Genomic DNA, 140,438 nt, shown 5'->3' with positions numbered 1-140,438 from the left:
GTTTAGCATCCCTGTGTGCAGAGGCTGCACCCCTAGTTCTGAGGGGAAAATCACGGGGAAAATGAAAGCATGGCCGTTATATAAATCATTCATTCATGCTTCCATCCATCTTTGTATTACTGTTGATATTATTTTGCAAAAGATGGTTTGGTCCTGTTCAGAGCAATCTACTCTTTGGTACTCATTTCTGCTGGCACTGAGCACCCAGTGGTAACACTACTGCAAAAGTGACTGACCTTTGAGCCTGAGTCCCCACATCAGCTCATGACAAACTACTGAGTCAAAGAAAGTGAAGCACACGTGGGCAGTAAGGCACGTGCTGAGACAAGAAGGTTTCCAGGCAGCTTGCTGGTAAAATAACTTCAGTGATTCCAGGTGACATGGGACATTGGCTAAACATGAGCTGCACCTGTGCACTGCGCAGGTGAATTCTTCTTTTGACAGCTTTTGGGACCAGAGTGATGTACACATTTCTTGTGTTTTACAAGGGCACCTCTTGTCCAAACTCCACTATCTCTGGTTTAAAAACAACATTTGCGAGTTCTCTAAAATAAACAGTCCAATGTTGTTTTAGAAACATAAATCGTCAGGAAAAATCAGTAACGACTAACTGAGGGAAGATAGAAGATAGTTAAGAAAAACAGGATTAGGTTACCTGGAGCAAGGAAAGTGAATGCAGTCAAAGAAAAAGGAGCAACTTGGTCATCTGCCTCAGTAAGTCACTGATATAAAAATCTTTTAGCACAACCTGTTCTGGAGTTTCTAATTTTTTTATGTTTTGGGGATGGTGGTGGTGAACAGAGGGAAGGCTCTGGGGCATATGCACTGACTGAACAGGGGGCAAGGTGGGTTGGCTGGATGCGGAAAGCAGGGTCTGAAGGAGAGCACAGGAAGGAGAGGATAGGGCTCTGGAGAGGCAAAAGTGATAAGAGGGAGGGGGTTAAAAGGCGGCAGGAAGCAAAGACAAGGGAGTAGAGCTGGGACCCTTGCCCAGAAGTGTGATGAGAGGTCTGGTGGACAGTGAAGGCCAGGTAGGTAGTGAAGAAAGCAAGGCAGAAACTCTCTCCCTTCCTGCCACGTAAGCAGAATATGTCAGGGGGGAATCTGCAGTCGTCTTCCTGCCCTTCCTCTGGTCACTGAGCCCTGAGCCCGTCTCTGGCCAGAGCCACTCAGAGGTGTTCAGACAGTGTTTTCCTTCATGCAGCATTTTTGTTTGACCAAGAATGAATCCCTCAGTGTCCAGCTTTGTCAAGCCCCTTCCCAATGTATCAGGAGCAGACCTGGAGCAGACCTTGGCTTCTGTTCCCTGTCCTGCCACCCTGCCCCTGGTACAGCCACCCCTTGCAGCACTGCCATACTCCTGCTTGCCCACAGGTCTCTCAAATTACCTCCAAGTGTGGGGTGGGAAGAAGAAGGGTAAAGCTGGGATGGATGCGTGGGAGGAAAAGAGGGAGGAGAGCTGCAAAGGGTGTATGCATGGAGAGGAAGAGGAGGTGTCAGAAGACATGGAGGTAGAAAGTGTGGGTGTAATGGAGGGGATTTCAGAGGAGCTGGAGCACCATAGGGGAGTGAAAAGAGCCAGAAGGAATATGGTAGATGAAAGCAGTGAAGAGGAGTGGCAGAAGCTGAGCAGTTTGGCTTCACAAACTTCACAACCGACATCTGTACCTCACAGGGCTTTGGAGTGCTTTGTTTCAGGTCTCCTGCTCATCATACACACTCCCTTCATGCTTGTTCTTTCCAGCTTTCAAAGGGTGCTCAGTGACTCCAGGCTACTGCCCAGTCCTTCCCCAGCTCCTCTCCAGGGCTCCAAGCTGGTATCTGCAAACACAGGATGGTGAAGGAAAGAGAAGCAGTGTGCGACACAGTGAACCAAACACAGTGTGGGGATCTGGGCTTTGGACATATAGACAAGGGTGCATCTTGGTGGGTAGAGGGTGGTGATGTGTGAACTGAAGAAGACTGGATGTTCCAAAACCCTGCTTAGAGGGAATTAAATTTCATTTATTTCCTTTCAGGAAGCAGAGAAGCAGAGAGTGGCTGAAAACAAGCATGGAAACCCTGGAGATGTGGAATTGTGTCACACATGCTGTTTGTAATGTGGCTTCAGCTCGGCCCTCTGGGTTCTGTGCCGCAGCAGGGCCCTCACCTACCATGGCAGATGCACTGGAGACAAGCACAGAGGACTCCTTGCCGAAGTCTGACATCTCCCTTTCTGTGGCAAAATGCTGGGGTAGGTCACACAGGGCAAACAGGCATAAGCTAGGCTGGCCTGCCTTCAAGTGATGAACTTACACACATCACACTGAAAGTTATCTTGACTTTACCCTTTCTACACAGATTCCTTCTGGGAGATAGCCTTGCTTACCTCTTCCAACAACCAGGGGGTCACACTGATGTACACCACCAGGCTATGGACAATTCCTACAGCAAGAGATTACTATGGGCACATGGGCCAAACCTCTGTCAGCAAACCAAATAACCTGCACTCCATCTCTCAACACAGACCTTGCACTGTATCATGATATCAGCTTCTCCAAGCTGCTCCAACAGGTAATCGATACAGCTACAGTCAACACAGTTAATACACTCAGAATAGATGCAGATAAATGCTGGATTTCCAATTTGTTGTCTGTGATTCTAATAATAGCACACCGAAAGAGAGCGTCTCAGGTCTATTTATTAGGCTCCTCAATTTTTGCTGTGCCATTCCCAGGAGCTAATGCCAGCAGGACACAGTTAAGACAGTGTTGGGGGGGAATATTTCTTTTAGCTTTTCGTTGCTGACTTCTCAGACATTGCAGTCTTGTGAATATCAGAGTTTTCTAGAAGAGCAGGGAGACACCACACTACCTGTGCAGCAACAAATATTCCGAGCACTAAATAATGGTGAAAGAAGGCAGTTCAGTACACAGAGTGCTTTATGGTCAAGTAAAGGAGAGCAGCATGTAGACAAGGAGATTACAGCCTAAATGAGGAACCATACAAAGAAGAGCAATTAGAAAAGGGGAGGGAGGGTGGACAAGGTATGTTACCAGATTTAACTGTAGGTGGGACAAACATCTAACTATTTTCAGCTTTTTAATCAAATTGGCATCCTGTGTTTGAAGACTGCTAGGAATTACTGTGGAAGGTTCAGTCCTGGAAGAAGAAGCAGGAGATTTGCAGTCTGGATAGGCTGCACGGCACACGGGTTTAGGGGTATTAGAGGCTATCATAGGGTACACAGGTATCAGAGCACACAAGCTCTCTGTGTCTAGCCTAGTCTAGTCTAGTCTAGAAGGAAGATGTCTTTTTTTTCCTATGAGAGGGAGGGCTACCCTCACAACTTGGAAATCCAAAGGGAAATTTCTGGTCTGCACAGAGTGCAAGGAGCCTGAGGGATGGGGTATTTATCTGGAATTTAACAAAAGCAAAATCATGATCAGCTATGGCACTACCAAAGCCCTGGAAAACTGGTAACATGGTGAAAGGCATCCATCTGGCATGCTACCTAACCAAACATGTCCCAAGGTGAGCTGGACTTCCCAAAGTTTTGCCTGTGCCACACGTAAAGTGTTGAATGGCATGATGTCGCTGTCAGCATCATGAAATAGTCACAGAGTTTCTGACAGGACACCCCTACACAGCAGCCTTGGATAGGGTGTTCCAGGCTTTAGCATACATACTTCAGGCTGGGTGTGTTTCTGCTTACCTCCCCAACAATTTTATCATTAGTGCACATCACTGTTGTGTCAGAGTGTCATTCAGCACAGAAAGCCCTTTGCAGGTTTGTTTCTCCACGGCATTGTAGCTAAAAGTCTCAGAGACACCATTTTGGGAAAACTTATTCAAGAGCTAAATTTGTTTCATAGCACAGGTAAACCCATCCTGCTTCCCCACTTGCCTTTTGTATAAAACCTCACAGCACCCATGTCCTGCTCGTACCTGTGCAGAGGGAGAGATGGTGCAGGGGGCAAAGCTGTCTTCTGACCTGCATGGCCGGGGTTTTCTGTCTTATTAAAAAGTGAGATGAAAGGGCTTGAAGGCTGAATCACTGAAGCTGGATAGCGGTGGCTGTAGGCCTGGTCCTCCCCAGCACGGTTACTGGAGGAGGTGCTCCCTGTGACACTGGCTTGTCACCACAGAGCAACCCAGCATCTCCCCTCTGCACACTGTGGGTACAGCGCTAACACTTACTCTTCCTGCCCGGCTTTCTTCCTCTCCCTCGCCATCAAAGAGAGGAAGGGGAGGCAGGAATCATTCAGAGAGTGGGGTCAGACTCGCCCTCTGCAGCCCTGCCCGTTATTTCGGTGCAGAGTGTAACAACTGGTGGAAGAGCCCTTGGCTGTGAACGCATTGCCCTGGCAGCTGGAGGGGAAGGGTTGCTGCAGAGGGGATGGGCTTCCTGGGCAGGCAGAAATGAGGGTTGTTTACCCATACCTGATATTGCTTAGGACCATCCTGACCACTCCTCTTTGCCAAATTTGTCCTTAGCTGAACTCCACTGCAGTCGCTGGAGTTACAGGTGGTGAACTGCATATTTTGACTCATACCCTGTGAAGTTATAAACTGACTCTCAGCATATCTGGCTCCATTTTGGATTTAGAAGATAGGATTCTAAAAAAACAGTAAAACAACTATTTACTGTAAGAAGCCCAGCCAGAAAAGCTCATCTTATATTTTCTTTTATTCATTGCCCTGGGAAATCTGTTTGAAAGCAAGACTTTGCAGTGGTCATTAGCAGCTCCTATTTTTGTAATTCATCAGAGCACTAGCAGGCACCTGAAGAGACCATAGCAGAGTGGGGCTAAAGCCTCCTCAGGGGTCCAGGCTCTCTGTTCAGTGCTCATCCCCCTTCTCTTCTCTCTATTCTGGCTGCCTTTTGGTGCAACCCCCCCAAGCCCAGACACAGTGCTGTAGGGCAGGAAGAGACAGCAGAAGCTGGGGAACTTACCACAGCGAGGATGGATTCAGTCATACTGGGCTAGGAGATGGAGGGGGGTGTCGAGTTTGCTTAGAAATAAATATTCTGTGTGTAAATATTCTTCTCAGCCATTAGTCTCCTCTCTTGTCTCGCCTAGCAGAGGAATTAAAAATGTTTGGCAGCTGAGCACGCTTGCTACAAAACCTTAAAAAAACCCCAACAAAGCATCCCCCAGAGCCAGCTAAGGCTTGAGCCTGTGACTAACATCCTCCCGGCTTTGGTGTTGCCTCTGTCACTACTTTCAGTGGAGTTTGGGAGCAGGATTAGGCTCTCTGGCTCTCCCCCCACCACCGCTCCCTCCTGAGCCGCAGAGAGGCCACAGGTGCATTTTAGGCCCCCACCGCTCCTCCACGCCTCGTTTCTCTGTGCACAAGCCTTACGGCCAAGCTCCCCCGTCACTCCCCATCTACCAGCAGTATTAACTTATGCACACACCATTCACCAATTGTTCAGCATTTTTGTCAATGAAGGCGCATTTTATGAATCAGAAGAGCACATGCCCCCTTGCGGCTTGCCTTGGCTCCCTGCTCCGTGCCGCCAGCCCCCCGCACCCCGCCGGGGGGCACTGACAAGGACAGCCTTCCCCCAAACCTGCACATGGATTAAAAATAGCCTGCGGCACCCGAAGAGATGGCTGGAGTATTTGAATGAGGAACTGAAAGGAGAGCATGCTAGGAAAAAAAAAAAAGAAAAAAAAAAAAAAGGCAGTTGCTTGAGGAATAAAGGGATTTTTATTTCTACAGGCTTTTAAGAAGGGTTTAGCTAGTTGAATCAAACTGAAAAGCCAGGCAGCTGCACGTATGCAGAATGCAGTCCCCTGTTCATCCATGGAGCAGGTACAGCACAGCAAATGGCTTCTGCCTGACCTATATGGCTCAGACACCTGCTAGACAGCATGGATGAAGCTGATTCTTCACAGCTTTTCCTCTCCTCACCCCTTCCAGTCCTTACCAAGGGATTTTCCAGGGTCAGCTACAGTAGCATTTAATTAGGAGAACCAGTTTTTACTGAGAACCAAAATGAACCCCATGACCTAATCCACAGAGGGACTCCTGAGGCGACCTGGGTACAACACCGTGATTTGGGAAATACAAGACCAGAGCATACGCACCAGAGGAGAAAAGGCAAGACCAACAGTGCAGAACCTGCTCGTGGACCTCATTTACAATTAGGCTCACATTCTGATGTTATTTGTGGCAAAATCCAAGGAGACAGAAGCCAGAACAAACCTCCCAAAGCCCCAGCATCACAGGTTGTGGGACTGTTATCTCCAGGATTGTGGCTGGGGTTAGGAAGTGGGAATGCTGGGGCTCCAATCCCAGCTATCACATAACTCCTTTCCTCGGCAAGTCTCTGTAAAAGGAGTAGTTAGTTCTCCACCTCCTGGGGGCTATGTGGCTGAATTATTGATGGTAGAAGGTGAAAAGCAATAAACAAGAAATCAACCAAATTGCTAGCATGAGGGAAGAACAGGTATTAATGTAATTACAAAAAATAAAATCTTTGTTCCTGCAAATGTGGGAAGGAGTGCAGTCTCATGGTTACCGGAGACAGGGAAAAACAGGACTCCCAGGGCTGCAACACTGGTGTGTGTGCATGGCAGCCTGTTAGGCTTGGACTGAACTCTCAGACTGGTTTGGTCTTTACTTGCAGTTGCACGTTCTTTTGTCAGGGATTTCCTTATTACTTTTGGGGGAGCATCTAGCACTGTGGGGTCCATGGGCAATACTGGGAAGAGCTAGGATGCTAAACATAAAATACACACACTCTTGTGCGTATTTGTGACCCCTTCCAGCGTAAATATCTGTCTAAAAACATTTTGGGGTTGGTATCTTACCTGTGTGTCAGTGCACAAGGACCTCAGTCATGATTAGGGCCTCAGAAAACGAACATAATAAGAGTTTAAAAATACATATGGTAGTGGGTGTCATGAGTGACCTTTGTTTCTTCTGCCTTAGACAGAAAGCCTTGTTTTTCAGTAAGCCGGTCTTATATAGCCTGTGGGATTTTTTTACTTCACGTGGCTGTCAGTTTAAAAATACTCAGGTGGAATATTTAACTTGAATGCTTTCCACCTTCTCCTCTCGCTCTTTGCATGAACTGACACAGGTTTCTTCTCCTGAGTGAACAGTGTCTCTAATAAAAAATATGGCAGCTAAATCTGGTATTGCTGTGTATTCCTCTTCACAGGTCTTGGTTCAAAATATTCAGTCTTGCAGAGAAAGCCCCTTCACACGCAGGGAGGTGTGGAGCAGCCAGTAAACTAGATCATCTCTCTTTCCTTGTCAGGAATGCAGAAGAAGAAAGCAGCTTGCTAAATGTCTTTCTTGGGACCAGGGGCCAGCTTTGGTGGCTCCCAAAAAGAGAAGGGGAGTCAGTCAGCACTTGGAGAAAAAATTGCAACCGCCACCTGTTCACAGGAGAAAATTACCAGGACTGCAACCCAAATTTCTCCTCTGTGCTTTTCAAAGGTACAACACACAAGATGCTGTCTGGGAGAAGGCAAAGATGCTTGCTGAAGGATTCGGAGCTCATGTTAGAGATGTCAGGAGGGTTGCTCCAGTTAGCAAAAGCATCCTAAGGATCCAATGTAGCCCAAAATATCTTTGGTGCTTCGTGCTACAGAGAGATGAACTCTAGTAAGTCCCTTGTCTCGTGCTCACTAAATTAATGAAGAAATTAATGCAAAGATGCTTCTGCTGAGATACAGTTCTTCCCTGATGTTGCCGGTACCCTGTCTCACTTCCCAACAAAAATGGGGGTGTAGGAGAGAGGTCTAGGGATTTTTCACTCTGTTGCTCAGAATGCAGTAACACGCCACTTCGAAGGAATGAACGTCTTTTCACTTGGATTTCCTGCTGTTCAAGCTTGAGTCTCCATCACACTGACCTGCTGCAACAGGAGCTGGGGGGGCTCAAGGCTAACCCCAAAGGGTGCTGGCAGCCCCCACCAGCACCACTTCCCATCACCAGCACCAGCACCAGCACCATCAGCTGGGAGGAGGCCTAGCCCCACTGCTGCTGGCCACCACCACTCCCAAGTGCAGTTCAGAGGGCTGCTCATTCTTGCTCACCACATGCACTCTGGTGTGGACCAGAGACTTGGTCCCCTCTTTGGTTCACCTGGGATAGCCCAGCTGAGAGTCCATGCCCACTCATGCTGGGGCAAAGGTGCTCTGAAGAGGAAATTTGCTTTCCCCTGCCCATGTCCCTGGCGCTCCAGGTAACGTCAGAGGGGGAGAAGCTCTCCAGGTCTTTGCATCTGTGCAGCCTTAAACAGGGGGTGGGAGGATGCTGACTGGTGACAGTTTGCAGAGCTCTTTGTAGTGACATTATTTCTGCATGATAGAAATGATGAATCCAGGTAGTTCATTCATTTTGCATCCAGCATTAGGACAGTGGATGGTAAGAAAGCACCGTATAAACTGGGCCAAGGTACAAGTATGGAGGATAACACTGCGCTACCCACTACCCTGGTGTAAACCCCAGCAGGGCTGGAGCAGACATGTTGCCACAGCTACACCAGCCCACCAACAGCCGGAGCTGTATTTCAGATTTTTCCTCCCTTCCTTTTCAGCTCCTTGTCACAGCGGGGATGTGACTGTCAGTCAGGTAGGGCACGCAGCCTGTCATGCCATGGGAAAGGGGGCAGCAGGGGCGGCCAACGCCAGGGCCAGCGCTGGGGAAGTGGGCTGCAGCAAGGGGGGGCTGCGGTGGGTAGCACTTACTACCTCACTGCTGGATAACCACATTTACCTGGGGGTCTCTAGGGTTTGTAACAGGGTTGTTGGGAGCTTGTTCACCCCCAGCATGTAGGGCTTATGTGCCTGTGTTTAAATATAGACTCAAGCTTGTGAAGACCCTGGTTTTAGGGGGGAGGGCAGAGGCTTGGCAGAGGGCAGCTCACTCTGCCCCAGCCCCGTGGTGCCGCAGGGATGTGGAGGGCAGAGTGCCGCTGGTGTGCCCCTGGGGCTGCTGGGGAAGGGAGGGATGCTCGCTGGCATCACGCTGGGTTTGTGTGCGGGGCCACATGGAGCCGCTCCTGTGAAGTGGGGTGTGGGGGGGTGGGGGCATGAAGAGGTGGGGGGGCTGCTGGGGAGGCCTCCCCCACTCCCCCAGGCTCCAGCCACTTGGAGAGAGTGCGGGGGTGGGGTGGGGGGGTGGTGTGTTACAGCTAAACTGTGCTGAGTCCCTTTAAAAATCTGCAGTTTGGTGTCTTACTGGGTTTTATTTCTCTCTCCTGTTCTCTCTCGCCCTGGAGTTCTGTAGTAGCCCTGAATTAGCATGTCACGTGTATGGCATGTGGAAATGAATCAGGGGCATGTGAGGAGGAGGAGGACGCCTGTGTCTGTGTTTGCATCCAAGGATCTCCTCTCACTCTGTGTTTGCGTAGGTGTCTAGCTCCCTTCTCCCCCCTCCCATCCCTGCCTGCCTCTCTCTCCCTGCCTCCCTCTCATCCCTCCATCTGGCCAGCCCTGCTCTCCCTGCCAGCTCAAGCAATACCTCAAGCAGAAACTGCAGCTTTTTCCCTGCACCCCGTTAGGAAAATAGGGTAGCCCTAGACTCTGGGCACGTACTCAGGGGAGAGCATGCACACACACTCCCAAATGTGAGCTCCCTTTCCCACTTCCCCCACCTTCCCTGCATTTTTGCTCCTTAGTCAGCACCTCAAGCCCTGCAGACTGCACCAAGGGCAAGCTTATTAACGCTAACAAGAAAACACAGCCGCCAGCCGAGCCCCTGAGCCTGCCTGTGTTATCGGCTAGGTTGTCCTCAGCCCCTGTCAGGGAACTGCCACCAGCACACGTCTGCACATAAAGCCAGGCATGAATCCAACCCGCCCACGGGCAGGGAGGGAAATGTCCCCAGTGGGGTGCGGGAAGCAGGCAGGACCCCCAGGGAGAGGGGCCAGGCGTGGCGGGGGAGCGAGGGCTCAGCTCAGTGAGGGCTGAGGGGGCTGGAGAGGAGGCGCTGAGAGCCTCTCAGGGGGTTACTGCACATGTGCCATGGCTCTGCCCCTCTGCTCCAGCCAAGGTCACAGCCCAGCACCCCAAAACAGGGATGATGCTGGAGAAGGGCCAGGGAGCACACCCTGCACCCAGTCCCCTGTGGCAATGGGCCATGCAAGCCCAGAGTCCCCAGTCCCAGTTACAAGTCTTGCTGGACCAGTCAACACCACCACCCACCCCCCCATGGGGCAAACTCCAGTACTGCTTTTTTTTTTTAAACTCTCCCTATAGACAGGGTGAGATGGGACGCTTCTGCATCCCACAAATACACTTCACAAGAGGCAGGTCTCACTCTGACCAACTCTCAAGCACTCCCAGATCTCAGGCAAGGGTTGCCCCAAGATGTCTTCATTCAAAGCCCCCATCCTAACCAGGGAACAGCCGCCTCCCATCTCCCTCCTCGAATCTCTCCCAAACCAAATTCTGATGCTTCCAGCTTCCATCCCCTGCCAAGTGTGTGTCTGAGATGGCTCCCTTTGTGCACCTGCCCTCTGCTCCTCTCCACCTGGCACACCATGCACCCTGTTTCGCATACCTCCTGTGCTCTGCTCCCTGCCCCTCCTTGCCTTCCAGGCTTTCCCCTGCCTGCCTCTCCTTGCCCCGGGGGCCCTGTGCCCTGCCCTGCCCCATGGCCTGCCCTGTTCCGACCCCCCCGGGGGCTGCTGCTGCTGCTGCTGCTGCTGTGCTGCTGCTGGCAAGGTGCAGCCTAGTGTGGCAGGAGGCTATAAATAGCTCCGTAAGCTCTGCTCTCATTGACACCGTTTGGACAGAGGATGGAAAAATAAACAAAGGAAACTCCATTCGAGCTGGGCTCCAAGTGGCAGCCACATTCCTCATACTAAATAATAACATATATTCCACCAAGGTGTGTGGGTAATATACAGATTGGCATGGGGGGGTAGTGGTGTTAGGGGGGAGGGCAGAAAGAGCGAGTGTGCATGCAGGAATCAAAACAAATTATACACACCCAGTGCATGTCAATATTTTGGTTCCTCTCATTCTGCCCTGTAGTAGTTAAGCACACGCAGATTGCCTATATTTAGAAAAGGGTATATTTTTAAATACTCCGAGATGGAGATTGTTTCCATTAATAATGGTGGAACACACTGAGGAGGCAGACCTGGCGAGGAGCTGTCGAATGTTGCTTTAGTGACATATAGAGGCCTGAGAGATAAAGGACAGGGCAGCAGCAGAACAAATATTTTGAAATCAAGCAGTGATTACCCTGAAGTTTGCAATTGTGTTGCTATTTTTATACAGGGGGCTGTTTGCACTGAGAGATTATTCACAGTTCCCTGGTGCAGAGACTCAGGCAGTGGAAGAAGAATTATATTATTGGGGGTTTATTTTATTTTGTGTTTTTTCCTTTTTTTTTTTTTAATTGAGGACAGAACATCACACTGCAGCAGAAAGGTTCAGCTCAGAATGGCTGAAAGCAGGGATGGACACACACAAAAGTAGCATTTATTACCCAATTCTGGGATGCTAACTCAGCCTGGCTTAGGAAGGGCAGTGTCTGCATTTTAACAAAATCCTTCACCCCGCCCCCCCACCCCTCCACCCTGTTCTCAAAATAACCTCTCCCAATTTTAGTATTCCTACAGGGATTTTAATAGTGAATTTTGATCTATGGTATGGGAGGAGGTAAGCAACAAAACAAGATCTGCACCATAACATGTGAGGAGATATACATGCCTGGTATTAAGAGACTGCCCAAGAAGCTTAATTTGTGAAAACAAAAGAAAGAGAAGAAAAAGAAAATAATAAAGACAAAAGAAAAAAAAACCCTTACACTTAATTCACAGTTGGGTAAATGAAAGTTGGGTGACTCACCCAAGGCTATAGGAGGAGTCTGTGGCATCGCCAGGATGCAAAGCCAGCCTTTCCACCTTAGTGCAACACTCTTCGTGTGATCAAGAAGATGCTTCATTTTTTTTTCCCTCTTAGATGTTTCTGCTTAGCTATTTCACAGGCAGGATGGTTTACAGAAGCAGAAATCCCAGTAATTTTCCTATTACTTTCTTGTGAAGGGACACACACCAGTTAGAGCCGCCCTCCCCAGCTAAGGCCCAGTGAGGTGGTGGGAACGCCCCAAGGAACCTTCAGGGCTCCTCCAAGTTACAGCCCCTCCCCTGCTGGGTCCAGCTGTGCAGGGCTCCCAGGGCTCTGGGCGGTGGATGCTTGTGGTCATGTGGGTACGGGTAGGGCTCCCCGAGGGGGTGTCCCCACGCCTGGTCTCTGCCAAGCCCAGTCAGCTTTATCCCAAAGGTCTCTTGCCCCTGGGGAGGTGAGGGCAGAGGAGGCTCCAGCCTCACTGCTCAGACACCTGGTGTGAGGGGCTTTAGCTCTTCCCCCAGAGGGGTAGAGGGGTCTCCTGGTGATGTTGGGGAAATCCACTTCTGAAGGGCCATGACCTGTCCCCTGTCCCCACCTCCTCGTCAGGGCTCAGTCCCACTCCCTGGACTCACCAGATGGGGACGGTTCTCTTCCTCTGTGGCCTCCTAGGAGGGAGCTAGCTTCACCAGCTATGGCAGTTACTTAATTATCAGATCTGCACATGCAAATACACCCCTACCTCCTGGCAAAACCCAATTAGGCACCAAGTTTTCCCCACACTCGGGCACAGAGAGAACTGACTTGGCCCGACAGGTAGAAAAGCATTGGGAGCAGGTGCTCCTCAGACTTTCTTTTGCTTCTTCCATGGTCTGACTACTTGGTCGAGCTACTTTATCCGGTAGGATAGAGCAGGAGTATCTGGGGAAGCCATGGGGTGAGATTAATGAATGGCTTGTAAATGCTTCTGAATAAATGAAAGTTAGGTGATGGAAGATGCTGAAAAGTTTGGGAATGTGGGAGCTCCCAACTAGATGTTTGCTTAACTTGCCCTGCACACACACGCACCACACCACCAGGAAAGGACAAAGCCCTTCCTCCTCCTCAGCTGGTCTTCACCAACATCAGGGTGAACCTCAAGCTGTTAGCTCTACTTGTGAGTGTCTCGGTGGTTTTCTGATTTGGTTATTTTTCATCTTGGAGTGCTCAACCCACATATTTGAGCCTTTCCCTCACAACTTTCTTACAAACAGATACAGTGAGAGGCAACAGAACTGAGCTGCCTCCTTTCCCTGGAGGAAAAGGGGTGGATGGAGGTGGCCATTTCAGGCTAAGTCTACTACAGTTGCTGAAAAAACTTCCCTTGAAATATATGTGTGGTGTTCTTATCTATCTTCAGCTAAACATTTGAATGAAAAATGAGTCGACAGCCTCATTCCACCCGTGTGATGCACAGGCAGTGCACCCCACATGCACGCTGTAAAGGATTTGGGGGAGAAGCAGCAGAGGGATTCCCATTAAGGAAACCCCACCCACCATCTGCTTTGGTAAGGTGCGGGGGAGGACTCCTCTCCTTCCCAGCACTATGAACAGGAGATCAGTTGCCTCATGGTTGCATAATTCCCTCACTTGTTTGGGAATTCATGCGTTACTCCCATTTAGAGCCACTAAGAAGAGATCCTGTGCTTTGGGGATTGGGGGCTGAGAAACGTGGCTGGAGTGATGTAATTAGGCTTGTGCTCCTACCATCTATCTGGGACCTCATGCAAGTTCTTCCCTCTTCCAGGCTTTCTTCCCCAAGGGAAATGGCTGCTTCACCTGGGGCTGGAGGTGAGGGTGAGTTAGCACATGTGCTGTGAGCTCCCCCAGGATGGGAGCCGCAACACGGGAACTGAATGGAGTTAACCTTTTAGCACAACACGGCTGCGATATCCGCACACTGGTAAAGAATGCTGTAGAGCAGAAGACCAGCTATTTCTGGAAAACTAATCTTGCCCTCACAACCTCCCTCTAAGTCTGCTCCTTTGCAACAGAGGGTGGGATGAGATGGACCCTGGTCTCAATTACGGCAGGATGCTAACTTTTGTGGTTCTAATATATCTGCATCTACACAAGCACAGGTTTGGAAGTACACTAATTTACTACAGGCTCTCTTCCCAAACCTAAAAAGGCTCTTACCTCCTCTTTATGTTTTGGTTGTGATGGCTCATCAAGTTAATGGTGGTGGAAACTGCCCTAAGGGGGTTGTTATGGAGCAGCAGAGCTGGAGGGCACCTGTATTGCTTATTTAATCTACCCTGCTAGCTGCAGCAGAGTCAACCATAACCATCATTACTGACAGATGTCAGTTCAACATTTTTAAAGCCTTCACCACTATTCATTGTACCACAATCTCCACTCCACAGAGGACCTCTCTGTGCTGCAGAAAGCAAGTACATGGGTTCGGCATTGGCCACGCTCACATCCCCAAATGGAGAACATGGATGGGCCTGTGCAAGGTTCGTGGTCACACTATGTAAAAGAGTCTTCATGGCCATGCATTGGACTCTTAATCCAGGCAGGCAGCAACCAGATTCCCCATTATCCCACAAACATTAAGGCAAACGTAGGTTGAACCTGCACTGCAGAGCTGTTAAGAGTTGTGGGCAATATAACTATGAAAGGAAGAGACCTGGAACAGTACCTGTTATCACTTCTTTTGAAAACTCTCTTAGGATCATGAAAATCAAATTAGGGTGTAAAGGCAACGAAGAGAAATACGGCTACGGAAGACAGCTCTGAGGAAGACTTGCAACAGGAGGCTGAGGTGTAGGACGACTCCTACCTGAGCACCAGGATTTCTGTTTGCCTTGATGACAATAAGCCTCTAGCTGACAATGCAGGCTGCTGGTATGCTCTGGTGTATCTACAGGGACAGTGGCACCATGCCAGCTGGGTGTTTTGTTCATACTTTGCTACTCTTATAAAGATAGGCTCAAGTGACTCATATGTCACTGGCCGCACACCACACATTTAAACTCATTGTCATGGATTTGATTTCTGGGGGTTATGTTGTCATTGTCTTTCTCCCTCTCCTCTCCCTTTCCCTTCCTTTCCTTTCCCTTTCAATTCCCCTTTCCTTTTTCCCTTTGCTTTTTCCTTTCCTTTTTCCTTTCCATATTAATTCCCTTCCCTCTGCTCTTCTCAATTTAATTATGGCTGTATAATCTGGAGATCTGCAATGCTCTAGCATGAGGTCTCTGGCTATCGAGTTTCCATGTTCACAATTAGCAAATGGAGACAAGAAGAACAGCACTGGAAGAAAGGATTTTAGCTTAAGATACTTAAGAGGATCTGTGACGCTGTGGTCTCATCACTAACAGTAGAGCCATGGATGAGGAAGGTTTTAAGTTTCAAGCCCAAGCTTCAGGCCACTTAATATGAAAACCAGTCTTTACTGGACTTTCTAGAGGTAGATGAATGTTAAACAATTAGGAGCAGCAAAGGGATTTTAAGCCTTCTTCTGTAGTGCTCAAGAAATGTTGAACTGTACCAATATCTGCTTGATCTTAGCTGAGAAGTTCTCATTTCTGGTCAAATGCTACTGAACAGTGGCTTTTGAGCAACACATGCCTGAAATTAGTGTTTTTTTCATGTTCTGATTATCAGTTCCTGTTTTCTCCCTCTTTTCTCCCCCATCTCATGCCACATTACCCCCAGAAACTTCTCTCCCAAACTTTGCACTTGCTCCTAGACAGATCCTTGCAGAGGGCAAGGGCCTTAGGTACAGTCAAGAGGAAGACAAGAGGCTTGGAAAAGCCCAGGATGTCACCTAGGGTGCTTCCCCCACACTTCCGTACTGCACTGGTGTGTGGAGAGTGCAAACATATTAAACACAAGGTACACCGATTAGCAAGATCAGGCAGAAACTTGCTGGCACACTTTTGAACTCGGTATCGGCCCACCATACTTTTCATACTGTATAACGCCTGAATGTCTCATGCCACATTCCTGCAATGCTAACTAGGCATCTTCAGCCTAGTGTCATCTCATTTTAGGATGAATTCAAAGTATAGATTCAGAATGGTACCATCCCAGAATTAAGAAAAGAAGAGATAGTGTTTTGGGAAAAGATTTCAACAAAGTGATTGGATACAGCTCGTGAAGATTTTCGGTTTCTAGAACAGATGTGTAATCACAAGGAATTCCCTACCATAAATCCTTTCTTCCCAAGAAGTTATTTCCCCTTTTTCTGTTGAGGGAGAAATTTCAATTTCTTTTTTGTAATTTTCTTGAAGCACGGTAGAGTGAAAACTAGCAACTATTATACATTTGACTTTCTCAAGGTAAACATCGTACCTGCTATGACCTACCTGTCTCCAAGGATCTCCCCTTGGTCATGGGAATTTCACCACCATCTCAGATGCTATGGGACCTCTTGCTCTGGTCCTGTGCTGTATCATGGTAACTTGTTATCAGGGAAAGAGAGAGCCAATGTCTACACATCTCCCATACAGATACCAGGCACCCCAAGGTGCTAGTCATGTCCAGTCAGACCTAAAAGTAAAAAAAGAAAAAAAGAGAGAACTCAAAATTTGCTGACTACTGCAAGAAGGACAAGCTCATTTAGGCAATGCTATACCTTGATTGTCATGGCAATGGAAAAATTCTACACTGTTCCCAATTTTTCTTGCTGCAGCCACAGCTGAGACCTGCTACAGGCTGTATGCCTGCACAGGTGGTCCTGTGGTGAGACACTGAACTGCCCACAGGTGCAGGGGAAAAAAACCAAAATTGAATAGGAGTATGCGGTACATTGGGGAAAACATCAAACCATCTCACTGGGCTTAAACATGGGACAGATGCAGTGACACAGTTCCTGAAGCAAGTCATTCCGGTTTAATTCCCTCCTCAGCAATGATGCTCCATTATAGAAATGAAGGATAATGCAGATAGCCAAAAGTGTGAATCTCCTAGTCGGCTTTCTAAATAGCAGTTTCCTAGAAAGGCAGCAAGGGTCTGGAGGCTTGCAGGCTACAAGTCTCTCTGCCCCAACATGGTACCAAAGATGGCAAGAAGATGGAGGATATTTGGTAACTGCAGTGGTCTGGCACTGCAAGTTTGGGAAAAGGAGGAAACGTGACTTGAAGGTTAAAGTCAAAACTGAGAATCCCACCTCCTAATTTCTGTTCCAGGTACTGCCCCACCTTATAAGGTGGCTTTACGCAAGTCCCGCCTGTGGCTCACTGCTGCTCTTTGCATAAGGGGGGTTAACAGCACCAGCTATCTCCTAAATGAAGGTTCCCGAGACTGAATGAAGCAGTGGCTGCAAAGGGCTAGTAGGAACCTTGGTTAAGGGGTGAGGGTAGCAAAATATTAACCGGTTGGTAGTAGACACGTAACAGCCTCCCTTCTGTGTATTTACTACAGGAAAGCAAAGAGGAAAATTACTCCGAGAGCTTCTACTTTTCATTTTGCTTTAGACTTCTGCTGCCTATTTCTTGCGTCTGCTTCACAAGCAAAATTTCTTTGGATCTGTCATATAGGCAGAAAAATCCTGGGCCAGGGTTGCGGGGTTATTTTTGGGTGGAGGCAACTGCAGATAGGTGCTAAGCCTATACTTGCTAATCTCCCTATCTAGTTAGATTAAATGCTTTTATAGCACACGAAATGTGCTGCAAAGTAGAAACTAGAAGGCTGGCTTTGTTGGGCAGGAAAGAGTTAATCCCTATGGGGTGCTCATGTACGTCAGAGCAGGTTCCTGTCTGTGCAGTGCTCAGCTAGGATTGAGAGCTTTTGTTCCTTGTTGTTTTTCATGATTTCTTTGCATTTAATAGTGTTTGGAATTTTTTTTACTTAAACACATTTTAAAGAGCATTTCAAGCTGGCAAATGGGGGGCAGACTGAGAACCCTGTAGAATGCAGTCCCCTACGTATCCTAAGATTATAAAGAGCATCATAGACACGGGCAGGACAAGTCCCCACCATGGCCACGGCTTCTGTGCCTTTAGTGCCTGTGCCACACCCTGCAGGGGCAAAATCCCAGCTCCTCTCCCGTCACCTTCCAGGGGCCTGAGCAGGGACTAATGAACGGTGGTGGGACCTGGGGTGGGGATGCTTGTGCCACCTCACCAGCTCTGCCCCTCCAGGTCTCCAAACAAGCAGCTGTCACCGGTCTCAGCGGGACTGGGACCGGTGACCGACGAGAAGCCCCGAAGTGTCGCTCCCAGGTCCCGAGCAAAGCCCGGCCCTGAGCGTGACTCTTCTGTCTGATTTTTGACTGAATTTAAATCAGTTTGGAAGAAAGTGGTATCATTGTTCTCCAAGCATGAATCCAGCCTGGAAGGTTTGAAGCTGACGGAGCCTGAGGTAGCTTCTGCTCTGAATTACAGACGTTTCAGGACACGCGGTGCTGGATGGTGCCTCTGCCTCTCCCAGAGGCCGGGAAGGCAGCAGGGACTCCCTGCAGGGGCTGTCCCCTCGGCTCGGGCAGGCTGCTGTGAGCAGCTGGAGGGCACGCAGAGGTGAGGGACTGAGCAGGGAAAGGAGCTGAGGAGGGTCCATCTGAAAGAAAAGGTCGTGACATATGTGGAGATGAGCCCAGCTGTGACTACGGGTTGGGCCAAAATAACAACCCACAGCGAAAGGCGAGGGAATTGTGCAACGCAGCCCGAAGGGCGGATCGGTGTGAGGCTGCACAAAGGAGCATGTCGGCGGTCTGGGAGGGTCGCCAGGAGAAATCTCCTGACGGGCAGAGCTTTCCCGTGCAGAATCTAGGGCTGGAGGGAGTAACCCCCTCAGAAATAAGATGCTGGACGCCATCTGCCCGGGAGGGGATCTCCAGTAACACTGCGTCGCCTCTGTGTTTCCACCCCCAGCACCCAGGCTCCCGCACTCCCCGCTTAAAAAGCTCCAGTTTTCAGGCGGTGGGGGCTGGGGGAAGGTCCCCCGCAGCCCCCCGGTGCCGTTCACCGGGCGGGGAGGCGGGGGCGAGGCAGGAGGCTTCCCCGCAGCCAGCGCTGGCCCCGGAGCCGGGGGTTCCCAGCCTGGCTGCCGGCCCCTGCCCGTCCCGTCCCGTCCGCCTCATCCCGTCCGGGCGGCGGGGAGCGCCCGGCAGCCCCGCTGCGCTGCCGGAGGGGAGCGGGGAGCGGGGCCGGCCCTCTCCGGCCGCCCGCAGCCCCCCGAGGGCAGCCCGCTCTCGGCTCCCTTCGCGGCCGAGGGGCCGGGCCGGGCGGCCGCAGCGCTGGGCGCCGCAGGGCCGCGGGGGCGAGATGGCGGTGGGGGCCCATAGTTCCGTGCCTCACGCGTGGCGCGGATCGCGGCTGTGGTGACCAGCCTGTCACCGGCTCTGGAGGCTGCGGAGATCTAGGGACTGACGAGACAGATTTCGGGGAAGCCCCCCACACGGGACGGGACGGGACGGCACGGGGGGGAGGAAGCTGAGCGGGGCGGAGGGGCGCACCGACGGCAGCCGTGCTGCCGCGGCGGCGGCGGCCACCTCTGCCCCGGCAGCCCGAGGGACGGGGGTCCCGTCGGCCGGGGGCGGCGCGGCCGGGCCCGGCAGCAGGGGCGCGACGGGGCTCCCGTGCCGTGCCGGGCTGCGCGGCGCTGCCCCGCCCGGGCCGGCTCCCCCGCCGCCGCAAGCTGGGCTCCGGCTGCCACCTGCAGGCCGCGCGGGGCGACGGCGCCTCCCGCCGCCCCCGACCGTGGCCCGGGCTCCCCCCGCCGCGGGGCCGGGCCGAGCTCCGGCGGGAGCGGGAGCGGCGCTTGGCCCTGCCGGCGGGAGGTGCCGGTTCCTACCCCCCGCCCCAGACGCGGGAGCAGACCGGGGCGTCTGGACGCGACGCGACACGACGCCCCCTCCCCAGCACGAAAGGCTCCTGCCCCGGGTGCGCGTTCACCCCGAAGCTGGGGGTACGGGACGGTCGTCGTGACCGTCACCGCGTCGCCCCAGTGGCCGCCGCCAGCGGTGCCCCGGGGGCACGCGTCCCACTGGCTGAGGAACACAGGGGACGGGCAAGAGCTGCCGTGGATCGGCGGCGAGGGGCTCGCTCCGGGCCCCCCGGCTGGGCTGGCCGGGGAGGGCAACGGGTGGGAGGCGGCGGCGCCGCAGCGCGTCGGCACAGCACTGCCGGGGGGAGCCCCGGGGCCGCGGGTGGCAGCCTGCCGGGCAGCGCCAGGACGGGACCCCGGCCGGCAGAGTGGTGTCGGTGGGGAGCAGGGCAGGGGGGCGTGTGGCACGGCCGCAGCTCGGGACACCTGATGCGCCCAGCCCGGCGCGAGGCTGCGGGGCCCTTGCAGCACACAAGCTCCCCAGGGGAGATACGGAGACAGTCATTTGTGGGACATATCCACATGTCCAGTGGGACAGGACAGGTGTACCGGGATGGGACAATTCTTACCTGCGCCCTGTAGGACAGGCCATCACTCCAAGTCCAAATGTGTCCAGAGAGGAGGCAATAATAATTTTGTCCTTGGCCACTTTCTCATCTTTGCTTCAGCTGCCCTTTCATTAACTTAGAGGTGCAGGGAACAAGGCAATGTGTCAGTCCATGCCTTTTCCTGGCATGGAAAAAGGCAGAAGCACAGCAGGGGTGAGGGAGGTGAGGGGAATTGCTCCACAAACCGCTGGTCACACCTCTACCTGCTCCTCAGCCCCTTCAGCTACCAGGTGGGTGACAAGAGCATGGCTGGAGGGGGCTGCAGAAGGGAGCAGACAATGAGGCTGGCTCTTGGCCCCCCAGGTGCTCTTTCCTCTTCTTCCTCCCACTCCTCCCACCTTCCTCCAGCTGCTGGTGCTGCTTTTTCCTCCCACACAGCCGCTCTAAGAGGCTGGAGGAGATAGTAAGGAACAGGGGAAGTACTTAGAGGCTGACAGCTGCCACTGCCTGGTTTCCTTCCAGAGCCCCATCTTCCTTCGACCTTCACAGTCTCCTCCATTTGCCCAGAGCTGGCAGCAGTGCTCGCAGAGGTGGCTGAGCTGCGCAACGTGGATGAAGCAGAGCACAGAGAAATGTGTGTGCCTGCCTGAGAGCTAAAGCTGGTCACCACAGCCCTGAGAAGCCACTTTGCTGTGTGTAAGGGAGGACCCTATGCAGATTAAAAAAAAAAAAAGAAAGAAAGAAAGAAAGAAAAAAAAAAGAACGAGTAAAAGTTACAGGTAGACCCCTCCAAACCCAAGCTGTGCCAGCCAGGAGCCGTTTTGCTGTAGCCCTCGGGAATAGCGTGCAGGCAAGGGATGAGACAGCAATCAAGGGTTGCTGGTGGCACTTCGAACTGAAAGAGTCACAAGGATGAATTCATTTCCATCTTACCCACTGTGCCCTTGTTGTTCACCCTACTAAATAACTTTTTAACTAATACTGTGAATTCATCCACACTTTTCATTCCCCCCTCCAACTTCCTAGTGCCATGCTGACAATATTAGAAAGTCTTGTTCTTCTTGTTCACTGACTTGAAGGGCTGTACGTTGAAAGACAAATCACAGTAACCTGATAAGCTAGGACATGCTATCCAGACTGAAAGAACTACAACTGCCACTTAGCCACTCAAAAAACCCCAACAAACACCCAAACAAAAAACCCCAAACACACCAAGCTCAGGGCTAAGCCAATAAATAAGAAGATGGAAAGAAAAGAAAAAAGCCCTGTCCCTGGATTCTTGTAGCTAAGGGGCAGGCTGTACTCCTCTGCCTAGCGAACTACAGTCGGTGCAGAAGGGGTTTGTCTTGGCTTCTCCTTTGAAGAGTTTCTAAGGAAACTCTAACCCTTTCCCCCCTCCCCCTTTTCCCCCTCACTCCCCCCCCCCCCTTTTTTTTTCCTCTTGCAGGTCCTCCAGTTGAAGAAAAAAAAAAGCATACACTAAAATATGCCCAGTTGTTTGTTCCTCTGATTAAAACGTCTTTGAACCATTTTCAGTTCGTAAGAAACACTCTGGGTTTCTAAAAGCACAAAATATCCTGTTCATGAAAGGGACACAGGGCCCTGTCAGGATACCAGCATCAGTGCTGCACTGACCTGATCTGCTTCTGGGGAAATGCCATCCTGCCTGCCTCAGCTGGAGAGGGCTTCAGTCAGGTTGTAGCCACCCAGTTGTTCCAGAGCTTTTAGTAGTGCTCCTGCTAAGGATGGCTATCATATACAGATGCAAGGCAGGGCGTCACTATGGAAATTTAAAGGCAGGCCCTTGTAAATCTACCATGAGGATAAGAACCCTTGCAGAGCTCTTGCAACCTGATGTGCTGACCAAGCTGCTCCAAATAATTAAAATTGCCCTGTGATGACAGTCAGGGATTAATTAACCAGGGTTTGGTAGATCATTCCATTGACCTCTCAGTTCACTGAAAAAGACCATAAGGCACTACTGTAATCAACAGATAATGCACAGATTACAAAGGTTTTAGTCCCAGTTTTCGTTATGGCAGCCTAATAGTAATAGGACTGGCTCAGTGAATGAATTAGTGATTCATTTTATACCCCGTGGTCACAATTAATCAGTGTTGTTTCTCAGTAGCGCTATACCCACACAGTCGAGTGCTGGTATGCAAAGACATTGGTGTGGTAGGGCAGACAATGCCATCTAGTACAACGGCTTTCAACAAAAGCATTTCTTGTGGCCCCACTGAGCTTGTATGCCCTGATGCCCCATCATCAAACGATCATCAAACAGGTGTCCTCTTTCTGTAACCTGATAAGCTAGGGCACGGCATGTACTTTTTGTTATGTGAATGAGTGCATCCATCCATGCTTAGGGATGGACATACATGCCATCATGCCATCCACTTGCACAGAAAACTCTTCCTCAGATGACCCCACGGGCAGGCATGTCCCTGCGCCACACGACACAGACCTCACTGCACCTGCAAGGCCCTGAGGAAGGGGGCAAGAGTGAGTGGGTCAGACTTGCATCTGGTATATGGGCTGCCACCCTGGTGTTAACACCTTAGTTACCTGAATCACATCAAGACCTTTCTTTTCCAGCAGTATTTGCAATCCAGGTGGAAAAGTCGGAAATAAAGCAGACTGCAGACACTGTATGGTCTCATAAAAAAAATAGAAATTTGCTTTTGAGCAAGTGTTCTACCTTCCCAAACAAGTCAGTAGGCTAAAAGACAAACCAAGTCTAGTCAGGCCTTGATTTACTCAAAAAAGCTAGTCTTAGGTAAGCATGTAATGGTAAAGGTGAGGGAGAACAACTGCTCATGGACTCTTCTAATGCATGAAGTAGGAAGCATCACATGAAAGTAGCAGGTTCCAAACAAAGAGACAGTTCTTCACCAGAAACTAAACAGAGTTCTGGAACTTGCAGCCATAGGTGACTATGAACACTAAAACATCAGAAAACGGACTGGCAAGGTCATGGCAGAAGACACCACAGTATTACATGACCCCGCTGAAAAGGAGGGATGGCAGCGCACCCAGGTGTTGGGGCAGTGTGGTGGAGCGGAGGGCTCTCAGGCACGCTGCCCCAGGCGCCAGGACCTCCCTTGGCACTGGTAGATTTGAGGGTACTCTGGAACCTTCCGTCCCATCATCCAGGGGATGTTTCTGTGCTTATGCTCATCCCTTGGCAACCACACCTATGCTGGATGGGGAGGCTGAGCAGCTCTCACCTCCGAAGACTACAGGGATATAAGCCCATCTGAATGTGCAGAGGACTTCGTGTCAATGGCAGGTGCCCCACTGTCTGCGGTGTCTTTGCAGCATAGGCTCACAGCTTAGGTGTTTTTCTCCTCCTTCTCTGACTTCTCCAGACAGCCAGGCCTTCTTTGTCCTTCTACTCTGTCTCATCCTGCAGTCAAAAACAGTCTCTGATGTTGGAAGCCAACCCTTCGCTTCCTTGCTCTTAACCTGGACCCCTTTCTCTCTCTCCTCTGACAGTCTCACCACTAAAGCCTGCTTTCTTGTCCCTGTTCCCAGAGAACACTGTTTCCCACCTTAGCTCCTCACACAGCAGATGGATAAAAGTGGCTTCCTCCACCCATTCATTTTGTTTAGGTTGCATCTGCCCACAAGTTAGAGTCTTAATGACTTTTAAATATTACATCTTTGCTCCTCAGCAGGCAGATCACAAGACAGTACAGCAAAAGGCACTCATAAGACATAGTGGTAACACACGCTATCAGACTGTAATCTGTAACACCTGCAAGCTCAGGGAAATAATTTCTTTTTAAAAAAAACAACAGTAGAATTAGACAATTACAGAGAGAAGATTGGATTTAGATCAAAAGGCAGGATAGTAAAAAATTCAGGTTAGAAAGTTTTCCATTAAATTGTACTAGAATGATGACTGCTTGATCTGGCAGACAGTACTATCTTCTCCCAGAAATGTGGATTGCTTGGATTTATGACCAGCAGTGGTGTTACCATGGAAGGACTGCAGCCAGGTTTGGCTGAGCAGCTGTGTGATCCCTGGCCATGGAACGAGTTCTACAAAGTCTGTAACCACTGGAAGTCTACTGTGGGCTGATGTTTGGGGCTGTACACCCTTCAGTATAGTTTCACCCTATGAAACACCTGGCATGCTGTGGGCACAAATAAAGAAATATAAATAGCAAAACTCTGTTAGACTAAGAATAACCCGATTCTGAAGGACTGAATGTGGAGAGAGCAGCCTGAAACCAGATTAAAGAAAAACCCCTCAATAAATCAAAACACCTGCCTTAAGACAATGCCCCTAGATTATAAATGCCACAAAGCTAACTCACACTCACCTGTATGTGAAACTGTTCCTTCTGTGGCACTGTCACTGCACCTCCTCTGGGACTGTTGAACCCAATTACTATTATTTTTACTCTGGAAGCCAGAAGCAGATCATTAGGTATAAAAGGCTGAAAATACCAACTACTTGCCAAGTTCAAGGGGCTGCTTTTTTAAGCAGTCAGCCTTATCAAAACACTGTTTCTTATCAATCCTGAGCTTCTCAATACTTAAAAATGAGAAAAGCTTAAAGTACGACAATCCTATCGATTCAGACTTTCACTTTCTTAACACTGTATGTGTGGAATAGAGGTTGTACCACTCTTGTGCAGATTCCCTAAAAATAATAATAAAAATAAATTGCCTTTAAGCTCACTGCCTGTCCTTTCCTGGTAGTCATTTGCTGGACAACCTTCTGCTGGCTCTCACAGATGACCAGCTATCAGACTTTGGCAAGACAACCACAAACTGATAGAAAAGTTTTGTAAGCCTCAGTGTTCATAGACCCATTTGCTTTGCTTGAATCAATACTAGCACACTTGAGTACATTCTGCAAATTAAAAGTGGACACCCCCACACCCCCCTCCCCTTCAAAAAAAAGCAATTCCACAAGTGACAATGCTTGCTCTTTGGGGACACTTCCTTGAAAAGTTTATTCGACCCAAACATGGCCAGCTGGTCTTCTAAGAAATGAAGGCAACCTGTGGCACTCCAGAAGGACACCTCTAAGTGATGCCTGAGATGGAAGGACTACCCTGAACCTGCCACACAACATCCAGTAGCTCTGGAGAAGGGAAGGAGCTTGCATTTTTCTGAATGCCACGGGATATTGTTCTAAAACATTTTCACTCTGCCAGTGCTGCTACAGAGACTATTAAACTCTTCCTATTCTCTGCTTCATGGGTTTCCACACGGTTGTTTTCAATTTGTGTTGCTACTACTTGTATTCCCTGGCACTACAACTGTTTCTCATACAAAGACATAAACAGCAAGGATTCCAGCTCCAAAAAACCCCATATGTTCTAAAAAAGACGTCAGATTATGTGTGGGAGGGAGAGGTGCAGTGAGGAGGGGAAATGCCTTGCCTGAAGTCACACAGAAGGACAGCCATAAGGGTAGGAACATCGCTATCCATGAAGCAGGTCCAGACCCAGGAGGTCCCAGATTGCCAGCTGGACACGTTCATGGCAGCTACTGAAAATCGCAGGAAGCAAAAGCATCACAATACTGCAACAGAGCTAACACAGCACCTTTGGCTATATCATACAGTTGTTAGGGAGAGGTAATGGGGTTTTTGCTTGTTTTTAATCTTTTTCCTGTAGGAGGGAAGGAGGGAGGGTTAGAGAGCAGGGAAAGAAGGTTGTAAGCTCCATAAGAAAACTTTTCTGATTAATATTTTTAGTTTGTTATGAAAATTGGCCATCATAGGTGATGCAAAGTGTCCACAGGTAATGGAAATTAAGATCCCAGCCTCCACTGCATTTAAAAAATCTGTTGTTCGAATGTGATGCTATAGTCACATTGGATGCTGACATGGTATTTTGAGGTTTTCTTTTTTGTATGGCATCAGTGCAGCCCTGACCAGTACAACTAAGCCATCAGTGGTGAATCAAAACCACCATGCCATAGAAGTAGCTGATTCTCTTCCTGTAGTTTTTCGCCCCCCAAAGCCCCTGTACATCAGGAGCACGATGCTATCTGCAAACAAATGGTGTCTTTCTTTTCTCCCATCTATACTTCATTTCCAGGTATGTGCTGAAAACACTGCGAAAAACATTTTTTTTGGAAAGGATTTTGCCATTTGCTTATGGTTATGTCATCCCCAAATTAGACTACTGTGGTGATCTGTTTAGCAGAGCCAATCAGTATGAAATGAGTTACTAAGTCTCATTATCAGAAATCATGCTGAAGTTCAGTTGATCAAAGGTACCTCAACAGTCAATGGAAAGGAACAGGCAGTTCAAACAGGCAATTTGTCACCCTCTACAACAGGGAGGGTGGATCACCCTTGCAAGATACTGATCTTTTCTGTTTACTGAAGACAGAGCCTAGACAACTACCTTAGCTTATTTTAAAATAGCTTACATGAAAGGAGATGAACGTCATCATCCCTAAATAGCTAGCTCATCCTGCAGGGAATCCTACCTTTGCTCCATGAAATTCCCTGGCTTCCCTTCCAACATGCTGCCCAACTTGTCTTCTGTTCATAAGATCAGCACAATTAGTTTTTCTTTGACTAACATTTGAACGCAGCCAAACCTCTCCAACCCACTATTTCCTTGCATTTAGACAGGGGGCTGGAAGACATGGAAATGAGAAAGGAGAGCCTTCCATTTGCCTTCTCCAAGGGCGAGCACCAGTGCTCCCCAGTAGATTCATCAATGGGTGAAATCTTTAAGACACCCACTCTATTGCTAGTGTTACGTTAAGTTTATGCTCTCAAGCGTATCTTCTTGTTTCCCTGCTTTGGTTTATGTACTGCTTATGCAGTACACTTTGAGGAATTACCTAAGATTTCTGAAGATACTGTTAAGAGGGAAACATGGGCTATTTTAAAATTAGCTGTATGGCAAACAGCATACGGTAACAGTAGCCAAGTAGCAAAAGAACAGCTGTACACAGAAATTTTATGAGAGTAAGGCAGTACACATTCCCTTATAGTACTTAACCAAGATTCAGAAAAGAATTACATAAAGTTAGACTACTACAGTTTTCAAGAACATTTTATAAGGCACAAGTTCTCTGGAAATGCAAACAGAGCAAAGAGAGGAATACCCTGCTACCTCCTAGGTGGCGATACTGATTTATAGTATGGTCATGCACACAAACCCCAGGTGTTCCTACCTTTTGTATGATGTCTGTATACAGTGCACCTTGCAGCATTTCTTAATAAAAATTAACTAAATACTGCAGTAAGCAAGATGTAAATTGATACGAGTATTAATGGCTAATTTTAAGTGCCCATCAGTGCTGTCCATGAGCATAATCCTTGGTGATCCAGAAAAGGTCTAATTTAAATCAGTCTTCCGTCAAAGCCAAGGATGGGCATCTGCGCTCCACATATTGCTGCTTCAGGTTCTTAAGGACCACCATTGCTCTTCATTGAAATCTCTGCATCTCCCATCATCAGTGAGACCAATGCAGCAGAAGAGATCAGCATGTGGCAATGACTTGATTTGACCATATGATACACTGGGAAACCAAGTAGTAAGGTGGATCCTCTGTACCAAAAGAAGTTTTTGCACATTACATTCTACAACTAGCACATGAAATGGAAGACTTACCAAATATATTTAAGCGACTCCCAAGTATTCATCAGCCACCACAGAAGTAAAGAAGATCAGTTAACAACACTGGATAAAAGCATGTTGTTTTAGTTCAGGGAAAAGCCTTTGCTCTTTTTTTCTGCCTCAAATGGAACTTCTTTCCATTTACTTGCACCTGCGTTACTGGTTTCCCCTCCCACACCTCCACATGAGAAATGTCTGTAATTCATTATCTCAGTCCATGACCCTAGTGGTGGTGTATCTGACCTTCCTCTTGGTGAAAGAGAAAGTGATCTTCCTCTTGGAGTATATATAGGTACAGCTACACCTGCCTCCAGTCAACAATATCCAGCCTTCAAGTAGGCGTGGGAAGGGAATAAAATTTGAAATGCTGTTGGCTCTGCTGACAAAAATTTAACACATTCACCGATTTTTAATAAAAATCTACCCAACAGTAGCAATTGTTTATACTTCTGTCAGGCTTTCTAGATGAACAAAAGTAACTTGCAAGAAAACAGAGGTAAAATTCACATTAGCACTACTCATTTTCAATTACACATAAAAATAATCGGGGATCCTTTTATGAAGTAAAAAGTTACAGTATTAAAAAAGTTACATTGACATAATAATTTTCACTGTTGCCATACCTGCCCTTGATTTGCATCACTGAAAGAGGGAAAAGATTGAAACAAAAGAGCAAACACTATTAGTTCTTTACAAAATCATTAAGCAGTATGCTTAACACTAAAAGCTGGGGGGTAGGTCCCACGACAGACAGCTGATTTAGTTAACTTTCCCTTATTTCCTTCTGCCACTGAAAAGGAGTCAGGCACAGAGGTGCAGGAGTTTTCCATGGATATGCAGAAAATCACTGTCTGATAAGCAGCATTAAAGGCTTTCCTGCCCCCCAGCTCTGTCTGCTCCTGAGGAAATGTTGCAGACCACCCAGCCCAGGTACTTGCAAACGGCGCTTGACATAAACATAGAGGAGAAGCTGTAATTTGTTCATAAACAACTTCTTTTATTTCAAATATGTGCCCTTGTTGATTCAACAATGATGTCTGGAGAATCATGTTCTCCACCAACCTAAGAGACAACTGATTTGGAAATCTTCCACCTGACTTTTTTTGCTGATGATAACTTGACACCGCCACCCTCCTCCTCCTCGGCAGCTGAAAAAATGGCTCAGAGCGAGCATAAACTTGCACCTTATTTCAAAATGGCTAGAAATACAGTGAACAAAGAATTAGTAAATCAACCACTCAGGGAGGCAGAGGGCTGTGAATATACAGACAAATATAAAACATCTTACTGGGATTTTTGCCAATTTTTTCCCTGCAATTAAGATTAGAAACCACTTTGACTTTAGTGTCCTGCTGTTCCCTCCTCCTCATTCCCTCCTCACCTCCCAACAGAAAGAAATAATTTAAAAAATGCTTGATGTTCCTAATGTTTTTTTATACACATTTAAAATCCTGTCCCCCTCCTTCCAAAAAAGCAGGTAATGTGGTATGGAGTGAACAAGACTGGACAAAGCATGAATTCCACATGGATGAACTGCTGATTACCTCGTCTTACTATTTGGTACGGGTCTGTGCTCTGCATTTCCATTGACCTAGATTATAAGACATGAAGCAAGTTACTTTGGATGCAGAAGCCAATCTGAGCATTAAGGAAAAACTAACAGTGCCTGGGTTCTGGTACAGGTGGTCATGGACTCATGGAAATTTCTTGGTTTAATATTTACATGGCTGTTTTAAAATTATGGTCTGTGAAATATGTTTTCCAAAGATGTTCCTATATTTGAGAGGGAAAAAAAAGAACCCTTGATCCAAATCCCATCTCTTTTTAAAAGCCTTGTTAAAAATTTTGATTCATCAATTTATCTTAGCACACTTAAAAGCAGAACAGAGAATAATGACATTTATAAAAAAAAAAAAAAAGAGAAAGATGCTGATCTCTAAGGAGACCGTCGCTCTTTTTTCATAAGTAAATGACACTGGATGGTGCGGATTCGATTCTTTGCTGGGGCAAACTCTGGCTGAAGTTTTAGTGTTGATTCATACCATTTCATCGCCTTTTCAAACTCTTCCTGTAAAGAAAGAAAGATAGATTATGAAGAGTCAGACTCTAAACCGAACATATTTTCTGTGCCTTTCCTCTCCTAAGTAGTTGAACTGTATGGTATGCACAAAAGAAACTGAACCAGTCCTTGTGGTTTAGTATTTTTTTTCCCCCCTTCCCCAAATAACTGATATTTTCTTGGGCTAACGACCCAATTCCGCACACTCCATGGAAGGGAGCCAAACCACCGCTGAGCATTTATTGACCAATGTTCTCGCCTCTTCCTTCTAATAGTAGATCTCAGCATTCTTACTGTAAAAGTAACTTTTAAAAACAGATTCAGTCAGACTTTGCTTAGATCAAAACTTTGAAACCTTGGACAATGCAAAAACGGGAACTTTGCTTAAAAGCCTGCTTTTTTAGAAGCATCTTGAAATTATTTTTAGAAGACTACTCAAAGCAAATAAAGTAAAAACAAACCAACACCCCCCCCACCCCAAACTTAAAGAGCATACAATAGCTAGACAATTTCCATTGATAAGCTGGACTCCAGAACGGTATTAGGAAGCATTCATGCTGAAATAACTATTTGTTTATAGCTGAAATCTAATTACCTATGCCACCCTGCTTTTTTATTAAATAGGAAAGCATGTGAACACCCAATTGTGTATTAGAAGAAAAATGAGAGGGGAGAAGACCCAAAAGATGCTCACTTTTTCAGTCACTTTCAACACTGTTTTTGTTCTCTTAAGTTCCTTTTCTTGGTAACTTTATGTTTACAATAGAGACAATATTCATTTCTAGCCACATTAGAAAAGCTAACTAGATGAATGCGAGTTGTAAAGTCTTGATTTTTAAAAAAAAAGTATTTTAATACAGTTGCAACAGGAATTATATAGAAAATCCCTTATTAGTTTGTGGGAGCACTGACAAACAGCAATGAAAACAAGAATCAGATTTTTTCCATTTTTAGAAGCAATCATTTACACCTGCTGTAATCTGATATTACTTTGATGTTCCTTTGGATTCCCGCATTGATAGTTTCTACAGCATTTATCCAAAGTTCTCAGTCCTTAACGTGGCCAACTGTTTCCCCTTTGTAAGGCAACTTAATGGAAAATTTTGCAAATAAAGGAATGTTGGCCTCGATAATGTTAAACTATTAATTAGCATGATATCTTCTACAACCTATTGGTCAGTCAGCTCTCAAATACAGCAGGTTAAATATCATGTAATAAGCCAACTCGTCTTTATGTTTGTATAATTTGATCCAGAAGATAAACTTTGTCCTGTTGCTACAGTAAGTTCTTACAATGAATATAGGGCTTCACTGAGAAATCTCGCAGACTCAGGGAGAATGAAGTTATTCTTAGGTGCTGTACTGACTTTAAAAAGACATTGGCAACTCAAGTATCAAACATCTACTTCCGTTTGTTTCAAACAACTGTCCGAAGTAATACCTTAATAGAACAAACTCATGCCTTTCTTCAGTTTGCTTCCATTGTGTGTTTGATGGCACTGTGCATTTCAACTCTTCTCAACCCTGACAGCCACAATACATGATGACCTGCTCAACTTGCCCTGTTATTTCCATGATCCCCTCAATGACGGAAGCAAAACAGTAAGGACAAATCTATGACAGGTGATGAAAATGGTCAGGGATACATATACTTTTGACAAACAAATATATCAACTACGTCTCAGTTTAAGGGTGCCTCTTTTGCCCTTTAAATACACTGACCCTGTTACAGATAAGGATGAAATACACAAGACAAGAATACAGCATTAATAGGATAACAGGAATAAGTATTTTGCGTTCAGAGTAAGCACTGAAAGCTAAATTGCAGATTAGAATACATAGCCCATATAAAGAAACTTAAGTTCAATCTGTAAATTATTCTGAGAGTTGATAATCCAGATATCGAAATTAAACTTCCCTTGTGTTTGTTCAACACAACTGTAAACTGGGTTTTATTTATTAGGTTATGCTCAGCTCTTTGGGACAGACCCAATTTATCATTGATTTTCCAGTATTATAAAAATACCCTGTGTTTAGATGGGCAGCCAACCCAAATTATCAATTGTTTGCTACTGTCTTAACAAAGCTTTGTAGACAGTGTTCTGAAGCCAGCTTATAAAAATGTTGGCCTTCAAGCACTAAATGAGTAGTAAGAGTGAAATGGGTAATGAGAGTTTTGGCATTGAAAAAATATTCTTCTTGCTGAAAAATTTCTTGAATGCTGCTCCTTCAAAATTATTTGTGAGAATAAGATTTTTATATACATAAATATACTTTACCAACAGACATAACTAAGTGACAGCACACTCACCATTGCTACGTAGACATTTGCTAGTGTGAAGTGATTAACCACAAAGTGTGGTGCTATTTCCACTGCCATGGTGGCCACAATGATGGCATCATTCCAGAGTTTTGCATTGTGGAAGATGTTTGCTAGGCTTATTAATGGTACATCCTGGAAGAGGAAAGCAAGCGATAAACAGTGAGGTTCCTTCCATTGAAATTGTCTCAGGATCAGCAAGACAAACAGAAGACTCCACAAACTGGCCACTCTCACCTGGTTACTATTCACTACTGGTGACTTTGAAAGTGATATGCCAGACCTATTTTACTATGAAAGGGCATTTGGACCCGAGTTATAAACAAAACCCCCTCACATACACACATCTGCTCACAATAGCAACAAACACTACTGTTGCATAGACAATTCAAAAATTAACTCACTTAAGTGGTCCTGTAGTATGCACATTTATTTTTCAGATGCTCTTAACACTAGTTTTCTCCCCAAAGATGAGATGCATTCTCAGAGACAAGATAAGCTGTTTTGTTTGAGCACCTTCCTTCAGCTCTTTCATAGATGGGAAAGGAATACTAACAAAAGAGGACAGCAGAGAAGAAAAAAAAGGGTCTAACCATTACTGCAACTGATGCACTGTTTTTTATCCTGCCTCTGCCACCGAACTCCTATATGATGCTGGGTAACAGCTATAAATAAAGTTTTCTCAGCTAGTTACTGATGGTATGGTTTTTTATTTCCTGGATTTCCAGACTATGACCTTGTCTGACTAAGAAAACTGTCGAGCCCTGTCTGCAGTAACAAACTCTCTGGGAGCTGGGCTTCACACCTTCAAGGGACAAAATACTGCTTAGCAGCAAGTCTTAGGTTCCCTCAACAGGACAATAAAAAAATCTGGATGTATTTGATCCCTGCCTTGTTGACCTCCACAAAGCAAGGAGTACATCTGGTGGATAAGTCTTCATGTTTGTAAAGCTGATACTATAGAAGTCAGAACCACAAAAGACAACCGCAGGAAAATTAATTACCTTTTATTTACAACAGAAAAGGCATGAGAAAGTAGCTAGAGTGCATAAAACCAAAAAGGAGGATAAATCAAAATACTAAATAGCTGTTAATTCAGTGCTAACTCCCACTGAGTTCAAGTTGCAGCTGTATCTGCAACTTTACCCACAAGTTTTCTGTGACAGTTTTCTTTGGAAGCAGCTTCAGTACGGAGGACAAAAACAAGGCACAGATTCGGAGCCTGCCAGACCCAAGCAACATGGTATCACATTTCTAGAGAACGGCACTACTACACCATAATCTTGTCAAATTGTAGTTTCCAGACCATAGTCTGACCCTTACAAGTCACGCGGCTGAGGGTTCCATTTCTGAGGAACAATCCCCAGTTACAAAGACAGGAGAACAAGCAAGAGCTGCTTGTGTTAGACTGTGGTTGCAACCTCGTTTTAAAAGGACAAGTGCAGAGACAGAATTACGGGAGACATAGATACAAAGGATGCACAGCAGGGATGCGCATGTCTTAGTTGAGGCATTTCTACTCCTAATGGTTAAATCCTCCTAATAATATCCTGAGAGTGTAAATTACTTTGTCTCCTGATTTTCAGAGAACCATTTAAGACCAAGATTCAAAAAGAAGTATACATCTTGCAATGCTGTGCAATTTGTTGCTCAGGTCCCAAAGCGAAATTTACAACGTTGAGTGAGGAAACTATATTACATTTATCAGTTTGCAAGGGGGAGACTGGTGTGTAAGAACAGACATCATAATGCTCAGCATACCGTGTGACACAAAGCACTTCAGTCAAATGAAGCACGAAACACAAGATTATGGCCGAAGTACTGTCTTCTTTTGGAGTAAAGCACAGAACTGCTGCACGAAGTCAGGCACTAGTATCCTCCTGAGATTCACAGCCCGAACACTTAAGATTTAAGCATTTAAGTTATTCCTTTAAATATCACCTTCTCCCCTCTTATAAAAGCACAACCAGAAGATAAACTCCCCTCTTTAAAAGCATGACCAGAAAATACACTCCCCACATCCTAGGTTGGAAGACTTGTCCAGACAAAGGCTGATGAAGATTCAGAAGTCCTATGTAACGAGGAAGTTCAAGCCCATGTTGCTCAGAGAGGTGCAACACCCAGCGAGCTGCAGGAAATTCCACTGAACCTCTTTTGCAGTTGTCTTTTTTTTATAATTCTTTTTCGAAAAGAGACAGTCTAAACAGGTGATGAAAGTCGTGAGGTTTCACCACAACTAGCTAATATCTAATACATTATAAACGCTTGATACACACAGTGTTTGCCTTAACGATAGTCTGTGAAAGCTCTATTGTGACAAGGAAAACATTATTTCGTCTGAGCAGCGGGCACATGTGCACACACCTTCATGTGATGGGGTGCATAGTGCAGTGCTTGCCGTAAGCAATCAATTGCCTTCTTTCCTTGGCCTTTCACCCTCCAGTAAAGAGCTGCCATGCTAGAGAGGACCCATGAAGTCTGATTCTGGCAAAAGAAGAAAACAAAAACCAGTCATGTAAACACCTGTAGTGAAGAGTCTTCCCATCTTTCATTCTTCTTTATTTGTTGAGTAGAGGGTGTTACACTTAAAAATAGCATTGAACTACTTTAAAGCAGCAAAAAGTTTATCTAACAACGTATATGAAATAGTCAGGTAAATGAGATTGCCAAATGCAACATTATCTTCTCAAGGAAGGAAGAGCAGTTAAATAGCTTTGAACAGGAACAACAGCTTCTAACCACTCATCTGATGTTGAGCGTTTAGATGCGTATACACATTACTCAATGTAAAGCAAAAAATGCAGCTGAGTTAGCTGATTGGACTCATAGACTCTCTGTAGTCACTGGAAAGAGAAAGGATGCTCTGGGATGCAGCTCAGCGCAGAAGCCTGACAAGCCTAGCTGATTAAGTGGTGCCTCTAGCTGGCTGACTCCCATGTCACGTGTTAGAAAGAAAGATACTATGTGCTTGAATTCTGTGGACTGAGATACACTAAATGAATGTTTATGCTCACATATGCAATTAGATAAGTAGCCATCTTGACTTGTTTGATTAGCTCTTGTGAATACTAAATGAGACTGGTAGACAGAATAACCGCACTATGTTTCCAAGGCAGCTAGCCTTACTGAGAGTTTTCTTTTCTGGTCCCAGCCATTTAATTTTCAGCTTATTTGGATAAAGCTTGCAGAGGGAACTGTAGCATATAAGAGAAAAGGTTAGTATACATCTAAAGTAAAAAGAAACTAAGTCTTGTAACATGAGCATAAGAGTAACGTCTTTCCTTTCTGGGAATGACAAAGCTACATTGGCTTTAGTTTCAAAGCACAGTAAGTTCCTTAGCTTTCAGTCGAATAGGCTAGCGGCATCGAACTGTTTTGGCTGAGACCTCTTTTCTATAGCAGTTTGGGATATCCTCCCCACTAGCTGTAAACATATAACACAAATCCCTGCACTCCTATCTACCTTGCAGAGCCTCAGCTGAGGTCCTCAGTAGCCTAATCTAGCTAGAAAGCTCGACTTTCTCTGGGGAGAACAGCAAATGCCAGGAGCATGCCTGGAGTGTTGAGCCATGGCTTAATCCAACTTCCCATAAGCTCCAAGTCAGTGCAGCACAAAAAGCAAGAGGAATACCGAGAACTGTTGAAACAGCTTCATATATATCAGCAACCAGCGATACAACTCACTACAGGGCTGGAAACACTGGGAAAATTTGACAAAATTCAGTTTTAGTAGAGATATGCTACACAGTGTAAGCACAGGATATAGCCCAACAAAACACCTGTGAGGGCATTACAGATGCTGAATAGACACAAATCCCTAGTTCAAGTACTAATATGTTCCTTGACTAGGATTTCAGACAAATGGTTCGAGACTGGATTGACCACTATGTCAGTCACGAGTGGTAAAGCCCAGACTTCTCATTTTTCTCATACCTTTTCCAAAGCTTTGGCTATTCGAGTACCAACTTGTTCTAACGACTGTGGTGAGTACTGGTCTTTGCCAAGATTCTGTAGCACCTGCAGAAGAGGAAGAAGAATGCTTAGATGCTGGAACCAGGTAAGAGATGTCCCTCTCTTGTTGGTTGCTTTTTTTCTCCAGCCTTTTACAAATGCTGTAACCTGTTCCAACCTAAACATCACAGTCTATCTTGAGTTAATACCATCTATACCATCACACAGGGTTATAATTCCATAGCACTGAATACTGAGGATGCTACAAGTTTTACGTATGCTCAGTTGGACTGTTCTTTCACTAATTCAACCATCGAGAGCTATAAATACAAAGACACTAATAGCGCTTTAGGACTTCCCTCGGGCCATATCATAGGTGGCTGGGAAGACATTCTGGTAAAATACAGCTTTGCACTCACACACTGCATCTTGAATCTGCCATGGTACAGCCGTTTTTGTGTGACAGCCTTCATCTCTGGCATACCTCTTTCAGCTGACTTTCTCCAGTGTAATGCAAGCTAGCCCGACTAGAGACACCTTGCAGGTGGTCCAAAGTATGCATACTGGCTGGTAGGTTTGGGTTGCAAAGGGGCTCCATGGCTGGCTCTTGCAGCTGTGTAGCAAAATCAATGTGTTCTGTAATGCTACAAAGGTCATAAAACAAGTTGAATCAGTCAGGAGAAGAAAACAGAATAGTCACTACAAAGTTCTCTAGTGAGCGTAAACTGCCAGAAACTGCCCAGAAACTGGCAGAATCTCATCGGAATAGATCAAGAAGCAAGAGAAACTGGATCTTCTGTCAGCACATGCACTGTTCTTTGCAAGTCTATTGATGAAATACCACATAATGTTTTCAAACTTCTCTGAAATCCTGGCAGTTCTTTCTCACTCTAAAGAATACTGAAATCTTCAGTTTATGCACACCGAAGGCCATGTTACTGTCTTGCTTTGTGTGAGTAACTTATTTAAGGTTCACATACAAGATACTTACTCAATGTTTTTAGCAGAAACAGCCAGCCATGTGCTGGCTACAGTTGTAAGCTCTACCCTTCGGAGTTTCAGGCATTCATCAGGACTTGGCCAGCCAAGGCTACGATAATCCCGCCGTTTTCCTTGAGAAAGGGAAGGAAAAAAAAAGAAAAAAAATCCACAAACTGTCTGGAAGCAGAAAGACATTCTACTTCAGTACAATGACCTACCAGTGGATACATTCCCTGTGTTATAAAGGTTACAATCCTGCAGCCAGATTTAACATTCCTGAACCTAAATGGACTGAACTGAACTTGTAGCATCCAAAGATAGGACTGGATCCTATGCAAGACAGATCAGGAGGTGGAGTTGTACAACTTATTTCATTACACTTTTTCAACAGCTATGGATTAAGAACAATTGCCACTCTTGTTTACAGGTAATGTCTCTGCTTAAATGTCCTTAAAGAAGTTCATAAGTGAGTCATCATTTATGTTCTACAGCTACAGTAAAAACTAATAAAAGTTGATTGCTCCATCTTCTGACAATCCCAGGTGAAAAATATACTGCAGTTTCTTTTCAATTAGTCGTTTAAGACAGACAGTGGCTTTTACTGCATTCTTACACTCAAGATAGCAACATTTCTGAAGCTATTACACAATTACACTTCAGCCCTCCCATTTTGCAGAAAAGTTAACTGAGGCAGGGAAAGGTTAAATAACTTGCTTTACATTAACAAATAGATCACTGGGAGAACCTCTGAACCAAAGCCTAGTTAAATCTTTTCCTTACATTTGGTGGATACTGTACCAAGTCCTAGGAATCCAGCTTGTGTTAACTGTGAAACATCCAAACTGTTTGGAACCTAAGGAAAATTCACTGTAGCCGTATATTTGCACAGTGGAAGCCAAGTTTAACAATAAGCCTGTCTATCGCACCAGCTACATAGAAACTAATACTGAAATACTGTCCAACTACCTGAAATTTTGCCAACTTGGATGCAAATCCTATTTACCATCCAAAGTACAGTAAACTGCTTCACCATATCTGTAATACTGTGTCTTTTGTAAAGTATTCTGATTAAAGGAAAATAAACGTCAAGAAACACTGGGAAACTTCAGAGGGGAATGATCAGTTCTCATCACCACCACTGTGAACCATCTGACTGTGAGTTCTTATTTGCACGAACGACAAAAGATAGTGAGAGGTATGGCAACACCAGACAGGGACAGGCCAGTAGTCTGAGAGGTGGTCAGACACAACTCAGCTACCGTCATTTCCCTGTTCTACCAGGAAGCCTCCAGGTGACCACCAGTACATTATTTAAGCTTTTGATGATTTAGCTCTTGCAAAGACAATGTCAGCAGATCCTGGCTCACAGAAGTGTTAGGAAGATAACTACTTTACAGTTGAGGGATGCTCTGTATTAAAATCACAAAAGCAGCTCAGAGGGAGAGAAGATACACCAAGGAAAGGACAGGTGTGTACTCACAAATGATAGTCTGTTTTCATGTAATCCATCCCCCCTCCATTTAAATATTTAATTCAATAACTTATATTTGTCAGTTGCTAAAAAAGAAGTTTGTTAAAAATTTAATACAAAAACCCTCAAAATGTAAAATTACTTTCCAGGTCATCAAATTGTCATGGACTAAAATGTATTGGAGAACACACCTCTGCTTACACATCAGCCCTAGAACATTAAGATTTTAGCTCCACTGAAATCAAGGCAAGACAAAAAATATGGGGCCCAATTACTGTGGTTCTCTTCTTTGGCTTCATTAGGTTCCAGCAGCTTTAAATTTCTTCACAAGCAATCATGTGCTGATGATTTCTGTCCACCTGAATGCACCAGTGGAACTAGCCTGCACCACATTGATAGACCACTTCCCAATTCCTGTTACTCAACTAGCAAAAACTCCATCTCTCTCTCCAGCTCTCCTTATTTAAGTTGGTACAAAACTCTGCTGTAGCTCCAGTCTTCTGGAAGACAGTCCCTAAATTTCCTCTTATAATATCACCAAGCCAATTACAGCATGACACTGAAATTTTCCATTTATTTTCATTAGACCAAGCTTTCTGTTTCTGAGTTGTTTCATGTACAGCCAGTAATCAATTCCAGCTGTCATCCTGCATTTGTCTTCGAGGGGGTGTGTCTCGTCTGATAAACTAACTTCTCTGCTCATGCAGTTTTAAAGAAAAAGATCATTTAAACCCCATCTCTCTTTTACTACTTCCACTCACAGTATCTACCTCTTTCATTATCCAATCTTACCACCTTATCGCCAGAAGTTCTGGGAATTATCTGCTGAATGAAAACTTTAGGTTAAAGTTATGTTGCACTTCATGAAGAAGGTGCAGATAGAAGACATTTCTAATTTTATTACATACTCATCTAGAAGGCACATTTCACTACATAGTCTTTTTGACTCATTTATGGTAATAAACTAGCGTAAGACAAAAGCTGCAAATGACTTGCTTTCTCTAGAAGCAGCAGGTTACCTATTGGTCCAGGAGAAGGTATCTTTGGTCCACTGATCTCCAGGGCAGCTTGGTAAAAGTTTTCGTTTTCTCCATTAGTCCCTTCTTCCCCATTTCTCCCAACTGGCTCCTGGAGATCCAAGCTTTCAGCTTTTGGTTTCTTTAAACGTTTGACCTGAAAAGTGATCTACCAAAAGAACAGCATTAGCAAGATTAACAGTAAGAAACACCATGATTATTATCAGCTCCAATACACTACTTGTTTTAGCCCAAAGATTCAATTTCAAAGATGTTACAGATGAGATCTTTCTCTCTCTCCCTCCTTCCCATCCCAACCCATTCTCTAAGCCTGCTCACTTTCACTGCATCACACCATGCAAACAAAGCACACAACTTCAAATCTCCAACACAGGAGAAAATCAACTCAACTGCCGGAGAACTGAAAGGCATTTTTCATTACACATTTTGTTTTTACAGCAGATGACAGCAGATATTTAATTGTTTTTATGCTACCAGAACTTTTGGTTAGGAGCTGTTCTCCTTTATAACTGTGAGCAAGAAGTTTGAAGGCAACCAGCATCATTCCACACCTAAGCTTTTGCTCCTGATAATCAAGACTTTATGATGTCAGTTTCAGTGATGCAGAGGCCTCTGCTTTAGAAAATGGATCCAAACAGCTTGTTCATTTCACATAATCCATGGACCAGCTCTTTTAGGCTAACAGGCAAAGCTCCTAGACATAGGCTGGTGTTAAACCCCCTGAACTGTCTTCATCTTTCCCTCCTCCACAACAGTAACTTGATACAAGACTTAAGTAAACTCATCCAAACTTACCCATTCAGCTTCATCATCATCACCACAGTCCCCAAAACAGGAGCTAGCCAGTCTGTCCTGAGATCCCTTCTTTAGGACCCGGATTCCCTGCAAGTCCATCCGACGACCTTTTACCTCCAGTGCCCCTTCAAAAGCTTCCTGAGGCCAAGAGTTTTCAAACTCATCCACCAAAGCCAGCATCTCTTCAGACATCTGATCATCTTCTAAACCCTCCATTCCTTCCGAACCATTGCTTTCTGCAGTAACTGCATCTAAGAGGGAATATCATAAAAACCTCAAAAAATATTTTCCTGGTGCTTCCACAAATCATATAAAAAGGATCTTTTTTCTGTGACCTGACTTTTCCACTTGCACAAACAAAATATCACCGACTACTCACTGCACGCTGCAAGTGGAGAGGGAGGCTGGAGAATGCAGACTTCCCCACTGCAAATAAGCATCAACTGTTGCTTCAAAAATCAACACCTCTAGAGCACTTTCATCAGTTTCCTTTCCAAATCAGAGCTCTGCCTGTTTGAGGGAGTAAACGGGTGGTGTCTTTCTCTACATATGTGCATTAAACACTGAAAAAAACCTGTCTGTATCTTAACCATAGACACTCTTTTTCTTCCCTTCTGTCCAGCACAGCTAATACATAATTCACCTGAGGTCCAACTAAAATGAGTCTGTAGACTCTTGCAAGAAACGACATCCTTTACCTTGGAAAACGTCTAAACCTTAATTTAATTTTTTTTCTTTATTGAATACCTTTTGATGTTATACTTGGAGAAGAACAGTGAACAGAATGAAACTGGTTTTAAGGGTTAATCGTCACCTTACACTCAGAGCAGGTGAAAACATAGTTTCTTGGAAGAAGACAGATAGCTCTTCCAAAAAATCTAGAAACCAATTCATTTTCCAGCATTGTTTTTTTTGGTAAGGTTGGCTTACTTTCCAGTTTCAAGAAGGAGGAATCCCTTGCTGAACTCTCAGTAAGGACTTCTGGATCCTCTGTACCTCCCTCAGACTGTCCTTCTGCCACTGCTGTAACTGACTCATAGTGGTCATCAAAGTATTTCTCCTTGTCGTGACTGCCATCTGGATTTTTCTCATGACAGTGGCCTGAAAAAGAGAAATTTACTGATACATGATATAAAACTGCTCCTCCTGGACAGAAGCACAGAAGCTGCACTGCAGAAACTACAGTCTTCCAGTTTTCTCTGCATGGATTAACAGAATAATTCGACAAGGTATCAAAGGCTGCATTGAATGATTAAGAAAAGCTGATCTGCCTCTTGACAAGGCCAATCATCTAAAAAAGTTACAGGGAACGATGGTATTAGGTATATACTGTGAACAACTAACGAAAGAATAATCAGTTATCTTTTGGGGGAAGGCTGCATAGTACACAGGAAATGACTGTGTGCTGGTAGCCACTCCCCATGAGCATCCCCCAGACATATTTCTACTGATAACACACCACACGTGGGGGTTGCCTGCTGTACAAACTGCACTTAGACACCATCATGCTCACCATGCTCACATGCAAGAGAAAAAGGGCCAAGGCAGGATATGGGATTGCCAGGCTCTGACCTTCTGTGCCAGCCACAGACAATACACAGGTAAGACCAGCTTGTTAAATAGACAGGCAAGAGCTACGAGTATTAATCTGTGCCGAAAATCAGACGTTTGTTCAGCTGAAAATTTAACGTCTATAATTCTGTGGTCAGGTTACAGGCTCACATTCCACCAAATGCAAAGACCTAGGAGTAACATTGGAAAAATCCAAATGTAGAACCAATAATGAGCAGGTAAAAAAAACACCCAAAAAACTGTGCAAACTTTCAACACTAGCCTTTGAGCACACTTCAGTGGGATTCTGTTAAGCTCTCAGAGAGTTTAAAGGGTAGCCACCTCCAACTTCACAGCAATATTTTTAATCTCAAATAAGTTTTAACTAGAGATCTCAGATTTTCTAACAATAACCACTTGCCAGTCTTCCAGGGCAAGAAGTGTTTGGAGAGCTGCTCCTCGGCCAGCCCCCAGAGCCACAGAGGCAGGGACAGGCCTCTCCACTGGCATGGTAGGCTGGGAGCTGCCTTGAGCCCCACCGCGCGGCTCCGAGCCTGAGACATGGACAGGGACATCTGCCTCCCATCGCATGGGAAGCCTGTTACCACAGACAAAAACATAATCCATGTACCAAGCTGCTCTCTCAGACCCCTCCCCCTCCTTTATTTCAATCACTTGTGAGTGAAAATAGCATACATACACGAATGAATTAAGCAGCACATAGCGCATCAAAGAAAGCTTAAATTAAATGCAAGATTCTCAAGTACGTTCCCCATTCTACCCTCATGAATGCAAATTGTATTGCTCCATGCATATGGAAAGCATTATTTTTTTCAGCCGGCAGCACAAAATATGAAGAGTATGAATCAAGCAGATCAGTGACTCCTTTCTTCTCCACACAATGATGCCGTGTTACAAAAGAATATTTTTAGGTCACGCACTTTCATCAGGCCAGCGGGCCAAGAGGATGGCTGTAACTCTTGTGTAAGGGCAACTTGTTCCACCACTTTCAGCAAAGCAAAACCATGCTCTTTGCTGTATGCTCGCCACTTTTGTGCCTGTGAGCACTCAGTTGGCATCTCTGGAGGAGAAACAGGCCAGTATTTTCTGGAGGCTGCTGCGCGTCACCAAAATCAAACTATATTCATAAACCCTCTGTGAAAACTATTCCTTGCCCTACCTTTTCTGCTGCATATAAAAAGTTAAACATTGTTTTATGAGCAAATATATAAACCAGAAGCAGTTAACTTCATAAACTCTTCTAACATGTCATTCAGTTATACTCTGCCTTTACCACTCTGTCATTGACTCTCTTGAATCCCCTCCCCACCTCCCTCATGCTGCCAACAAAAAAATAATTGGTTTCATTAAAAAAATGTAACATAATCACTTCACTATATGGATATCCTAATTTTTAATTTATGAGAACTGGTGTGCACAGAACCCTAAAGCTGGAACTAGTCCCCCTGCCTGACATCAAACCAGCCTGGTTTCAATGCAAGGTGCTTCTCAGTAATGTGATGACCACCATTCCCCTCTGCTGAAAGTCAACTCATCATTAGTATAAACAAAAAGCAAAGGGAATGCAAAACAGACAACTATTTTTAATTATAAATAAAAATGTCAAAAAGATAAAAAAAGCTGGAAACAGCAAGCAGGAGGAAAACAACATGATGGGACTTAAAATTCTACTTAAGACCAACTCTGTTAGCATTAATTTATAAACACTGACAGCTAAAAACAGACTGGATGAGAGTACTGGCTTTCTTGGGATTTGAGAGCTGCTATATATAGAATCCTGAGTGGCCTAATTTTTTCTGAATTGCTGTTTTCAGTTGTCTTGACGTTGCTGGAAGGAAAAAAAAAATGCTGGCTGAAAAACCAATGGAAGTTTAATATCTCTGATGAGCGCTCCATGGAGGTGGTGGTACCCAGACCCGGCAAGTCAGAACTTTACAGCTTGTATCAGCAACATCGCCAGGTAAGAGCACGATACCAGTGAGGGAACACCACAGCCCCACACTCCAGGTATGCTCACCAGCTGCAGAACATTAGTTGTATCATTGCAATACTTCCAAGCACCTTAGCAGTGTGAAGGACAACGGCCACCCTACAAATGCTCATCTGAAGATCATTTAGTAATGTTTCACATACATTCTGGTTATCTAAATACGCACATGTGAATTTTAGGTGTAAAGTCCTGACACAGCGATACCGCAGCTACAAAACTTGGAAGTCTAAAATTACTTCATAATACTCAATCAATACAGCTTACCCCATCCTGAAAACTTACTAGAGAAGGATCCCTGTCTTGCTCATTTATTTTCTGAGAGTAGCTGGTGCCACTTTTCCTATTGATTCTGCAGAGCTAAGAAAGCTCAGAGGAGTGGACCAGTTTGTCCTGCCTTGTGTATTATGAGACCTGGTTACTAAGTTCCAGGAAGTGGAACAAAGATGCTACAGAGATGATGACACAACATGAGTGCCTGGGCCTTTATTTAAGTGATGTAAATAACAAATAAATAGTCTAATTGTGCCAGGTTAGTGTAGAAATTGGGAGGGGGGGGAAGAAGAGAATAGTTCCTAAATTATAAAGCAAATCCATTGGAGAAAAAAAAGCAAGTACAAACTCTAAACTGAAGCATTGATACCTTGGAGATTAAAAGGAGAACACAGTATTACATATTAAAGGTGTCTCTTTCTCATATTGTTGTTCATAAATTTTTAAGGCCAATGTGAATGCACCTGTACAGCATTAGCACACACAGACATTTTAAATATAGAAAAGATCTCGTAGATCATTCATCCCATCTACCATCAACCACCTTCTTGATGTTCAGGACCCCTCCCAAATGTCAACCAAAGCTGTGGTAAGCACTGCAGTTGGCAGGGCTAAAAAACCCCTAACAGAAAGACAGGCTTTAAGTTCTTGTTTAGGAGTTGGATGATTCCAAACTCTGAAGTTGAAAGCCACTTAGTGAAAGGAAATAAACACCCAGAGTGTTGACTTCTGTAGCAAGGAAGGAAGAAATGCTAGGAAGAAGCCATGCAGTAACTGAAATGGAAGACCTGTGTTCCATCTATAAAGAGACAAGTATTTATGCTGAACCATACTTCATATTGCTACATTTCTCAGAAAAGTCACACTTGGAAACAATTCTGAACTTCCCTTATTAAATATAAACTTTTCTGGTACCACCTAGTTGTTTTTTTTTTTTTTGTTTGTTTTGTTTTTTAAGAGCAAACTTCTGTCAATTTAGGTGACTCCAGCCTCAGACTGAAAGCCGCTTACCTAAAGCAAGGAAAGAAATGTGAAAAGTACGGAAAAGAGGAAAGATGAACAAATAACTCCCGCAGTAGAAGCATGGAAGTGCTGCACCTTGAGGAAGGTCTTGAAAGTAATCAAACTTCACCATTAAAGAGGGTATTGATAGTTTTCAAAATCTAAATTAACTGCCACTGTAGCTGTTTGCATGTTGTGGTCCATCTGGCTGAGAGAATGAGGCCTCACTGAGTATTTCCACTGTTCAATTCCTATACACCAACTTAAGATGATTTGGAACAGCACTGGAAATAAAAAGTAAAATTATCTCCAAGTGTCTTTGGTTAGCACATTTTACTGATTTTTTTTTTTATTATTCTTTGTCAGTACAGAGCTTGCGAAATATGACATTCCTAAGTCCACCATCCATGTTCCAACATACTAGGTTTAAGAAATTATCAGCTCTGAGCTTCTTATGATGAGACAAACTAAATTCCTGGTACTTACTTAGAAATTACAATGGCAGAATAATGCTTCAAAACCAAATGTCAAGTAATTTAAAATTTGGTACCAGGTACTGTTTTTTTCCTACCACTTGGAATAAGCAGAGCTGGATTATCTCTTGAATGATTACAGCAGTCAAGTGACTTATGACTTGCTGTAGTCAGTGACTTGCATTGGGTTATGCAAAATGCAAGTTATCTGGAGCTAAGTGTCACTTAAATGATGTGCCCCTTTACAGTTAAACAATGCAAAGACAGAACTCTACTTAATACACATCTAAGTCGGTTGTCAGAGCACAGAACAAACTGAAACCAAGCTGCCAACAGGAGTTATTAACTACTTATTTTTTGATGCACTCTCAAAACTAGTATTGCCCACAGATAAATTCAGCAAAGGTAGATCTCTTTTTTTTCATAGCAGGAATGATATATCACTGGGGCTTAACGGAAATAGGTTTTAATCCCTGCCTGCAGATGCATAGTCTCATTTACAGACATTTCAGGAGCAGTGCATCAATTAGCAATCTTCTTTTTGCTTTTGCTTGTCACTGCTTACTCAGATGCAGATAGACAGGAGTCAAAGGGGTGGTGTATTACCACTTTACACAGGGAAACGTGTTAACAGTACTGCTCTTAGGTCACGTGAAAACTGCAGGAGTGCCCACTGCGTACTTAAAATGAGGCTAAAATATACTGATTATAGAAATTAAAACTGAAAACCAGCATATTGTCACCCTTCATTTTTATAGAACAAGTCTCGTTCAGTGCTTCATGTCACAGATAATATAATTTACCAGGGTTTACAGAAATAATTCGGAATGAACGAACTCACCTACTGAAACAGTTTTGTGTATCTAAAACTACTGGGATCTCAGCCATCAAAATTTGGGCCTAACCAGCACCTGAAGAACTGTCTTACTTTCTGCACCTTGGTGACTTCACTGCGATGTGACATTAACAAGCCAGGGTAGTTATGGGGAAATGCTGTTTGAGAGACCATCCTTCAGACAACATATAAAACATGAGCTTGACTTTCATGGCAATGTTTACACAGATGATTAACACACTCCATACCAAAATTACCTCAATGTTTCAAGGTGAACATGGTAATTTTCTGAAGATCTTGTGAGACATTAACAGCAACCATGTTATTGCAATCACACATGAACAGCTATTGGATTGCAAAGCATTTTTAAGGGAAAAAAGAATATCCACGCCAGTTATTTTGAGATGAGTTTCAAAAGCAACAGAATGAGCGTTAACTGGAGAAGAGACCCATCTTTAGCAGCTATTGCTACTCTGCTCACCTTAGTTACAAATTAACATGGGTCTATGAAGATTTTGCTCTAAAATTCATGGATTCCTTTTCTTACTATTTTCCTGAATAAATACATATTTACACTTCAAAATGAATGCCATGACTGAGCTCTGAAAGCAGAAACTGCAAACCACTTAGGCCTGAACAGGATTGTCATCAAAAACATTACAAAGGTCACAAGCCAAACTGCTGAACTGCAAGACAGCACTGTGCTCTAGAAGCAATACCAAAGAAAATTTGGTGCTTTCCACACACACACGTAAAAAAAAAAACCAAAACCAAACCCCCAATCAACCAAAGAGTTCTCACTTTATTTTTAGTGAAAAAGATCAACAAAATAACAAACGGAGCAGGGAAGTAAAGGGAGAAGAAAGTTCCTAATTACAATTACCTGGCTATGCAATACTGGTGAATGTTTGATAGTTCTGTATTTAACTGAAGAGAAATACACAAGTCCTACTACATATTCAGTGTGCACTACAGGACCCAGGAAAGATACAAAGCAGATGGACAACCTACACTGGCAGAAGCATAAAATTGTTGCAGACTTTAAAAGCCAAACACGCAGCAGTCTGTCTGCTCTTTCTGAGCCCAACAGTATCACTGCTGGTTTCAACAAGGCATGACCAAGCTCTGTAACCGTAACACAAGCGTACCTCTGGTACCTTTCACAGTTGCAACACACTGGATAAATCACTTAAAAAAAAAAAAAGTATCTACTATCCCACCTATCATCACAGCTACTATGCTACTATTCTGGAACAGCAAAGGACAAATTGTAGTAAGTTCCATCTCTGGTCAAGTTTTTAAAGCTAAATATCAATATGGGTACTGGCAGAAGATAACGAGAGTAGTGTTCAAAATTCAGACTAAGCTTTTGGTGTGTTTTCTCCCCACACAGAAACACTGTTCATTTTTGGTTTTTTGCTTTCATATAGACCCTCCTTTGCAAAACTGGAAGCTACAGGACAAAAATAAACATTTTCAAAGGACAGGACATACTGCTAACTGAAAAATAAAACCTAAATACAGTAAACAAATAATGAAAAGCAGTATGAAGTATTTTAAAAGTTGATTTTCATAAATTCCTACCTCTTCTCTAAATTCCTCCCTTAGATGAGTGGTCAGTGGCCTTTCTTCAAAGATGATAAGAGGCACGCTCAAAATTGAGTAGTAAGAAGAGCGTACTACATAACAAGCTTCCGTTTGATGCATAGCAAACAACAGGATGATGATTTATGTAGTTATTAGACTCAAGCACACAAAACGAAGCATATAAAAGTTCTTTTTAAAATTATTTATTCCAACAACAGGTTTTCAATTAAGAGGATTACATAGTAAAACAACTGTTCTCACTGGTAGGGAAGTAGTTTTAAAATCTGATTTGTAGCCAAAAGATGCCTCTAAATTGGCTTAGTTATAGATTTCAAGATTATTTATTTGTGTTATTACAACAGTTCTGATTAAACCTTTTAAAACATACAAATGCCAACAATACATAACCAGATTTCTTGTTCACATTAAGTGAAATGCCTCACCATTGTGTAACAGACCAGTCCCTGGTGAACAAGACATACAAGTTCTCCTTGTGAAATATAAAGAGGAGATAAATAAAACATGGAAAAAATTTAGAGGAAGCCAAACCTGTTTAAATTAGAACACAATGCAGTTTAATAAGGGCCATGCATGCAAAACATCTTGAAGAATTCAGTAGGCTACTTTATAACAGAATAGAAAATGTCAACCGCTCCCCCCCCACCTCTTCCGTAGTTAAAAACGGGGAGGGGAAATCAGAGAGGTTGACTCCTAAAGCCTTCACTCTCTTCCTTCCTCACCACCCACTAAAATAGGAGCTCTTTTTTTTTCTAATGACGCACATCTAAAAGCAATAACTTGCTCTATGATGCCTGGTAATAGGGCCCAAAACACTGAAACATTTAAACACCTAAATTTAAACTCTCCAATCCTGCCAGTGGATAAGAGAGACTAGAAAATGTCTCTTTGAGGGGACCCTGGTCCTGCAGATAAAAGTAGGAAGGTGAATAGCACTCGAGTCTGAATTTCAGCCTGTGCCTCAAAAATAGCTTGATTTTTTTTTTTTTTGGGGGGGGGGGGGGGGGCGCGGTAGAAAAACAAATCACATGTATGTTCTGAAGACAAGGCTTGTCCTCAGTGACTCCTCCTATGTGCCTTTTTTTTTTTTTTTTACTGTCAGATAAGGAAATAGTTTCTCATTAATTCCTTAACAATAAATACTCACCCACAGTAGATCACGGTACAATGTATGCTATAAATATCAAATGACTAATATTTAGTTCCTTGCACACAACACACTTCTGATACCCGTTTCTGATTAAGCTATGGAAATTCTTAGATTAAGGATCACTAGCATAAGCAAAGGTAACAGTGGCCTGCATTTGTTTTGCACTTGTTCTGATCTTTCCTCCATCATAAGCCACATACCTCTTCTTATGTTAAACATTAAATGTTTTGTTAGATCCTGTTAGATTCTACAACTCAAGAACAACGGAGAGCAACTCTGTACCTATGAACTCAAGTTTGAAAGGGACTTTTAGTACAAGAGTAACCCATTCCTAAGAAATAGCATCATGAAGTTGAACTCTACAACAGTTAACTAACACTATTACAAATTACTGTTAGCTTTCTTTCCACATCCCTCAACATAGCAGGCTGACACTATAAAGCCAATTAAGGGCCTTATGTGTGCATCTTTTGACTACTACTCTGTCTGTAAGGTTTGCACCGTATATCGGAATTTAAACAGCATTCGACAGGGTCCTGATTTCATATTTTTTATTTTAAGAAAATATTTTTGATAGGCTGTATTTATGTTTATCTGTGTATGTCTTTACTAGGTCATACTGCTCAACAAGAGCATACTAATATTCAGACCTGATCCGTGACATTTTGTAGATATTTTTTGGATAGATATCTATGCAGTCTTCCTCCTAACTGGAGATCAAAGCAGAGACACTGACACACTCAAACAGCCAAAGAATGTGTTAACTGGTCAGTAGGTATGCCCCTAATAAATCCAAGACAGTTTTTAAGTGCTTAGCAGTTTGTTTGACAGGCCACATTTTACATAATTCCATGAAGAAGCAGAGTTGTTGCTGCAAGTGAGATAAAAAGATCAATTCTGGTTTTGAGGGAGTGATGAACAAGAAGTGCACTAGCCTTTTCTTGAGTCCAGGTAAGGAATACCTGCAGAAGGTTAAGTTTGACAAGAATACTGCCAACTACCCTAGTTTAGGATTCAACAGGACAATACTCTCCTCACACTGCCAGGAGAGTACAAAGCTATAGAATAGTGCCTGCAGAAAGACTAGGAATGTTTGGAAGAATGTCTTTTCTCCCCAGAACTGCTGCATTCAAGAAGCATCAATCTCTTCCTCTAGGGAAACTCTGAACTGTCCTGGTTTCCAGTCACTAGTAGCCAAAACAGATGATAGATTTAAATCTTTGAGGACAGTCGGAGCACAACGCAAACTCACATGAATCAGGCAACCAACCTTAAAAGGAAATAACAAATCAATAAAGTAGACAGATCAGAGGTAGTTAAGTGCCTGGCACTCCACGGCTCAGCATGCAGTGCTCATTTCAATCTGAGCACATGGCATCGCATGCTGCTTTGAGACAATCTCAACATGACTCATTACAGGCTGAGGCTACACATCACCACTTTCCAAGTTCTCAGATTTAAGCCAAGCGAATACAGCCTTCAAGGTCTTGGCAAGTTGTTCATGACATTAAACTGTGCATTGTCAGTCCTCCCATATGCGAGGGCCACATGTCCTTTCTCTTCCAAATGTGCTTTATCCAACTCACTAATTCAGACTGTACAGCTTTACTATGAAGTCATTCTTGCAACCTTGCAACTACATCTTCCTGGATATGTAGCTGGGGAATTACTCTTCCTCCTAAAAAGGCTGTTAAACACATGCAGTTATTGGATCTTTTTAAAAAGGTCCAGCTCCAGGCAGTGCACACTATTCAGGTTGAGTAAGAATTTTTAGCAGCTATGTGCATGAAACTGCCACTGGCAAAAGCAGTCTCCTGAAAAGAAATAAAGACACAGACAGTAGCAAATATGTCTAATTTTATCTACATTCCTATCAAAAAAAAAAAGCACCAAAAACACTGCAGAGAAATGTTAATATGTCTGATAACTGAAGGTATCTGATTTTGAAAAAATTAGTTGGAAAGAGAACCCTTTTTTCCCTTCCATTCTAACCCCTGATGATCTTCCTCCTCCTACATGAGCATGTAGTTATGCTGAAGTAACTGAAGGATCCAGATAATATATCATGAAGAATCATTTACACTATAAAGGCAGATGAAAACGGGAAACGTCATATTATATTTAGTTTAATACTATACTGCTTTTCCTTCATATATTAATAGTTTTGCATCAGTAAACTCTCACTGAGCTCTCCTACAACTCTAAATTCCCTTCTGCTGTGCTATTTCCATTTTCTCAGTTACTCCCGCAGCTGAGACCATGACTTTCTTCTCCCTCCTGTACTAGCTTGTGTGTGGCCTTCTGATCCTGGGAAAAGACAGAATAAACACAGAACACTAAATACCATCCTCAACAGAGCATGATGCGAAGTGAGACTGATGACTGTTGGGAGAAGTTGTTCGGTACACTGCCGTAAATAAGCAGAGTAAGTGCGTAAGCTAGCAAGACAGACTTTGCATGATGTAAAGAAATCCCCTAACATTAGCGTAAAAAGAAGCTGCAGACCAAATTCACCCATTAGCATGTTTAAGAACCACAAGAGAATGATACTTGAACAACACAGATATACTTCAGACAGCATTCTTTGTTTGCTGGTTACAGAAACCTTTAAGATGTGTAACAGCTTTCCTGCAAGCAATAGCTTAGAAGCAATGTGTACGAGCAATGGGTGTACAGCTTTTGACTACTGGTGTAGCTAAAAATGCCATGTTCAATAGAGTACCACATTCTCTGATTTTTAAGTTTAAGAATCCCAATCTATACATCCCTGCACAGTTCTGAGAAGAAAAATACATGGCGCTTGGAAAGGAAAGCCAGGTTCCAATGTGAGCTTGGCAGGGTCAGGTCCTTCACTTTCAAATTCCTTCAGCTGCTCAAGAGACACTAGTCAAGGACTTTTCAAGGAAAAAACTGATATATACAGCAGACAGCAAATCAAAATGTAAAAAGCATTAAAAAGCCTGCGCCTGGTCAACTGCCAGATCATAGCACTAAAATCCTAGGAATGCCGTGATTATTGCAGGAAAGGTGGATGGTAGGAACTGCTTTTTCCCTCGCTGGTCTAGCAGTACAGAAATGGTGGCACAAAACTGGAAGAATAATTGGGTCAAGTTATTCCCATAGAGCACATTCTCATAAGAGATTTCTCCAGGATCTCCCAGTCAGAGGCACATCTGATATCTCTTGACACCCCCATTCCCTAGGGACGTCTGCCTCATTCTCCGTATCTCCCTCCTGCTTACTCACTTAGCGCTGCGGAGCCCAAATACAGTGACCTAGATTCCACTTGTGTACCACCAACAGATCTTTCAGTTGGACTGACAGGGTATGATCTCCACTAATGTTGGAGGGAAAAAGAACTCAGCCTGATTTTCAGAACCCAGGTGGAACCTGCAGGATGAACAACAGGCATGTGGGTGCACACATGTGCCTGTAGTGGGTAGAAATAAGCAACTGGGTTCTTTAACTTAGAATTGTAACATTGACTTTAGAACTGCTACTGTTTAAGTCAGAACCCGCTTTCTCTATGTTACTGTTAAATGACAATGCAAACATTTATCATGATGCGTTTGAGAGCTCTTGACAAGCTGTTTGCCTGCTTCATAGAGTTCTGTTTGTTCAAAAGCCCTGCCTGGGTTGACTCTTCTGTTTATACAGATGAACTCTCCCATATGGCAATGGTGAGAGAGTAAAAGCAACAGAGAAACGAGCGGTCATAGATTCCATCCCTTTCATTAATATAATTGGATAAATAAGAATACTAACATTTGTGGTAGTCTAAATAAGGCTTGGGAGCACTCATGAACTCTGCTGTTACATGATATGCAGGTCAATGAAAGAAAAAGCTGAATTTCAAACATACAGTAGTGTTCAGTTCAGAATCCCATACAATTGGTATAGATTCTAGCCTCCTGCTTCAACTAAAACAAGATTAAATTCTGAGCTAAGTGCAACATCCTTTACCACAAGAGTAAATATCCCCTCTTTCCACCTACCTACTAAGTGATGAGCATTCCTTGAAGAAACAAGATACAGCAGTTTGAGAAGGAGGAAACTAAAATGCTATTATGATAAAAACTTCCAAAAGGACCTCATGCTATAGCAAATGGGAACAAAATTCCGTAGCCCCTGCCTGGGACGATCAAGTCAGTCATAGCTTGTAGGGGATCACTGAGTAAGTGAAAAGTACATTTAAAAACACATTCACATCTTTATGTTTTAACACACTATTGTAAAGGAAATGTATGTGATGCTTTTGCTTAAGTGTTTGTGTACCTGAAATTGCAATAGGGAACTCAAAATGATTGCAGCTGTCAAGTTAGAGTCAGAGGCTTAAACTGTGATGTTTATTTAATCTTTCCGTAAGCTTATTATTACAGTTTCAAGCACAGATTCTCCTTTCAGGTCAACCTCTCCTCTTCAGGTCAATTTGCTTAAAGGTCTAAGCTTATTAACTTGGTAAGAACTTAAGTGCTGGGGGACAAAGGAAAATCCATACACTTAAAAGATCAAATGCCTTTTCCCCATGTTTTACTTTAGGAGGAAGTACATGAAATAAGACTTTTCATTTGATGTGCTATAGGGTATTTATACCACAAGAGGGCACTAAAACCATACTTAAAGCAGATAATTAAGCTACTGCTGTATGTATTACAAAACTAAGTCACAAAGTAAGGAACCATGCACTGCTTTCAAACATACACACTCACTACATAAAAGCATTCCTCTATCTTGATGGCAGGCACATACATTTATAGTGTACTCGCACTACCTCTACTTCCAACAGAGCAGCACAAAGCTCTTTGTAAAAGCACTGTCCTGCCAAGTAATGAAAGACAGTGAGAGTAAAGAAACTCGAAGCTTGAAGCAAGTTGGGCTTCCATGTTTTCAATACCAGTCTATTAATAAAGCTTAAGATTTTGAATTTTGATCTTGTCTAAAAGAACGTGAAGTGCATGAACTCACAATGAAGTGGAACTGTCAGAGGGAGATGCTTACAGTCAGATGAAAAAAAATTTGAGTACAAATTACTTCTGCTTGTCCAAGCAGCAATTCTGTTTACACACATAAGGAGAAGTCCTATGCAACAGCAATTAACAAATCAACATGTTTCAACACTAAAAATATGCTTCTAGTATACTGTAACCTTTTTAATAATGCTTGAAAACATCTGAATGTTTGCATCAACCAATGAAGTGCCAAAGGAACAATCCCTTAGGCCTCAGTCGGATATTCTTCTACAGACTTTATTACATTATAAAAGCTACTTGCAATTTTTTAAGCCATAAAGGTGCGCAAAACAAATCCTGGCAATGCACCACTTCAGTATCAGACAAAAATAATGTTGGCTTTCTCTACCAGCTTAATGACCAGTACAAAGCCAAAGTACCTCATTTCTGCAGCTCTGAAAGTTGGCTATTTTTTCATATTAAGGTTTTTTTACACTTGTTATGCAAGTCTCTTGGTCCTATTATCTGTGTGTCAGATATGGCTGCTTAGGTATCTGTCAAGCAACAAAATTTCTGCTAATTAGCATGCTCCAGGAACTGACTTCCCAGTAACTTCAGAGTTAATCATTCAGTAGCAACATGCTTAACTCTGGCCAAGTCACCCCTAGGACCACCGCAGGATAATCCTGTAACAGTGAAGTCTTCCGACCATCTTCTCAGTTATTTGGGAACAAGGCAGTATGTGGCTGTGGGTCCAAGTAACGGAGGTATATGTAGCAATGCAGCACTATTGCTGTATAATATCCCCATCAGTTGCAACTGACTGAACTCCTGCAGTTGCCTAAAATACATGTCATAGGTGACAGAGTTGTACTAAATTTTGGACACTTCACATACCTCCTCCATAAGAAAAAAAACACACCAAAAACCTTTTCAAATTTAGAAATCCTTTTACAATGAAAACATTTATATAAACCTCAAAATAGGAGGCAGAAGTTAAATAGAAAAATGTTGGTCTGAGATTTTTAATTCCTCTTCTCACATGCATGAAGTGACTTGAGTTTAAAATACAATTTTCTATGTAGAACAGTCCTTAAGTTGGGGGGGGGGGGGGGAAGGAAGTACCGGGCAGCAGAACAGACAGGAACAGCATATAAACAAGCATCCAAGTCAACATTAGTGTATCGTTTCCAAAGTCCTGCGCTAACAGCAAATGTCCCAACATGCTTGAGAAAATTCCTATTTCACTTATTTGAAATATACGCCAGGCACATACTGTAATAAAAACCTATAAAAAAATATGAATTCAGAAATTTGATCCCATATTCCATCCCATGCTAGCATGTAACTCCCACTGACCATTTGTTGGATTCTGCCAATGGCTCACGGCAGCAGAGCAAGGAACTCCATGTCTTGCTAGTTAGTTCAGTTCTTGTGAATAGAGACTTTTGACAGGCGAAGCAAAAACCCAGCTATCACATGGGCCTACAACCCAAAGCACAGGCAGCCCTACTGCTGTTACTTTCAGAAATATGAAATGATCACTTAGCAAAACAAGATACTAAATCAGAAACAACATTTGACATTCCAATTTCTTGGTAAATTTTTCAGCATAACATATCCATCTCAAAGGATATAAATAGTTATGACACGCCATCAAGTGCATAATAACAAGAGGACAAACTAAATTTGGTTATCAGATGTCCCCAAGCAGCAACACATGATCTGAAAGGCTGTGAAAATCTCCTGAAGTAACAATCCAGTGATACAGGATTGTCAAACATACGTTTGATCTACGTATTTACAAGTGTGCTGCATTAGCTGTACACCTAAAGTCCCATTCAGAAAGGTGTGTGGAAGTGTGTTCAGTTTGCGTCTTGTCATCAAAACGTGCCTTCCAGTCTGTCATGGAGCCAAACAAGAGCAGATTATGTAGTGTTACGAATCTTATTAAGTCTACATGATATGAACATTTAAAAAAAATGCTTTAAGTGCAGCAAGTGATGTTAAATATTAGCATCTAAATACAGTTTTCATTTTTTTAGGTTCAGCACAGTGGCTGAAAAATTGTACATGCTATTGCATTACATATGCAAGGTCAAAATTCAAACTTACAATCTCTTTTCAATTGTTTTCTTTGGACTGAAGGATGAACAGAAGACTCCGCAAATTTCAGGATACTTGTAAGTGCAAAAGGTAATTTCTGGGAGTGCATTCTCAAAATAATTCTTGTTTTGGAGACTTAACCTCACTTTCATACAGCCTGTCAAGGTTTCCCTCGAGTCAGCTAAGTTTACAGTCAGGGAAAAAGTGTTTTCCCAAACCTTATAAAAATAAGACAGACAAATCTACCTTTCCATTTTTGAATTCTCAGTTTTGACTTAAACCACAAATCATCATCAAATTTCAATTAATCAGTATATTTTATACTCTGCACAAGAACGTACAAAGAACATTTACACTATTTGTCAGGTTTCTTGCACTCAGACAAAAGATGACCTAAAGGGTATTATAAATAGAAATGAAAAAGAAAGAAACATTACGACAGGAAGAGTCCCAGAAAAAGGCAAAAATATAAATAAAGAATAAAATACTTGAATTCTGGAATACTGAAATTTAATCAGCAAACTAACATGCCAAGGCACATCCACGCTCTCTTGATTTAGCAGCTTCACAGATTCCTTAACAAACAAAACCAACCCCAATATACCAGATGAACATATTCATGCTTACTTTGTTAACTTGTGGCCAAGCTAGCAAAAAAGGAAAGATAACACTTTTCTCATAAGCACTTCTGATACGGGTTTCTCCTCAAGAAACAAGAACTTCCTGAACAGCATACACAGGAATAGTTGACCTCAAAATGAACATCCTGTATCAAGAGTCAATGCAAACAGCAGCCAAGAATCAGACACACTAAAGGAGCCTATTTTTAAGTATTACAAGTTTCTTCCTTAAATGCATACAAAAAAGAAGGACGTACAAGATCACTTTGGTGCTCAAATACAGCCACTGCTCCTTATCACCTCAGTGCTGTGAACATACTTCTAAATTACTTCCTGCTTAACTTCAAAACAGAGTGACTATCATTAACGTCTGACTGGAACACTTTTAAATTTGTAAGTTACAGCCATTTTTAAAGATCTTAATATAAAGTAAACAAACATTGACTCTTTTTTCCAGAACAGCGGAAGTGTCTCTTGTGATGAAATGTGCAAGTTCCACTACTGCTTAGAGTGTCTGCTGGGATTTTTAACAGAAGGGCGATCTGACATTAAGAGATTCAATGAAAGGTACCAGTGTAAGAGCTGACATTATGGAAGTTGGTAAGCAACCCGTCAGTGGGGCCATAATACCACTTTACTACACTACAATAGTATTATTCTAATGGCATAGTCCTGGAATTTCACCTATAATGGCATCATCCGTATTGTACCAGGAGATATGATGGCCTCTAGTCTATGTTTAGACGGCATAATTCTAGATGCTAAATCAGAGGAGGTTAGTCCATCCCTTTCTGCTGGAGAGGGAACTGGAAAAAAAAATAATTCAGAGGAAACCCTAGCAATACTAAAAATCAAAAGCATTTCTCTCATGGGAGGTTTTCATTTAAAAACAAAGGAAAGATTAGACGGAAATCTCCCTTTATTAACAACTTGAGAGAAGGAATTAAAAAATATACTCATAAATGTTCTTCAAGATTGCTCATGAACAGCATATTGGCCATATAAAAGTACAGACAAAATACTTGAAATATTCAGTGGGATTCACTGAAATAGAAGAATCCATCTCCAAAAGCTATTATTGTTTGTATTGTTTGGTTTGTTGGTTTTTTTTTTTTTTTTCTAATACAAGTAGTCACTAAGGAAAATAAAGCATTCCATCTCAAATATTTTAAAATATTTTTTTGGGAGAGACTGGGTTCAAAGCCATTCTTACAGATTTTTGGAGGGTTAAGAGCAGTGACCACAGACCCCATATAACAAATGTTGACACAGTATAGTCTATTTCTGTAAAGACTGAACACTAGAAAATGACATCCAAAGCACTGCAAATACTGAATGGATACGGAATAAAACTAAAATGCTCTTCATCAAATTCTTCCGCTTTAAAAAACATATCCATCTGACTGTAAAAATTGACAGGATATACAAATGAGCTGTCGAGTAGCCCAGCAGTAGTAGCTATGCACTTCCATAAATACTGAATCCAGCATTCCTCATTTACCAGTAGAGATATCAGTGAGGCTATTAAGGTATTACTGACACACTCAGGAAGCAATTTGCACTCAGTGGCAGCCCTCTAGATATTTAAGAGGTCATCCTCAAGAACTTCTTAATGGACTAACTTTTCCATTAAAAGCAGTGCCTCAACCTTGGTCCTTATAAGGAGAAAGCACTACAAAGCAAAAGGGAGGATCCTTGGAAAAAAAGCAAGAGTAATCATGAATTTGAGGTGCAACACCCAAAGCAAACAGACACTATCTCACTTGTGGTCTATATTTCAGCAGTTGCTTACCACTGCACACAGAAGAGGTGATGTTGTACAGAAAAGGATAAAACTGTAAACAGCGGATCATCTTCAGGCTGCTTTCGCACTCCAAGCACTTGGTCGTCAAATCCAGTGCACGTCTGAAGGCCTGCAGGGCTCCACTAATGTTGTTCAGAGCCAGATAAGCATTTCCCAGGCTCAAAAAAGTCAGGGGCTGCAAAGAAAAAAGCAACATACCCCAGCATAAGTATGTTCACTGTTTAAAATTGAAGCCAACTAAGAAAAACCCCTGCCAATTCACACTCTCCCAGAATTTGGCTGGAAAGAATTTAGGTAGCTTCTTAAACAGGGACTGCCTATTCTTAGAATGGCGATACAACAGCTTGATGCACTGGTGCTAAACAAAAGCTGTTTTGACATAAGGTTGTGTTCAGGATTCCATCCTCCTACAATGAAAAACAGCTGTTAAATACACACAAGCTGAAATGAGGCATTAAATACTTACTTATAACCCATCATAAATGTAATGCTTACTGCACAGAGTAGCAAAGAACTAAATTGAAATGCTAGAAAACATTTTAGAATGATTGAAAGTCAGCAAAAATGTAAAAATATTACTAGCGTTCTAGCAGGACAGATGCATTTTATTTGTCAGAAGTATTCAGGATTTACTTGAACAGAACCAAGTTACTGAAAACACCAATGTCACACCAGCTTAGGGGTACACATTTATGTTTACTTTCAATTCTTTATAAAACTTAATATTTCTCTCCACTTCTTTTGGCTAGTCTCACCAAAATACGTGTAAGTTTTCAGAGCCATCTTAGCTTGTATTATTAAACACCATTCAGAAAAAGGTACAAGCTGAGCAAGAGGATTTTTTTTTTAAAAGCTTTTGCTAATATAGCACATCCTTCACTCCCTGTAGCTATAATTAATTTTGATTTGCATTTACTGTCCTTTATATTCCAGGAAATACTATTCAGGTACAAATTCTCCTACCAGATTTTTTGATATAATAGGTATTACAGGACTGAGAATGCCTGAAAAAAAAAAAAAAAAAAAGAGCAGGCATTACTGTAATGAGGTAGAACTCAACAGTATTTTTGAAGAAAAGCCCTGCTCACACAGCATGGTCCTAAGGATCCCCAAGCTCCTCCCCTCCAAGGCTGTGCTTTCAAGTGTTCTTCTTAAAGTACATCATTCAGCTATAGTTCTTTCTACAGTTTTTATTTTTGCACTCTTACCTGCTACACAAATGAGCTAACTCATTTCCAACAATTGCAAACTTGTTTCTGAATGCTATATTGAAAAAGCTTATTCTCTTTTAGCTTTTTTATGTGCTAGACGGCTGGTGGCCCAGCAGGTTTAAGTGCTCTCTTTATCTACCTACAGAGGCAGAAGAACAGTAAAAAGTCACTTGAACTTCTTACTGAAGCATCTCAAACATAAGACCAAAATTACTTTCTAGATGAAATATGTCCCCGCCACACCCCCACCCCCCGCTTCCTTTTTGCAATTGTTCTGGCCAGTCCAGTAGTTTAGTTTAAACAGAAACCTTCTACATGACACAGGTGGCAACCTACAAAATGTTTATAATGTTACCACTCAGAAATACAAAAACCCCTTCTGAATCTAAGGTTGGAAGTAAAGTCACCAAACAACTAGAACACGGCTTTTCCTTTAGGTATATAGATGAAGTCTAGGGACAAATAAAACAGTACAGATAAAAAGTCAAGTGGCACAGAAAGATGTCTATACATCTTGGTGACATACGTGCTACTTCAAGGGTTTTAAAAATCAAGATACAATCCTGTCAGCATTACAGACCTCTGTTTTAGACGAAAATGTTGCCAAAACACCAGGATTAGATTCCTTGGAGCTGCTGCTGCTAATACAGTTTCTGGGAGGCAAAAAGTCTGTCACCTATTTTAGAAGAACTGCTCTACATGTTTACATTATCAAGAACCAACATCACCCCCAGCATGATCAAGAATTTAAATGAAAAATCTGTTGCAAATCACAAGCTGGAACTTGAACTGCATGCACAGGAAAGCAAGCGCAAGTAAGTAATACTCATTTAGAAAATAATGAAGGAGAAGACATTCACCGCTGAACAAACACAAGAAACATCATCTTACCTCAGAGGCATTGATGGCCAAAGCCTTCAGCAGGAGCCTGCTGGCATCCAAATGAAGACCATAATGAATCAAGAGGTTAGCAAGATTGACCAGAGGGATGTCCTGATATTCATGTGGGGCCAAATTAAATGCTTTTTGCAAACAGGTGATAGCAAAGGTGCTATTTCCAACGGCACGCCAGTACAATCCAGCTTCATTAAGCACAAGCCATAGAGGATCTTCTGGCTATAGGAATGAGTCAGGGAAAAGGATGAAAAAACCCCCACCCACAAAGCGGTGTCTCAGGAAGACAGAATTGCCTGCTCTTTGGTAAGAAACAAACAAAACTCACCCTTGCAGTACCTTATCAACTACGTACAAAGTACTCTTTGCTGAGACTGCTCTACTCTAATTGACATGATTTACAGTCTGAACTGTAGTCTAGTAGCACCTGTTGCTCACACTCGACTCTTACGACTCACTTCTATCGTGACCACAAAATCCCTTAAATATATAAATGATAATAGTTAGCTCGCTTCAGGAAGCAACATTTGTGAGCCACTTCAGAGTCTTGGAATTACATTAATACAGATCTATATAGAAATGTTACAATTTGAAGGTCAGGCAGCTTTTAAATTGTAGTTAGATGTGGTTCCAGGTCCTATATCCAACATCAAGACTACCTACCAATTCAAGGTTTCAGAGTTATTTTTTCACAGATTTAGTTATCTATTTGTCTAATGAAAGTTGGCAAGTAACATGCATTAGATACTGCTTAAAGATTATAAAATAGCAAGCAACAAAGGAGGGCAGCTGGAAGAACAGAGGAAGTGCCAAATACACCTTGAATGTTCCTTCCTCCTCTTTCACCTATCACAGAAAACCAAATGCTCATCCTAGAGAAGAAATAGCAAAACTTTAAAATAGCGACAGATGGACAGAGCTATGTAAAACATGCACTTTCAGATGGAGCAGTTTCAAATAGTTTAGAAACACATTATAGTTTTTAATATTTTCAGCATTCTGTTACCCAGTTCTACGAAGAATTTAAGTATAAAAGCAGCAACTGAAATTAATGTCCAACCTACACAGCTGAAGCCCAAATGCATGCATGAGTAGGAGACATGCAGCTACGATTAAAGCAGCAAAAACGGATAAGCACCTTTACAGTACAGTAGTATTGTATTAATGCAATACAGCTGGCATTACAGTAACACTGTTGAAAAACTTAATCAATACAAAGACTTTCTTCCACGTTTTAAAAACAACCTCACCCAGGAGGGTTCTACCTATGGTTCAAGATGAACCAGGAGACACCAACAGGATTTATTACCTCTTCGTTTGGAGTACCTTACATAATCTATAATTTTAAGAATATTGATCACTGTTTTCAATGTACATAGGTAACATTACTTCCATACTACTCATGCCTAACTCCTCACGGAATTACATTCCATACACAGGTCCCAATGACCTTTCTCTAACTAAATCCTCAGCAAGTTACTAGCACTTTGTTTTTTCCAATACAAAGATACCAACTGTAGCACTCCTGCTCTAGAAAGTTTATCATTAAGAGAACTGGCATGACACAACAGTGTTCTTACATCAGCATCTAAATGACCAAGTAGTCCAGACTTTTAGCACGAAGGCAACTGAATACTACAGTTAAAACCAAAATACCTATGCACTACAACAGTAAGACATATATAGGACTGTTCTGAACAACATAATAACGGGAATCAACTGCTGTTCATTTTTCTTCTGGGTAAGACAGATGCACATAGTAAATGGTAATGATTTTAGACTAAAAAAAATACATAAATACACTGCCTTGACATAACTTGTACAAGAGAGTTAATTTGAGATTTATCAGTTTGACATGTCAAAAAGAGTCAACCTCTATCTCAGTTCTTCCTGTCATTTGACTTGTGATGACTCTCAAAGGCCTCATGCATGATGGAGGTGGCATTCCACAGGGTGTTATACAGGTGTACATCCTTTGCCCCAGAGTACTAGTTATCCTCACAGAAGATTGACAGAGGATTGGTTTCTTTGGAGGGGGGTGGGGGGAAAGGCAGGGTAGTAGGGAGGAGGAAGAGCAAAAGCCAGGCTTGTAGGGAGGGCTGAAAGAGGAGTAGTTCCAAGCTTTTTCACTCCGTTAAGCAAATGGCTGCCAGGATTAGCTAATATACTGCGGCTCCATGTCCTGCAGTCACAACAAGAACATGTAACTATAAGGCTGTTTGGTCGACACTAAGCTAAATTAAATAGATACTTCATATGCTTGCACTTCACTTGTGAACATGAATTTTTATGTTTCATCTCGGGTACAGGCAGCAAATACACTTACTACTTGCACATCACTGACATCTTTAGAGCTATAGAAATGCATTAAGTAAGGATTCTGAATTTATCTCATGCTACAGTTTTTGACGTACCTTTTTCATTGCATGATCTAGAAACGCTCCTATCTTCACCTGTGTAATACTTTGATTGTTGATACGAGAATGCAAAACCTGGACAACAAAGGTTTTATTTTTATTTTTTTTTAAACAACTGAACACATTTTACAATATATATCTACATGGGTCATTAAAGCCTCACTTCCCTAAGTCTTCTCTTTAAAAAAAACAAGAGTGGGGGGCAGGGGTGCGGAGGAGATACTGTTCTAAACAGATGATGTGAACGTGTAATGATTAAAGCAGCCCATCTCCAGAAATCAGTATGAAGGACTAATCTCAGCCTGAAGTTACCACCTTGGTAGAATACGGTAGTTATTTGAAACCCCAAGATGATGAATCATGTCAAGTGACTGTTAGAAGTTTTAAAAGAAAGTGGTAATTTCAAATAGTAAATTAAATTTCCTACTCTGTGTGGTTTTAGTCAGCATTTGAAATAAGTCAGACAAACGTTATGCTGAGTGACAAGTTCTCCCTTTCTCCAGCCCTGTTAGAAAGCACCCCTTTTTTAGAAGTACTGATTGGCTTGTGGTAAGTAATCTTTTAAATATCAGAACCTTTCATGTTCTGAGTAATTTTTTTAAGGCAATAAAGGGGAGAACTTTAAAACAGAAGAGAACCAATGAGAAAATGCCTCTTACTTGTCTTGCTTGATCATCCGGCATCTTGAATTTCAAATTTAGGTTACTGTCTAGCTCCTTGACCAGTATGTTTAGAGATTCATTGTTACGAGCATCAGTAATGGAAGAACAGTCCGGTGCCTGGGTTTCTCCATGCCCAACAATATCTCTTGGGATACTCAGGATTGGCTGGATTCTAACAATAAGCAGAACCAAGACAAATTAATAGCGCGTGCTGCATGTCCCTGATCTGTAAATTTAAGATTCAGCTATGTATCAACTGACAAGCCTCACACTGTAGACCTGCTACAAGACATGAGCTGCACATCAGAGGCGTTCAAGGACCACCCTTCCCTTGAAAAGTCATTAATAAATAAGGTCTTTACTTTCCATTTTAAAGCACAGAATACCGGTAAATAACAGACAATGCAGTAGATATAAGACACAGGAGGTCCTCATATTATGCCAGTAAGGATTGTATGAAGTTTAGGACTAAACAAATGTGAAAAAGAAAGTGCTGAAGTTTTTTAAACTGAAGTTTGATTTCAAAAACATCAAGAGGTATCCAAATTATTTGGGAAGAACATTCTAAGTTGAACACTGTTTTTAATTCAAAGGAAGCTTCAGAACATTTGTGGAATAGGAACCTTTGGTTTAACATATGCTTAATACCAGAATTACACCGACTAGGAGAAGAAAGCTTTCTTGTTATCACTATTATAATGTTAAGTATTATTGCAACATAGACACATTTTTTTTTATCCTATGTAACAACAAATATTACTGACTATTCCACAAGTAAGCTGGTTTCCTACTTCTGCCCCAAAGAAACGAGCCAGGGCTTTGCACTCCTAATAATTTTTTTTATATTTTCTGGTCTTCACAATTTTCTGTTATTGTAACTAAGGCTAAGAGGATGCATGCAATCTACAACAGTTAATTGTAGTTATGAAACAGATACCTCATTTTCTCTCTCAAGGTCTTCTTTTTTATTTTTAAAAATATGATCTACAAGACATTCAGACTTATGCTTAAATCCTCATTCTTTGAGTAATACCGTAGATATTTCATAAATTCACCTTGTATGAACAGTCAGGGAAGAATCACCATGAATTGGATCTGACTGTTACAGCAAAGATGACAATAAAACACTCTCCTTCTGTGGAACAGCCAGAGAAGGCGGTCCGAACACATCTGTACTGTTGATTACTAATTGCAGCCATCCTCTCCAGAAAGAAAACACTCATTAAGACAGTGTGAAAATTTACAAATATGATTTTAAAAAATCAACACTTGCCTGAATCCCCTATTTTCTGGGGGCAAGAAGTAAGTTGGCAGTTCTTCTGGATCAGGAATTTTGGGAAAAGATTTCATGCACTCTGTTCGCTGAGGCCAAAGAATATGCTGTTTGTCCTAAGGGGGAAATGAATTATTTTTTATTATTTGACCAACATTTTAAATATTCTAATTAACAAGCTAGTAAGAACATAAGGAAAAGTATGGAGAAAAAAAAATGCAGAGATCTTTAAAACTATTATCTTTCCATCTTTTGTGGACTATAAGCAGTTTAGTTTTCTATCTTTACTCAGCTGTACTGCTTTATTTGCAGCAGATATTTACAGAGGTGACTAAGAACACCACCCTCTGATGTAGTGGAGTTTCAAATGGTGGGAAACTGGTACAGAGACACTACAGAGATGCTTCTATGTTGAAGAAATTCAGAATGCTACATTCTCCAGTGCTGCCACACATCAAAACTGTAGCCCAATGCTACTAAGTGTCACATAAACAAGATCCAATCTTTCACAAATCCTCTTTGAAAGGGCAAAGCTTGGCCTCTTCACTCACTCTACTGGACTCTACGCTCCACACTGACACAATAGAACGAGCAACAGGAGAAGACTGCAAGGACTGGCTGTGGTGGCTTTGGTTCGCATGAAGATCCAAATTCACAGATGTCATACTAGAAGTTGAAGAGTCTTCACCAAACTAGAAACAGCAGAAAAACAATATTTAATAAAGGAGACTATATTACGGCTGAATTTCTGTACATTATTTTTCCCCCACACTACTTCTGTAGGTAAGCTCATTGATGAGCTGAAATTTGGATAGCAGAAAGAAAATAAATGGAAATCTAAGCCTCCTGATCCACTCACACCATGGAAAAGTAATATTCATGTTGTAAATAAGTCAACAATGAAAACACAAGTGCAAATCAATTAAAAAAATGCTTAAAGGCACCAAGCAAACATTTCTAATAGACCACAAACAAAATCTACTAGACTGCATAGCTCTAGTTCAAGTCAGAGTTACTAAGACTCATGGCTTACAAAATTATCTTGATAATCTGAATTTATAATTATTATAATAGGAAGAACATCCATGAAGAAAACAGAAGAATTATTCCTGCTTCTTAAACTACTTAAGGGGAAACTCCAGAACATACTCCACATGGCAAAATAAGTAAAACCATAATGTTTATCTGAAGTTTTAACACAGCAGCGGTGTTGCCTGGGTGGCTGTTGTTTTAGATTTTTAGTATTAGTATGCATGTTGTTCCCAATACTCCTGCCACAGACATCCTTGCTGTGCTGTCTAATTCAAGGTATACAATCAGCAACTACTAACAAAACCAGGCTAACACCTTATTTTTGGGCTGCAAAAGCACTCACTAGATTCAACACCACCGAGTTCTGCTCTTCCATTTGTTAATTGCTTATGGCAGGTTTGTGCTCCTTCTGGTAGGAAAAAAGATTAAATTGGAAGGAGCATGCAAAAGTTGCGTAGCTTGAGTCATACGACAGTGTAATAAACAAAAGAAACTACGATCCATTTTAAGGCTGTTGAGATAAGTGATTAATACAATATTATTTTAAGCACACTTCTATCCTGTTACGTTGGAATATCCTTTCCACTAAAGAGTAATTCTTGTTCCATATAGCACATGTACATTAGAAATGAACACTAGAACACTAACTCCTTAGAAAACCTTTACCTCTTGGTTAACACTAGCTGCATAATGCTTTTTCCTGTCCTCTCTGAAGGAAACTGAGTTGGAAAATTAAAAATTATGCTTCTGCTAGCATGTCTGAAATGGAGTATATTTACGTAAGAGAAATCTGTAATTCCTCAAGTGAGGATTTTTGTTCTTCCTCAAAAGAAAAACTTGGCTGTTCTGTGCAGGTTGAAAAAGCAAAGGAGCCAATATAGAAGTGGCTGGTTAACTCACATGAAACTAAGACTTTGGACTAAAATAAAGTTTTTTGATTCAAATAATTCTAACATTTCTCTTTTCTAAGCACAACTAAGTCTTATACAATAAATGATCTAGATTTCTATAACCCAGTCTATCTCAGCCTGTATTACTAGGAAAAGAAACTAGCACTACATACTTCACACTCTGGAAAAGACACTAAATGACTTCTCACTATAATTAACACACTCAAAGCTAATCAGGCAAATGGGATGCAAGTTGAAGCAGTGGTATCAATTCACAAACCTGGACATATTCCACATTTTCAAAAATGTCTCCGCGGTGATAACGAACAGGCTGGTCCCACTGGCAGTGCAAACTATGCTGCTGGTTGCCCAGTCTACAAATCTGATGGTTCCCTGCAGAGCACAAAACATTTTTTCTACTATGTAAGCAAGGTTTCCAAGGAGACAAAGACAGCATACAATCAATCCCTCCACCCCCAGTTTGGTCTCAATCCTTTTTATTTATTTAATCAACACAGAGTAAACTCCGTCTTTGAATGACTCAGAAAAATCCCTGTTCAAGAACATACCGCAATTCCTTTTTTAAGAAGCAAAACACAAGAGCCATGCAGGGCCATCTTAATACATAAAGGAGATACGTCCTGACATTAATCTAAATATGTGCTATTCTTCATCACTATAATGAGGATGAACTCTAAATAAAGTTTTACCTAATTGAGCTTCTTTTGCCATCTGTGTCTCGTGAATGATGTTCCTCAAGATTTGTTCCTCCTGGATGAGCTTGTACTTGTCTAAAACATCTTGTTGCCTAAGGTAATGGTCATGCTGCTTCTGATATTCCTTCAATTCATTTAATGTTCGCTGAAGTGATCTTGAAAATTCAACAGTAGAAAAGATTTACTTTGAACCTTTTTTAAAATACCAGCTTTTCCTACAGTGTTGCACATTTTCAACTTTGGGTTTCTTGAAGTATTCTTATGAATGAAAGTTGAAAAATCATTATTCTATTTGAAGTGTAAATAATTGCTGCAACAGAACAATAGAAGTGAGACTGTATGAATTGCCACTAGGATGCTGTTTTAGTTACCTATGCTGGGCTTCCAATTTTTGCTCAAGTTTTTGCTGACATAGGACAGCATGCTTCCTTTTTACAGCTTGCTCAAACCCTGGTTTGGCCTGTAGAGCATGATCGTAACAGAGGACCGAGTGGTTGTACTCTCCAAGCATCTGAAGAATGATCGAGAGAGAGAATTAGCCATTGTTTGATAACATTTAATGAAAAATACTCCACTCTTAAAGAAGTCATTAACTCAAATTTTAATTTGTGTTAACAAGCAGCCTCTCATTTCTGAAACTCAAGTCACTGTATCATCTGCTAGAGAAAGGCTGCAGGAGAATTTCCCTGGGATTTATTTCCAAGTGTAGATAAAAACCTCTGTTGAAAGGCAGACTTTGGACGAAAATATCTTGACAGAATCTTAAATATTAAGTGTGAAATGCACATGGAACACAAGACACATTGTAGAAGAGCAGAGCATTACAAATCAAGCTAGAAAGATTAAGAAATATTCAGTTTTCTACAAGTCTTGGAAAATAAAGATAGTATTTACTGCGTAAATATTTCCCAAAGTGTAATAGCTGGTAAAGAAGTCACTGTAATCCAGAGCGGCATGGACCACAATAGCTGCATCTGCAGAGAAGTGAGCCCGGTGCAGAATATTTGCCAAATTTACCAGTGCAATATCTTTGTTTTGCCTAAAAGAAGAAAAAATGAGAAGAAAAAAAGAAAACTCAGTCCTTAAAGAAAGTCAGACTATGTAAGAATCATGCATAAGGACACATTTATTCATCAGTCATATATTAAATATGTAATTTGATAAAAACGTGTCTAAGCTATATATATGCCTAGTATAGCACATAAAGACTATGGACAAGTAACAGGGATTATTCCTCAGGATACAGTTTTAGAAACTAAAACCTGTTTATACTAATTAGGATAACTAGAGAAGAAATCTGAAAAGACATATTTATTAGCAATTCTTACCTTGAAGAAAAATGCAGGGCACGCATGGCACATTCTACTACTTGGTATGGCTCATTCTTTATTCGCCAGTAAAAAGAAGCCATATTATAGAGTACCCAGGAAGAGGAGTTCTGCAGTAAAGAGAAACACATGAACTGTACTAACTACTAAGACATGAACTAAAAGCTTATATCGGGACTTTAATTACTATGGGATGGAAAGCTGAGCACCAAACTTCCTCTAAGTTATCCTCTTCCTCTGGAAAGCTGCCATTTGGCAATAGTGATGAATGTTCAGGAAGAATGAACTAGCATATAAATGTATTAAACAGATTTCAGTACTATTGTTTCTTCTTTGTTCTTTCAGTACCTGCATTTTTGTTTAAAAGCCCTTATTACCTTGACAGAGCAGTGAATATGGCTTGCCAGACCATACCAATGTCATTAAAGATGACAGTAAGTATCTATTTACTGGCTTTGCTGATGCCTTTTCCTACCTTTGCTTGCCTAGCAGAAAATGTTTTTAGTCTGCCTTTTGTAACTTAAATGTAAACCAAAGATGTATGTGCAAAACTAGTACTGGATTCGATTGCAAGTCAGGCATACCTAATCTTGTGAGACCTTTCCAGCACTCTTTTGTGCATACAGAAAGATTAGAGTTTCGTACCTTCATTAGCCCGTCATAAATACGATGACCTATTTCCTCTATACTTCTTCCCAGCCTCCGTGACAAGTATGTGAAGATTGGATCTTCTTTAGGTAGCAAGGGTGCGGAAAGATTAACTCTTTCTTGGACACCCTAAAATAAAAATTGAGTAAAGGTATTTGCTGACACTTTAACTAGAAGTAGAGAAATAGACTCAAGAGCATGACTCCCAGGAAAATTTAGTGTTTCGTTATTTCACATTCCTATCATCCTTTCATATCAGGATCTTAGGGACTTGACAGGGTAATGTCACCTTTGACAGATGAATAATATATTTTACTATAGATAGACAAACTAGAAGCAGCCAAAAGCAGCCTCTGCTTGTGAATGCTATAGGAGAAATACTAATTTCTGGTAGCACTGTGTATCCAGCAGCTACTGACTTCACTCATGATCACTGAAGCACTTAACGTTTGTCAGGCTACATGCACACTATTAGAGTATCCCTACATCTCCTCTTTCTTCCTTCATGAATGACAAATGTACTCCTTTCAAAAGTACATCCAGACCCAGGAACAGAGCCAAAAACCTTCAGTTCCTGTTTGTATGTAAGAAAATCCTTATTTGTAGATAAAGTGTTATTTTAAAGACTTGTAATAAAATAAACATGAAGGTATAAGCACTAAAGCTGTGTCTGCATTAGAAAATTTGCTTTGTATTAGCAAATTAATTTACTAATTATCTTTTACTAAAGTAAAAAACTAAAAAAAAAAAACAAACCCTTTCTACTAGTAAAGAACAATTATCTCATCCTCTGGGTTAGGGCTTGGCATTCAGATACCAAAGAGACCATCAAGCATGTTAGGAGCTACTAAGAAGTCTGCAAACAATTTTCTGACCCTGAATCTTTATACAGTTTAACGACTCTGTTCAGCACTCTCCCATTTTCAACTGAAACAATTCACAAGTTAGAAGCATTTCCAATGGAAGTTACCATTTTACTAATGAAACGTGTTATGAAAACAAAATACTCAATTTTCCTAAAAAATGCCCTGTATAATAAGGCAAACAGTAACAAAAGAGAAACAGGATCTGTGTATCTGATGGAACTGTCCTCCTATAAGCAGGTGCTTTAACTGGGGCACAACTGTGCTTTTAGAAAAATGTCTGAAACAGTCTTGAAAGATTACAATACCTTTCAATCTTGACTGAGAACTGCCAGTAAGAGTTTTCTATTCCTTTTCCTGATGGAGAAAAAACACATACTTGCATTTGCTCACTTACCCGTAAGTGCTGAAAAGCATGAATACTGTATGGAAGATCTAGAACTTTTGTACAGTCTGGCTGCTGCGGGTCTGGAGGCACTGGTGACTTTGTGTCTATATAGTCTTCAGGGCTGAGGACATAACAACATAACACAGCAGACTCCAGATTAAAATACTACTAAAGCTCATAAGAGACAGTACTGTAGTCAACAGACACTGTATTCCGAATTGACCATTACAAAAATCCCATGTTTGAGCACAGCAGACCATTTCTGATGTCTTCCCAGATTTCAGTTGTATCAGGATGTCATCACTACAGGATAAAGTAAATAAATTTCTGTATGCTTTAGAGAGAACATCAACATTTGGATAGCCTCCAATATGTAATAGCATCAACCTAGTGTACCACTACTATGATTAATGATCTACCCGCCAGGCAAATGGCAACACATGCAGATTAGAAGACTCTCCAACTGAAACTAACAAACCCCAAGTATTAGTGAGAAGCCCAAATGAAGGTATCTGAGGATAAATTTTTTTTTTTCCCCACTTTGAGTACTCATCTGATTATGTTAAAACCCATGAAACTACAGAAACGCAGCAGTCAGCCCTGAAGACGTTACCAATGAAGCTGTCAAGCTCCCTACCAATGTCAAGCAGACTGTCCACACATCATTTACTTGCTAAGCACAGGGCATGAAATATGACCAGAAGGTTCAACAGCTTGGTAATCAACAGAATTTCATTCAAATTTAAGTCAAGACAGTTTCCACTACAAGAAGTATACATCTAGCTCAGAACACTCAAAGCACACTCAAGCAAATTCAACCCCCTTCTACATGATGCACTTCAGTTTAATTCACATGCCGGGTCATATCAGTACAGAATTACAGCAGCAGAACTGACTGGGAACCTGGGAACAGAATGGAGATGTTTCAGAGTAGGGCTAACATGGGCCGTTTGGGGGAGACAGCATTTCTGTGTTGTACCCTTTTATGATTAATGTCAGAGGTTGTTTCAATTTTATTCCACGCTAAACACAAAATAAAACAATTGTCATCTAAAGAATAGTCAGTGATAGTATTTTTCTTTTTACTTGCATTTAGAGGTTTTGTTCATTTTCTCATTCAGTAAAAATCTTAAAATAGAAAGCATCTCATTACCGGATATCTTTGCTCTCTAAGGTGATGTATGTGCCATCGTATAGATCTAGGTCCCCCAAGGGCACCTTTGCTTTAATGCAGTCCGGATCCTCTTTATTATGCCTTTGTTCCAGCCCTGTGTCTCTGTCCTCATTTTCCTCTATATGAATCTTTTGAGCAACTAACTGTTTCTGTAGGAATAAAAAAAAAAAAGGAAACAGAAGAATGTATACTGATGAAAGCAAACCCTACGGATGCTAGGAGTTGAACAGTCCAACTTCTTCCTTAAAACAAAGTCTATCTAAAGAAATTCTAAAACGCTCTTCACATTTTGGGAATATTTCCCTACATTTTATAACATCTGTAGGACTTCTTTTGATTTAGATGGAATATAAATACTTTCATTAGAGATAATATGATTTGAACAGGCCCTTATTTCTCCTGCTGTACCTAAAAAAAGGGCTAATAGCATTCCAAATTCATGGTAGGCCACTCAAAAAAAGAAGAAACAATTGTTAACAGCACGTCAACTTTTCTGTATTTGAAGCCTTTTCCTCCACTGTAAGACCTCATGGAAATAACATTAGAGATTGCAAACAAAATTAACTTCTTAACCCTTCAGTGTGCTACGTACAACTGAGGTGGCAGGTTAATGCAAGGACTGAGACTAATTTCTATACATCAGCCCATCATGTGCCTTAGGAGCTACCTTTGGTGCCATAAAGCTCACCAGCGTTAATGACTATTAACAGTGAATGGACTAACGATCTGTCCCAGCAGAGTAAGCTGTATCTAATTCTCACCCAGATCTGCAAATTGTAAACCCATTAAACATCATAAGGATTTGTGTATGTTGGAAAGAGAAGAACATTTGCATTTTTAAAGCCACACATTTGATTACACACTATGCAATACTAGAGAGATATATAGTAGCAACTTGTGCAAGATCTTACAATACATAATGTCTGCTAGAAGTCATTTGTATGCCACAAATTGTACATTAGTAATTTCCAAGCCCACAACCCATGTTCTTTTTCTGAAAGGCTTAAAACTATTGTTCCACCCATAGCTAGAATGTCCACTACCACAAAAATAACTATACCTCGATGAGAAAGACTGGCTGAATACAGTCACACAAGGGGCAGTCCTGCTAGTTTTAATCCCTTCCAGTGCTCCCATTCACCTAAAGCTACCCCTGGTGCTCATCTAACTTCTCAGTGAGCTAGTTGCACTAATTTGACAAAACCAAAGCTGGCATAAGAGAAAGCAGTGCATGGCCAGAAGAAAGGCCGTGAGCTGTTAGCTTGCCCAGCCCATATTATATTTAAACTTTAGTTTAAGTTATCAGTTCAGGTTCATTAAAGCCCTTTTTAGAAGGGTGTTGTCAGACCCTTTTTCAACAATAAATGGGCATGAATTAAAACAGAGCTGACCTGCTCTGTATTCTCCTGGAATATAGTAGTTTGCAACAGAATCCAGTATCTAAATGACTTGACTTAAAATGTTAGGATTTATGGATAACAGGGAATGATGCAACTGAGGACAATGATAACCAGTTGAGCAAACTTGGGGCACAAAATTCTTGAGATCTGAAGAATTCTTCATCCTTTCACTGAAGCAGAATTACACCAATAATGACTTCTATTCCCCATTTAAATCTAGCACTAAAAAGCCAGTGAAAAAAATTCTGCATTTTCAGAAATCAGTTAGTATTTAATATTATACTTTACCTCCAGTTCTTTGAGGTAGTTAACTGTTGTTTCTTGTCTCATGAGTATTACCAAATCATGTGGGTTCCTCAAGTTCATTGGTGAATCCACCTGCAAGACATTTCAACAGTCCATCACATAAGGCATTCTCCTAATTAGAATAATTTTAAACGGAAAGAAGGTATGTACGTTCAACTACAGTTTGTCTGTTCAGAGGTTTTCTGTTGACTCAGCATTCATAATAAGTCCATAATTTAAATCTGTACTTCAAACAACACTGTTATTTGAGAATCCAAAGGAGACCATGCTTTGATTTTAAACCTATTTTAATTTTTTCAGGCATACAAATTCTAAGTGTAAGAGGCAAATAAATTTCTCACAACAAACATTACTAGGAGCACCCACTGCTGAAATACTAGATACCTTCTATTGCAATCGCAAAAAAAAAAATTTGATAGATTTAAAATTCCTCCATTTCGTCCCTCAATAGGCATAAAGTACTTCAGCTTCAAGTCAGCTCCTTCCACGCAACTAATTTAACATACCAGCTTAGCATTAAGATCTACTGCCTTCAGGATTAAGACATAAATGAACAAACTGAAGGGGCAGGCAGATGAAGACTAAAAACTGTTACAGAAGACCGTGCTACAGCTTCCATAGCTATGCACAGGAGTTGGCAGCTCAACGAAGAGCAACATCATAGGTAAGTCACAGACAAGAGTGGTTATACGCCAGACCTTTATTGGTCCCTAACTGGGCTCAGTAAGCCATGGCACTTCACAGCTGGAATACCCCAGCCTCGTCCTCACACCAAATCAGTTCTGCTGCCTGCCTGGGTGGCGGAAAGTCACTGCAGTGTCTTGGTGCATGAACAGCTGAGCTGATCAAAAGGCTCACCACAGTCAAAAGACTCACCTCCAGGCTTCCACCCCGCTCCCTCGAGTCTGCCAGTGTGATACGAGTTAGCCCTGCATATCAGCTCTGGAGCCCACCAGGCTCTCTTGGGAGCTAACCCAAGCTCTGCAGTTGAACGGGACCTAATTCCCTATCAGTTGCTTTACTTGAATTAGTAAATTAAATTAGCTCAGGGAGGATTCATTGAGTATGAGAACAGAAGCAAGGAAATGGACAGTGAATGTGTGATCACAGGATGAAAGGTGACAAGGACAGCAAGATCTTGCATTTTTAACATAATGACTGTTACAGTACACTGTCTATACCAAGATGTTCCTGGATCTGCTCAGTTTCCATTCACGCTTTCAGGATACGGAGATAGGTACTGCATAAAGATGTAAGCACTACCTGTGCGTTAGCGCTGATACCTCTACAATGGCTGTCCACGATATCTATCCAAGCTCGGTGACATTACAATTTAATGGAAAAGTTTGCCATATATACATGCACAGGAGAACCTCCTGAGCTCCAGGTCTTCATTTTTTGTCAATTTTCTAAACAACCTGGACACATTTCCGGGACTCTTTCTTATTGCAGAGAACTGCATCTCCAGCAGGACAACAGCAAGTTTCCTGGTCATCGTGTGCCCTGCCAACAGATCAGGCCTTGAGCCATGTTCTCTTGGCTGTGAGTCAGTGAAGAAGCTCAGATCTACTTTCTTTGGACTACTGACTATGAAGTCTATGTTCCTTGCAAGCCTCCCTAAGGATCCTGTCCTCCAAGATGAAAACATTTGGCCCTTTTATCCCCCACGTCAAAAAAACCCTAAAGGTGGTTTTGGCTACATTTGGCTAATATTCCTTTCCAATTCAAAAGCTGAACTGCTTCTTTTAGTATGGAGCCATTTTCATGGGTGGCTACTGACAGTCCAAATACTTACACATAACTTTTTCTGCCTTAGCAAATCAATTCTCTTATATCACCAGATGAATAGAAAACGATGGGTGCTATTGACACCAGTTAATTTTTACAGCATGGATTCGGAGATTATTAATTTAACTGTTGTCAATAAAGGATGACCAAGTATCTGCAACGATCCAGAGAAGCACAAAAAATACCACGTTAAAAGAAACTAACAATGCTGTTAGTTGAGGTACTGAAGTCTACAGTCGTATTTCATATTTTCTCCTGTGGGCTCCACCTCACTTTGAACTGGTTGCACACAAACCCAGAGTTATGCACTGAATATAGCACTTTTGCTAGAGGCCTCATTTGCTTGAGAAAATACTGCAAGTGAATGAGAGATGAATTGGCAAAGAAAATAAGGGGAAGTTTTACTGTGTTTAAGGCACATAACCACCCATTCCAAACCAGCACCGTTCCTCTGACATGTAAAGACTGCGTGCACACTACACTGTCACTGAGAACAAAGTCAACTATCAGCTTCCCTTTCAGTGACAAACTGCATCTGGGGAGAGACTTTTTGCAGAAAGTTACGCTGGCATCTCCATTTAGAAAGCTTTATTCTGAAAGATGAACAATCTCAGCTTATTATTCATTCAGAAACATATTCAGGGACAGCTGCTGGTTTTAACTTTTGATAAAACACTCTCATGGAAGTTAGGTCTGAATTTAGTGTTTGGGAATTTGAAGTGGTATGTTACCTATCCAGCACGCATGGGTTGACAGAAAAGCAACGCAACAAGTACGAAATTCTTATCAACTATTACCTGGCAGCAGAAATCAAAGTGACAAAAACAATCAAACAGCAGTGTCGCTGAATTAATGCATAAAGTTGTGTCAACCCATCAGGAAATCAATCTCAAGTCAAGCAGCATGCATGGTATTTCTTAGATTTTCACTTCTGGATCTGATCTCCATTTGTCATCAGCAAACGAGCACTTTCTAATAATAGCAAACCCCTCCAATCTAGTAGAAAGTTTATATTATTAAATAACCTTAGCAGTGCATAAACCAAAAGCTCTAAAACCAAAACTTTAGTAGTAAATCCAACCTTACATTTATTTAACTTGATCATTTCTGACACTGAATGTTCAAGACTTCCACTGCAGAAACTATCAGAAGACTATCTTTAGCTCCTACAAATAAAGCCCCATTTTAGGTGCAATAATTTCAGAAAAAGAACTTGAACGGAAAAATTAAGCAACAACACTGGACATTCATGCAAAGTCTGAAGTATAAGTCAGCACATTCGATGCATTCAGAGCACTTTTGGCAGCTTATAAAAGTGAGCTGAATATACTATATCAGTTCTTATACTCTTCAGTTTATACATTTATAATACGAAGGCATTATGAAATGATAACTGAGGAAATAAAAAGCATTCAGATCTACAAAAAAATGTGGTATATGACAAAAAGTAAAACATGCCTAATTGAAAATCACAGGAGAGCTTATAAATTCATGCCTGCAAAGGAGGAAAATAATGCCAACTTGGCCTTCAACAGACATCAAGTTTGGAGGATGACTGTGCTCAAGCTTAAGAATTTTATAAAGTGCAGTTTCCTGATCTCATTAGATTGGTCAAAAAAGTAGCCCTGCTGTCAAGCAGGGGAATCCTCTCTTTTCTTATTACCTTTAATTTACAGCTCCACTGAGAAACAGGCCAGTGAGTTCAGCTGAAAAATAACTTTAAAGACTAAACATTTAGTTTTCAGCCAGGTCAGCAGGCTAGTCTGAATTGGCCTCAGGTGAGCCCTTCATCACCCCCCACTCCATAGCCACAGCCAGGTGGCTCTCAAACTGCAGCCTGTTCCTGTCAGATCCAGCTAGCAATACCGTCCAGACTTCTGGTTCGTCATCCACCTTTTTACAACGTCCCTCCCCAGATCAAACATGCTTTCTTTTACAGTGCCAGCCACCAATACTTCATTTGCCATCGAGGGCAGTAATGTCATCTCATGAGGAATTTGGCACGGTGAGTAGGTAGCAAGGAAAGATATGCATAATCTACACAGCAGAGGTAACAGTAAGCACCAGTGGTAAGGTAAGTGGGCAGCAGCACATGCCGAAATAGAGAATGCACACTCTGAGCCCTGCAGAGCTCCCCACTCGGGTGCTCACACTTTACCCTGTCCTTGCTGCTGGTGCTCGAGTGCCACCTACCACCTTCCTGCTTTCCACTGCAGCCACAACCCAAACCCCAGAAAATTAAACCCTGAATAAAAACGTAAGACATGCCAGAACCTTCCTATGGGCTGCCACTTAGAAAAATTCAAAACCACAAAACACCCCCCAAAGATTTGGAAAAGCCCTCAAGAGCTTCATTCACCTGTGAAATAATTCTTTAGTCAGAAATACAGTAGCCTAAATAAAATGTATTTGATGAATACCTGGAGACTTTTCTGGATTACATCCCTTCCTGCAAGAAAAATACTCTAAGTAGATTTTAGAAGACACTGGTTTGATTCAGTCTCATTACAGCTCTTACAGACACTTGGCGCTTCTAATAGTCACCCAGAGACTGATCTGGCTGTGGAAATACCTCCCGTTTCAAGAAAGTATCTAAAACAAAACAAGAGACTGGTTCCACCAGAGAAGTCCTGCATAAAATATCAACTAATTTTTCTTTTATTTATGTCTGTTGCCTTTCCAGAGTTGAACTACATCTTCATGGCATCCATTAGAGAAATTAGTTCTTTAGACAGAAAACAGTAAGCAACATGAATAGTACTGGATCACTTTGAGGAAAAAGCACACTATATCCACAGTTGCATGTGACCTTACGGTACAAAAGGTATGTATTTACTAGCTCATAGCCATAGCTCCCCTCTTTTATGACAGCTCAAGTATCTGCAAATAATTGTGTACTGAAAGCCTCCTGCTGTGAAATAAAGGGCATACGTGGCCCCCATCTTACTGAGCTTCACCAGACTTGCTGAAAACAGTCCTGGGACCCCTGGAATGAGTAAGTTTGTATTTGTCCTGAGCGCTGCTGAAGATGTGTGTGGTACAGCGTTTGCATTTAATGTCAGTTTCTAAACAATTAACTATAAGGAAAACAGAACAAAACTTTGCTCTTGGAACTAGCATAGGTCTGACTTCAGCAGTTAAAACCTTACTAGAGGGCAGGCGTTATTGCAAAAGCTGTCATGCTTTATTTCAGCCCTGAAACAGCTGCAATTAAATACCCTAGTGTTTGTTCTCAGGTCCTCTTTTTTACCTTAGGATTGAATCTACTGCCAGGCAGCACCTGGTCTTACTTTAGCATGCTATACCCTCTTCCCTGCACGCAGAAAGCTGCAGATACACTCCCTGCCCCATGTTAAAAACCACTTCACATTTGATGCTTCCTGTCACATTTAAGACAGGAGCTGAGGATGTTACCATAAATTTAAACTGCATTAGAAATGGTATCTTCGCTTTTATGTGATACAGGACATTGGCCTGCTAATACTACAGACCCTTCAGACCTTCATGCAAAGCCTGTTGTGCCTCATCATCTGATTGGGGGAGTCAGACAAGCGAAACACAGACGCTGTGATTTAGCTCATCTTCTGCAAAATGTAAGCCACTTCCCACAAGACTCTGCGGGGTGAAATGGGATAGGCACAGCGCGTGCTGACAGTAAGCTGAGTGGAGACTCTTGCACCTGAACAGATGCTTGTTCCAACTTATTTTACCTCAAAGCATTAGGCTGATGGCAAAGCACCACATTCATTTAGTCTTCCTCCAAAGCACTGAAACTGTGACAGTCAAGATGAAGTGCTTGAAAAGCAAGGATCTGACTTCAATTCAAACACAGTAAACACGAAAAAATGGTGCTGAAAAGCTTTCCTTGAACCTCTGACTGGCAGAAAGCCTGCCAGTAAGCCACTTTTAGAATAAAGTGTTCTCTGTTTAACTTTGTCCAAAGGTTAAAGTCTCTTTATAAAGCACAGCTCAAATTTATTCACTGTCACAAAGTACACCAAGAACCTGATTCAACAAAAAACCAAACCAAACCAAGACATCAGAGTTGAATCAAACCCTGAAGTTTTAGAGAGTCCTCTGTGTTCCACCTGCGTATACCAAAGTCTCTGAATAATTAGACTTCTAAGTTTTGCCAAATCTTCTGGTATATTTTTTGCCATGATCCAGTTACATTGGACCAGGAAGTAAGTATTGAAAATGATTGTCAATAAATGCTCCAGTCAACTATTTTTAGGTAAGGCTTTTTTTAAAGAACTGTGGAAATCCCCCTATTAAGTGAGGCACAGGAACACCAAAATCAGAACAGCGAGTAGTGCCTCTACCCATCCTAAAGGCGTTCCACTGCATGCAGAAAGCCAATTATGACAGAAAAAAGCTGGAAAAGATACTACATCAAATGATAGCATACAGCAAAATGGGCTCCTCATTTGTTTTATAGGCTTGTTTAATAGATACTAGATCTTTTGTCACTGTACTTGGAAAATGAAGGCTTTTCCCACTTAAATAGGCTGGAACTCCTTGCAGTCTCAAGCGGAAGCAAAGGAACTAGAAATCAGTATTTGCCTTTTTGGTATACTCTTGCTGTCTTGAAATACTTTACACTTCAACATGATGCTAACCATGGCATTTCTGAAAAAGCCACAAAAAATTCTATATAGGTTTCAGTACCAGACAAGCTACAAAACTGGTAAATATATGCTTTGGCTTATCCAAATGATGAGCTGGGTGTGTCAGAAGATACTTGTTCCAAAGGATGTCATTGAAAAATTCACACAGAAAAATGACATTGAATTAAGCTTTTCTAATAAGTATTGAGGCATTTAAAATCTTACTGCTGCAGAACCTGTTAACAAACAGCATTATTACGTGTTTGGATATTACTAAGAGTAGCAGTGCTACAGGGAAAACTGACATTTTACACACTTGCAGCACATTTAACAGTCCTGTGGACTTCACTCTTTTGGGCTCTGATGGGGCCTTCACCCAAACATGTGCTTGGGCCACTTCCAGGCTATCCTTTTGCTATGAAACGCTCAATATGGGGAAGGCATGCCTGGCACCAAGCACAGCTTTCACCACTGAATAATCAGTTTTGAACAGTTGATTCATATCATCTTCTCAGTTTGTCCTACCCTTATTTAAAAAGTGATGAAAACAGACAAGAGGCCAGGAAATCGAAGGATGTGAGGATGTTAAGAGAAATGGGACCTGGGAGCCACTCTGTGCCTGGAAGACAAAGGCCACATGGAAATGCCAGGAGTGGGGGAGCGAACCGGACACTGTGCCTAAATACAGCCAGAGCCACGGCTGGGGCCTTCTGGAGTTACAAACAGAACCACTTCTGTGTACATTACTATGCCGGGCCAGATCCAGACATTTTTGTATTAAAACTTCACTGTCAGCAGTCAAATCCTGGCATAAGATTACCTGCTAGACTGCAGCAGGCTGGGAGGCACAGGCACCCACAGCTGTGTTTCAGCAGCTCTTCGGATCTGCCTCAGCTCCTGCACCTCAGGTGCAAATCCTTCACTGCTGAGTTGAGAACAGTGAAAGGTACTTCACCATCACCCTCACAAGAACAACAAAACCTGCATTTCTGACTGCACTCCACATACAGGCCACCACAAGGACTACTTTCGTCCAATCTGGATCTAGCTGTGACCTTCACGGCAATAAAGAAGGAGGCTGCGCTCCCCTGCGAGTGAGGTGCGGTTCCAGGTCAGCAGCACCCCATCAGGAACAAGGACGTTAAGCATCTTCAGCCATTCACTGGCCAGAATGTTTAGGTTCAAATGAAAAGGCAGAAAATCTAAAGTTGTTTGGGTTTTTATTTTTTAAATTATTTTTCACACTAAAGGCCTAAATCTCACAGTTTTTTGGTGACCAAGAGAGAATTTTTAGAACACAAGTTTCCCTTGTCCTGGGATAAGCTGAACTATCCTTCAAAACCATCATGCTTCAGCTTGCCACACCCTGGGGCTGGATGACATCTAATGAACTGCAGTAGACCCACACCAATCTCCAGCCTGGGTCTCTTTGCACTCACTCATAAAGAGGCACTGGTAACTGTTTTGGGGAAGGCATGCTACGACATTCAGTAAGAACAATTTTTTTATTATTATTTTTCAGCACACAACAGACTTGGAAGGATAAGAAATTCAGTCAAGAAAGAGGACATATGGCCAAGCAAACTAACCTTTAGAGCAAGAGCAAAGCAACCATCTACCTGTCATTTTCAAGATACAACTGAGTGACTGCTTAACGTATCACAAAAGATGCTTCTGTAAGCAGCAAACAGCTTTTTATTTGGCTGCACTAGATTTTCAGCTTTCCTTGGTTTTGGATGGCTGCTTTTCCTCTAGGCTTGGGTGTATGGACCACTGTTCTTATCTCAACCTGTTAGCACACACATACAGTTAGCTGGCAGACATCAGTAATGCATTAACCAACTCTAAAACCATCCATGAATCATTTTGCCTTGCTGCAACTTGAGGCACACTTGCTTTCAAACCCACAACCAAATTAACAGCTGTTTGGTAATATTTCCTCTCTATACTTGTACTAAGCCAGAATGAAGCACAGTACTGCACTGCAGGAAATTTGGATGGCGGGTTTATCGAGCGGCTAGCCTCCTTAGCCCTGAACAGGCTAACCAGCATTGCTCATTCATTCTCTTCTCTACATCATCTCTAACAAACCTCAAAACACATGGCAACACACAGAAAACAAAACAACTTTTTGCCACCTCAGATTCCTTGCCAGAGGCTCTCTAGTCCTAGCAGCACTTAACTTTCCCAGCTCTGCTCTGGCCTGTGAGGTTTCTTTGCTTCTTTAGCTACTCAGAACTAACTTTTTCAGCATTTTTAGTAGACCACATAGAGGCAGTCATTTGAGTCCCCACCAGCTTTCTCAGTTATTACCGCCTCCATCAAGCAATCTTTAGAAAGACCCTGCCTCAGCTCTGATATGTCAGATCTCTGAAAGATAACAGCACTTGGTCCCCATCAGTAAAGCCACAAATGACTACTGAAACTGCTTCCTGCACTGCACTTAATCTGTCAACTGCCTGTCCTCTCTTAACACTAAGTTTCTCTCTTCTCTTGCACACTAATGTTTCTGTAGAGTTGTTAGTTTCCCTACTGGTAGACAAGCACTGTCTAAAATGAGTTATACATTAGCCTGAACTTTATACCATGAGTTGTGAAATTCAAAGGCTTATAAACATGTGCACTGAGCAGATATAATCTCACTACAGACACAACTACTCAGTCCCTGGCTTTGCAGTAACACATTTGAAAGTGGACTCAGACTAAAGGAAGAATACAAACTGATGCAGAGAATGATGTATTTGACCCGAAAACAGGCTACTAGAGCAACAGATACAGCTTGATGACTCTTCTCTTGATGGCTTACTGAGACAACGAAATGTTAACATGCACTGCTGGGAATTAATTTGTTTCATCAGTCAGAAATTCTCACTAGAAACTGGAACAGTCGGGCCTACTTAGCAAACACTCCCATTTACCAGATGAGATCTTGCTGATACACAGAAAATTGCTCAGTTTGTGTTAATTTTGCCAGTCCGGCCAGGTTGTTCTACCACCACGAACTCCAGCTCAAGTCTCAGTCAGGGCACTGCTAGTGGTCTTAGGCCGCAGGAAAAACAACCTCACTTGAATGGAGTCTCATACTAAAGGCTTACACCTTTGCTGCACTGTAAGGAGAAACAGCTAACAGAGTTTAGGGCAATAATATAAAATATTCTCACCCTTCTTCCCTCAAACAGATTCTAGCTATTATGTTTTGTACATAGGCCAGGATCTGTAACTTCTGCTTTTAGCTCACCATCCATAGCGTACTCTGGTAACAAAGAAAACAAGGCTCACAGTAGCAAACTAAAAGCTACAGGGAAGTCACTTGTCACTGGCGTTCATCTGCACATCCATAGCCAGTGTCTCATTTAGCAGGGGGAATGTCTGGGTCTTACTATCACTGAAGTTTTGCCCACATCTTATTTATATGGGCTTCATTCAGATAAACTGAGGTAGTCCAAGTGAAGATTAAGCCTGTCCCTCCATAAACATTTAAAAATGTGTTTCAGATTGCTCAAGAATGGTAATATATCTAAAATTAAATAACATAAATACTAATTAATACCACCACTCCTAACCACCAGACAGCATTAGCCACTTCCAGTTAGAAACTGCTGTGCTGGAAGTGCTGCAATCAGCAGTGCAAAAGTCCAACAGTGGCTGATCACCAGCAGCATCCCTCGGGGATCAATATCAGAGCCAACACTGTTTAATATTTTTACTAATGACAGGGAAAAAAAGAACCTCAGCAAGACTGGTGTCCTCTGCAAAGGCAGGGCGGGAATTACCACAGTGGAAGGCAGGGCTGCAGTTAGGAGAGCTGGATAAATAGGCTGACAGGGAACTCATTAAGTCAACAACTGCAAGCACAAACCCAGTGGCTGGGATGCAACAGCCCTGTGCAGCAGGAAAGGCTGGGGCTGAGCAGAAAACAGCTTTGCAGAAAAGGATGTTTGGGCTTTCGTGGGGAAAAAGCTGGTGATGAGCCAACAGCGTGCCCTTGCAGCTAAGGCAGCCAGCTGCATCCTGGGCTGCAGCAGCAAGGCTAGAGCCAGCAGGGCGAGCGGAGTGATTACCCTCCTCCACCAGGGACCCATGAAAACACACCTGCTTCAGCTTCCCCTCCCTGGATTCAAGGCCAGCAAAGCCCATTTGAAGTGGTGAGAGGCCTGGAACACCTAACACACAGAGTGGCTGAGAAGCAGGCTGGCTCAGCTGCAGAGGGATATTGCTGCTGTTTTCAGTTTCCTGAAGGCAGGATACAGAGAAGACAAAAGCCAGGCTCTTCTTGAGGTGCAACAGTTAGAGGCACTGTACATCTGTTGCTACATGGGAAATTCTAATTAGAAAATATTAAAAAAATTTCATACCCAAGGCAGTTGTCCACTGGACCAGGTGCCCAGCAAGGCTGTCAAACCCCCATCCTAGACACAAAATTCAGCCCAGTAGGACCCTCAGCAACGGGATCTAGTTGGCCCTGCTTTGAGCTGTAGGACAGGTTGTGTTACTCTGTGACCCTACTTAGGTTATCGTGTTCAAACCAGTAGCAGTTTAAATTTATTCCAAACGTGAGTCTTTATTTCAGAGCTGTCTTCTGGGAAGCAAGTAGCTCCAAAATTCAAACTTGTGCTGCTGCGCAAGCAGCAAGAACTAGCACAATGGATCGATACTTGGATGTTCAAAGGAGGAGGCTAGAGTGCTATGGGAAAACTTGATGTGACAATATTTTTCTACAAAACAAGGGTTGATTAATTAGAACTAGGAGCCAGTGACTGACAACACTCTACGTACACTGAGAAGCTGAAATGCCAGACACTGCAAATAAACACAAGCAGCTGCACAGCTGAAGAGTTTGAGACAAACATGGGCAACAGCCCCCCTAAAAATGCATGAAGTAAAAACAGCTGGAAAGAACGACTGAATGGCTAAGTGTTCTGGTGAAAATACAAGTTCTCATGATAAATACCAACATAATGAAGAATATTCTGAGAAATTAAAGCAAAGGGATACTCTGCAGGGAAATTTTAGGCTTACGTTCTGTTAATAAGTACTTAGGTCCTGGTATTAGGAGAAGGATAGCTCAAATATTTTGGAATATTGTGGTTCTACCAATGAACTGATAAACCAATTATGAACCATCCCATTGCCAATACATCACAGAATACCTCCAGTTGGAAGCGACCCCTAAGGATCATCAAGTCCAACTCCTTGCAGGACTACCTAAAACTAAAACATATTATTAAGAGCTTCATCCAGACACTGCCTGAACTCGTCAGGCTTGGTGCTGTGACCACTTCCCTGGGGACCCTGTTCCAGTGACCGACCACCCTCTCAGAGAAGAGCCTTTTCCTAATGCCCAATCTTAACATCCCCTGATGCAATTTCATTCCATTTCCTTGCATCCTGTCCCGGGTCACCAGAGAAAGATCAGCACCTTTCCCTCTGCTGCCTCCCTTGAGGAGATTGGTGAGGTCACCCCTCAGCCTTCTCTTCTCCGAGCTGAACAAACCAAGTGACCTTGGCTGCTTCTCTTAAGTCTTATCCTCAAGACCTTTCACCATCTTGGTCATCATCCTCTAGATACACTCTAATAGCTGATATCCTTACATTGAGGCATCCAGAACTGCACAGATACTCGAGGTAGGGTCACACCAGTGCAGAGTGAGACAATGACAATTCCTTCCTATTGCTGGACAATAGAGATTATATGTTGGTTTTGCTAATAACTGTTGAACCACAATTACATTTTGTCATTTAAAACAACATTCAAGTTCACTCCAGAAAATGCCGACTCTTTTCATTCTCCAATATACAAGTGGAAAAAAATGAAATTCAGAGGTGCTCTACAGGGATGGCAGTAGTGACAAATTTAAGTATCATTTTCACAAGAGCCAAGGAGATGATAGTAATTAGATACTGACATACATCTCATTATGAAAATTCACTGGACAATTGACAGCACTACATTGCAGCTATTGAAAAATCCAGAGCCTCGTATTCCAAGCAATACCATATTTATAATTTGCATTTCTTTGCTGGAAACGGATGGATTAATTTTGACCATACAGGTAAGTGATGTTATTCCACAGATACTGCTTTATCACCTCAGCTATAGACATAAAGAACTTTATACATGGAGCATGGGAACGCCCCTACTTAAAAAGCATTGGTAACTGTAATAGAATAGTTTACTGCGTAGCAGTGGTACAGTGGGAGCTTCTACCTGTACCATCAGTTAACTGACATAATAAAATGCTATTTCTTACAATCGGTGCTGAATTTAGCTAATCAAATTTTCAAGTCATTTTAGCTAATTAGATTTTTTCAAGTCACAGCTGCTTTTCATGAATAATCAGAATCAATACTTGACCCAAGTTTAATAATATACAATTGATACACACATGCACAGATGCTTCCAGACCATCACTGTATACTCTTATCACTTCCCTGCTACATGAAGTGGGAAAGGGGGTGAGACAGCACTGGAAGTGTTGTCACTCATTAATTTACGATTAACTAGAGTGAGAGAGTACCTGGATCCACACAGCTGAAATGCCTGAGAACACTAAGGACAGCAGGGGCTCTCTGCAGAGAGCACCAGTTCCACTTGTCTGAGGACCCTAACGCTTTCTGACAGGAGACTTGACCAAAAACTCTCATGAAAGGAAGGAGATGTTAACAGACACTCTTCTCTCCAGCTTTTCCATGGGGGGGAAGGCCACACCGCTTGCTACACCGCTTAACTCTTCCACTGCAGAGGGAAACCCACCTGGCGGCTCTGCCTAAAAGCACAGCAGGTACAGCATGCAAGTGGATTTCTGGTGCTGCTCGCCTTCCGACAGATGGAGCAAAGCAACCAAGAAAAAGCTCGAACGCGAAACACGTACCGCCTCCCTCAGCGCCTTAGCGAGAAGGAGGCACCGCCGGTACCGAAGACGCTTTGACTAAACCCACAACATCACTGCCCAGCGGGGCACGGCGTGCCTCTGCGCCAGGCAGGCTGCCCGCCGCTTCGCTTTCCTCCTCCCAGGGAACGAGGAGCAGCAGGGCGGGGATGCGGGGAATCGCGAACTGGCCCGCAGCCGGGGCTGCGCCCGCCGCCGGGAAGGAGCCCGGGGCCGGGCCGGCAGCAGCCGCGCGAGGGTCACCGCGCGCGTGGCGGGCCGGGCCGCGGTCCCGCTGCCTTCGCCACCAGAGCAGGGCCCCGGCCCGTCGCGCCGCAGGCGTTCAGCGGCCGCAGGCGAGCACCGCCGTCGCTGCCCGACACACGGTTCGGTTACAGCCCGTCCTCGGCTCGCTCCGACCCGCCGACCCCGTCCCGGGGCCCCGGCGACTTCCAGCCACGTTTCGCGAGCGACACCGTCTCGCCGGGGGAAGACACCCGTGCCGGGGCCGCCGGGAGCGGCTGCAGCAGCTCTCGGACAGGCGCGGCTTCGCCCCGGTCCAACGGGCCACGTCCGCCCTCCCCTGCTCCGGCCAGGTCAGGGCTGGGGGTTAACGGCGGCGTGGGCAGGGGCTCTCCCTGCCGCCGCAGCGGGCCCCGACCGCCGGGGTGGGCGGCTGCGGGCAGCTCCCCGCGCTCCTGGGCCGCTCACCTGCTGCTGGATCTTCCCATCCTCGGTGACCACCCAATGGGTGGTGGCGGCGGCGGGCCGCGTCCCCGCGGAGAGCAGCGAGCACAGGCCCAGGGCCCAGCCGGAGAAAACCCACACTCGCCCCAGCCCGCCCCGCCCGCCCGCTCCTGCCGCCGCCATCTTCCCCAATCCCGGCCTGCCCGCACCACCCGGAAGCGGAATCACGCCGCCGCCATTTTGGGAGGGGGCGGGCGCACCTCCCGCCGCGGGGCGGCCCCGCCTCTCGGCGGGAACGGGGACAGGCCCCGCGGCGGCCCGCGTTTCCAGGCCGGCAGGCCGGGGCGGCTCCGGGTCGCTGCTTCAGACGGCGCCAGTAGCCCGCCGGCCCGGCCTGCTGAGCGCCCGGCCTGCCCTGCAGCGGTAGCAGCCGCGGGGCGGGGGAGGCCGGGCGGGTTCCATGCGGCAGCACCGCGTACCGGTAGCTCCGCGCACAGCTCACCCGGCGGCAGCTTAACGGAGCCTGTATGCGCTTGGAGCTGCCCCCGGTAAGGGCAGAGCCGCTGTCGGGAGATCAGGGCTGGCTGTAGATGCCAGCAAACAGCGTGCGCCGCCGCGCCGAACGCTTTCGTTTCAGAGGACGCGTGTCTGCGCAGCGCTCGCCGGGGCGGCTGGTGGAGCCGGTGGAAGGCAGCTCTGAAAAACACGTCGCTCCGCCTTCCTTCAAACGCTTTTCAGTTACAGAGAAAAATTTATAAACTTTTCCTTTCCTGTTTCAGTTAATGCTAAATACCGACCCTGCAGCAGCCGCCGCCGCCGCCTGTTTGTCCCCAGTCCTGAGCGAGATCCAAGAGCTGCCGCACTCAAACTGTGGTCTGACCTTTCTGAGTTTGTAAGCAAGCTGCAAAAAGCTCTGCTTCGGGGGACAGCAGGCTTCCCACAGCCTGTTGGACAGTAAAATTTGTCTGGAACTCAAGCTCATTAAGTAAAAAAAAAACCCAAGTTGGTTTACAAATGGTGTCATAGTGGTTAAACTAATGCAAGGGATCCAGTTTCTCTCAGGACAGAGGACGTATTCCCGCGAGCAGGGTAGTCCCTTCCTGCTGCCAGAGTTTTCACATCAGGTGTATTACAGATTTCACATAAAAAAACTCCAGGCCGCTATTCCAAGCCACTCTTACTCTATCATCAGATACTAATAATTTTATTGCACCATCAACAGTGAGGTTAAGACAACGAATGACTTGATTTTCACACAATTCCCAAATAAGATTTATGACATGCAGCTTTTGCTGAGTATTTAATTTCCTATGCAAAGTTTTGCATTTAAAAGTTGAATTACTTAAAGTTGAGACAGCTAATGCAGTCTTGCTAACATCTATTCCTTAATGGCTAACAGCTCAATACCTCTACAGCAATCTAAGTTGTCACTAAAACAACAAGGTACCACAGTACCCTTCTACTAAGCCAACAAAAAATGTTGCAGAGTAACTGTGAAGCAATAAGCCAAACAAAATTACAAAATGAATTTATTCCAAAAGCTTAAGGGAACATTTACAATTCAACAAGATGGTGAACAGGTGTCTCCACAAGAAGTCACTGCATGAAAATTAAATATGAAACAGGAAAAAAATAACTCGCTACTTATGAGGCCACAAGAACTTTGCACATCACCTCTGAAAAACAGGAGTCCCATAAAGGTCACTCAAAATTCAGTGAGAAAATGAGTAGCTAGTACCTAGTTATTCTAAATACAAGCTATGTTTAAGCTTTGAGATTACATTTTTAAATGCCCTCAAAAGACAAATTATAGTCACAAGTACAAAATGTCTAATCCCCCCATGCCCCCAATGGAAGCTTATTAGCCATCTAGTACCTATTTTCAGAGTGACATTTTTAATATCTCACAAATTTGTCCTTGAAAGCTCTTGCCAAGTTTGTTGGGTTTAGTGACAAATCTTGAGTTTAGCAGCTGGCACTTAATCAGAAATACAAAGTCAGCTCACATGTTGTGGAATGTCCAAAGTTTTATGCCTACTGCTCCAGAGTTAAGCAAAAATACTTTTAATTTAGCACCAACAATGTCTCTAACTAACACAGTTTTGGCATTCTGGCCTTCTGATTATAGTGATAAATATCAAAGTGTTAATGAAGACACCTGAGTCAGATTCACAAGCAAATACAAATGGAACTAGGTGGGGAAACATCACTTTCAGGCATTAGTCTGTGTCTGTGGATATCAAATGGCTGGACCAAAAAAAAAAAAAAAGGATAAGAAACAATCTTCATTTTTCTAAAGACTAAGCTATTTTACATCAACACGCCCTGTAACACTTATTAAAAATCTTTTCCTCTGTCCCAACTTCTTTTTACTATCTGCTAATTCCTTTACAATGTTGAATGACCTGAGAAGTAAAAATTTTGAGTGGTGAGAATAGGAGGGGGAAAAAAAAAAAAAAAAAAAAAAAAAAAAAAAAAAAGCACTGTGCTCTTACATTGTATTTTCTGGGTGTACACCAGTAAATAAGAATCCCAAGTTGCTATGGAAAAAAAAAAGCACGGAATTGTTAACTTTTCCACCTGAATTGAACTACATAGCTGGAATTTTTAATGTTACCCAAAATACAATTTTATTTATATATTTTTAAATGCAACTGTATTAGTAAAAAAACCCTAAAACCAAAGAAAAAAAAAACCCACAAAACAAAACAAAACCAACCCTCAAGTGCCAACTAATCCAGAAATCTGCAAAACACAGAAAAGAGCCAGTTACTGCTACGGTCCAGCTCCAGCCTATGAAGCTTAATCACTGCATCAGTCTTTACCCATTCCTGGCATAATTCTAGTCATTTATTGTTTTATTTTTCCTGTTCATGTACTGAAATTTCACGGCATAACTATATGCACATATTCATATTAAACATTAAAAATTCATTTGCAAAACATCACTTTTGCATTACAATGCACGGAGAAGAGTAAGATGTGCAAACTAAAAAAATCACATTCTCCACATCTAAGTAAAAGGACAGCTTCATGCTACAAGCAAAAAATTTCCATCCATGTTGCAAACTTAAAAAAAAACCCCAGCATGTATCTCATTGAATTCCATTTTAAGAAGTAAATCAAAGCAAATTCAACAACAGTACTCTTCTCCACATATTGCAAAATATGGTTACAGATGAGGAAAAGATTATTTCAGCTGCTAAGCTTATCTGGCACGTATGTCTGTTGTTGTGCCTTTCCTGTCCATTACTTAATACATAAACTCAATTATATAGTTTCAGTTATGCAGTAGCTGATTTTTAGGTTAATATACAAACTGTCAAGATGTAGCTTTTGATAAAATATCTATGCTCTTTTCCAATTTTGAATCCTGAAGACACTTCAAAAATAAGAACCCAAACCTGCCGACTGTAAGCATCCAAAAATACAGTTGTAGTTTCACTATGGACAAGTTGTAGTCCGTTAGAAAAGTAGATCATACATACAAAGGTATAAAGAACATTTAATTCAGTCTTAGTGGAAGGCAGTCCTTGACGGAAACAATACTCCAAGCAAACTTGCTGAGTAGCACTTTAGCCCTTCAGGGGCATGGAAGATTTAGCAGTCTACTCAGTAGATTCTTCCTCGGCTACGATTGCCACGTCCTCCCCAGCCTCTGCCTCGTCCACCCCGGAAACCACCTCTTTGCTCTGAAATAAAAGCAAAAACTTTTCATACACATTTTATGCTGTATATAAATTAAAATTAAATAGCAGTAACTTGAGGTATTGAAGGCTAAGTCTCTGAGGCTAATCCTGTTCATATACTATGAGATCTCAGAGTTATACTTTGATGGACAATGGACCCCACTAACTATAAAAGGAGGTCAGAAGAAATAGCCTCTCTAAATTAAATGCAGTCTTTCTGCATACTAATACTATGATACATAACTGTACCATTACTTTGGAATTACACAGAATTCCATTTGGGCCACACCATTATCACAGAATTGAAAACTGGTCCATTTTATTTACACTACCTAGCTCGTCCTTCTGTCCAATAACACCACACCAATCCTGAGGTGTTTGCCTGACTTGCTCCTAGTGATTTTATAAAATGATGGAAACCTGTAACTTTTTCAGTCTATCTGTCATTTTCTACCCTTAACATTTATCACCAGCATACTTAAGCTTTTTTTGCTGGGCTGGTATCTTAACTATATCCAATGAAAAAATTCTTAGACATAGACAGATACTACACAAACTATTTGTATACTTCAGAAAATTTTTCCTTTCCCTTTGTTAAGCATAAATCTGATCACAGCAAAACACTGCACAAAGTATTTTGTTGAAGTTTGGATTTGTTTGAAAATGTACTAAACTCTTACTCCCCTTCTGTGCTTTTTCTTCATGGACAGTCTGAAAATACAAGTCATATTAATCTACAAAGATAACTTTGCGCTTAATGAATGCAGAAATAAAAAGTTGATCAGAGGCCTAAGCAGCTTGCTAATAAGAAACAACAGCAAGCAGTAAAACATTTTTCACTGAAAACTTCCTAGTTTTTAGAACCAAGGCTATAAGCTTATCTTAAAAGACACAGCTGCATCACCTTGTCTGCAGTAAGAAATCTGCAGAATATTTTATCTTTTATCTTTTATCTTGTGCTTTATATGAATTTTTCAACCTACAGGCATGGGTGATAACTTGTCATAGCAGGCTGTTGACTTGGCAGAGGTCTACAGGGAAAACAACACGAACAGCTTGCTGCCGTTGTTGGGCCTATTCATCCAGTCTGCAACTGCTCTCATGCTTTGCCCAGAAATATGACTTGCAGAGAGACAGAATCACTCTGGGAGCACAAGGACGTAACTGTGTGTAGGCACAGTGAACCTGGCAATTCCCAGACGTTCTGGATCAGGTCTGCAACATCAGCAGTGGCTGTAATGGGAATTCAGCACAGGTCCAGTCTTATGACAGGAGGTGGCCCAGCTCTGCCACTTGCAACAACTGGTCTGTCCAATGGGAAATTTAGGGTGCGAGTGTTGTGTGTCATAACAGAGAACGTAATAGTTCTATTACTAACTGTATAAAACACTACTAAAGCTAATTTGCAAATGACATAGTTTATAAACTGGTAACACTCAAACACTGTAATAGATGAACAGCTAGAAAGAGACCATTACACACAAAAACTGGCAACAATACAATTTGACCTTCTAAGAATGGGACAGCAAGATGGCTTAATTTGTTTGTTCCCCCCACCCCAAGGCACAACTGTCACCATACAAAGTTCTGCCAAGCTGCCTAACTTACCATAAGAAAAACTACCCAGGTTACTGCTGTATTTTCCACTGGGAGGATTATATATTTGCCTGGCATCCCTTTTTGGTCCTGCAGAAGCTTTCTTTGGAGGTGAACTTGAAGTTGTATCTTCACTTGCTCTTTTTTGACTGACAGAAGAAAACAGAACCAGATCATTACACTCCTGTGGTGACAAGTACAGGAATAGCAGTCCAGCCTCAAAGATTAATCACTGAAGCCAGCAGCAGCATAATGAATATACCCCAAATAATACTTCGGAAGAGGAAGTAAGCTTGTCTCCAGTTGATACGGTCTATTGTATCCCTAAAGACTAAGATTATCACTCCACAACCTTAATTCCTTCCCAGATAGCATTATTTCTGACTGTGAAACTTTTAGCTTATGGGCTGTGTATATTATATATACACAGCTTGGGACATTTATTTTATAAACAGCAAAAAGTAACAGCACTTTTTTTTTTTTTTTTTTTAAATGGAAAACTCTTACCTTGCATCTGCCTTCTGTACTGGTTTCCAGGACAGTGTAACTGTACTTTTATAAGAAGGAGGAATGTGGAAAAGATCCTACGGAGGCAAGAATCGGGCAGTTTATTCTACAGTTAAATTCATATCAAACGTACTTTAAATTTTAGCTACCTGCTGAGACTCTGAAATAACAGTTACTTTCCAACCATGACAGAGGGAGAAGGCAGCAGTAGCTAACTGCCTCATCTGGCTGCCTTAGGCCATACACTTTACTAGGAAATGTAAATGAGATTTATATTAACAGAACAGTGTTTTATAGTGACATAATATGCTTTCTCTCTCTCTCCCTATGCACATCAAGTATCTCATAATGAAGTACAATGGCTCCTACAGGGAGACACCCAACATCCCCTACGGTGGTAAAAGATAGGCTTCTTAATACTATGGGCAAAATTTTTGGTCTATCATGGTGAGCGAGAGATGGGAAGTGAAGAAAGAGAGGAAAAGGTGCTTAAAAGAAATCAGAATGGTTTCAAGGGCTCTACATGGAAGTCTCTCTCTCCAGCTGCTCTCTCTAGACTCTTTAGAGAAAAAGGTACTGTACAGTGGCTTGCTTTGCCTCTCCTCCCTCCTTTACATCTTGCACTCCTTCAGACTACTCCTTACCCCTCCCTGCCACTGCAGGAAAGGGAAATGACAAGGAAAAAAGGCTTGGCCAGAATCCAGAGACCGCTAAAGCAAGGTCTTCTGCTCCTACAGGCAACTAGTACTATGAAAAAGGGCCTCAACACCCTATCCCAACAGCAGCAAAGGCTAAGCAGCTTGCATAAACAGCAGATCCAGGTCTCTTCAAAAACAGTAAAGCAGCAGCAACCTTGAGATGGCTAACACTAACTGACACAATATGGTTTAGTTCAAATCTATTCCTTTTTTCTGCATAGGTTACTCTACTGTGTGAATTCACTCCTTCACAATGTGAGGACTTACCTTGATTAAAACATTTATGTTATTGGTTATCTTCAAGGCAACCACTTTAATCTTGTTCTGTAAAGAGAAACACTACTGAACATCTATTCTAGCAGCTTTAAATTATGCCAGCTGCATTTGATGAAGTTGTAACGTTAAACTGACTGCTCTTCCTAGTGAATTGCTATAGCAACAGTAATTGTGAAAGGTGCGTACACTTCTGAGTTTTCATTACAACTATTGTTCAGCTTCTTGCAGTTCTACAACTAACTAGTAGCCTTTAATGTTCCAGTCTATTTCCCACTAAAATTTGCACACACCCTACCCCCCCCTCCCCTGCCAATATATGAAAATTTCCCCTTCAAAACAAAATGCAAGCACAGTTAAGCCAAATGCATATGGATGCAGGGAACAGCTAACACTAAAACATCATCTTCGCTTGCAAAATGCAGCGCCAAGTAAGATGCAACAGATGTTAGCTGTATGATGCCCTTAATCTGTCTGCATGCTTACAACAGACTGCACACCATTAATGTGTGCCAGTGGTTATTTTGATAGGCTCAATCAGAAAAATCAGAATTCCTGAACAGTACTGACCTCCTCTGTTTTCAGGGCTTCTCCTGTTTTTCCTTGAAGTGCTAGACGAAGCTGTCGAATATATACCTGCAATCCTCGAGCAAAATACTGTAGCCTAAAAAATTTAAAAGCAATCTGTTCATAACTTTACATAATCCCGTAAACTGAAAGCATAAGCAAAGGAAAGCTGTAATCTCATTTTCTTGCCCTTAAGGAAAAATGCTCCAAGTCAGTCTTCTATCAATCTGATTTCTGCTTCTTTAGCATCCAGACAGCCATAAGTCACCCTTTCTAACAGAACTCTAGCACTCGCCTTTAAATAATTACCTGATTTTAAAGTCTTTCAATTTCTCTGCATTCAGCTTTGCTGTGAGGAAATCCGGAAGTTTACGACCCAGCTGATGGAAGCTATACAATAAACATTCCACATAACTGAACTGCAACTTGGGCTCTTCATTGCCAGCATTCTCCCCATTCTCTGCTTCCTCTGGAGGAAGGGGCATATACTCCTAAAGAACAGAAAGAAAAAACATGCATGAGATACATTTATGCAGACTGACTGTTCTTTTGCTGTGTTTGAACTGGAGGATTTATTTATGCTGACAGCTTAAGAAATATCCCCCATCCCTATACTAATGTGATGAACCTCTGCATGAAGTCCTGCTGCAGGTGGTCTGCCTACACTTAGGGGACTTGACACCTCTGACTCAGACAAAATAATACGGTAGCACTGCTACCACAGGAAGCGATAATGTACTGCACCGATGCTTCCGAAACAGCACTGAATTTGCTTAAAATTGTCAGTGCAGATAAAGCCTTTAATGAGATCAACATGAGTCTCTCACAACTGTAAAACTTAGAAGAAAGCCACATGAGTTTACTAGATTGAAAAAATTATGCAGGTAACTGCTTCCTGTATCCACAAAGACTTTGAACTGCAAAATGTTTGACCTTATATTGTAGACAGAGCTATCTTTGAAATAGCCATTTGAGAAAAAAGGATAGATAGATTAATAGAGAAAAATAACTTGTTTTGATGAAAATTTTTTTCTAAGAAGTGTTTTACATGAGTAAACATTGAATTAGTCTTACCAGTAATTTATCAAACAGCTTCTTCAAATTTGACTCAAGTTTTTCCATATCGCCACAAAAGGAACTCATTTCAGCAAGAAGCTTCAACACCTACAAATAAGGATAGCCATTTTTTTGTGTGTTAACCGAAAAGTACAAAACTTAAAAGCGATTATCGCATTGTTAGGGCTGGCATGGTAGAGGTCAGCTGTTACAATTAAACCCCTCCCAAACATCAGGAAAGAATACAAGGAGGAACATGCCTGGTCTATTTTTCATGTCCTCAAACAGAAACACAGGTTTGTGTGTTTAATCCCAACAAGCGTCATTAGTCAACAAGTAAACAAAACTTCGTCTCCCACATCTGCAGCACAACTTGCCTTCAAAGTGAGATTCACAGAGATCTGACTGAAGCTGCAGCACTGATTAACATAAGCAAAATTACAGACATTAAGCCACTCCCTTAGGAGGCTAAATTAGCACAAGCCAGGCAACAATCATTTCAGTAAACGCTATGTGCTTAAAAAAAATCGACAGTAATATAAAAATGATTACAGCAACCGACTTATTTTAGCCTTGCCTCAACAGCTTGGGACAAGTGACACATGCTTTAAAAGGCAGTGCTCAGTCATGCCTCAATACAGCAAATTTTTTTTCCTAGTGTAGCTACTTTTCCTCCAAGCCAAGAACTGAAAACCACTTAAGAAAGGAGTTAATAATTTTTAAATAGCCGTATTCCTCAAAGATGCTTATTTTTTATGATTTGAAAGACATTTTAGTTTTGGCTTACCTCTAACTGGATATCAAGACCTTCCACTGGAGTAGTCAAAGAACTGAGGTTTGGCAGAACATGCTCACAAAAGTATGTAACAAATTTTGTGGAATGAACATTTTTCTGCAAAAAACACCACACATTATCCAGACTACTCCGAGTTTGGAGTTAAATGTTCTTCTCCCCCATCACTCCGCCACCCTTATAAATGCCTACCACACAGCTATACCTTAAAAGCTTTATTAAACTTCCCTCTAACTCCTAGAACTCAAAGGCCTTTCCAGGTAACTTAAACTCAGAGGCTGTCTGCAACAGGGGCTGAAAAGACTGACTATAACCCAAGAATACGCCTTTTAAGTGCTACAATTGCCTGGCACTTGACTTGAAATAACCTAACTCATACATGTGTGAACCTGATGTGAGAATTTTGTCATAATTCACGCTAACATCTTAAATTTGAAATAAAGTGTTGAAAAGCAGAGAAAACCACAATAGCTCTTTGTATTTGGAGGCTTTAAGGATGTTTTACAACATTAGAAGCTGAATTTGGAGAAGTACTGATCCGCTGTCATTCTAACACAATCATTGAGAATGCTGAAGAGAAGCAGCAGCTATTAACTTTCCACTATATTCCTCATGCAAAGAAATACATACCGAGAAGAGTGGCACTGCCTGCCGAGTACACTGTAGAAGTCTGTCCACACAATCTGGATCAGATGGATTGAACGTTTGTTCCAGGTCAGCTTGTTCAGCCACCAGCTCCACTAGTTGCTGCCTCCCACTTACTGTCTGTAAGCTTTTTAATCCAGACAGTATTTTCATGAAAAGGACAAATTCCTCGCCTGTCACATCTTCCAGCACCTTAATAGAACATCAGAACACATATTTTTATGGTGGTAACTTGCAAACCTCCAAGTCAAACCTGCTTGATTTGAGAAGGTAAAGTATGCAGACATTCAGCATTTAAATATGCTTCTAGTTATTAAAGAACAAAAGTTTAACACATGAAAACATGCGGTATAATTATATGCACCTCCCAATTAAAGTCGCTGCCATCGAGTTGTACATAGGAAACATTATTTTTCTTGAACTCTAAAAACATATTTTTTACCTAACAGAATCAGACGCTTCAGGCAGAAAAAACATTATATTAGTATCTACTCATTATTGAGTATATACTTTTTGTATCTTTCTCAGCTTGGGGAATGTACAGGATTCTCATGAAATTCAACGAAGACAAATGCAAAGTCTTGCACCTGAGATGAACAAACTTCCCTGCGCCAGCACATGTTGGGGACTTGCTGGGGAACTGCTCTGATGTAAAGACCCTGGGGGTTCTGGGGGACAGGAGGCTAAACGCAAATGTCAGCAGCATTCCTTGGGTGATGAACAGTGTCCTGGGCTGTGACAAGAGCATAGCCCAGAGGGAACTAACAAGACTGAGGGAAGCAAAGGGATTGAGGTTTCTCCTTTGCTATGTCCTTATTAGAAGAAATCTGGAATACTGCACCTGGTGTGGGGACCTCCTGTATGAGGAAGTTATTGATAAGCTTTTGAAAGCCCGGCCAACAAGGTCATTGGTATCTACAGCACATAACCTGTGAGGAGAACCTAAGGAAACTGGGCTTTTTCAGGCTAAAGGGAAAAAGTCATAAGGGGGTGAGACAACCTAAACACTCAATAGCAAGTCACTAAGGGCAGGAACCAGGTTCTTTACTGAGGTGGACAGGGTGAGAATGAGACAATGATACAAAACTGAAAGGGGAAGTTCCAACTGGATAAAGAAAAACCAAAATAATCTTGAGGACAATTAAACATCCAAGCTGGTTGCCCAGACATGGGAAATTTCCATTCTTACACATTTTCAAAACCCAACTGGACGAAACACCCAGAAATCTGAACTGAATTCAGCTGAGCATGATTCACTGAGGTGATCAATCTTCCGAAGTCCCTTTCCAATGTGAATGATTCTATGATTCTAATAAAAGTCGCTCTTACAAAATGAGAAAAGCCTAGCATTATTTTAACATTCCCACAAAAAAATACTGCAAAGTTCGGATTGTAGCAAATAGGATAACTAGAAAACTGCATTTGTACAATGCTTAACTCTACTTGTGGTTTAAGCAGACCTCCAAAGCAATGCCAGTGATAAGGGATGGTTTAATAATACTTAGGTTTGTACTGAAACAAGACATTCACCTTCTTTGATTCAGTCAATATGAACTCTTCCACCTCCTTTGTCATCACCTCCTCAGGCAGGGTTTTCAGTTTTGTAGAGAGGAACTTGATAGCTCGCTCTCTCACAATATCCTCTCCTTGAAGAATTTGACTGAATAAGCCTCCCAAAGTCCCTGAATGGAGAATAAATCAGGTAACGCAAATTATTTTAGAAGTTAAGAGCTGAACCTTCTATACAGAAGAAAGAAGTTTCCTCCTGTAAGATTCCATGACACATTTAAAATAACTGCTATACTAACTTTCAAGAAAACCCACAAATTTCACATAGCGTGACATAGGAATGCACATTCTTTTATTGGTTTGTATAATTCAGATCCGCAGTTATCAAAAAAGTTCAGTATTGTTTGTAAAACGAAACAATGAGTGTGTGTCACACTTTTGCACTGTACTACGAAAATACAGAATGAGTCCTGTTCTCAACCTACTAGAGACTGGGAAGTACTGATAAAAGACATTTATAGAAAAATGTGTCCTTTACCTTTGGCATCCATCTTAAATATACTGAGCAAAGCATTGTTCACCAAATTGAATTCTGCAGAATCATCTGAGGAGAGAAAAAAAATTGACATGCATGTCCTTGAAATGCAAACATAAGAGCAGAAAAACAGATTTTTGATATGACACAAGAAGCGTTCTATCCTCAGCATTTAATCACAAACAACATAACTTTGTTTTTTAATACTACTGACTGAGGAAACAGAAAGCTATAATTATAAAAGCTGGAAGCAAAACAAAAAAAGCTATTTGACACTTCAGCCTGTCTGCCAAAACATTAATATTATAAACTTGGTAAGACTGAAAACCTGAAGGGAAGTTATTAATCAATATATTTAGTCATTTTAGCAAGCAGCTGAATAAACAAGCTGACCTTTACTAAATTAAGGTAAAATAAACATTTATTTTTAAACTCTTCAGTAATCTATAGTGTTTCTAGGTGGAAGAAAGAAATTTTGTTTTGGATTAAACGGAGAAATGTGTAAGTCTCGTAAAAAAAACAAATCCAAAACAAAAAAACCCCCAGAGACTCAATTGTGCATTTTTAATACAGATTTGAACATCTAATATTCAGCACTCTAACTTACTGAGATTAAAAATACATATGTATCATTAAATTCTGAATTAAATATTTTGTACCAAATATGCACTTTATGGAAGCAAATGCCTTCAGGATTTTTAAAGTTCCTGAGCATGTGGATTAGAAATCCAGTAACCCTTTTTCAGAAGGCAATTTGCTGCAGTCCATAACTGGTGGGATCTGCCCTCCCCCCCTTTCAACAGATGCTTTCAGACAACATGAATAAAAAAAAATGGTTTTATTTAAAAGAGATTTTCAGATTAGATTAGACTAATTGGCAACCTTTCAGCAGAATTAGCAGCATAACTGTACAGCAAATATAAAGAGGTTGGGGAGGAAGATCAGAAGCAGGACATATATGGCACTGGGACAGACTGCTTTGTAACAAATTATGAATCAAACAGAAAAAGTTTTACAGAACAAAACTGTATACGTTTTTAGGTGTGTCACAAGATCAGCCAGGAAGCTACCAATGTCTCCTACCTGACTGCAGAAGCTGGGTCAGTATGTCTGCTACCCGAGGAAGATTATCTCCAGTGGCAAACTGAGGCAATTCCTTGATTGCTTGTCGCCGGATCTGTCAAAATTGTATCATGGAAATAAAAAATTTAAGTAATTACAAAACCCCACAACCACTCAGGAAATTCAACTACCAAAGTTTGGCAGAAAAATCAGAGAAATTTGAGAAAATGACCACTTATTTTTTAACTTATTTTTTTATCATATTCCGAAAGCCACATTCAAGTTTCAGACTTCAACGGCAGTCCAAACTTTGTATTACAGTCTGTGAAGCTATTATGACGTATTTACGAAGAAAATTATAGATTTTTCTTAGGTCTAAGCAGGACTGGAGAAAACCCAAATTCCAACAGCCCCTCTGTTCATAAAATAATTTGTTTGATCAACAAAATAAAGGGCTGGAATCTGTTATTATGGAGTTTTATGTGCTAACAGGAAAGATAGTTTTATGGTTGTGCATGTGGCAGAGACAAACTCTAGGCTTTGTTTCCAGCACTGACAAAAATACTTGAATGATTTGCCCAAATAATTTAGAACCGAAATGAAGAACTGGTAACTAAAGATGTTTCAAAGGTACAGCTTCTATCAACACCACAGAAGCAGCATGAAGCATCTCAAGACTTCTCAAGAATAATAAATTCAAAATCACATCCCCATGGTTCTCAGGTGTGAACAAAATTCTCTTGCCTTCCAGCAGGATTTATTAGAATCATTTACCCCGAAGTGCTTTTTGAAAGGAAAAAATGTAATAGATATCCAAATGAACTGTATCTAAGTTTCCTTCTACAGAGATATCCCTTTGATCAGTGATGAGAGTGAGAAAGACAAATGAAAAGTGATGTATCCTCCCATATCATCACACAACAGATCCTTCTATAGCAGGAATACAACTAAGCATTACATTTTCCAAAGACCAACCCTCCCCTTCCAAAAGACATAACCTATTAAAAAACAAAATCAAACAAAAAAAAAATGACAAAATATGAATTCAACTTGTCAACTTGCTACACAGTTCTTATTCTTACAGAAACATCTTCATCTTCACAGAGGTCCAACTGGGCATTGATAGCTGAGTCAGCGAGCTCAGGAAAATGCTTGAAGAATTTAGGAATAAACTGGGCTGCAAGTCTCTTCTCCTTGGTACCTCCTTTCACAGCATCCAAGATTGCCTGGTATGCATCCTTATGCTTAAAGGGGAAAAACAGAATACATAAATAGAAAAATCTTGGGTTAGTAGCAAGACAAGGCAAGGATTTTTTCCTCTCCCATTCACTTCAGCTGTTTAACTGAACTTTATTATACAAGCTTCATACAAAGAAATACACTTATCTCTCAGACCAATATAACTGTGCCAATTTAGTAAAATTTGCCTCTATTGACCAGCTTTTACCGTTATCCTGGTTCCTCTATCTGTTCAAGTGCTTACCGTTCAAACTGCCAGGCCTAAGGCTAACAGCTCTTGCACATCACTTGTGATTAGATTAGTGCAGACTCAATGAATTACAAGATCACCTTCACTGAGCCTGGGCAGTTCTTCAAGGAGTTTCTGTCTGCTCATTTATTGTCTCTCAAGTAGAAGTTACCTCTCCCAACAACTGTGCCACTGGGCTGGGTCACAAATGTTTTTAATGTATGTTGCCTAAAGCATCTCTGGCATCTGTTCAAGCAGTTAACTTAATCTGAGGTAAAACACAGTTCTCAAAAGGTCCGTTATCAGAGACTAGATTTAAAAAAAAAAAAAAAAAAAAAAAAAAAAGAAGTCACCAGTTGAAATATAGGAATAAACACTTCAGAGAAGGATATTCCCTAGCTGCTCCAACTAGAACCACACAGGCATTTCTGACTTTGTGCCCGCAGGACTCAAACTTCAGGATAAATGGAAGCTTTTGTTGTGGTTAGCTATGTGTTTGTGGAATAAACGTCAGCATTATTAGGATGTTAGCAGAAACCAGAACCTTCTATCATTAACTTTCCTCATGGTTGTGAAAAGAATGCTTTAGACAACTTACCCTACTGTGAACAATGACATCAACAGCACCAGACACTTTGCTTTATTAACATTACATTTCCCAGAGCCACATATATCATCACCTCTACTCCACATAAAAGTTCACCCACAGCAAACAGAGATACTAATTTACAAAGCAGTATACTGCATTAATTCCCTCTAAAGTAAGCTTTAACATTTAGTACCAATGATCCATAAACACTCCCTACACCTTGTTGACAGCTCTCCATGTTGCCAGATTCTGAACTAGACTGGGACACTGATATAGAAAAAAATAACAGACGAAAAAAATGGTTGCTTTTCAGTGGATCCACATCCCCACCTGGCTTGTTCTGCAGCTGTGCCAACACAGTCCACTCAACAGCAAAGGCAGGAATGAACCAGCACAAACTAACAACGAATACACGTTATTAGAGTCATTGGTTCTCAGACTGCATATTAAGAACAACTTTTTTATGCAACAAATTATTTGGACTTACTATATATTAAAAGAGCATTCATACAACAATGAAATAGAGTACCTTGTGTTCCATGAATTTCTATTACTGCATGCTAACCACTCCTATCATTTAGACAAAACACAGCTCAGGCAGGAGTTTGTTTTGCTCTGTCCCTGGCAGCACTAAATACTCAAGAAAAAAACGTAGGCAACTGTGGCAGCAGTGTGATCCTTGAGTTTTGCACACTTCCTCCCAATCTCTAACAGAGGAATGTCCCAAGCCTAAGACAGGGTCCAGACCTTTATTTTTAGTAACTGTCAATTGACCAATCATCCATTAATTTATCTAGATTAGTTCTTGAACCAAGTCATACTCTATAACGTCCTGTGACAAGCTGCACAATGTGTTATGGAGAAAAGTTCCATCTTCCACTTAATTTTAAGCCTGCTTCCCAATAGTTTTCTTCCAAGTTCTTACCTTCATTCCACTCATGATGTAGACTCATCATACCTGAGCCACTTTCTCAACTGAAACACTCTTTTACAAGCTCAATACTGCGAGCTTTTTAAATCACTCCTCTTAACATCATACTTCTGGTTGTCCCCTTGCTCTTCTCATGTTCAAAGTTTTTTTTTTTGAGACAGGGTGACTATGACTTTTTGTAGTGAGAGATCATGTTCATTAAGTTGTTACAAGGTAATAAAGTAATAAGTAGGATAAAACTGATGAATAAAAGCAATTACTTGTGACTTCTCAGAATGCAAAAATTTGAGACATCAAATAAGATTATGAAATGACAAGTTCAAAGGAGGTAACTCCTTCACAAAGGTTTATGAAGTAATGGAATATTTTGCCACAGAATGTTTGTACGTCAAAATATAATCAGTTAAAAAAAGTATCAGAAATATTTGCTGAAAAACAGTCTAGCAAGATACACTAATTACAAAGACACTATCTGGCTCTGGAAGTCCACAAGCTGAAGAGAGGCAAAGGTGGGAGAGCATATCAAGAATCATCATTTTATACTTACCCTCCGAGGTTCTTACACATCTGCTACCTGGTCACAGGCTGCATTTCTTAACTACACTGGAGTTTGTTCTACCAAAGACAGCCATTCTTATCTCAGAAAAGCTACCCAGAATAGTCAAAATGATGGACTATGTATTTGTAAAAAGGCACAGCAATAGCATCTGTTTTATTCTGCATCTTTCCCTATAGTTCCCAACATTTTAGTAGCATTTTTTTGAAAACTTTTTTTTAAAAAAAACAAAATAAAAAAACTCCAACCACCATATTATTCATTCTCTTTAAAGAACTTTCCAAATGACCTTGCATAGTAGTATCTAGTTTAAAATCCACTGCTAGGTATATCATAGAATCACACAACAGTTTGGGTCGGAAGTGACCTTAAAGATCATCTAGTTCCAACCTCCCTGCCATGGGCAGGGACACCTGCCACTAGACCAGGTTGCTCAAAGCCCCATCCAGCCTGGCCTTGAACACCGCCAGGGATGGGGCATCCACAGCTTCTCTGGGCAGCCTGTGCCAGTGCCTCACCACCCTCATGGTAAAGAATTTCTTCCTTGTATCTAATCCAAATCTACCCTCTTTTAGTTTAAAACCATTACCTTTTGTCCTATCGCTACAGGACCTACTAACACACGCAAAGCTACTTTCCTACTTATGTATATTATGACAAAAAACCCAAAAGTATCTGCTGCTTTTTCAAGTAGCCACTCAGTAAAATGAGAGCCTAATAAGATTCAAAACTAGTTTTAACAAACCATACTATTTAGTATAGGTAATACATTAAGTCATCATCTTGTTTTGAATAATTCAGTAACAGCATAAACAAACAGAAGATCTTGCCAGGATTTTACAGACAAGAATCTCCTTTAGCCACTAAGATTGACATTCCATTCTTGTCTTAAGGAAAAACAAGAAAAAAAAAAAGGGGGAAGAGGGGGTGGTGTCTGAAGGCTGTTATCAAACCATAATAAACTTCATCTTCGTACAGCGTGTCTTTTAGCAAGAGAGCTTGCCAGAAGCTCTCCGGAACTGCAAGTGCGCTGGATCAGATCTGGATGACTACCGGCGTCCTCCTGAAGGCTTCAATTCGCCAGGCGAAACTCCCCGCCCCCATACAAAAAAGCAGTCTGACTCTCGCTAATAACTAGTTAATATCCGCGACGCCACATTTAAAAAGAGGAGGAGAAGGATGCAAAAGCGACGACAGCTGCCACCACCCCTGAAGAACCGCAGGCACACAGTTCACCGCTACCCGACTCCCCATCCCCCACGCCCCGGTCGTGAGAAAACCCACATCTAACCGCCCCGGGAAACAGTCCGGTGCTTGGCGCGGCGACCGGCCCCCGCGGCGCAGCCCCGTCTCGCCTGCCCGCCGCCCGCCCAGCCCGGAACTCCCCGCTGCGGCGGCAGCGCTGCGCTACTCGAGCCCGAGGCCTAGCGAGGCCTTGCAGGCCGTAGCCATGCCGCACCTGGCCCGCCGTCTCGGTGGCGTCCGCCAGGATCCCGTAGTTGCGGTAGAGCTCCTCCACGGTGGGCATGGCGCGGCGGGGAAGGGGCAGAAGCCGCCGCTGCAACCGAGGCCGCTACTAACGCCGCTGCTGCTCAGGCCGCCGCTACCGCTCGGGCCGCCGCCGTCAGCACCAACGAGGCGGAAGTCCCAGAGCGGGCGTGCGCCTGCGCCCCGCAGCGCCCCCAGCCGGCTGGCGGCGGCGGCGGCGGGCCGCGCTGGAGGCGGGCGGGCAGCCGGGGGAGCGGGGCGGGGCACAGCGGTGGGGCGGGGGGCACAGACCCCCGGCCGGTGGCCAGGGCAGCCCCGGCTTTGGGAGCGCGGCACGCGGGGCGCCCCCACCGCTGCCCGGCGGTGACCGCGTTGCAGGGCCAGCGGCTTGTGCCCGCCCGGCCCCGGTCCCCAGCCCGCGCCCCGCGGCTGCTCCCGCTGCCGGGGCGGTGGGGCGGCAGGTGCGGGTTTGCTCAGGCACCCGCCGTGTTCTTTTACCCTTTGCAAACTTTTTTTTTTTTCTCCTCTGAGCTTTTCTTGACACTCCTCCTTTCCCCAGTTGCTGTCACCCCCAGCTACTAGTTTCTGTGCCCTTTTTTGTCTCTCATACACAGGTAACATGAAAGACATACAAGAAGTGTCTGTTGTACACCGAACTCCTGGTGCGAGAAAGAGACTAGTTCCCATCATGCGGTGACTTTCATCTTCTCCTGCAAAGGAAAGAACTCCCCAATTCCAGCGTACAGAAACAGAACTATCGACAGCTGATGTCAATGGAGGCGGCATGCATGCAGTAGGCTCAAATGACCTACATATAAATTGTGGTGAAAGTTAAAAGTTAGTAGCAGTGTCTTCCCCTCACCTCAAGATGCTTTAGCATCCTGCTGATTTCACTGGTTAGCTGGGGCCAAGCTAAGTAAAATGCTGGACCTTTCTCTCATACCCTTTCCAGCAGGATGAAGGGGCATTTGGAGGCATTCCAAGCCCCGGTCTCTCTACGGACCCCATACAGGCAGACTGTGCACAGCAGGGATGCACAGTGGCATCAGTCATTTACCTCCCTTTCATTGTCCCTCTGTTCCTCTGCAGTGGTGATCACTGCAGTCACCTTTCTCCCACCCTTGGAGTTAAGGCCTGGTGCTGGTGACTGCCTGCAGGTGGGTTCATGTGGTTCTTGCACGCTCTAGCAGGGTCTGAGGGTGCGGATGCTTGTGGCTGCTGTCAGGTGCAGGACAGAACTAACCACGGCCTGACCCTTGGTGTGCTGGTGACCATCGCATTTACCCAAAGTGATCTTCTTAAACGGGTATGCTGATTAATCTTAGTAGTGGGAACAAAACATCACAAAAGAGAAAAAATGCTTTTAACGCATCAAAAGAGCTATGTGCATGACAGGCTTACCACAGTGTTTCATTTCCTAGGAAGGGACAGCTTCCTCAGCCAGCCTGGAGGATATTAAAAGATGTCAATCTTTTGCCCTTTAGCATCATCAAGGCAGCATCACATCTGAATGCTGATTTTAAAGCTCTTTATGGTCATCTTTATCAGCACTGCCATGGCAAGCTTTTATAACTCGGCGAGAAAGGAGGAAAGATGAACCCCCCATTTAATTTCTCTTTAACCCCCCTGAAATGTTGACATAGGTGGAGGTGCCTCGTTAACTCCTCTTCTTGCTTGGTAGCATGTATACATTACTGTATGTATGACAGCTGTGGAGGAAAAAAGAGAAGTAGGCATGAACAAAAATGGGTCTGAGAGGGGTTGGGTGTGTTCTGGGAAAGACTGGCACTCTGGTGGCACCAAACGGGTGCTAAAGATACTGAAGAGCAATGGGAAAGGAAGGTGAACTCAGCTGTTGGACTTTGGCTGCACTATAGGGATATCAATGGGTGGGGTGGGATGGTAAGCAACCTCAGAATACTATAATAACATTATGTATGTTGGTATAGTTAATATATATATATGTAATTATTTTAATCATACGTATATATGTTGTATCATAACATACATTATATGCCTTGGAATTATACTTTTACCTTCACTGACAATGATACATTCAGCTGTGCTCATCATCTTTCTAGCAGAGAACATGCAAAATGAAAAGTGATATTCAAAGCCACATTAAGATAATGTTTTCTCTGAGATTCGTTCTGTTTCTGTCCTTTGATCTTCCATGCGTCATCTTTTGGTTTTTTCCTCACCTACTTCCTTGTTGCTTTACATCATTCTTCCTTCCTTTTTTCCTCTCCTTGCAACAATTTCTATTTTCCAGTCTCTAGCTTTCACTTACATTTGAAATATATATGAAAATATACGGAATATTTTTTATAACAAAATTAGTCTTTAGCATTGATATGGAAGGGACATGAATGAAAAGCTGTTGGTGTTACAAGCGCAGGAGATATTGTTTGAAATTATTTTGCGAAGTTAGTCAGGGATCTCTTGGTTTGTTAAAGTTGGGATATTTTTGGAAATCTAGCTTTAGAAACTCAAAAGCTTGAAATGCACATTTGAGAATGACACATAGCTTTTTCAGACTCTGCAGCACAAGCCTGCTAGCTTCATGAAATATGATTAATCTAGCCATCAGTCAGGATTTTCCTCTCTTCTTTATCTCCTAACACTAATGCATGTGGAGATAACCCTATGGTAAGTTACAGACTCGTTTGATAACAAAGTGATGTCATTATACATCTGACTTCCACTGCTGCACTCTGTCCACTAATCCTTGTATGCTGGAATCATTGCGGATCTCGGCACAATTTTCAGTAGGTTCTCCAGAGGAAAAATAATTTATTTGTGAAATCAATGAAATTTGCTTTTCTCCTCTGAGGCAAATAAATGACCATCTTGTCCCAAAACTGCCCTGGTCTTTGGTAGAAGAGACTTCAGACAAGGCCATAGACAGGAGCAGTAACAGACCCTGACAGAAGGAGAAGACACACTTAATACAGATTCACACTGCAACAGTGGTTTAACCTGTTAATCCTCGGGTTCCAAACCTGGAAGGTTTCTGTGGGCCAGATACCCAGGGGATAACAAAGTGTCTGAAATCGAGTCCATGTGCGGGTTTACGCTGAATGAGCAATTGAATCTGAATTCTTCTAATTTTCTGTTTCTTACTCTGTAGAATTGGGCTTGAGTCACTAATAGAACTCATGTTTTACAAATGAAGGGATACAGCAGTTATCCCCCATCCCTCTTAAAAATGCCTCACTGGTTTTCAGAAAAAGGTATCCAGGTGTCACGGGGGAGTACAGTGAATGCCTAAACCAGTTCAGAGCTCTAAAGCCCTTTATTGGCACACGTTAAAGGTATCTCGCACAGTTATAAGCATCTAACGGCTGTCTTCAGCCACGCACAGATTTCCCCCAGGTTCCTTCTAGTGTCCTCCGATTTTCTTGCAGGATTTCTCCCTGGCAAGGCTGCCCGTTTCTTTTTCCCGGAGGAACAGCAGCCCCGGGCGCAGGGACCGACAGGCGCAGGTTCCGCAGCCCAGGCCGGCAGCCCGCCCCCCCCGCTCCATGCCAGCAGGGGGCGCTGTGCCCCCGCGGATGCCGGCGGCCCCCGGGCGCTGCGCCGGCCCTGCCCGCTGTGGCGGAGGCGGCGGTGTCTCACCGGCGGCGGCTGCCGCACCGGGGCAGCACCAAGCCTTGGTTACGTGATTTCCATGCAGCGCTGAGAGCGGTGCTCTGAAAAAAGTTAACGCCCAGGCTGTTCCGACCGGCATCTCCAAATTCAGCTGGACAATGCGATTCAAGTCGGGCTTTTTTCCCTTTTTTTTTCAGGCTGCTGTAATAGCTGTCAGATTGTACCCGCCTTACTGTTTACCTTGCTACGGTGTGTAGGAATTTTAGAGTATCCTTTAAAATGATTTGTGAAGTTGTTCGTACTGCTCGCTCCGTTGTACATTCAGCAGCTACCGCAGCCCTGGCCAAGCCGCTGTGCCTTGGCTGGTAACGGCAGGTGCTGGGCACGGTGCCCCGGAGCCCAGGGTGCCCTGTGCCTTTCCGCACGGGCAGGGCTGGTACAGATGGAAAAGGCAGCCCCGGCCAGAGTCGGTTTGATTCTCTGGTTTGTGTGGAACAGTCACGCAGTGGTAATAGAGGGGAAACACCTTGAAGGGTAGAAAAAATGTGACTGTGAAATATAATATCTGACAAGAAGACTTAAAAGTGGGTGCAGCTTCTACAAATTGTTCAGCTCAAAGAACGTTTATGGAAGGGGACAGGTGACTGGTTTATACTGAATTTATTCTACTTATGTTGAAAAGTTCTGCATGTACACAACATTGGTTATGGCAAACTAATGGGACAGACAATGAGCACTCCATCCTCCTTTTGAAAAGATGTAAAATGGTTTGGATGTTAATTTTCTACAGGCTGAAGTTCGGATGCTTTGTGTCTCTCTGCTAGCGTGGTCATCACCAACTTGCCACGCCATGATCCCTTCTACCAACTGGGACACTTAGGTATGAAGCTGCTGCTTCCCTGAACTCAGTCAGGGCAGGTTTCATCTCTGAATTCTGACCTCAAGCACTTGCATTTCCATGCTGCCAGTTCAGGATCAGCGTACTGCAGCAGGACAGCAGCAGCCCAGCTGCACCCACTGTTTACTTTTGGCCAGTTTCTTGATTCCTGGCAAGGAGGAGGTTCAGAGGCTCTTGAGAAGGCAGACTGGGAGGAAGATGTTTAGAAAGTTGTACTGAAACGGGCAAGGGGAGGTTGAAAAGTAAGGATATAGAAATCACAGCAGTTTATAGAAAGCCCCCTGGAAGGACACTGATATACAAGCAGCTCTAGGGCTGACTGTCATACTGACAAGGAAGAGGTCTTGTCATCCAGGTGCAAGAGCTAGAGGTGAAGTGGCAGTGTGCTTGCAACGGTGAAGTACTTCCTTATGAGCCCTGGGGAGGGAAACCCTTTCTACGCTTGTCTTTCCTTTAATTGTTACTATTCATGTGATTATGTATCAGTGCCACTAACTACAGGGAATCACTATGGAATTTTATGTCCTGTCATTCTAGCCTTTATGTCACCGAAGGAATGGCTGGGTTTGATTTTCATACTTGTCGAAAAACCCTTTCACTTCTACACGATCATTAAAGAAGTGACTGGTTTTGAAAATGTTTTGAATTAAACATGAGTGTAATTGAAAAGGGGTGGTCATATTTTAAAGAAACTTTCAAAAGGAAAGTTATTCCATAAAACATACTTTCCAAACATTGGAGTGTGGTTAGACATGAACATTTAAATGCAATTTCATATGAATATTCATGGCATACTTAACAAAATATTCCCTGCCATTCCGAGCAAGTATTTCCACAACTTGAATACCAGATATAACTCTGAAATCACACAAATCAGACCATACAAAACATTCATCTAATGTTTTTTGGAATATTTCAAAAACCTGCATAACATATCTGTGCTGCCATCCATGAAGTATTTGCTATCAACACGTTATTAAAATCTTTTAATTCATAGCAATGTTCATGGAATGTTACACAAAGAAAGCAACACAGCAATTTTAATCAAACATAAGTATAAAATCACAAAAAGCAGGAGCATAGGGTGCCCTTGAGTACATGTTCCAAGCAACTGTCACTTTGGAGAAGGAGTTGTGTACTGCTGCCTCCCAGCAGTCACAGAGTATTTCTACCTTGTCACAGGCACTGGGCAAACTCAGCAATTTGAACCACAGCAGGTAGTACTCCATGGCATTTCCACTTGCTACAAGGCAGCAACATTTCCCCTTTTAACACTTGAATGCTTTCTAATGTTATCCTCTAGCTACAAATAATTAAACAACTTTTTTTCTAGTGTGCATATTATCAAGTAAAAGATTTAATCACACATAAAGGATGAGCAGTCTCTCCAGAATTACAGGGAGAATATCAACAACGTTAATGTCTGTTATGGTGATAGGAACAAATCTGCACTTTTGTTGCATATGAGTTTGAAAGTCCCTGGCGTTGTGAGTCAGGACTGTTTCTAGACCATCTGCATTCATGTCAGTAAGCCTGCCACTGTGCTCATCCAGGTATTGCAGCCCTAGGCAATGGTATCCATTTCTACTAACAGCCTCTGACACCTTGTGCAGGAAAAAGAGAGAAATTCAGCTTCGTTTTTCAGACTCCCAATGATATGTGTACAAGGCCCTCAACAAGCTCTGAACTTTGGCTAACCTGGCGACATCTGCCTTTTTAATGCCACCTCCCACCTCCAGCATGGAAGTCCGATCTGTCTGCACCACACTGAGCTGTGGCAGGCAAGGATGGCATGCTCACCTGCAGGAATGCTGTGCTTGGGTAGGCAGCAGTGACTGAGCTGAACCCTGCACAGACATCCAGAAATTTGGTCTGTCTTACTCGGACACTCCGTAGATGCTGAAGTTTGTCCCAGGACCTTCGCTATCACTTGCCTCTTGCTTGATAAATTCAGAACCAGTGTTTCAGCCATGGATGCTGACCCAGCTCCCACGCTGAGTAGCTGGATGCCCTGTGCCTTCCAGTGCTCCTGTGGCAGCTGCTGGTGAGACAGCAGTTGCCACTGCTTCCAAAATGTGTGCTCCGCAGCACAGTGCCAGATTGGCAGTGTTAAAGCCACGTGGCAGCAGGCTGTGAAAACTTCTCCACAGCTTCTGTGTATTTGCAGTGCATTTGCAATGGCATAGAGCACTGTTTTTGTCTATGCTGGCTGATAAGAGTGTGAAAATGACAGTGGCTATGCAGGAGCTAGACAGTGACAAAAGAGAGAGAATTGTGAGGATCTGAGGTTTGTTTTTAGCAATGTTCTCTAGAGGTACTTCAGAAAAATCCCAGCAGTGAGGGCGGAATACCTGGAATACATGTTCAAAGTAGCACTTAATAATAAAAGGTCCCTGCCACCTGGATGAAATACTGTGGGCTGTAGCAGGCTGTGTAAACTTGGTTACGGAAAACACAGTCTGCAGCACATACTGTGCCCCAAAGCATAGTTTGAAGTAGCATCCCTGAGTAGCCAATCCCTTTCTGCTTGGAACTTGACTAGATATGACTTAAATAGCATCCCTCTAAAACTCTGAGCCACTCTAAGAAAAATAATTCTAAGTAGATTCAGGTCTTTATTACATTGGAAAAAGTTTAATGGAAATTTCTATCTCCAATTACCCTAAAAAAGACGCAAAATATTATTTTCCCTTCTTCCATTTCTTGAACTAGAGAAATTAGACTGCCAAAGAGATTTTTTCTGGCATAGCTCTAAGACTGTTGTTGACATGGGAATGTCAATTAATGGGGTAGTTTGTTATATTCTTAACCTAGCTGTGCCAGTTAAACTTTTGCATGTAGACCAAGTCTTACACTAGCTGAAAACTCTTAAATACAGGAACTGGGCTATCTGTTTAGTAAATTGTCTTCTGAATTCCTCACTGTACTCCTTAATGTTTTTCTCCTCAATACCATACTGTATTAAGTAAATGAATGTACAGGCATGTATTGCATACACACAGATTGGAAGATGCAGTAAACCACATGGATTTGTTAATGCACACCAGCATAAGCCATCTGAACTTTATTGGCATAGCTGACTGCGTGCAGATCCTGCAAGTGCATGTTGTAAGGTGCAGGCTGTTTCTGTGGCTTGTATGATCTGCAAAGACACTCACGTATAATATAATGCACACATATGTGCATGTGCAGAATGTCTGGCTTCATGCATATGCCAAATATATGGGCATGTGTGTAATGCATGCTTGAGTGCATGGCGCGGTTACATATTTTGTTGGGTAAATACAAAATGTTTTATACTTTGTATAGCCACTTGTCATAAATGTGTGGAAGTATATAGAATTCCATGAAAAGATTTTGGAGTGTGTAATGTGATGCATATATGTGACTTAAAGTCCATAAAGCATGTTTGTGAGCATGTCTAACTATACTGCACTGGCAATTCTACATTTTCCATTTAAAATATTTTTTATTGATATTATTTATTTAATACTCAATAGCATTCTCCCATGCCTACCAGGGAAGTTAGGTTGCTAAAGGGCTGCAAAAAACCCTGCAAAGCAACAAATATTACAGCATTTCCCTAGATGTTTTGTGCTGGAGTTCTGCATCTGTCTCCTCTACACCAAGAATCTGTGCTCCTTGGAGCACATGAATATTCTGTGCTGAGTAGAAACCCTTGCTGTCTGCCAGCAAAATGTTGACAGTGCCCTTTGTTGGCTTCCCTGGGGAGTTCATGCAAATCACTTTGAAATACAACAAACCATAGGATCCCTTAATGCTTCTAAACAAGACCAAATTAGAAAAAGGCTTCACATTGAAAACATAATTTTCAATTAGTGTCTATTCAGAGGGAATGGGAATGGGGCGGGGGAGAGCTGGCATGTGAGATAAGCTGGATTTGTTAACATGCTTTGAAAATGCTTGCTGGTTAGTGTGCCTTTTTTCCCTTGCAAATGCTCACCTTGCTGTAATTTGGTGACATTTCCACAGTTGCAATATGCTCTGCTCTTGTACTTCAGACAGAAATGAACTACGCACAGTAGGAGGTAGGCTTGAGACAACCATCAGCAGACTGCATTTGTGTCATGTGCGTAGCTGAGCATTGCTGCACAGGCTGAAAGCTGGGAAGGAAACGAGTCATTTCTCTCCTCAGTCCATCCTTCTTAGCATCAACCAGTGCATTTATGAGAGTACTGAACAGGGAAGCTGATGACTGAATGGCTGGAGATCAAAGTGACATCTTGTTCCCTCCAGAACAGCACAGTGTGTCTTTGGTATAACTGATGTGGGAGGTGTTTTTTCCATGGATAGACAGTGCTAGTCTGCAGGAAAGGCACTGGGGACCTTTCACTACCTGAGTGCAGTGTTCCTTTCTCCTAATAGAGGACAAGGGGCAAGTTGGTGCTGCAACTGTAACTACTAGAAGGAGAGGCATGAAGTACATATAACTAGATACTGTTCCTTTTGCCCCTTATTCTTTTGTTCTCTCTACTCTCCAACACATGGCAGAACTGAGCAGTTTTCCTAGTTTTATGAAAAGAGAGAATGTACCTGGTCCTTTTCTCTCTGCTTCCATTTGCTTACTTGCATTACTTTGGCTTGGACATCCTTCAGAAGACCTCCTTGTCTTATCTTGTTTTCTCTTTCCCTTCTCACCTTATATTGTTTTGTTACTTGTTGCTATTGTTAGAAATTATACCTTCCCTGCCTTTAATCTCAGGAAATATCAGCTTTGCCACCTTTTAGCATGGCTGTGCTATGATACGTGCTCAGTATATGGAGCGGCTCATCCCCGTGTCCATTTGTACCTGCTGTGTAGGTTATCTGTGCTCTCTCTTGCATTTTAAGACACGATGCTTGAGATGCTGTTTCACACCTGTCTGTATGCCTGGGATCATAGGAACTCATTGGACCAGTGCCTCTCAGCTTATCACCTGGCCAGCTGTTCAGTGCCTGCTCACCTGCCCACAGCCTGCCCTGGAGATGGGCAGTGCTGCCTCAGGTCCATAGCACTGATTTCCTCACCTTCATTTTCTGTTCCAGCATCACAGAGTGAGACATTGATGGTAATTGTAATGATCAGGAGAATCAGCACAGCAGTTAGTGGCATAAGGAATCTCAAAATCCCTTTATCAAAGCGAAGGCCAGCTGGCATCTGGTTTTTCCAGGGTTTTTCTGTCAAGACATGGAAGTTATGACACTGATTTACTGGTTACACCCACAGTGGTGAAAGTGTGAAGATTTTGTGGCACTGTTATGAAAACTGTACGTGGTTGAGTGTCCCTGCTTTTTCAAAAGGAGGGAACTAATTAAAATATAGACCTAAGCAAGTGATGCAGAAAGGCAGGGAATATACATATAATATGTATCAGGGAGTGAAAGAACTTTTGTGGGATGTGTGATGAATACACTTCAGTGAAGACAAAGGGAGGCTTTAGTTTTTAATAGTGGAAGTGAGAACGGAAGAACCTCACAATGAAAAGTTTTTAAGAAAGTATTTTTAACTTTTTAAAACTTTAAAAAAAAGATAGACATAAAGGTAGATTTAAGGATTCCTTAAAGAAATGTGAATATTTAATAGGCTTACCTGCTGGCAAAGCCTTTCCGAAGTTTGCCATGTGCATTTGTATTGAGGTATTCTTTCTGCAGTCAGTTCAACAAAACCCAGTCAATTTTGCTTTAGATATACTTACCTGTGTGCTCTTCACCTCTGTATTTATTGACCTCCCTTAAAAACCTACAGTCTCTTTGCATGACTGGTTTGGGTTAATTTTGTGTGGGCCATGGAAACATGTAAGGGACATGTTACCTATCTGTCCTGTTTATTCCTATGAGAAAATACACTAAAATTTATCTTTCAGAAGTAGACAGTAATGCTGCAGAAAGGTAAGTCTACTGAGTATAAATATCAAGAAATTATTGTCATATGCATACACAGAATTATCAACATTGTATTTTGAGCAAAGCAAGTATAAGAGGAATTTCCTGAAAAGTCAGGCCATTACAGGAACACTACAGATAAATTTAGCACTAAACTTTGCTTCTTTTACTTCTTTTGTTCCCCTAGATTTTCAGTTCCATAATTTTCCTTGACATATCTGCCTTGTAAAAGCTGTTTGAAGTTGTTTACTTATAATTTTCTGCCAATGCTTTAACTCTTCATTTACTTTTCATATTCCTTCTTTGTTTCTTTCTTTTCCAAAGCTCAGAAGCCAGAGGAGCTCAATATGTACACCCTCTTGTTATCTTTAACATCTCTGACAGAATGGTACCTCAACTCTATAAACTGTCTATTTTCCTCTCTCCCCCAACCTCTCACCTGTAACATATTCCAAATGAGCCTCAGCTCCTTAATGTACTTGTCCTTTGTCTCTGCATCCTTTAGAGAATCCCAGGCAACAGGTTCTCTAGTATAATTATATCCTTTCATAATGGAAATCTGCAATTACAATGCGATCTTACACATACTATGGAAAACTGAGTATAATACACAGTAAAAGTGCAATATTCACTTTAGAACAATGTTACAGATATTGTGTTATCTCATGAGAGTTTGGGAGAGGCACAGTAACTTGGCCTCAGTTCCCACTTGGCTTTTTTCAAAAGGTGTGAGCAAGTGATTAGTGAAGATATCTGAGGGTTAGCAAAGTTGTGGACTAGCTAAACTTTTTCTTTTACCAACTCATTCTTCTTTCCACTCTGAATTTGTGACAACAGGGAGCCACTGAAACACCTTCTCAGCTTTTACCTAGGGCTGACCAAAACAGCCATTTCTCAGTCTAGACTGCACAAGTAATGAGAAGATCCTCTGCAGCTGTGGATCTCAGCCTCATTTGCTTGATGCAGCATTGAGAATCACCTCCTGTAGGGAACAAGCAGGGAGAAGCCCTCTTTAGCTTGGGAAACAGTCCGGGCTTCTGCTTCTGGCATGGGTTCAAATGTCTTGATTATTTACTGCTTATAATTTGGCTAATAATACAGTCTGGAGCATGAAGAGCTCTGAAAGAGAGACCTATGCTTCCCCTGTTAAGATACAGAATGAAATATCAGCCACTGGCAAGGAAACAGCAAAAGGTTAAACTGCTTGACACATGCACTCTACAGAAGTTTACTATACAGACTGTTTCCCTGTAAGTCTTATTGGTCCCAGTGAGCCATTCCAGCTAATCCCTTTGTCTTGCCATTGAACTTGGCCCTTCTGGCAGCCAACTGAACTAGTAATGGGTTATTTATATGTAACTTGCAAAGGAGCAAGACAAAACTAAATGTCTGAATCACAAATTGAACAGACACTTCCAAGTTTCTGGGAAACACCTGTGGTTTTCCCAGAACATTCTGTATCATGGATGAATACCTCTGATATCCCATGCAAAACAGGAATTAAGATGGTGTTTTCTTTCTTCTGGATTGTTTAGCTTTTCCTGGAGCCAACAGGCAACCTTGTCAAATGTCATCTTGAATATACCTCAAGTGATATATAAAGGGGAATTTTGAACCAGTCTTGATTATTCAAGATCCATGGGCACTTTTGGACCACACTGGTGCTCAAATAAAATCTCAGTTCTTACAGTCCCTCTTTATATGTGAAGGAGGAACGTGAATCTCTTGGATTAGATATTCACACATAACCCTTTCCCACCTGGATGCTGGAGAAGTTTGGAGTCAGAGTTGAACTAAACCGAACTTTTTGGTTCATCCCTATTAAAAGCCTGTATAACTTCAAATACATTTTTAGTTGTAAACTGGCTGTAGGTTTTTCCACACTCTTCTGAACAGCTGCAGTGTTCTCTGCTGTGTTCACTGCATTTCATTGGCAAGTCAAAGGATTTATAAAAGGGATTATATGATGTTGACTGCAATAGCAGAGGACTGGACTCAATGACCTAGGCAGTCCCTGCCAATCAATCTTATGTCCCTATTTTCCTGTGATTCCTGTAGAGTATGTAATTATATTAGAATTGCTGGCACGAAAGGCACAACGCTAATCTTTTTTATTATTGCTTTATCCATTTTGAGCTGGCATATCTGTATCACAGCACTTGATTTTCTGTTGTCTTGCTGCTTGTGCTATCATTTGGACTAACCCATAAAGGGTGTCAGAACTCAGCTGAATCAGAATGGAAAAGCTTGAAGCTCATTTTGCACAGATGTAAAATGATTACCTAGGCAGGGGGAGATCAGTCCCCCATGTATATTTTGATACACCAAAGCTCCAAAGCCATTTTTGCGCTGCTGGTCTGTGAAGTGTCCTCTTTCAATGATTTAACACTTCAAAGTGTGGACACCCCTGTGCAAACAGAGGATTAGGATGTTCCAAACAGAGGATTATGAGTGCGGGAGAACTTTCATGCAATGAAGAGCTTCTTTGCAAGAGAATTACCATCGTAAATAAACATGTAGTTCTGAGAGCAAATGAACTAATGAAGTCTGGTTTCCTCTGGTTTTGTGTATTGTGGTTGGACTTTCTACTATTGGGTGACGTACAAACTGGAGGTGAGGCATTTCAGACAGCTTTCTTCATGTGGATGATGTAATGTTGAATGAGGATGATCATATCTCAAAAATTCTCATTTCCTCAGGTAGGAAAAATACCATGTAAGAGCAAAATTTACTTCCCAGCGTTGCCACTGGGGCATACTAACCATGAGAAAGAAGCTGTAGCCTTTCCTCCCATCCGTCTGTTTATGTGGCCTGGTACAGTGCACTACCATTTGATTCAGGAAGAGATGTGTTGCTGTGCAGACCATCTGTATCACAGGCCACAACCAGTCTGCAGCTCTTCAGCTGGGAGAAACTAATAATTTAGAGACAGGACTGCACATACTTTCTATGAGATGTTGGCTGCTCTTACAAGTGCTTTTATAAAGCATGCTCCGGTTGCTTTCTATTACCCTGGAACTCATCACAGAATAAGTATATTTTTGTAAGGATGAGGGTGTATTAAAACACTGGTGACCCACTCAAACAAGTGAATCTTCAGCATGGCTCTAAATAATTCCGCAGCTCTTTCATTGTATTAAGGCCCCAAAGTGGGCATTTTTTTGGCCTCTGTGGAGTAGGAAAAATTAGATTGCTTTACACTGCCTGGCTATTTTATTATAATAAATGCATTGAAGATTGAGCTCTTTAATTAATATCTGGAAAAGAAAGCAAAGGATCAACTATTGAAGCCCTTGGGCCATTTCAAGGAGAGGGTGAGAGAATAAGCTGGAGAAAAAGAAATAAAAGAGCCTGCTGAAAGACTTCCTCCTTAATACTCATTTTGTGTCCAAACACCATGGGAAACAGGATATTTTTTCAGTGGAGGACACATCCCAGGGCCATCACAGAGAGAAAATGATGGTGTCATTGGGGTCAGCATAACCTTTTGTTTTTCCTGAGTCACTTTCTCTGAAGGTTCCCAAAGCAACTGAACAAAGACAGTCTGTCTTTCTGCCCTCTGGAAAGCTATGTGCAGATGTTGTGGTGTCCTTTTTCTGCCTGGCAAAGTGAAGCACTGCGAGATGACAGAGCAAGGTGACAGCAAGGAGATCAACAGCTTCTGAAAACAATGTTCCTGAACCCTCTCGGCTTCTTTCTGTGGTGTGAATGCAGCTTGCCAGTTATTTGTATTTGAAAATTTAAAAAAAAAATCCACCCTGTTTTTCCTGGGGAACCAGAAAGGTGGACTGGCAACTTTCACAGATTCAAATGGAGAGGCTAGAAGGTATTACACTGCTGACACATATAACCTTTCTCCCAGGCTGGGTGGCCAGTACCAGAGTAAGCCTCTTACAGATGTAACACACATGGCTCAAATACACAGAAAACTGGGAAGATTAAATACCTCCCAATGGAAACTTTGACAGGCAATACCTCCCTCATAAGCATTGAGTTTCAATAAAAAATAAAAGCATAAAGGAAGAAAGGACACAGCTACTCTTTGGTAAAATACAACAAATCAAGTCAAGAGCTCCTGAATGATAAGTACAACACAAACTCTTCAGTCTCTTTGCCAGCTGTTGTTCATTCAGCCTCCCAGCTTACCAGCATAAATGCTCAACATTCAAGAGGCCCTTTTAGACCTCTTTTCCCCTTCCTGCTGCTGTGTCCACTTACAGCTTGATGTCAGATATTATAATGCAAGATCCAAGGATGCACCTGGGCTAGTTCATCTTGAGCTCAGATGAAGAATGCTGCCTGACTTTTATCGGGAGATATTTTGGTGTCACCAGCATGTAGTCTCTTGTTGATCTCACCACCGGCACCCTAAAGCCACTCATTACTACCTCTAGTCTTGGAGCTGTTACCATGTAGACCATCTCTACGCACTGTTATCTTACTGTGCTGTGTGTCAGTAGCACTAGCATCCAGCCAGCTTTTGCACATTGCAGCCCTACAGTGGTGGTGGGTTATATCACCCTGTTGCTGCTACTGCTGCCTCAGTATTAATGAATTCAGCTATTATTGATTCACTGGACTGGAAGAATCCACCTCCTCATCACTGACTCTAGAAATGTCTCCACACCAGTTCAAGAGATATTTCACTGATCCTCATTCATAGTGGTGTTGGCTCCAGTGACTGTTGGCTGGTACTGGGAAAAGTGGTGATGGGTATGAGGTCCCTACAGGCTTTTCATTTTTGTATGTTTCATTTTTAACTTATGCCAATTAGACACAACAGCTATAGTGCTTCTGGTTTTGGTGCCAGCTGGGTGAGCATTAGTGGGGGTCAATGCACAAAACAGCATTGGGCAGTGCGGACAAAATTCAGTCATTCTCACTCCTAACATCCACAGGCTCCGAAGGAGCTGTTTCAGCTTGGCTATATTTAATCAATCAAAAAATGTTTATGCTGCCAGGTTGGGTGAAGTTTAGAAGGGCTATGGTCCAGACCCACAAACTCAACTCAGATGAGCTTTTCCAAGGAAACACTCACCCTTGGGAAAGTAGGCTTGCAAGTTCATCACGGACAGTGCAGTAAAATGGTGTAACAGCTTCTACTTGTCTTTTTTCCAAACAAGTTCCAGATACTCAGGGATGACTTGAAGTAGAATCCTTTGGTAATTAAGATCTGACTGGCTGAATGACTGACGAATTTCTGAAACACTGAACTGAAGGACCGGAAGTGAATTCTCTTTTGGCATGTTAATACAAGCCTGTGCTGTGAGCAGCTCCAAAGAACCATGTAAATGCAAATGAAGCCAGAAGATTAGTTTATGGAACAAATACGAAGTTTGTCTCTCATTCTCTTTGCTTTGATGTCTGCTACCAATTAAAAGATAAAAAAAAACTTTTACAGCACATATAAGTCCAATTAGATCTTGTAATGAAATCCTCAAGTGCTACCGAGGTGGAACTTGCAATAATTAGTTTTGATACACAAATAAAATTTCCAGATGCGATTTGCTCTTTTAAGCTCATGTTCCTCTTTCAGTTCATAGTATTTTATTATTTCATTGATGTGTGAGAAGTAGCTTCCAATGTTTCTGTTCCCTTGGTTCTTACAGTCTCTGTGCTAATGCATTAAAAAGAACTAGAATTGAAGTGTGTGTGTACATAAATATATAAAAATACAATAAGTAATTATTCTAGCGGCAATGCTATAAACTGGAATTCTAACTAAGAACATGTGAAAAACATTCATAGTCCCTTAGTTTCATACCTTCATCCATCCACAGAAGACAAAGAAACTACTGATCATCAAAGCACTGAAGGCATGACAGATTTTGCAAGTGAATGGTCAGAAGCCATGGCTGGCTAAGATGCTGTGCTTGGAGTTATGAGAGTTGTGAGGAGCTAATAATTTCATGGGCTGCAGTAAGAACCGTCCACTTGGTGAGGTTGTTTGTATAAACCTCAAATATCTGTCCCACATCCCCTTTTTTGGAAAAGATTTAATGAAGTTACGCAGATAGAGCTTAAACCTTACATATTAAGTAGAACTTTTCCACTTGCTACTTCACTACATTCCTTTGACTTCCCTTTAAACAACATAGGGTAGCCTCATGGTTTATGCTGGAACAACAATACAGAGAAAGGGTGGTCTTCTGTCTAAGAAATGGCACAAGAAGTTAAGATCATGCAAGCCCCCTTCTCCACACTGCACATGTTTCTGAGTTGATGTAGACTGACATTTAGGGTGAGATTTTGGGGCATTAGTCTGTCCCTTCAGAGAACTAATACTTTGTGCTGGCAGTTTAGGTCATTCAGGTGATTAAATCCCCGTTTTAAAGGAGCAATAAGGGTGTTGTAAAACTAAATATAAGAATATTTATAAGAACCATATGGAAATCCAGGTAAAAGTTGATTTGCTCATTCTTAAACAGTAATTTTTTAGAGTGTATGTACCATGTACTGGGAAGTGAGTGGCTGCATACAAAAGATAGGGAGACGTTAATTACCATTGCTCATGTCCTGCTTATCTTCAACAGCTATAGACACTCAAAGGGCAGGGGCTATCAGAGTCTTGCAGGATTCAAGGTGTAGTATTGCAGAAGCTACCAGGTCTGCCTCTTGTAAAAAGCTCTATGCCCAGGCTGCTGCATTTCCACCTCTAAAGATGCTTCTCTGGACTCCAGCCTTGGCTGCCTTATCAGTGTACCTCTCATGATGTCTTCTTGGTTTCTCCTGACTGACACTTTGGGTGAGTAATCTTTGCTCTGTCAAAATAATGTAATGCTACATCCTTACTGCGTGTCCCAGGTTTTATCTTTGCTGCCGTAAAGGGATACTCAGGTAAGGTTTGGACATGTACATTTCAGACCTAAGTCAGTGCAGACAACAGAAGAGGGAAAGGCCAGGCTTATCATGCCATAACACAGTCTACAGCCACAAGAAACCTTTCTGAGAAGCAATCTGTCAACCTGCAAGGGGATGAGAGGTGGAAGAGGTGCTGCAACAATATGGCTTATACTCCATGATAGCCTCCTGTTGATTAAAACACCTTCCTGCCCCAAATACCACAAAACCCATACAAAGGACTACTCACCTGATTGTTCTCTAAATACGTTTAAAACTAACACAGGAGGGCCAAGCCATCTCTGACCCAGTGATAATTTTTGTTCCAATGGGAATATTTTCAGCATCCCAAATTGTGGATCCAGCCTGGTATATGCTGCCTGCTTTAGCAATCTTGCTAAAAATTGCACAATCTTAATCTCTCTGACCACATCAGGACTGCATCATTTTCCACAGCTCTCAGTGGGGATGCACACAACTGGCTTAGTTCTATCTGGTCTGAGATGTTTAAGTAAAGTACTTCCACTGGGAATCAAGATATACCAAGATATCTATAATCAAAAGAAAGAAAGAGAGACGCCTCCAGAAGATAACTAAGATGTAGCTAGTGGGAGACAGTTTTGTAGGAACATCCTTTAGATTAACAGAACATGACAGCTAACTGAACTAACACCTGTAGTCCAGAAGCCATATAGATGCATTAACATGGCTCTATACTGCAAATTCACAACAAAAGGACATCTCTGAAATGTGGTGGGTTTGAACGATATATGCAGTTTATGCATTCCTTCTAAAGTACAGCTGGAGCCAAGCCAATTTACAATGTCATTTCAGTACCTTGCAAATAACTGTCAGTAACTCTCAGCTCAGAATACAGCTAATAGCAACGTGGTTACAAAAGTCTGTTTTCTCACAGCCAGCAGACAACTGGCATTTTTCATCCCAGGATTGCAGGTGATGAAGGTATTGGCTATTCAATGGGATGCTCCTTAGCAATAAATTAGCGAAAGCAAAAGAAAAAGAACCTGCTTATGATCCCTCTTAGCTATCACGGTCATTATAAAAGGCCATATATAAAACAAATCAATCAAAATCTCATTTCTTAGAGGGCAAAACAAATATCCAAATACCAAAGGTACTGAATCTCATAGAAAATATGTGCTAAGGACATGTTAGAGGCTACCATTTATAAGATAAGCAAGTTTAGTTGTCTTAAGAATTGCAGGGAATCTGAATATTTACTGCATGTCATCCTCAATGAGTCTTTTTCATTCAGCACAAAAAAGTTAAACATCCTTTTCAAAACCATTGTTGGAAGCCAGGCTCTCCTCAGCAGCAGAGCAATCCAAGGTGTCTGGTCTCAGCGCTTACTAGAAAGTCTGTAAAAACAAAACAGCATGTGCATGAAGCACCAGCATCCACTTAGCCCACGTATGCAGCCCTGGCAGTCAGCAGCGACATGGGGGGGTTGACTGTGACCCCAGATCTGCCAAACCAAAGCAGGGAATTCCTCAGCTCAGGAAGAGGAAGTACACTGGCAGTGGGCATCTCCAGTGTTCTCAAGGAGGAAAGGGAACTGAATGATAATGTCACAGAGCAGAAATAATCTTTTTCTTTTTTCACTTTTTAAAAATGCTCAGACCTGTAGTGGCACACAGCTTCCCTGAGTTTATCCCTCCCTAGCCAGGCCCTTAGAGAATGATGAGATGAGTGGCAGAAGTCATCAAGAACAACAGGTATGTTCAGTCCTTGTGTGACAACAGCACCCAGTCTCAATCAGCAATGGCAAAACTCCCAGCTCAGGCTTGATTTCCCCAAGTCCTTGGCAGGGTGGTGCAGACACTGCACTGGAGAGGAGCTGGGTATCACACTTCCAGCCAACAGCAGTGTGCTGTTGTGTCTTTTCCCCTTGGTCAAATAACAACAGAATTAATACAGGAGCGGAGGTGCTAATAGACACACAAAATAAGACTTCTTTACACACACAGAGCTCTCCCTTCTTCCTCGTCACAGAGATTTCCTCAAACCTGCAAACATGCTTTTAATTGAAGAGTCTAAACCATCAATTGTATAAAAAAGCTTGCCACATTCTGCATGCCTGCTTATGAGGGAAAAATAGAAAGTACCAAAGGAGCATATGAATTGAATTGTGTTGAAAATTTACTCAGTCAATCTTTTGGGGCCAATTCTTGTCTCTCAGAACTGATTTCACTGCTCTGTTTGTCTTAGTAATATAACCAGAAGTGCTTTCTTACCTTTGGGAATTGAAATGCCTCTTGCTGTAACCTGTCCAGCACAGCGGCTGAAAACATAGGGGTTGTATTACCTGTTGCGCAAATTCTCAGCCATTAAAACCTTTACATTCTCCATCATGGCCCACTTTAAGCTACCCTCTGTTCTTAACAGAAGAGACAGCTGTTGGGCCCATCAAACCATGCCTTCAGTGATGCTCAATCTAGTGTATGCCAGAACTAGCACGTCCTTAGGTCCAGCAGCGGAAAGAGGTAAGATTGTGATGGGCCATGAAACAGCAGCCTTTGCACAGAGTTTGATCACCACAGACAGTTAAATGTTGCTGATGTTTTACTTTGTTCCTGAAGAAAAACTGGTTTGTAGTTAAAGCCTCTAGTAAGAAATGTAATTCTGAAACTGCAGATTTTTGGTTGCTGTTAACAAAGAACCAGGAGCAGGATGGGAACTTCTGGCTTGCTGTCAAATTTCAGTGTGATGCCTCAGCCAGACTGAACTCAGCTCTGCGGACTCTGACAGCACTAATCTGAAGATTACATTCTTATATCTAAGCAGTATGGGCCTCTGGCATCTTGGAGCCACTGTCATTGGCTGCTGTAAATTACACTTGTAGCAACTGCTTTGCCAGTTCAAGAGAGCAGAAGGGAGGCTGGATTGGCTTACAGCACTCAGGAATTTTCCTATTTAAGAAGAATAACATTTTGCTGGTGAATATAGCCCTGGTGTGGCAAAGAGAGATTTAGCGGAGAGAGGAGAAAGGAGCAAAGAGTGAGGCAGTTGATTCAAAGAAGCAATATAGAGACCTACGGCTGGTGTGGACCAAAGGAGGCAGGTGTTTGAGGCAGTTGATTCAAAGAAGCAATATAGAGACCTATGGCCGGTGTGGACCAAAGGAGGCAGGTGTTTGAGGCACTAGCGGGAAGGAGGCATTAAGACAAGGAGGGCCTGGTGTGCAGGCAGGTGACACTTTTCACTTAGCTCTCAGCTACTGGTATTTTTGCGAAGACTTATCTTCTAACATATTTGTATTGATCTTTGAAGTACAAGAAAACCCTTATGACAAGAACCAGACTTTCTTCCTGTCTTAAATATTCCCCCCAAAGGGTCTGTGCCCAATCATCCTTTGTATCATCTCTTGCCTTTTCCTGATACTTCTTTCAAGTCTTATTCTAGAAGATTGATTTGTCTGCAGTGTGCATGGAAAATCCTCACATGTCCACTCTACACAAGCCTCGAGTCCAAGCAATTTCTCACCTGCTGCTGCTGTGATCTATGGGAACAATATATATTGATTAGTGGCTGGACATGAAACTGTGCAAGGCTGAAGGACGCTTCTTTTATTGAGAACCAATCCCCTGCTTGCTCCATTTTCCTGTTATGAGCTCCAGAAGCAAAGATTAATGACAGCCGTTCCACTTGTTTAAACAGCTGATGTCTCAGGCCTAGATCCCACCTGGGGCTCCCTTCTGGACAATAACAACAGGCCATTACTGAGCTAAGCAAAATCCACCATAAAAAATAGCGAAGTTTTAGCTTCCAAGTTGGCAAAGAAAATAATTTCTTTGGGAACAGAAAACCCATGAAGGACAGAAAATGAGAACCACTACGGGTAGCAACAGAATTTTTAGTATAGTCCATTACTATTGTATTTTCATAGATGCAGATTGCAAAATGCAGACATTGCTGGGGTGAGATGCAGCTGTTGGATATGAAGAGACACAATTGCCATAACTGTATGATGGATGTGTTCACAGTGAATGAAGTGTAGAAAATGACAGGGTCTATGATAATAGATGTATAGATAAAGGGGAAGAAGCTGGAAGAATTTGATAACCAAGATCAACAGGAATGAAGGCATATACAGCTATTTCAGGCACCTACAGCACGTGTTTTTGACACAGAGAATAAAGAAGATATAGACAACAGGCCGTCAGAGCTGGACCGTGGATTTAAACCAGTGCATTAAAGAAAGGTAATCTAGGAACAAGCCTGGCATTTCTTACTCCACACCCAAAGACCTGGCTGAGGATATGTAAGGCCCAAAGAGAGGACACAGATTGCTTTACTCCTTCTTTGGCACCAAGAGAAAGAGGATAGCAATAATAGTGAAGGATGGAGAGACTGTGTTGCTGCTGCATGGGCTACGGTTATTCTTTGTTAGAGGACTTCATGTTCCAAGATTCTTCCTCTGTTATTTTTTTAACAGTACAAAATTAATTTATTGGAAAAAGTGGTCAAGAATAACAGCTAATTAAAAGGACTACTTGAAATACTCCTACAGGTGAGTACTAAGAGTTCATTGCTTTCTGCTTCTTTAAAAGCTCCACAGTCAGGTCTATTACTATAACATAGTCAGTTGTTACTATAACATAACTTTTTATTTTAATGCAAAATTTCACACTGAACTCTGAGGTCCAATCAGAGTAATAAGAAATAGGCATCATGCAGCCACCAAGCCTTCCAATTATATTTTCTTGCCTCATCCCACATGAAAAATACCAGCTGAGCCTTGAGTTACATTGCAAACCATTGAACTAATGAATGTTACATCTTATAGCTGCCATTAACTTGCAGAGACGGGGGAGTTTGGAGGGTGTTACTTGACTGCCATTTGTTTGACTAAGAAACAAAAAAAGAAATACTGCAGCCTCCACCCCTGCCATCACCACTTTGTCTGTATCCATCTGTCATCCATGTAGGCTCTGAATGATGAAATTTATAAGCACTTGCAGGCACATTGAGTGAGTACTGCTGAAACAGGAGAATCACTGCCTGGACTCAGCAATGAGTTAATATTTTAAGCCTCATGTTAGTTAGAAGGGATTTTACAGGCCCTTGGTAAAAACTCAGCTGTTCATTTCAGAGAACTTTTAAGTTCCAGAGCAGGAGACCTAGGTCTTACAACCCAGTTTCTGCACTCTGAGGATTTGGGGAGGAGGGATGAAGAAAATGTTATTTATCAGCAGTGACCTTGTTTGTCTCCTTTTCCTTGTTTTGGGCTAAGGAAAGCTGCTGAACCTCACCAAGGAGGTGAGGAGGCTGGGCTGGCTTGGCATAGCCACTCTGAGGTGTTCGAAAGGGCAAATGGAAGAGTCTGAAGGGGGCTTATTCTGCAAAGTGCTTTGGCCTCAGGAAGCTGCAGGGTAGCCTGGCTGAGCTGCTGCTGCTGTGACCGAACCAGATGCTTGTCTTTGCTGACCTGATTGCAATACTCTCCAGTGATGGTCCAAAATGGGAGAGCATTATCCCCAGTATCATGACCTGATAAAGGCTGTCGTTGCCTAGAGTGCTTGTAAGACAAATAAAGATGGGAACTTCTCCCTGTAAATTCCATAGTTTTTATTTATGTGTCAAAGAAAACCCTGGATTTTGTGCTTACTTAATACTGTTGCTTTGGGCCTTTTTGCAGCTGTCAGGCTTCTGTGTGCACCCTGATGCATCAAAGAAGTGTTGCCTTGTAAAAAGTCAGATAATGTATCCTCAAAGGCTGAAATTTTGAGACATCAGATAAAGGGTTTTAAGGAGAGAAGATGGTGGCAAGTTGCATAAAATCCACATGTATTCTGCTGAGAAACAGCTTGAGAGCAATTTCAGGTAAAGGAATCCTGCCTCTCAAGTTGGGACTATATGAAATAAAGCTCTGTTGATCCCTCCTGAACCACCTTGCTAAATCTAGTCTGACTCTTCAAATAGCACTCTTCAAATAGCTCCTGATAAAACAGAGATTCAGCCTCCAATGTAAGTCTTTATCCACCCCTTTCCTTCTGCAAACAACACATAAATGTCAGAGTGGTTTTACTGACCTCAATAAATGCTTGTGGGCAGGCAAGGATGATCCCAGATACTGCCAATAAGACGCCATTAAGATTGATGTTATGTTTCCACAGCCCCTGTCAGCTTGAAGGACCTCTAAGGTTTTACAGTCTAAAAGCAAGCTTCAGTCTGGTGGTGTTCAGGTGGGTGACTGGGGCTGGAGGAAGCATGGAGGGGAAAAACTGGAGATTGCCTTCCTGTATTCCATGTCTGGGAAGGGCTAAGCACCACTCAGCAGGCAGCTCCCATACAGTCAGGTAGGGTAGTGGCTGGAAAAAAGCAAGGTGAGAGGGAGAAGATGCAGAGATATAGTCTGTACCAGCCAGTGGAACTTGCTAGTTGCGTGGGTGAGAAGAAGAATATTCTCTGCCCCTGGAAGGATTTTAGGAAGAAGTGCAATTCTTTGCATGAGAGAATGTTCTGACTGCTTACTTTTGAGTCCTGAGAGGCAAATTTATCTCTGAGTCAATGAATTTTCACAAGAGCTGAATAAGGTCCACTCTCTTTTGTGAGAGGAATAAGAATGTTTTCAGCAGCTAGGTAGAAAAAAAGCAAAAAGCAAAACCCCCTAAAAGTCATATGCTAGCTTTGAAATCAAGCAACCGCCTGGTAAATTGTTTCTGAGTTGCAGATACAAGTGTTTTTTTCCCCTGCTCTCTCCAACATCTTCCTACTCAGAGGATGCTCCATGTATGCAGCTCTCATATGTCACAGAAACCCTCTTGTGGTAGACAATGAGGTAGAAAAGCAGCCCATACATGTTGACAGGGCAAAGGATGTGCCACAGGACCTCTGGCTGGGGAGCATCACGGCTGCTGTGCAACTGCAAATTCTCTCAGGCATTTTAGAGTGAATCAGACTCTGGAGTGAGGTATTCAATGCATCCTGACCATGTTCCTTCCCTCGCTAGAGACAGATCCTTGTAGTATTTATTACTTGCCCAGTTTCCTGGTGCTTACTTTCAAAGTCTTCTTCATAGGAGAACTTTGCTTTGTTAGTCTGTTTCTAGCATTGCCCTCCCATTTCCTACTATACAATGATTAGCAGAAGGAAGGTTGAGCAGAAGGTAAGAAAACAGGTTGCTGGTTCACATTTATTTGTGAAAGAGGAAGTCTGACCTCAGCTGGAGGGCAATGAATCCTGTGGAGAGACAGAGTATCAACACTGATGTTTCAGAAACCTCAGATTTTTTTTAGTTTTCTGTCCCAAGAACAGTAACCCCATGGTGCAGGTAGACAATCTCTCTAAAGATGCTGGACCACCGAGAACTGGCACACACATTTATGATGAAGAAATTTTGACCAGTGCTAAATAAAGCTGGATTCTGCTCACAGTTACAGCAGCAAAAACTGGAATAGGTGTTCTGATGTCAATAGCAGAATTTTGGATTTGTTCCTGAACACTGAGCCAGTCTCTGGCCCTCGGTTGTCCCTCCTTTATGTTCACAAGAACCTTCTACTGAGCATATGCATTAGTTTGCATCTTTCTTTTCATCTTCCTTTCAGCATGTAAAATATCAGCCTCGAAGTAGAACTCAGAAATAGTAGCCAAGAAGCAGATGGATCCAAAGGAGATACAGAACCCAGAGGCTGATTTTGTCTATAGAGATCTCAGCATACAAAAGCTACCAAACTGGGAGAATGTCCTTTAGAAGTTTATTTCAAAGGCTTCCAGTACTCTGCAGAAGGCTGGCTTTGGTCATCCCTTCTTTCTCACATTGTCTTCCCTTGCTATCCTTTGAAATCCTTCACTGGTTCACAGGAGCTTTTCTCAAAGGCATTGTCTTTGCCTTTTTGAACAGAGCATGGACAAAGTAGAAACAATGGCCACTTCTTCTTTCGGTATCAGAGTAAAACTCACTTTCCAAGCAACTGCACTTTGCTAGCCAGGCTATGGGTTTGACAGTCCTGAGGAGCAGAGTTTCCTGGGGAGCAGAGTTGTGTGTTAAAATGCAGTGACTTTTCAGAAACCTGGAAAGAAAGCTTTCCCAACAAGGCTTTCTCTTGCTGCATCTCATCTTTCAGCGAACTCCAGCTATTTTATGTTTTATCCTTTCTCAAGCTTTTTTTTTTCTTCTTCTTTTTTTTTTAAATTTAAATTTTTATTTGATTTCAGAGAACAACTGCCTTGGAGGAAGCACCTACTTTATATTTTTATCTAGTTTAAGTCAACTCCCTGATCAGAACACACTGACGATACTGTTTGGTGTATGCTCATTTCAGATTAGTTTCAAAGACTTTCAATATTTCAAGAAACTTCTTTTTTAGAATATCTTCTCTCCTATTCTTTTCCTCTATACTTTATTTCCATTGTTTCTCTACCATCCCAGAACACCATGTTTGAATTTCCTTTGCATTGTCCCTTTCTGTAATAGTGCTTGGAGACCACTGGTGTCAAATCCCATTTTCATCTTGGTTTTATTTTTAACCTCTCTGGAAACTGTGAACCTCAGCATTTCTGGCCCTATTTAAATTACCTTAATAAAGCCATTCCTACACTGAAATGTACTAAATGATTTATCTCAGTAGCATTATGCAGCTGTAGCAGTTCTTCCTTTGCCCCTGATGGAGTCCCCAGCCAATAATCCCAAGAGGGCTACAGACAGCAAAAAATCCCCCACCCAGATCCTGGGGAATGTGGACTTTTACGAACATGTTCCTCATGGGGAATGTTGTTGAGACTTTGGGATCTGTCTGTATTTTAATTAATATGATTGTTCTACATTCTCTTCTGGGAGAAGGGCAAAAGAAAGCAATTTTAATGAGTTCCCATAGGTTTTTTCCAGGTAAGTGATCATATCCAAAGACAAAATTCAATGAATTAAGTCAAGGGAATCATAAAGAAATGCCTGGTTAATAGATCTGGTTTTGTGTAACAGGGAGCACAGTCATAGCTGATATATTTGGAGACACTGTGGTAGAGTCTTAAAACTAGAACATCACTTTTTGTCTGGCTTAAAAAGTGCATTGGCAGTAGTGGGGAACAGGAAAGAAGTATCAATATGAGATTAGGAGATGCATGTGAAGGGAAAGGTAAGTGAGTTTTCAATGATGAGGCCAAGAAGACAGCAAGTCATGGAAGGAGAATGGTGATGTGTCTTGAACAAACTTGTGCTAAGCTCCGAAGATGAGGAAAATGTAAGTAAAGCTAATGTGAACAAGGAGAATTAAGGTTGATGAAAAACATCTGTTTTTTCATATATTGGTTTATTTGAAACACATATTTTCACATAGTTTTTGGTTTATGTTTTTCTGTGATTTTCTAAGGTAAAATATTTTTCAATAAAATTGGAACAGAATGATATTCTTTAAAAAATGTACCACTTTCTAGCTGAAAAAAAGAACTTTTTTGTAAATGTGGTCAACGAAAACAATATGGACATAATTTCCCAACAGAGAAAAAGCATTTTAAATCCAGAAATAATTAAATCTTCTCAATGAATAAAGAAGAGTGCCTTAGCCTATACAAGAGAAGAGAGGAACTGGAGCACTAGGAATGGGACTTTGGAATGTATATTGGGCACAGGTACATGGTCCCCTTGCTGACTGGAATCAGGCATTCAAAAGTCCTTGTTCTTCAGTGGCAAGAGGGCAGAGGTGACTTTGTTGCAGGGCTAATAAATGGAGACATTCTGTAGTCCACCTTGGAGAAACTTTTGCTTTTGAACCAAGTATGTCTGTGCATGCTTAAGTTACCAAAGGGGTTAACCTGCCTGACCAACTGGATTGGTACACCTAAGGACAGACCAGAACACTTGTAGTTTGCAATTTCAAGTTCAATATCTGCATGCATGAAGTATCATTACCAAGCAGCTCCTTGCTGATGTGGCTAATTGTTTAACTTACTGAGTTCTTGCAGTCTAAAAGCAAAGCACAGAAATCAGAAGTAGGAGATGGGAGAATCCTGGTGGCAAAGTAATAAACTATCCAAATCAGTCAGATGGGTCTATGTGAAAAATCAAGATCATAATTCATGTATTAATTTGCTGTGTCTCTCTCAAAACCTGTTCTATTTCAATATATGTTTCTGTATAAAATACGTGATAGGTTTTGGCTTTTCTTTACTTTTTGTTGCTGTTTATTATGTCTGAACAAAGCCTAAAATGTCCATGAACGATTCCAGTTCAGCAAAAATCTCAGATGCATTAGTTTAAGCAACAAATTTAGCTTAAACACAGGAGTGAGACTTGACAAAGTTGTGTTTGGAAAACAAGGTGTTAACATTTTCCACCTCCTGACAAGTTCTTGCAATAGGTGCAAAATAGGTTTTCCCTTAGTCCTTTCAGTTTTGAATGACCTTACTGCATCTGGTGTGTCTCTATTCACTTTAAAAATGTAAAGGCAATGGCTGAAAAATGCAGGGTGGTCAGAGCCTTGAGAATGAAAGTGAGGGTCTGCTGTTCTAGAGACTAAGTCAAGCAGCACGGAGGTCTCCATCAGCATCTTCCCTTCCCCTTTACCTCCTTTTCTAATGTTTAACCAGAGCTTCAGGATTTTACAAAAATTAAGTGGTTAGGTACGACATTTCTTAAGCAAACTGTGGTTGACTGGAAGATTCACAGTGCCACCAATTCAAGCCCATAACATATGGTTTGGATTCTTAGGAAGCTTTTTCCACAAATAACATAAAACATTTGGAAGGTCAGAATCTTCAGAACTTACATTCCTTGCTTTGCTTCTGAGTAGACTGATTTTTTAATTTCCCCTTTCTGACCTTTGTTCTTCCATCTGCTTCTCTAATTTCTACAGCTGTTGTGATTTATTTTATAGACTGCTTCTGTCCAGGCTGCTTCTGTCCTAACTGCATTTGGTTTGGGGCTAATCTGTTGCCTAAACTGCTCCCTGTTCTTTGATGATATTAACAAATCAAGTTGCCTCACTGGATTGACTTTTCCCCTCATTCATTTCAGAGAGCATTTTGGATTGAAATCTCCAAACCCATCACAACTGCCATTGTAAATCAAGCTGACAGTCAATTACAAGATGGACTATGCATTTGAACAAGCCCAGCTTTGAAAGCCCAGCCATTTCTAATATACTTACAGACCTGCAAATGCTCTTTGTTTGCAGGACACAGGGGTGCTCACTGCTTATGAACAGCTGGTGCTGGGGTGTGGTATAAAAAATCAGCAGAACTGGAAAAGAACTGAGGAGTTTAGTCAAATTATAAGAAAAACATTATCTGACTCCCAAGGAATAAGCCTTAGTTGGTGGGGGTGTTATTTTTAATGAAACTTTATTGTATGTGATGCATTAACACTTTCACTGCTGACAGATAGCAGCCAGCTTCTGAAGTACCAACATGCATTTCAGAAACAGCAGGGCATGTATTACCAGCACAGAGGTGTAGAAGCTTGTAATTCATGAAGAAATGCACAGTAATGCATCTTGCACCACTTTTAGTTTTAGTGGCAAAATATTGCAGCAAGACATGTGATACGGGCGTATTTGTCTGTGAGTAAACTCCAGACAGCACTTGGCATAGTTTAATTCCTCTCCATTTGGCAAATCGTCTGGTGTTCTCCCTTCTGTTGCATATCCCAGAATAAAATAGAAGCAGCTGTCTTCAAGTGTACAAAAAGAGTGAGCTTAGGCTGCACAATGAACATGTTTCTAATGCACCAGAAATGAAGGTAGTTCTGTTTGATTTACCATGGAAACAACACCAGCCGGGTAATTGCTGCAGAAAGCATGCCATGGTATTCAGTATGGGCTTTCCACATGAGAGCTGCTCCAAAGGAGTGGTGTGTATAACTTCACATAACCTTGCACTGAAAAAGGTCTCACAAAAGCAAGAAAAACAGCTCTTACTTCTGGGAGGATGCAGTCAGTCCAGCCCAGGCATAGTGGAACATAGGAAATGCATAGTCTGTGTGAGTCTCAGTCAATCTTCCAGTTCATGGTGCCAGTAAATCTGTTGTCTTGATTTGAACAATGATAAGAATAATAAGAATAAAAAAAGTCTCAAGAGAGGCTGAATTTATAAGCTGATGGAAGCAAAAGATACATTTTTTAAAAATGTGACTGTTGAAGCAGTTGAGGAATATCTTCTTGCTTTGAGAATTTACACCTATTCTATGACTCAGGGGCCTGGAAACAGGGACAAAAGGCACTGCTCACGTGCTGTGCTTGTGTTACAAGCCATCCTCTCTCCCTTGCCTGTGGGAATTTTAACAGCACAAGGCAAAGTGCAGGGAATGATGCTGTGAAGAGTGTAGCAGAACTGGTGAGGAACAGGCCGGTTCCCATCTGCTGCTTTGGCCCCTGCTGCTTTGCAGGAACATCCTGTCTCTGTGTTGGTTTAGTCTGGGGTGGAACAAAAAGGAAAGAAAACAACCATGTCAAAAATTGATTAACTGCAGTAGCTGTGGATAGTGAAATGGCCAAGTTACCTCTCTTGTTTCTTCATTAGCATTATGATGTTATGTTCTGTCAGTCAGTTTGAGTGTGTTATGTCATGTGGCAGTGGACTTAAGAGAACTCAGCTGTACCTACTTGTTCTATTTAATCTCTTCTGCTTTTCCCTTCATGCTCCATCTCGCTTCTAAACCTATTGCTTTCCTTCTGTTCTTTTGTTAAGTTGGTAAGTGGCCTCATTCACAGGCCAGAATAATGTGACATTTCATGGGGTAAGTAGTTCCTTTCCTACATTAACCTTGTTTCATGGGGCAGCCAAACCCACTTGGCCTTCAATTACATCTTTGAAAGAAACTTTGGAAATATCTTCTTTTACTTGATTGTTTCAAGGGAACCTAATTATTTAACTGTGCCAGTGCTAGACAGAGAAGCAAAGGAATGAGCTGAGGATTGCCCATGTACAACATGCACATTTGTTCCTGTGTAATTCGGCTGCCTCTTCTCCCAGTGAGCATGCACGAGGCTGGGTAACATGGTGCTTGTCCTGCCTCCACCTTCTTGGTAGCTGGCTGCTAGCCTATTGATGAGATCAGACTGAAGTGAGAATTACCTGGTTGCTGCTGCTAAAGTCACATGATAACCAACTGTTTCTGCCAGATAGTCAGCATAACCCACCTCTTGCGTGTAGTCCTTCCTCTTTCACTCAGCTGTAACTTGGCACTGGAATATATGCTCTGCCGTGCAAATGAAAGGAAGAGTCACTCTTCTTGGACCAACAGTGGTTATTCTGAACGTGCCACAGGTAGAAGTTGTACATCACACATTTTATTCTGACAAGGTTAACGCAGGCAGTGCAGTCTGGCTATCGGAGCCAGTTCTCAGGAGAGGTGTCTACTCCATGCTTTGGTCATGTGAGCAGCTCACCTAAAACCTCACAGTGAGTTGTGGCAGGGCTGGGGAGGGCACCCATAAATCATCCCACAGCAGGAGCCAAAGTCTCCTTCTACTGCTATTGGAGCAAATGCTGCAAAGAGCTGTAGCAGTCCTAGGTCTCTCTCTAGTGTTGAAATATTTCTAATGAAGAAATGCCCATCACTCTAGAGGCTATGCCATCAGCTTCAAGCATCTGCAAGGACCTATTGACTCTTCTTTTGACACCTTTTTAAAAAAGAAACACCAGACCTGCAAACAAAGCCCTCTGCCCTATGTGCTGCAAACTGCTAAAGTGCTTGTTATGAGGCTCACACAACAAATGGCAGCTATCCAAGTAGATCAGAAGGCACAATTTTTGAAGAGGGTGGGCACAGAAAGAACTCCGGAAATATTTCTCTCAGTGTTTGACATCCCAGAAAGAAAGGACGCTGATAAACTGTACTAAGACCAGGTGATAAAGGAATGAAGAAAATGAATTATTTATGAAGAGGAAGTAAATACATACAGACTCACACTGGAATCTTTCTGCAGTTGTAGGTTATTGTAGTTAAAAATAAGGAAAATAAGAAATACTTGTGCCTTATGTGGAGTTCAGGGTATTTGGACCTGTTACCTCATATTTTTTCTTGCCCCCATACAGGTTTTAGGTAAAACAAATTAATTTCACTTTTTCCTTATCTGAGTATTCTATGGCTGCAGCAGTGTTCTCCACCTTCACGTTACATTTAAGTGAGTTCTTTCTCCTTTCTTTGGTCATTTGCATAAAATCACAGATACGGTGTTCTGCAGCAATTAACATCCTTCAGTCCTTTGACCCTTTTTTCCTTGTGCATTCATATACCCACATTTCCATTCCTATCTCATTAATACCAATATTAGTATTTCCAGTATTAATATTTCTGTTACAGATTTCTCAGATGAATGGTAAAATCAGTCACTGTAAAACTACACAGTACCAAAGAGTGAGATTTATTCTTTTGCAAAGAGCCACTGCAAGCTTTATGTACCGCTCAAGTCCTCATTGACACAGCTGAGTCTTAAGCGGAGAGAAAAGTGAAATTCATCCAATAGCCCTTTTTTTGGCTGTCAGATCTCAGCTTGCAGGAGTGAGAGCTACACAGTAACTGTAAGCATGACTAAGACTTGAGAAAGAAGAGCTTTCACATTTAGCTGACAGCCTTTCCTGGTGCTGCAACATGGTTTGTGAAAAGACTGCCACAAACTGCATTGTCAGGTGGGATACAAGTATGGTTCGTTTGTGCTTTCCACCAGCTTCTGAGCTATTTGACTCCTCCTTTTGAACTACTTCTGTATTGTTCCCTCTATTCCAACTGCATCACTGGTTTCAATGAATATCACTTAATATCATGCTGGAGATGGGTCGTCCATGAAAACAGTGGTGTGTTTGCAAATTTGATCTAAGGTTTCAGTCAGTTTATAGCATGGACCATCTGACATGCATGCTAGGGGATTACCTTATGTGCTTTTGATTTATAGACCTCTTAGGTGTCTAAATATTGTGTTAATTAAGCTCTCTTAAACACAAGGGGACATTTACAGGTAGCTAGAGCTTAAAATGGGCCACTGTACAACAGCAGCCTATAATGGCATTTCATTTCTTAGAAGTCAAAATTGTCTACACACCCGGAGTTTTGAAAGACCTTTTTTAAAGAAATAGTGAAGTTACATGCCCAGGCTTCTTTTCCTGTTCTGGATCATTTTCTCTACATCCCACTACCATTTCCACATTAGTAATAATAATCAAGACAAACCCAGCATACTTTCATAAATCACAACATTTTTTAAGCAATTTTCATGGAAAATTCATACTAAATTCTGTTTTCTTCTTGCTATTTATGTGGACCACCTTGTTTTATGGGAGAAATGATTAAGGTGGGTAAAGTACAGGTGCTGCCCATGATGCTGGAGGTGGGGGAACAGGTGGTAAATCCTGCAGTGAGGAGAAGGTGGACTCAGAAGTCTGTCCTCTTCACTGCAGGGGAATACATCTATTGGAGAGACGAGATGTAGGCCTTGTCCCGTAATCCTTTGATCTTCACTTGTTTTTGAAGAGATACTCCAATAGTTTCCACTATTTTGCAGTAGGCATTTTACTTTCCACAGTCAGCAAGTAGAAATGGACTGTGGCTCCTGACAGTGTACCTACTATTTTCCCACTGTCTTTCCAGAATATCACACTCAAGACCTCATCGGAATTGCTTTCAATCTACATTTAAATGTTATATATATTTCTAATCCCTTAATCTTTACCAATCGCGTTTGAATTTGCCATAAATCTAATGGATCATTTGGTTTTAGGCAAGGCTCACTTCTTAGAATGTACACTCGGCCATCTCAAGGCCTCTACACCATTTTAATACCTTTGTAGGACTTAAACGATACAAAGACATTGAGCTCAATTTGAGAAAAGAAGAATCCTACTCTAAATAATTACATACATCTATTCCACTCATTTTTACCTAGGGAACCCCATATACATTTATTCCTGATGCTTTTCTGGCTAGTAGGCTAATTTTTATCACTGTTAGCTTTATCTGAAACACCAGAATGAATGTATAGAGAAGGAAGACAGGGGGAAAGATAAAACAAAAATCATATGCCAACTGAAAACTGATGGACAATTACTCAATGAAGTTGTTTTCTTTCTGTGTTATTATACCATGTCAGAGATATGGGATGATCAAAAATTTCTGTTGTAGACTTCAGCTTTCATGCTTAGTAGAAGTAGGGCCTGATTTTTTTTTATACTTTGTACAGAGCCATTTCAGCTGAAAGAAGTAAGATATGCTATGCTTTGATATTAAGTATCCCTTGAAGGACTTGACTGCTTTAAAGATCAGGAAGTTAATGATATTTTTTCTTGCAGCAGGGTGACTTTTTAATGTATATTTTAGATAATACAGCAGTTCAGTGATAATATTGTAGATTATTGCATTTCCTTCCTGAGGCTTTATATTAAATGGCTAAACGTTTCTGGGCAAGCAAAGCCTTCTTCAGTTTCAAAGCTTTTTTTCTCCTTCTCCTTTATGGCCACGTATTTCTATTAGAAGGGCTTTTGTGATTGCGTTTTTCATCCTGGATTTTGTTGGGAATGATTCTTCCCTGTGGAGATAGCTAGCATAAAGCCTCTGTGCCCCATACTGGAAAATAAAGTAAGACATTGAGCTCTGCATATGGAGCCATGGGAGCATGAACTCTCCCATTCAGTAGAACAGCAGCATCTCAACATTTATCAACTGAGTCAAACAGCCTTGTAAGTCCAAACATGGTAGTTGCTTGTGCAAAGTAGTTTTACACCAGTGTGCACCCATTACATAATATGCAGTTTCTTCCCTATGGATATGGAAGGTCATCCCAAAGGATGAACACACAGTATTCCTGTTTTGAACCCAGTTCATCTTTTCTGTAAGGCTTTTAAGGCTCAGCCACTTACAGTGACAAGGAGCTAGGGCAGTAGTTGTACCGTGCATGAACTAGTAAAGTTTGAATGCGTAGTGATGGATGGGCTTTCCCTGGACAGGCAAAAGAGAGGTGTGGTAAGACCAGTTTATACTTCCAGTGTTCACTTTGGACAAAAACTGTGACTTATTTGCCATGCTTACAAATGCTTTTTATTGAGGTGATAAGCAACAGAAGGCTCATGTACACTGCACTGGAGCACGGGACCAAGGTCTCTGCATGACCACTGAGTAGGCTGGTACATAGAGGCAGGGCAGTAGCTCTGCCTGGAGATAGAATCATAGAATCATTTAGGTTGGAAAAGACCTCTGAGATCATCAAGTGCAACCGTTAACCCAGGACTGTGAAGTCCATCACTAAACCCTGTACCTAAGCACTGCATCTACATGTTTTTTAAATACCTCCAGGGATGGTGATTCCCACCACCTCCCTGTGCAGCCTGTTCCAATGCTTCAACACCCTTTCCGTGAAGAAATTTTTCCTAATATCCAATCTAAACCTCCCCTTGGTGTAAC

General features: G+C 42.3%; 2 protein-coding genes and 1 long non-coding RNA gene across 5 annotated transcripts; 1 reads left to right on the top strand and 2 right to left on the bottom strand.

Moving 5' to 3' along the window:
* Positions 1–28,750: 28,750 nt before the first annotated feature.
* Positions 28,751–88,115, bottom strand: TTC17 (tetratricopeptide repeat domain 17). 3 transcript variants are annotated; one of them, XM_055793917.1, is made up of 25 exons: positions 87,942–88,115; positions 73,949–74,038; positions 72,240–72,409; positions 71,096–71,207; positions 69,833–69,964; positions 69,188–69,297; positions 68,754–68,898; positions 68,231–68,370; positions 67,854–68,014; positions 67,424–67,536; positions 65,773–65,913; positions 65,222–65,337; positions 63,946–64,120; positions 63,284–63,361; positions 60,867–61,091; positions 58,753–58,939; positions 41,319–41,507; positions 40,389–40,639; positions 39,576–39,741; positions 37,096–37,216; positions 36,589–36,748; positions 36,087–36,170; positions 34,518–34,637; positions 32,145–32,288; positions 28,751–29,842 (listed from the first exon to the last, which is right to left on the bottom strand). In XM_055793917.1, the coding sequence occupies exons 1-25, from the start codon at positions 88,098–88,100 to the stop codon at positions 29,711–29,713; spliced, it is 3,621 nt and encodes a 1,206-aa protein (XP_055649892.1). In that variant the 5' UTR covers positions 88,101–88,115; the 3' UTR covers positions 28,751–29,710. The 3 variants fall into 3 exon arrangements, with proteins under 3 accessions (XP_055649892.1, XP_055649893.1, XP_055649894.1); XM_055793918.1 differs by lacking the exon at positions 60,867–61,091; XM_055793919.1 differs by lacking the exons at positions 72,240–72,409; positions 87,942–88,115.
* Positions 41,514–55,347, top strand: LOC129783688 (uncharacterized). Its single transcript, XR_008745488.1, has 2 exons — positions 41,514–43,920; positions 45,200–55,347. It is a non-coding gene; the product is annotated as an uncharacterized LOC129783688 (long non-coding RNA).
* A 1,313-nt stretch (positions 88,116–89,428) lies between the features above and the next one.
* Positions 89,429–106,045, bottom strand: API5 (apoptosis inhibitor 5). Its single transcript, XM_055793920.1, has 14 exons — positions 105,851–106,045; positions 101,930–102,091; positions 100,869–100,962; positions 99,789–99,854; positions 99,272–99,423; positions 97,727–97,933; positions 97,091–97,195; positions 96,322–96,411; positions 95,557–95,738; positions 95,251–95,344; positions 94,675–94,731; positions 93,710–93,786; positions 93,215–93,351; positions 89,429–91,609 (listed from the first exon to the last, which is right to left on the bottom strand). The coding sequence occupies exons 1-14, from the start codon at positions 105,917–105,919 to the stop codon at positions 91,530–91,532; spliced, it is 1,572 nt and encodes a 523-aa protein (XP_055649895.1). The 5' UTR covers positions 105,920–106,045; the 3' UTR covers positions 89,429–91,529.
* Positions 106,046–140,438: the final 34,393 nt, after the last annotated feature.

This window comes from Falco peregrinus, chromosome 1 (assembly GCF_023634155.1).
Source record: "Falco peregrinus isolate bFalPer1 chromosome 1, bFalPer1.pri, whole genome shotgun sequence".
Taxonomy (NCBI): domain Eukaryota; kingdom Metazoa; phylum Chordata; class Aves; order Falconiformes; family Falconidae; genus Falco; species Falco peregrinus.
The sequence above is the reverse complement of the archived record's forward strand: the minus strand, read 5'-3'. Positions and strand labels throughout refer to the sequence as shown.

Coding starts and splice junctions, on each gene's coding strand:
- TTC17 (XM_055793917.1), bottom strand. CDS start 88,100: ATGGCGGCGGCAGGAGCGGGCGGGCGGGGCGGGCTGGGGCGAGTGTGG. Junction 64,121..65,221: donor CCAGAAAATAGGGGATTCAG/GCAAGTGTTGAT, acceptor GCTTATTGTTAG/AATCCAGCCAATCCTGAGTA. Junction 63,362..63,945: donor CGGATGATCAAGCAAGACAA/GTAAGAGGCATT, acceptor TTTGTTGTCCAG/GTTTTGCATTCTCGTATCAA.
- API5 (XM_055793920.1), bottom strand. CDS start 105,919: ATGCCCACCGTGGAGGAGCTCTACCGCAACTACGGGATCCTGGCGGAC. Junction 100,963..101,929: donor GTGAAGATGAAGATGTTTCT/GTAAGAATAAGA, acceptor CAATTTTGACAG/ATCCGGCGACAAGCAATCAA. Junction 99,424..99,788: donor ATTTAAGATGGATGCCAAAG/GTAAAGGACACA, acceptor TTCTCCATTCAG/GGACTTTGGGAGGCTTATTC.